At 43.1% G+C, this 121,896-nt stretch overlaps 2 protein-coding genes across 13 annotated transcripts; one reads left to right on the top strand and one right to left on the bottom strand.

Annotated features, from left to right (window-relative positions):
• The first annotated feature begins 867 nt into the window (after positions 1-867).
• Positions 868-57,435, top strand: IPCEF1 (interaction protein for cytohesin exchange factors 1). 10 transcript variants are annotated; one of them, XM_081854370.1, is made up of 11 exons: positions 868-887; positions 33,947-33,996; positions 37,233-37,269; positions 37,815-37,984; positions 43,345-43,418; positions 44,914-44,985; positions 45,875-45,936; positions 47,068-47,159; positions 52,905-53,292; positions 55,850-56,037; positions 56,349-57,435. In XM_081854370.1, exons 2-11 carry the CDS (start codon positions 33,973-33,975, stop codon positions 56,550-56,552), a joined length of 1,311 nt encoding a protein of 436 aa, XP_081710496.1. In that variant the 5' UTR covers positions 868-887; positions 33,947-33,972; the 3' UTR covers positions 56,553-57,435. The 10 variants fall into 10 exon arrangements, with proteins under 10 accessions (XP_081710496.1, XP_081710497.1, XP_081710492.1 ...); XM_081854371.1 differs by lacking the exon at positions 868-887 and adding an exon at positions 16,637-16,720 and having other exon boundaries at positions 52,911-53,292; XM_081854366.1 differs by lacking the exon at positions 868-887 and adding an exon at positions 16,638-16,720.
• A 9,944-nt stretch (positions 57,436-67,379) lies between these two features.
• OPRM1 (opioid receptor mu 1) lies at positions 67,380-89,376 on the bottom strand. Of its 3 annotated transcripts, XM_081854387.1 has the most exons (5): positions 88,531-89,374; positions 77,354-77,706; positions 75,486-75,595; positions 75,075-75,214; positions 67,380-70,033 (listed from the first exon to the last, which is right to left on the bottom strand). In XM_081854387.1, the coding sequence occupies exons 1-5, from the start codon at positions 88,743-88,745 to the stop codon at positions 69,937-69,939; spliced, it is 915 nt and encodes a 304-aa protein (XP_081710513.1). In that variant the 5' UTR covers positions 88,746-89,374; the 3' UTR covers positions 67,380-69,936. The 3 variants fall into 3 exon arrangements, with proteins under 3 accessions (XP_081710513.1, XP_081710514.1, XP_081710512.1); XM_081854388.1 differs by lacking the exon at positions 75,486-75,595 and having other exon boundaries at positions 88,531-89,376; XM_081854386.1 differs by having other exon boundaries at positions 75,075-75,595.
• Between the last annotated feature and the right edge of the window lie 32,520 nt (positions 89,377-121,896).

The raw sequence follows: 121,896 nt of genomic DNA, 5'->3' as shown, positions 1-121,896 counted from the left end.
GTTTTTAAAGAATGTTTATGTGTGGGTTAATAACTGTATAATAAATATCACATTATTATCTTTTTAGATAAGCCCTTGACAAAGGCATTTGTGACTGAAATGCATTGGACATATTGCGGAAATAAAGAACCCGTCCTTTTTCTAACATCTGTGAAATATATTTCTCTTTTGTGCAAACTGTTCTTGAATGCTTCCCTGTTTTGCTGTGTTTTTCTAGGTGGACTGATAACCACAGACAATTCTCTGTTAAACTGCACTTCTCTTCCCATCCCACACCCATGTCAGTCTAGGTTTTTCTGCCCTTGGTTTTCCCTAGCAAGGGGGGTTATTGGGTTGTTTTTGTTTTGATTGTGTCTTTTGTGTTTTTATGTTGTGATTTTATCCTGTGCACCACCCTGAGACCTGTGGGTATAGAGCAGTATATACACTTTATAAATAAATTTTATAAATAATAATAATTAGTTTTAGGAAGAACTGCTGCTCTTTTTGCATTTATAATATAGGTAGCATTCATTGCTGCTGCATATTGTCTAGGGTCCTAGAATATGCTCTACAAACTGACCAATGTGAGAGTGCAAACTCTCTAAATGTTGAAACCACTTCCTTCCAGGTAGCCCTGTAGCATATACATAGCACATGTGCGTAACAATGGAGGCTTTACAACAATAACAAAACTGGAAATTAGAGAAGCAAGAGAGGAACTTTCCCAAATTTGAAGAGTGTGTAGAAGAGTTGTACTAAGTGCCGTGGGATTATAGAGATTTCCCCAGCTACCAAAAAATGTCAAGATGTCTCAGGACTGCACCTTAAAGAGAAGAGAACATTTTGCCTCAATTATTTTCTGAAGCTTAAAAAGTCAGCCACAGAGAAAGGCACACAAAGCATAGGTAAGATCCGGGCTTTGTTGTGGTTGAAGTAATGGTACTTTCCCCTGCGTAAACTATTCAGTTACAGTGTTACCTAGCTGCAAAATTAATGAACCTTGGACAAATGTAACATTTTCATGCTTTCTTATTAAAAATACAGTGGTACCTTGGGTTACAGATGCTTCAGGTTGCAGATGCTGCATGTTACAGACTCCGCTAACCCAGAAATAGTACTTCGGGTTAAGAACTTTGCTTCAGGATGAGAACAGAAATCGTGTAGCAGCAGCAGCAGCAGCAGCAGCGGGAGGCCCCATTAGCTAAAGTGGTACCTCAGGTTAAGAACAATTTCAGGTTAAGAACGGACCTCCAGAACGAATTAAGTTCTTAACCCGAGGTACCACTGTAAAGGGTGCAATCTTGCCTATTAGGTCTCTTAAAATTCCATTGACTTCCATGTATGCAAAATTGCAGTCTGTGCACAGTTGTGGAGCAGACCAGTAACCAGAGATCTGCTCTGCCTTGATAAGATAGTGGAGTGAGATTAATAGGCCTTTGGCGCAATGAGGACTGCAGATCTCTACTATGACCAGAATCAGCTACTGTCTGTATATTCAACAGGCTCTTTCTCTGTTTCCTCAAATAGACATAGTGTTGATATTTATCTGGGCCAGTCACTGTGGACTGTATTCAGGGAAGCACAAAGCAGTATTTGTATGTGTGTTTTGGTAAAGTTCATGCAGGGGAAAATGCTTAAAACAAGTAGCTTGAATAAAATAGGACTTATTTTTCCGGTTTATTTGTTTTCTAACACATGGCTTTTAGCGTTAGGTTTTCTCCCATTCATCCAGAAGAGAAGGCTTAAAAGAGAGTTTCAGAATGCAAACTAAAGATTTAATTCACAGAATTGTGTGACCAAATCTGCAATTTCCTACACCTATTTACATGGGAGTAAATCCAATTGAACTCCTGTGTAATTTACTTCTGAGTAAATGTGCACAGGATTGCTCTCCACAGCTGTAGCCCTTTGCACACCTACTTAGAAGCAACTCCCCTTTGATCCTGTGGGTCTTATTTGGGTGTGCGTAACAATATATTTATAGATATTCACACACATTCATGCATGCAAGTTATTAGGATAAGAAGAACTGCAATTTTATGCAGTTTCCTGGGAGTAAGCTCCACTGAACTCAGCTGTGCTTACTTTAGACAGCATAACTCTGCGCTTGAACAAAAGATTTTCAGCCAACTGAAATGCGTTCACTTTCTTTTAATTACAAATGCATACAAACTTGCAGAAATGTGTTAACATTTAATCTATTAGCATGAAGCAGGAACCAAATAAGAGAAAATCAAAGCCATAATGAGCCTCTGTTTGATAACTCTCCACATTCTCTGATTTCCTCTATGCTAATCTGTCACACACAAACTTGAAATGTTTCATTATCTCCTCATTCACTTGCCAGAGCAAGGGAGGTCAGCCAATTCCCCAATGCTCTGGCAGACAACATCATTCTTTATGCCCTGAAGAATTCTTCCCCCTCTATTACACCATCAGAGAGGTGGTGAGAGGCTGGTTGGGTTTTCTTGGAATTAAGATCACTAGGAACTGATGACACTTCTGTAATTATAAGGTTTTATTTACCTATACAGTGGTACCTCTGGTTACAAACTTAATTTGTTCCGGAGGTCCGTTCTTAACCTGAAACCGTTCTTAACCTGAGGTACCACTTTAGCTAATGGGGCCTCTCACTGCTGCCAGCACACGATTTCTGTTCTCATCCTGAGGTAAAGTTCTTAACCCAAGGTACTACTTCCAGGTTAGCAGAGTCTGTAACCTGAAGTGTTTGTAACACAAGGTGTTTGTAACCCAAGGTACCACTGTATATACATGCAGTGGCATAATGGGGGGGGGCCACAGGGGCAGTTTCCCCTGGCCGAAAGTTGTTGGGGGTGCAAACTTTCAAAACCTTATGCTGCCTTAATACAGCTGCACACTTCCATTGCTGGGCTCCGTTGAAAACGGCTTCTCCATGCGAACCAGGAAGTGACCTCTCCAGACAACGGAGTGTCTCTACTTTTCTTATCTCTGCAGCTACAATCTCCTGGGTGACTCCGATGCTGTTAAGCAGTTGAACATGCATGCATGCTCTGTCCTTTTCCCTCCCTCCCATCCGTGTGGCCCCGGGCTCTGGCAACCCACACTATGCCACCGTATTACATGCTGAGCATAAGATAGAAGGTTCACAGCATCAACACTCCAAAAGAGTGAACCTAGAGAAGAGTAAGCAGGATAGCATGGTAGGAAGTGATCCCTCTGGTATCCAGCTCCAACCATTTAGACCTTTAAAAGTAATCAGCAACATTTTGAACTGTGCCCAGGGGTAAATTGGTAGTTGGTGCAGGCCAGGCATATTGTGGTCTCATGGAGATGCACCTACTAATGTCCTTGAAGCTGCATTCTGGAACGACTGCTGCTTCCAAAATTTACAGTGGTACCTCGGGTTAAGTACTTAATTCATTCTGAGGGTCCGTTCTTAACCTGAAACTGTTCTTAACCTGAAGCACCACTTTAGCTAATGGGGCCTCCCGCTGCCGCCATGCCGCCAGAGCACAATTTCTGTTCTCATCCTGAAGCAAAGTTCTTAACCTGAAGCACTATTTCTGGGTTAGCGGAGTCTGTAACCTGAAGCGCATGTAACCTGAAGTGTATGTACCTGAGGTACCACTGTATTCTGAAGTAGCGAGTATTGAACACAATAATTGCAGCAGTCCAATTGTGATGGACATAAGGCAGCGATCTTAAACCTTTGGGGGCCAGTGGATACATTTGCAGTGAACACATACGCTTATCCGCCCAGTTCGACCTCTTTAGCAGTCTTTTTTCACAGCCAGAGTGTTAGGGTTGTGGGGAGAATCTACAAACTCCATTCAGCTTTCTCCAGTCTTTGTACGATATAAGATCAACATAGCTGCCTGAATTTTTAGGTTCTCCTTGGGCACATGACTGTAGATTATCTTGGGGGTGTGGCAATGACCTCCTGCATTTCAAAAATTCACCATTGGGCAATTCTACCAAATTAATGGTAAATAAGTTTTTTAAAGTCAGTAGAAAGCCTTGTCCTATTGATTCTATGCAGCACCAATTGCATTTATGGGAAACTGTGGGGTATGCACCCCAAAGCTTAGAATGCCTCTTAGCTTAGAATATAGTTTCAGTCGCTTCAGAAAGATTATTCAAGAGAATGTAGCTTCAGTCCAGACCTGCCATTTTTTGATGTCACAAGGGTGATGTAAAGCTAACACAGAATGTAGTAGTGGTTTTGTCATTTGCTCTGCAGATGTTAAAGGCACAGCTGCTTGGGAGAAACATCTTACACTGACTACTGCATTGATTTTTTCAAAATGTAGATAAGAGGAAAATATGTCCTGTGGTGGTTCTAATGTATATGAAGGACTGTTTGAGGCCCTATTGTGTTATCCTGCACAGGTCCAGCCTTGCACTATATGCTCCTATTGCAATATTGGGCTAGGGATTTCAAGCATAGCAGGGATTTTTAAAGACACTTTGTAGCCTTGACTCCAAAACAAGGGCCTGGATATGATTAATATATTTAAGGGCAGGCAATGAGAACAGGAAATCCAATCTTCCCTTTTTTCTATATATAGTAAATGCCTTAAAGATAAGCACATAATGGCTTGTATAAATATATTTAAAATGTGTTTTGTAGGCACATATTTTCAATATGTTGTCATGATAAGAACCACATGTAGAGCCTGAAAAATTATGTGAAACTATGTCGAGAGCTTGCCCATAAGTAAAAGTTATGTGCAGTGTATGTATGTGTAAATATTTAGCTGGAAGAATTGGCCGCATGAGAACTGCTTCAGAATGATCCTGGAGACAGGAAGCCACAAATTATAGCTCTGAAATTTACCATGCTTGTATTTCTACATAAATAAAACCAACTGGAAAGTCTGAAAGAAAAAGAACACAAGTAGGGAGGGCAGATCAGAGAGAAAAATGATGTAAAAACAATTTCCTTGGCTCAGATCAGAGGATTTAAGCTTATTAAAACATGGAAGAACAGCCTGGGAATAAACAATCTTCCCAGCTTTAGTCTAAATTCTGTATAAGCTTAGGACTAGTTCGCAAAAAAATACTCATTTTCCATGTGATCAGTCCTAGCCATCCTTGAGAATATGGACAAACATAATCTCTTTATTGTCTTAATATGGATGTCTGCAGCAGCAATAATCTACATGCTTATTTTGACTCAATTATTCATAGAATCAAAGAATTTTAGAGTTGGAAGGGACTTGTGGTGGCCTATCGACCGGCAGTTGCAACAATAGTAATTGCTTCTGGTGATATCTGTTATCAACCAATTTGTACATTTTATATTTGTCCACAACACCATTGTCTTGACAATGTTTCAGTTTGTTTGGATGTATGGAGAAAGTGCTGTGTGAATCAAAGTTGGGTCAAAGTATTAATCTTCTCTATGGTGATTAATGCCACTTGGTTTTTAGCACCAAGTTCTGCAACAATTAGGACGCGGGTGGCGCTGTGGTCTAAACCACTGAGCCTAGGGCTTGCTGATCAGAAGGTCACGGTTTGAATCCCCGTGACAGGGTGAGCTCCCGTTGCTTGGTCCTAGCTCCTGCCAACCTAGCAGTTCGAAAGCACATCAAAGTGCAAGTAGATAAATAGGTACCACTCTGGTGGGAAGGTAAACGGCATTTCCGTGTGCTGCTCTGGTTCACCAGAAGCGGCCTAGTCATGCTGGCCACATGACCCAGAAGCTGTCAGCGAACAAACGCCAGCTCCCTCAACCAGTAAAATGACATAAGCGCCGCAACCCCAGAGTCGTCCGCGACTGGACCTAACGGTCAGAGGTACCTTTACTATACCTCTGCAACAATTAGATGGACATGCAGTAGATAACAGAATGCCCCATGCTACTTTTCATTGCAGGTTGGATGTGTGTGTCATATTTGTAAAGGCTTCTTTACATAAGAAAACTGTCTCACATTGAAACCAGCAGGGAGCTGTTTGAGTTTAAAACTTCCTCTCTGATGTGCTAGGTTCTTTTCACTTGTTGGGTGTCTGTGTGGTGGAGCATCTAAAAATAGCATTCCCTACAAACATCTAGAAGTGGAACAGCCCAGTGTGTATAGACCATACACCAGGAAATTGTTGGTTGTTTCTCCAGTTCTAAAGGTTTGCTTCAGGTAAAATTGAAGGTATTTGTTATGAGCTTGCCCTTTCTGGCTCACTGCAAATGAGTCAGTCTCTATGGCTTTAACGAAAAGGATTGTGATTGGGAGTCTGGTATTTTGAGAAAAGCATACCAATGTTCCTTAATGACCAGGGCCTATCAGGAGGGCCATTTGGCCTGGAGCCTCCATCGCAAAGGAAGCCTCAGATTCAACATGCTGGTTTTTTTGGCATCTGATAAGTTTTGCAACTCATTTTTGGACCAAAATGTGACACTTTCACAGCTTAGAACTGTAGATTTAAGTGAGGAAGAGATGTGATTTGCTAAAATACATTTCACATTCCATCTGCATGTTTAGTTCTCAGACTTCCTCTCATGCAGATCATTTCTATGCCTTGCTTTGAGTTACAAGCAAGCAAGGAGGCAGCTTTTGGTGGTTGAATGCAGGGTGCCTTGCAGACCAAGAGGAGAGAAAACCGAGAGCTTCTAGTTGGTGTTAAATGGAAACTTGGGTTGGAGGGCAGCTTTTGGCAGACTGCCCAGCTTGCTCTGTATGGAACCTCTGCCTGCAATAGAATAATAGTAATAATTTTATTATTTATAGCCTGCCCATCTGACTGGGTTTCCCCAGCCACTCTCTGCATGTATATTTGTAAGTAAGGCAAAGATTACAAAGAAACTATAAGTTTCCACTGTTCTCTCATACAAAGGAATTCAAACCTCAGGCAGAGTGAGATGATAGCTAGGAATGGGAGAATCTGCCAGTTTCAGCTCCTCTCAATTTCTCATGTTTGCAGGCTGGAGAACCACATGCAGAATTTGGATAAGTTTGAATTTCAATGAATGGCTGTGTTTCTGTGGAAGCCGCCCAGAGTGGCTGGGGAAACCCAGCCAGATGGGCGGGGTACAAATAAATTATTATTATTATTATTATTATTATTATTATTATTATTATTATGGTTTGAGCATTGGTTCAGAAACTATCGGTTAGATAAATTCACCTTTAAATGCCAACTGAATAGACTTTCTCCCCCATTCCTTGCAATAACTGCTGGTGGTAAGGAAAACATATAGGTATAAAAAGAGAATTCCCTGGATGCCAAGATACAGATTCGGGTTTTTCTTTGGCGAGAGAAATCCGGCAGAAATTTAAAATCACAAAGTATGCTGCAAAGTAAAGCGTGGAAATATAGGCTTCAAAATATGTGCCCTTGTGAGTTCCAAAGAAAGGATACCATCAGGGTCAATGGGACAAATGAGAGGCAAGCAGGCATGTTTGTACAGAAGAAGGCCCTTCAGATACCCTGGCCCCAGACTAAAAGGCTTGAAAGGTTAGCACCAGCACTTTGATTTGGGCTCCTAAACAAATCACATTCCTCCAGATTGATATTTGTTTCTCAACTCAATTCAAAGTCCTGAAACCTCAGCTGGTTTAGATGCTGCAGCCAGGCAATTTTCAATACAGGAGTTAAATATTCCCAGTTAGCAGCTCTAGTTAACAATCTTACCAAGTGAAGTTTCTGGATACTTTTGAAAGGCAGTCCCACATAGATCACACTGCAGTAGTCCAGACATGATGTATGTTAGGCATGTGTTACAGTGACCTGATCTCTAGTGTCTAGGAATGACAAACTGAAGGCACCAGCCTAAGATGGGCAAAGGCACACCTGTCTTTCACTATCACCCCGGTAGTATTGGGTCCAGAAGCACCCCAGGACTAAAAATCTGCATTTTAAAGGGAGGTGCTACGCTATCCAGCATCCAAGCTGAACTGTATTGCTGGATCAGTAGTTTGACTGACCTTGCCTGAATTCAGCTCACATCTTATCCATTACCACCTCCAGACATTGATCCAGAACTTCAACAGCCTGTGACTTAAACAACACTTAAAACGGAGTGTCATCTGCATGCATATTGCATAGAACTGAGTGGCAAACAAATGCCACGAGGGCCAAAGAAACAGAATCAGTGGTATGCTTTCCTTGCTGGATCTATAAATAAATAACTTTATTGTTCTGTCATCAGAGATGGCAATAATGAACCTGGCATTGAAATAGTTACCTGTGTGGAACCATGACTGCCTAAGGAATTAATGCTCTTAGGCTGAAATCCTATGCACACTTATCTGAAAGTAAATCCTATTGAACAGAGTGGCACTGACTTCTGATTAAACGTGCTTAGAATTGTGCCATATCTGTTAGTTGTTATGCCCTCACGGCTAATAAAAGGTTCTAACTTCTGGTTTTATGTTAGCAATCCCTAGTATTCTTATGGAATAATTCCTTCCGCAGTACTTTGGGAATGACATGTTTGTGGTATAGATGCTGATTTTAAAAATTATTTTTAAACACAGCATATATTTTACTATTAACATGTAACTTGCTAAGTGTTATTAGCAGTGTATGTGTGATTATTCTCCAGAGATTTAGTAATGTATTTTCTTTGCACAGTATAGGGCAGGGCTATTATATGTGAAACTTAAATTAAACTGTGTAGCATTTAAGAGCCAGTTAAAACTAGTGGGATCTTGAAAAATCTTGCAGTACTTTGATGTTTGCCTCATGGACATTACACTGATAACATGATTACCTCAGCTAAATAGACTCACTGTAAAGCAAAACAACTCTGAGTTTATTCTTGTAGTTTGGGAGTGGGAACCATTGGCCCTTCAGATTTTGCTAAACTACAACTTCTACCAGCCCTGGCAGACGTGGCCAATGGGCAGGGAAGATGGGAGCTGTAGTTAAGTGATATCTGGAAGGTCATGTTCCCCGTACCTGATGTAGATAGCAGTTAGCTTGGTGTAAGCAGGAAATTGTTTTGAGTCTGGGCTTACCAGGTCACCCGTAGAATCACAGAATCATAGAACTGCAACGTTGGAAGGGAGCATGAGGATCATCTAGTCCAAGCTAGTAACTGTGAGAAGCGAAGTTACAGGGAACCAGGCAAAGCACCATCTCGATTGTGGCGCTTACCCTGTGGAGCGCCCTCCCATCAGATGTCAAGGAAATAAACAACTATCTGACTTTTAGAAGACATCTGAAGGCAGCCCTGTTTAGAGAAGTTTTTCATTTCTGATGTTTTATTGTATTTTTAATATTTTGTTGGAAGCCACCCAGAGTGGCTGGGGAAACCTAGCCAGATGGGCGGGGTATAAATAATAAATTATTATCATTATTGTTGTTGTTTAGTCGTTTAGTCGTGTCCGACTCTTCGTGACCCCATGGACCAGACCACGCCAGGCACTTCTGTCTTCCACTGCCTCCCGCAGTTTGGTCAAACTCATGCTGGTAGCTTCGAGAACACTGTCCAACCATCTCGTCCTCTGTCATCCCCTTCTCCTTGTGCCCTCAATCTTTCCCAACATCAGGGTCTTTTCTAGGGAGTCTTCTCTTCTCATGAGGTGGCCAAGGTATTGGAGTCTCAGCTTCAGGATTTGTCCTTCCAGTGAGCACTCAGGGCTGATTTCCTTAAGAATGGAGAGGTTTGATCTTCTTGCAGTCCATGGGACTCTCAAGAGTCTCCTCTTTATTAAGCTCCTTTATTAAGCCCCTTTATTAATCATTATTAAGCTCCTGCAATGCAGAAATTTATGTCCCACCTGGGGTTTGAACCCACAACCCTAAGATTAAGCGTCTCAGAAACAGCTTTCCAGGAACAAAGTAAGGACAAGAGCCTTCAGAGATTCTTTGAGCACTTTCAAAACACATTTCCTTCACACATGTATTGCCATATGTATGTATCTCTATACATGTACCCTCCCAACACTTTAAAGCCAAAATTCAGGATTCCATCTTTTTTGTTATTGCAAGAGAATGGTTGCTGTGATCTCATGCATTTTTGCACCTCAAACCCCTCAAAGTGCTTTTCGGGGGAATGGTATCCGAAAACGAGAGTTTTGAGGCACCACACGAGATCACGGGCCCCCAAAAACACTTTTTGGGGGGAAAACCATGCCACGAAATTGCACAAGATCACAGCAGCCCTAATGGTCACTGTTCTCTTATGATAAAAAACGGGATGCCCCAGTTTTTCCAGGACACTTGCAGGGGTATGCCTACACCTGGGATTACAGAGCAGGAGTTACCCTGAACATATGACTTTACTTGCTTGCTTTCTGTGTATCAGGCTGCTCCTCCAAAGCAAGGAGCACAGCAAAAAGGGGAAGGTGGTGTGTTAGTGCTGCTGCTGGTGTGATAATGCTTAAAAGAAAAATAACTTCATGCCTTTAGCTTTATAACAGGCTCCCAGAACTTCACTCTTTGTGGGTGCAGGTGAACGGATCCTGGGGCTCCCATATAATTAAAAACAAAAACAAACCACACCCTAATTGCAAACCATGCTCTCCTCCAGTCATAATATTATTAGGTATATATAAAAAAAGACATGTGCCTTTGCGGTTAAGGACTTTGCAGCCTAGATGGTAGTTAATGGTTAAACACCTCATGGACTGAAAATGAATAAAGTTTGTACTATAGCTTACATGTATTGTGTGTAATTGGAGCTTTGATTTTGGGTTTTTATAATACAAGTACTATGACTTGTATTTCTTTATGAAAATGGAAAATACTTTCATTTAAGTCCACCTCCACATTCAGTCAAAAGGAATGATGAATTTGTGGCTTGCTGGGGGGCTTTTAAGGTCTATAAACCACCTACATTTTCCTTCCAACCATTAATAATCTCTATAAAACTTATCATAGAGAAGTCTTTGACAACAAAATTGTAGGCCTCTTGCAAACCCTTCCCTTGAGATATAGGGGTAGAAACACAAATGCCCTAAATTGCAATCCTTTACACCCTTGCCTGGGAATAAGTTCCATCGAACCTAATGAGGTTTAATTCTGAGCAGATAGACTTACTCAGCAGTAAGCCCCATTGAGCTCAATGGTACATACAGAATTGAGGTCTAAATATTTCCCCTTCAAATCAGTAGGACTGTGTTCACTGTTTTCTCTGTGTAAAAAAATTTCAACCACATATACCAATGCTATGATGTTAAACAAACATTTCAGGAAACGAGTGATTCAAATGTTTGGCATTACACTGTAGATATGTGACTGCTTTTTCAACTTCAGTGGTACATCTATTGCTAATTATCCTAACCAACCATGAAATCTAATGAAATAGCAAAAGTAAAGAAATAGATACTGCCACCATGTGGAAACTAGCAAGCGAAAATAGCACTAAGAGTAGCTCCTGAACAGATGCACCAGTGCAGTTATTGAAAACTAATCTGTCTGTCTATAATAAAATCTAATTAATGACTTTTTAAAAATTGCTTGCTTAAATGAGCATTAGTGTTGTGCAAGATCTTCCAGACTAAAAATTACAAAATAAAGGACAGAGTTGGCTTTTTATTTCTGACTTATATAATTTTATATATAGCTACAGAGATAGCTGCAATATTGCAAGTCCTTGAATTGGAATGAATATTTCTAATTAGGCAAACCTTGCATTCTTTGCTTTTGAGCATGGGTTCCCAAACTGTGGTCCATGTGCTTAATTTAGGTGGTTTGTGGTGTGTCTGTAAAAATATGATTAAAAACCATATAACTCCTAGCACAGCCTAGAACAATTGTTACAACAGGTAGAAAAATAATTTAAGTGTTCTGCCAAGAGTCTCAGCAATTTTCAAGGGGTGGGAGGTGGGGGGGAGTTTGGGACCTATTGCTTTAGAGTGCTCAAAGAATTTCAGATAAGGTGTGCTAACACTGATTAAGGTGTGGTTAAGAGTTAGGACAAAGATTCTTTGAAGCATGTTGCCATGTTGCTCGCTGGCAAAGTTTTTTGGAAAACGAACACATCACGTGTGTACAGCTAGAATTAGTTGGATAAGAAAAACTGACAATAAAATAGCTGATGTGAGGAAAAAAGTTTATGCCTGCATTATGCAGTGGCAGGTGGGAAGAAGGTAGATAAAAATCTATTTGGTTGATCTGTAAGTTCTTTTTAAATTGGCTACTCTAAAGGAGGAGTCTTGGGTGAAAAGTAGGAAACTTTTTTGAAATGGCAGTAAACTCTTTACTTATAGTGAAAACAAATTCATGGGTTGATAGGATTCCTGGCCTTTAATTCTAAATGTCTGTCTTGAGCAGGGGTCAGCAACCTTTTTTAGCCATGGGCCGGTCCACCGTCCCTCAGACCATGTGGTGGGTCAGACTTTATTTTTTTTTGGGGGGGCGGGGAATGAACAAATTCCTATGCCTCACAAATAGCCCAGTGATGCATTTTAAATAAAAGCACACATTCTACTCATGTAAAAACACCAGGCAGGCCCCATAAATAACCCAGAGATGCATTTTAAATAAAAGCACACATTATACTCATGTAAAAATACACTGATTCCCAGACCGTCAGCGGGCCGGATTGAGAAGGCTATTGGGTCGCATCCGGCCCCTGGGCCTTAGGTTGCGTACCCCTGGTCTTGAGTTTTTCCATTTGACCTTGGTGGGTGGTTCTAAAGGTAAAGGTAAGTCCAGTTGCAGACGACTCTGGGACTGCGGCGCTCATCTTGCTTTACAGGCCAAGGGAGCCGGTGTTTGTCCGCAGACAGTTTTTACAAGTCATGTGGCCTGCATGACTAAGCCGCTTCTGGTGCAATGGAACACCAAAATCAGAGCAGCACACGGAAATGCCGTTTACCTTCCCGCCGGAGCGGTACCTATTTATCAACTTGCACTTTTTGGCGTGCTTTTGAACTGCTAGGTTGGCAGGAGCTGGGACCAAGCAATGGGAGCTCACCCCGTCGTGGGGATTCAATCCACTGACCTTCTGATCGGCAAGCCCAAGAGGCTCAGTGGTTTAGACCACAGTGCCACCCACGTCCCTTCGGTGATTCTAGAAAGGTAAAAAAGGTAAAGGACCCCTGGACGGTTACATCCAGTCAAAGGTGACTATGGGTTTGCGGCACTCATCTCGCTTTCAGGCCGAGGGAGCTGGCGTTTGTCCACGGACAGCTTTCCGGGTCATGTCGCCAGCATGACTAAACCACTTCTGGTGCAATGGAACACTGTGACAGAAACCAGAGCGCCCGGAAACACAATTTACCTTCCCGCTGCAGTGGTACCTATTTATCTACTTGCACTGGCGTGCTTTCAAGTTGCTAGGTTGGCAGGAGCTGGGACAGCAACGGAAGCTCACCCCATTGTGGGGATTTGAACCACCAACCTTCCGATCGGCAAGCCCAAGAGGCTCAGTGGTTTAGACCACAGTGCCACCCGTTTCCCTGCCAAACTCACTAGATCATTTCCCATAACCTTGACGGTTGCCCGCCTCTATGATACAGGTACTCCTGTTTCCCCCAAAGAGGGCTAATAGCAGCTTGGGATGTAATTTAGATCAGGAAAATGGCACAGGAGATTGGGTTAAACAACACACCAGTGCTCTTCCTCCAATTAATTTAGAACAAAACTCTTCCATATCTGTGGATGCTTTAAATTAAGTAAAAAAAATCAGGAGCCCATGTCGCATCTGTTTCAGACTTTATCACATGCTGGGGGAAAATGAATCTGCAGATAAACTGCCTGAGGGTTGAGGAGGAGTGCTAATCCTGCCTTGCATAGAGGAAACAACTTTTTAGGCTGGTGGGTGGATGGCTTCTATTTGCAGCACAGCTGTAGGTGGGGGTGACTGGTGTTGAGGGATTTGACAGGGGACCCAGGCCAGGGGGAGTGGGTGAGCTGAATCATTACACACAGAGGATCTACTGGAGCAATGGGCCTTGGTGAGTCATCCGCCAAGTTCACTTTGTGTGGGTATCACACTAGAGTTGAACTGGGTAGACTTATATTGTAGTTGCTTAGGGCTATGAGCAATTGCCAGTGATGAAGTATTGGTGCGTAGAAGTGAAGCTCTTTCTCCCTTCTCATGCATAAGATAGAATTGTGCCATTTGACCTTAGGAAACAGCTGAACAAATGCCCTGTTTGTACTCTGGTGCCCCCTCCCAACTGTTGGTATGTTAAGCCACGCTGGGCATCTTGCACCAACTAGAGAACGCCAGGCAGATGCGTTCTCCCCCACAAGCGACCCTCGGGATGATTCAACACTCTTCTTTTCCCTGATGCACTTCTGCGACACATATCCGAAGATATATAGTGGTACCTCGGGTTAAGTGCTTAATTCGTTCCAGAGGTCCGTTCTTAACCTGAAACTTTTCTTAACCTGAAGCACCACTTTAGCTAATGGGGCCTCCTGCTGCCGCCCGCCACTGGAGCACGATTTCTGTTCTCATCCAGAAGCAAAGTTCTTAACCTGAGGTACTATTTCTGGGTTAGTGGAGTCTGTAACCAGAAGTGTCTGTAACCTGAAGCGTCTGTAACCTGAGGTACCACTGTATGCATACAATACTGTAGCAGAGTCCAAGCAGAAGCTAGGTATTTAAAGGTAAAGGTACCCCTGCACATACGGGCCAGTCGCGTCCGACTCTAGGGTTGTGCGCCCATCTCACTTAAGAGGCCGGGGGCCAGCGCTGTCCGGAGACACTTCCGGGTCACGTGGCCAGCGTGACGAAGCTGCTCTGGCGAGCCAGCACCAGCGTAGCACACGGAAACGCCGTTTACCTTCCCGCTATAAAGCGGTACCTATTTATCTACTTGCACTTAAGTGTGCTTCAAACTGCTAGGTGGGCAGGAGCTGGGACCAAAAGACGGGAGCTCACCCCGCCTCGGGGAGTCGAACCGCTGACCATGCGATCGGCAAGTCCTAGGCACTGAGGTTTTACCCACAGCGCCACCCGCGCTAGGTATTTGAGGTGTGGAATCTAAGCTACTTTATTATATACAAGTGTTACAGAACAAAGGAAACATGGCTCTTCTCTCTTTCTTCTTCTCTGAGAGAGAACAGACTAAAAGCAATAGTACAACATAACGGAACAGTGTAACTGAACTTTCGTTCTCATGACTCCAATAGTATCGAATGTCAACACAGACATGTGATGAAAACAATCACACATCCAGCAATGGAGGAATGAAATCTCAATATCAACATCCTTTTCTTATTGCACTTTCAGGATAATTGGGATCACAAACCTGACTGACTGAGGGCTACCTATGTGTGCTGCCCTAAGGGGTGGCCTAAGACATTTTGGCACCAGTGTTATGAGAGAAGGACAAAAACTTCTCTCTTCACTTCAAGCATAATTTTATAAACTTCTATCATGTCGCCTCTTACTCCCTCCCTTTTTTATGAATCAAAAAGTACCAAATGATGCAATCTTTCCTCGTGGTAACCACTTAGATTGCTGCACTCAAACACTTTTATTTATTTATTTTCATAAAATTTATACAGCGTCTGATTGTATAACACCCCCCTCACAAAGCGACTTGCAAAAAGATAACATTACAAAAACAAGAAAACCAAGGGGGGAAATCACAAACATACAGAACTCAAAATACTAAAACAGATTAAAATTACCTCAGCTTTCTAAGCATCTGGGTAGGCTTGTCTGAACAAGAATGTTTTTAGCGGGTGCTGAAAGAGTGGAATAAAGCAGAGGAGTTAAGTGTTGCTGGTTGTTGTTGTTGTTGTTTTTTAAAAAAGAAGAAACATAAAACTTGTCTCTATGGAAATAATTATCACTGAAAAGCAGTGGGAAATTGAGGAGGCTGACCTTGGCTGTTTTAGTGGTTTCTCTTCTAAATGTATTGCAGAGGAGTCAGAGACTGAAGAAAAGCAACCAGTCAGCTCTCCACTGACTTTTGTGTGAGAGAGACTGGCTCTCTTTAAATGAGGAGTGTGGCTCAGGGTCTCTGTGTCTTTTGTGCCATTCCCTCAATTTCCTGCTCCTTTAACTTTTTTAAAAAAAAAGTTTGCTTACAGGGTGGCAGGGTGTCCTGCAAAGTGCCGTGCGAACCACACACCAGCTTAGTTTGCTTTCCGGTTGTGACACCTATCATGATAATTAGATGTCATGTGTGGATGATATTGACAGGTGACAGGAAGGCTGTAAGTACATGCAATAGCTGGACGGTGTGGAGAAGGAGAAGAGTGCAAGAGATGCAATGTAAGATGTTGGACAAGACAGAAGTTCTTGCCAATTGATGGCGAGTGGGGCAGAGGTCCCAATCCAAATTCACGTGAACTTGAAAAAGCAGCCCTAAGTTTAGTGGTGCAGAATAGCAGTGTTCTTCAACCTTGAACCCCCCAGATGTTGCTCGACTCCAACTCCCATCATCCCCAGCCGGTTCCGCCAATGGTCAGATTGAAGTACACTGACATAGGGGATAAAGGAGGAGTTAAAAGAGATAGCTCTGGGTTGCATCATTAAATACAACTGCATTTCCTGTGTGTCCACAGTTATGTTAGCCTGTACAGTGAACATGACAACACAATTCACATGCTCAATATGTTTCTTGTCTATGTAGGTTAGGAATTAGGGAACCTGACTGCTTCTGCTTAATCTTGATTGAGCAAAATTAATATGCCCCCTCTCTTCCAGTTTGGTCTCGACTGGAAATTGTTATGCCACCCAGCTTATTCTCTTTGGTTTGCCTGCTCATGACTTTTCCACCAGTTTCCTCTTGGGTAATCTTTCATTGCAACCAATTTGAGTAAGAAGAGTTTCCTGTCTCCTCTGAGAAGGTAGAGAAAGTGGCAGCGCTGGAGGGGGGTCTCTTGAATTCCTGACTCCTGGGTATGTGCAACTTGCTCCTCTAAATTTTTAATGAAATGCTATTCTGATATTTACCTCCTGTGTGATATAGTAGGCTAGGAGTTACGATGCTTTCACAGTAATGTTGCTTTTATTTTTCAAAGTCAGTACTACTTCCTCTTTTCCTTTGGTTAGACAATGCATGTGACTGATTGAAGGAGTGCAAAGCCCAGACAAAATTAAGCAGTTTATATCAACGAGGTTTTACAAAAAAGAGAGGTGAGATTTACAGTGCAATCATATATGATCAGAATTAAGTCCCATTATTTTCAGTGTGACTTATTCCTAGGCAAGTGTGGCGTGGTTAGAAGGTTTGACTAGGACCTGGGACAGCAGGGTTACAACCCGCACTTAGCCGTGAAGCTCATTGGGTGACCTTGGGCCAGTCACTCACTCTCTGCCTAACCTTCCTCACAGGGATGTTGTGAAGATGAAATGGGGACGGGGAGAACTCTGTACCCGACCTTGAGCTCCTTGGAGGAAAGGTGGGGTATAAATGTAACAACTAATAAGAATAATTCTGGATCACAGCACATATATTGAAATTAAGGTAGAAAGTGCCGGTGTTTGATTAAATTGTCCCTGTTGTGTTCAGTTATCTATAAATTGGGAAACAGTGTACACGTTAGGCATAATCCCTATATATCCTGTATCTAATATGTCACTTCTTAGCAAACGCTGCATTTTGATACTGCATTTCTCCCCAAGTTAGCTTTTGAGAAAAAGAATGACCCAGCTGTGTTTTAAGTTGTCAGTGTGTACACAGCCTCTCCTTGCAGAGCTTAATCCATTTCCCCACCAGAGAAATAGCTGTATTAGCCTCTTGCAGCACTAAAATAAAATAAAAGCAATGAAAGGCCTTATGGCACATTAAAGGGTAGCAAATTTGGCACAAGCTTTTGTAGGCTGCAGTCCACTTCATCAGATTCATCCAGTGTTATCCTGACTTGCAGGCTATATATACGTGGTTTGGGGCAGGGGATTGTGAACAATGCAGTCAGAAGGAAAGGAAATGCAGAAAAGAACAGATTATGATAATTACACATGTAACAATGACTGTTTGTGGGATAAAACCCAGCTGTGTTGATAAAACAGGAACCCTAGCACTGGTGAGCAAGTTAACACATGTTGCAAATTTTTGTGTGTGTGTTCATTCAATGCACAAGTGTATCTGAGTGTCTCCTTTTAGAAGTAGTGCTGAATGATAACTATATCCTGTGTTTGCAGAAGTGGGTTTATTACGTTTCCAAATGGCTGACCACTTAACTTTGCCACTGTTGCAGTTGAGGAATGAGAAATCCCAGGGGCACTGAATTTTATTTTCTTTGGATGAAAGACAGGGAATCTATAGTACCTTTGTAATATTTGTTTTATTTGCAAATATACAGACAAGGGCTGTGTTTGCCCATAACACTAAGCCATGGTTTATTTAACCACAATTGATTCAACAAGCCATGGCTTGTCTTACAGACAAACAAACAACCCCCACCAAAGCTTGTTTAGGTTTTCATCTCCTCTTTCCTTGTGCCTTGGCAGGTATCTCCAAAGCCTCCAAAAGAACCATAGTTAAGCAAGGCTAATGAGTTTAGACATGATGCCAAACTATAGTTAAAGCAAGCTACAGTTCATAAGCCAGCAACAGATCATGGTTTCACTTAGTGTTTTTTGCCAGAAACCCAGGGGCGTAGGAAGGGGGGGGGAGAGGGGGCGGGCTGCCCCGGGTGCCACTGTGGGAGGGGTGACAAGATGGCCCCTGCCTTCCCCCAGCTGTAGAGCGGCTGAGGGCATGCACAGTCCATAGCAGCCTGTACGGTTGCCGTGCAAGTGGCATCCCATACGGACTGCTCATGTGCAGCATCCCATACAGTTGCCGCAGATGCGCAGTCTATAGGGGATGCCGCTCACGCTTGGCAGCCCTTATGGACGCCATGCAAGCAGCAGCCCATGCAGCCGCCATGCGCGAGTGGTAGCCCCTATGGATTGCGCATGTGTGGCATTCTGTACGGAGTGCGCACGTGCGGGATGCTGCACATGCGCAGTCCGTACGGGCTGTGCCGCCCTGGATGCTGGAGAGGGTTCCTCCACCACTGCAGAACTGCCCCCCCCAATAGTTAGTCTGCTGGTCTGGCTTCTGACATTTTGACAAACTAAGCTTTGCCAAAGCAAAACATGGTTTAGTGTTATTTGTAAACTAGCTGAGACCACCTAAAAAGCAAACAAGTATTCTTGGGACGCAGGTGGCACTGTGAGTTAAACCACAGAGCCTAGGACTTGCTGATCAGAAGGTTGGCGGTTCAAATCCCCGCGACAGGGTGAGCTCCCGTTGCTCGGTCCCTGCTCCTGGCAACCCAGCAGTTTGAAAGCACGTCAAAGTGCAAGTAGATAAATAGGTACCACTCCAGCTGGAAAATAAACGGCGTTTCCGTGCGCTGCTCTGGTTTGCCAGAAGCGGCTTAGTCATGCTGGCCACATGACCTGCAAGCTGTACGCTGGCTCCCTCGGCCAATAAAGTGAGATGAGCACCGCAACCCCAGACTTGGTCACGACTGGACCTAATGGTCAGGGATCCCTTTACCCTTTACCTATTCTTATAGCAGATCTTCGGAAAACACCAGGCTGCATTGTCAGTTCCTTCCATCTAACTCTGGGTGGAACTTTCAATTCTCTAGTCTCTTACTTAAAAAACAAACAAACCAACAACAAACTACTGCTTTTCCTGATGCCATTCTGCCATTATCTGGAGACCTGTCACTTTCTCCTGGCTCCAGGGCACTTATCTTGACCATTCAAAATGCTTAGGGGAGAGTCCAGGTGACCAAAACCCAACCATTAACTCCCACTGAGGAAACATTAACTAACCATCCTGAACTAGTAATCAGCAATGAGCCCGATAAAAAGAACAATCCAGCAGCAGCAGGAACACCTGCTTGTCACCTCTACAGAGGTTTTAAAAAGGGCATTCATAAACTGGGCACTATGCAGAGACCAATCACCCAGAGTAAATGGGCGTTAGTGCACAGAAGGCTCCTTGTTTAGTAAGTCAGCTGCATGCTGCTAATATTTTCTACTGGCTATAAGGCACAGAGGAGCCTGGAGAAAAAGGGAGCACAAAACTGCAGACCAGGATCACCAACCCAGGACTATTGCCATGTTAAGTTTGATGTCTGTTCTATAACACTTTTGTCTCTTTCACCCCCTCCCCTGGAAACAACTGCTTCAAAGTAGTGAGATATCCCCAGGCTGGCAGGCACACTGTCTTGCCCCCATGACAGAGGGGGCCTGGGACTGCGCAACATCACAGTGGCATGTCTGTGCTATGTGTTGTGCAGATGCCTTGCAGCATGCACAGGTGACACAAGCACACCGTGCGACATGCGTGCACCATCAATTTGAACTTGCCCCCCTGCCCCTTCATTGAAAATTTGTGGGTGCCTGGGCCCCCATGGCTCCAGTTAAATGCATGCTAAACAAATTCCAGGATGATTTTCAGAGCAGATGTTTTCCGTGAGCGAATAATGTAGGCTAAATATTTGTCTGCTTGCAATAGATGATCATGCAGGGTGGTGAAATGGATTCACTTGTGATGGTTTAAGCAAATGCCATATTGCCTTGTGCACAGGACAGCACGTAACGGCTTTTCATTGTGATACTGCACTTGTGCAATGAACAGGAAGCTTCTTGTGGACGTTTCTTAAAGTCGTAGGACTTCTTTGGCTACTTCCTGTACAGTGCTATCACTTCTGTTTTGTTCCTTGGTGACTTGGGGATAGTTTCTGTGCAGAGCTCTCGCTCTTCTTATTCCAGGGGGATCTTGCCAGATAATCACTTTGTGGTGCAACTAGAACCTCTCATTTTGTTCGTGAGAGCCATCTATTCAAGGGGCCTTTCTGTCCCAAGAACACTGTATTTTGCTAACACTCAGATCACAGCATGCCATTGTCTCCCAACCTTACCTTGTGTTTCAGAGTGCCGTCTAGAATGTAGATGCATAACATTTCTAGAACTTATTGGATAGTACCTGGGATGTCACTGTTAAATTACATTTGTCCCCTCTCCCATGCTAATGTCATGTTGCCACCATAACACTAGTGGGTTTTTGTGTGTAAATATTAGGAAATGCACAGGGCCAACTGGTCTTCAGGCTAAGTTTGATGAATCCCTTTGTCAGTTTCACTCCCAATAGCAAATTCTGTTATTTATTTGAAGAATTTATTCATGACTTCCTATTCAATTTTTTTTTAACACCACACAAGACAATATTATACCAAATCACAGCATATAAAACAAGGGTACCGACTTCTAAAAACAATATCCAATACAGTTCTGCTGCTTCATAAAATTGGCAATAGACACAGCTTAGGATGGTCCCTGTGGAAAGACCGGTCTCAGTAATGTCTTCAGTAGGTATTGAAACCACAAACAGGTTGACCGGCACTTCCTTTGAGAGTAAAGTGTATGTTGGATTTATTCTGTGAAACTATGTTTTCTTTCCATTGAAAAAGTAGTCATAGGAGTCAGTTCAAAATCTGACTTTAGATTCTTTATATGTATATATGTGTGTGTGTGTGTGTGTGTGTGTGTGTGTTTGTGTGTGTATATATATATGGAATGACTTAAATTATGGTGCTGGAGAGACTCTTGAGAGTCCCATGGACTGCAAGAAGATCAAACCTATCTATTCTTAAGGAACTCAGCCCTGAGTACTCACTGGAAGGACAGATCGTGAAGCTGAGGCTCCCATACTTTGGCCACCTCATGAGAAGAGAAGACTCCCTGGAAAAGACCCTGATGTTGGGAAAGATGGAGGGCACAAGGAGAAGGGGACGACAGAGGACGAGATGGTTGGATAGTGTTCTCAAAGCCACCAGCATGAGTTTGACCAAACTGCGGGAGGCAGTAGAAGATAGGAGTGCCTGCCGTGTTCTGGTCCATGGGGTCACGAAGAGTCGGACACGACTAAACAACTAAACAACAACAACAAGGAACATTTATTGCATTCATTGCTTTTTTTCCTAGGGGTACGCATACCCCTAAACATTTTGTGAAACTTTTTACTTTTGTCCATTTACTGTATTTCCCCCTCCGCCCCGATTTAAACTTGAGTCAAAATGAAAGTACCCTTAAACATATTTTTTTTTAGAAAAGAAGCACTGATTGCACCTATACTGACAATGCTGGCTTTTGCAGCTTGACGTGCTAGAAAAAGGTGTAGAAGACCAAGATATAGCAGTTTTTACAACTGCATGTGTAGAATGTGGGCATTGTCACAGTGCAGTCTCTCACAAGCTGCCATCTGGGACACAGCCATTGTTGAAGAAACCTCCCAAATGTATTACTGGTGTTACTTTAATACTGAAGATGATCAGTGTGAAAGGCAGAAATGTTGCATTTTGCCTACAATCCCAAAGAGTTCCAGAAAATATAGGCCCAATTTGTTATGTTAGATTTATTTATTTTTTTGTTTAAGCTAAACTGAAAGTTAACTTTGCACCAGGTCTCTGTGGTATTTCTTCCAATCTGATGTGCCCTCGTATGGTAGGAGCTGGGATGGTTCGTGCCATAGCATACTGTTTCGTGTATTTAATGCATTGTGTAATGTATTGCACTGCAATCAATGAGAGAACCTTCTTCTGACATGCCCCAGGTCTCTCTCACCCCTCTGAAAGCAATAGTTCATTATGAAGTGGGGAAATGCTGGCTCTTGCCACATGAGGGCGCGCTCAACTGAAACATCCACCACAACAGAATTATGCACCAAACTAATTTCTCAGTGATTTTTCCCATATTAGAAATCAACATGAGAATTGTATCTTGATAAATGCGCCTCTTGGTGTGTGAAATGTTGATAAATTACAAAAATAGAGCACTTAGGACTGCAAGGAAACAAAGAAATGTAGATAAAAAATTACTTGATCTGGGTGAATTGTAGGATCAGCACCAGTGGCGTAGCGTGGGTTGTCAGCACCTGGGGAAAGGCAAGTAATTTGCGCTCCCTAACCCGTGGATTTTAGCACTCGAGTGAGGTAGGGGCAGAGAGCTGCGAGTGCGAGCGCCCCCCCAGATGTTGCGCCCGGTGCGGCCGGACCCCCCTGCACCCCCCACGCTACGCCACTGATCAGCACACATGTTGAAAATAATTTAGAGGCAAAGACTAGGCATACTTAGGTTTCTCAGGGTCTCTATGAAAATCTCTCTTTTGTGTGTGTGTTTAAAGGTTGCACTTGGATTTCACAGCCTGGCATTTTCAATTAAATCCTAAAAATATGTATTTGGGGGTGGGAGAGCTGCTTTTCTGACTATTTACACACACACACACACACACACACACACACACACACACACCATTCATTAATCTTCAAACCTTGCTGACAAGTCATTCCCACCATAAGGGTCTCTGCAGCTGTCCATGCAATTCAGAGAAGGCTGTGACAATTTAATTGCAATTCATACTGTCATTTATTTATTCCAAGCTGTACATTTCCAGAAATGCAGCTCTATATATAGCTAGACTGTGATGATGTGTTCTGTGACAGCCCCAGCTTTCAGTCCTTAGAGCTGCAGTCATTAGTCCTTTCTGCATGACTCTCAGGTTTATAAAGAATCTGCCAGAGTGATGAGGGAGCAGAATTGCAGGTTCTGCCTGCACTGACCTACACACATTCATTTGGAAGGTCAGAGAATCTGTGCATGCCAGATTCTCTTTGCTTGACTGGAAACCCTGCTTTAATTGGGTTCCCGATTGCAGGGAGAGAGGCTCTTACCATGATCCCACTCCTCCCCACCCAAGTGCTGCTCCACACACATTAATTCTTCATCCAAATGTTATCTTAAAAACCCTGTAGAGCTGAAAGTTTGGCAGCAGCTTCTGAATCACCTATTGTCATGTCATACCAAATGCCCTAACTCGTACTCCTTAATTGGGGGAGACTTTAATGCTCGTATTGCCACAAATTGGGACCTACTAACCAAGTCCAAATGGTGGACTCCCCCATGCTTGGACAACTTTGACTTGGGACATGCCAGAATTAGAACTTCAAAGGACAACAGAGTAAACAAAGCAGGAGTGACCCTTTACCAAATGGCCATTCGCCTGAATCTAGTCTTCTTGAACGGCACCTTCCCCCCCGACATACCGGGGGAGTTCACTCACCTGGGACTAGCATCTAACAGTGTTATCGATTACTTCTTGATCTCTGCAAATTTGGCCGTTAATGTTCTTTCCTTCCAAGCTGAAAACCAACATTTCAGTGATCACCTTCCAATAGTGACCACTTTGTCATTGTTCCGGTGCCAGAAGGACTATAAACACTCAGTCCTTCTGGAAACCTCATCATCGACCAAAATAAGAGGGATCAAATGGTTGGAGGCTGTGGCCCAAAAATACCAGGAATTTTTTCATAGGGAAATCATTGCCTATCTACCTCAAATAACTACTGATTTACAAGATTTCAATTCGGTTTTGAAACTTTTTAACCTTCTTATAACAAACCTCACCACTTTTTTTACATCACCTCCTCAAAAGGCGAAAGTGGCGCATTGCAGTACTGGGGCCCCTTGGTTTAACACCTCTTGCAAACAAGCAAGATCCCTTCTTCATTCTATCTATAATGAATACAAAAACTCTAATGCCCAGGCTCTACCACCCTCCTATTTACAAGCCAAAAGAGCATACAAACAGACTTTAAAGCTGGCCAGACGCGAGTGGTACCAAAAGCGTTGGCGAGCCTTGAATGCGGCCTCTAGATCCCGCAGACCACAGGAATTTTGGGCTCTGATAAACAAAAGAGGAAGGAAGTACCCACTGGCGATTATCCCTGCGCCCACATGGGAACAATTCTTGAGTAAATATTTCTCTTTGGCAGAGGAATCCAACTCACCCATGGAATTCCGAGCCGACCATCTACCTTTGTGGCCCTCTACCGACCCAGAACTGATAATGGACTTGATACTAGATCTGAAAATGGGCAAAGCCCCTGGGCCGGATCTAGTCCCTGCTGAGGCTATTGTTGCACAACCGAGGTGGTGGGCTGAAATTCTGGCCAAAGTCTTTGATGCAATTAATTCTACGGGGCTTATCCCCAGGTCATGGAAGGAGGCCGTGATCGTACCAGTCCATAAAAAGGGTCCCCCTGCTGACCCAGAGAACTATCGGAACATCAGCCTTTTGTCTATCATCGGGAAAATCTATGCAAAATTTTTGCTGTCTAAGCTGTCCCATTGGGCATACGACTCAAATTTGATTGGCCATGAGCAAGCGGGCTTTAGGAACAATTATTCGACCACTGACCATATGGTAATTATGTATCATCTTGCCAGAAAATATTCTGCCCCGAGTCGGGGGCGCCTATGTGTCGCTTTCATTGACTTAAAGGCCGCCTTCGACAGTATCCCAAGAAACTGTCTATGGAAGAAATTAGAGAGATGGGGCAGAAGGCTGTTATGGCTTATAACCCAATTACACCACGGGTCGTCGGCTAGAGTGAGACTCACACCGGCGGGAAACCTATCCAATGAGGTCCCAATAAATAGAGGAGTGTGCCAAGGCTGCATTTTGGCCCCACTCCTCTTCAACTTGTTTATTAGCGACATGAAGCTCTTTCTGAGTGAGTCTCAAGCCAACATTCATGCCCCCTGCCTAGCTGATTTTCACTGCCCTCTGCTTCTATATGCTGATGATGCAGCGATCCTTTCCTACTCTAGAATCGGTTTATGCAGAGCTCTAAAGATTTTTGCGGCTTATTGCAAACTCAACCATCTGACAATTAATCATGGAAAATCTAAAGTACTGGTCTTTACCAGGTCTCGGAAAACTTACAGCTGGAAGTTAGATGGAGTCCAATTAGAACAGGTTTTCAAATTTAAATACCTGGGAGTCTTTTTTCACTACAACCTAAGCTGGAAGCCACAGATACAGTATTTACTGAACAAAGGGAAAACAATACTTTACACTCTACTCCAATTTTTTGCGGTCGGCGGAGCCTCCCACATCCCTTCTGCATTGAAGGTGTACCACGCAAAAGTGGTTTCCACCCTCTGTTATGCTGCCCCGCTCTGGGCCCCAGGGTCAAATTTAACATCGCTGGGGACATTGCAGAATCAGTTTCTCCGTCGCCTCCTGAAACTCCCCATGTGTGTGAGCAATGCAGCCATACATCTGGAGTTAAGGATTGCATCATTGGAGACTGTCATCTGGAAGCGAGTCTTTGGCTATTGGCTGTCCAGCTGGCATAGGCTTCCCGACCATTACCTCTTTCAGTGCCTCTGGCGGGATGACTTTGTTAATCCATGGGTAGGAAAAATCCATGCCAAACTTCTGAGCATCGGAATTTCCCCAGCGGACTCCTTAAAGATGAACCTACGCTCAGCCAAAAGCCTTATCGAGCAAAGATTAGCAGACATTGAAAATCAACACAACCTCTCCAGGGGTGGGGGGGTCTGCTCTCCCAGGCATTACGGAATAACCCCACCACTTGGCCTTCCATCATACATGTCATCACTTTCATCTGTACCACACCGACTTGCATTTATTCGTGCAAGGTTCAATGTTTTTCCATCGAACCTGCTGAGCCACAGATTTTCCAAGGGTTTGGTGTCTCCGCTATGCGAGTGTGACGGGAAAACAGTTGAATCTCTTCCACATATAATGTTCAACTGTCCCTTACATAGCATAGCCAGGACTAAATTCCTGGGTCCTGCTTTACTGCGCTTGGTTGGCAGGCCTGTTGAGTCACATGCCGCACTGCTTTTGTAGGATACAGATCCTTCTGTAACTCTGCAGGTGTCAAGATTCTTGAATGCGGTTATCTCACACACAAAAACCACCAAACAACAACAACAGCAACAAAAACTAATCTGACAGTTATGATGAGAGTGCATGACGGATCTCGTCTCCAGTTCTCCTTTTTCTGTGAACCGTCCCTTGGATCTTTCCGGGCCCCAAGCTGTTATTAGTCACTGCTCAGTGTCCCACCCTTGCATCGTGGTGTTCCTCTTCTGTCGTTAGATGTATTGGTTTTTATGCTTCTGTGCTTTTATGTTTGTACATATTTTATGGGCTAATAGCCGTAAAATAAAATAAAGAAAGCTTCTGAATTTTCCATGAGAGCAAGTGGTAGGGGGTGAGGGAAAGTGAGGAGCATTTCCGGTGTCAGATATTTGGATGTTGCTGTGACTTACCTTAAATCTGGCTGTGTAGAGAGGCAACTCATATCGCAACCCCATCAATAACAGCTGTAAAGTTATGCAAAATTAGCAGTTACATCAACAATTTATACAATCGTCTTGTTGTTGACATCCGACTCAAAAGACAATGGAGTGTGTTAGTAGCACTGAAGTGACCTCCCTGGGGCTGAAGCCTGGGCAGTGTGTATAGAGGTCCTGGGTGTCATTGAAATTCTACTCAAAATGATCCAGAGTAGATTCCAATGCATAGTTAGAGCACAAACTTAAAACACATTGCAGGATTCCCCAAAAATAGACCAGAGGCAATTGTATTTCATCCAGCAGAGCTTTACTGCTACTGAAGGCAAATGAGCATAATGGCCACAAATCCAATGCATTCAGGATTGGCACTGTCCATAAGAAATCCAGTTGCCACAGACTTAACTTAAACTTACAATAGCTTATAATAAGTCTAAACCTTAACACTATCTATGTACAGAACACCACACCAGAAGGAAAAGAGATAGAGAATGTGCGAAACCCAGGCTCCTTCTGTTGTTTTTTTTTAATAAAATATTTATTAGAGTTTTTTATAAAAGAAATACAAAGATAATAAACAGCATTGCTTTGTTTTAACAAAATTTCATAACTTCTTTGGACTTCCTCACGTCTCCCGCTCCCACTTACATCGTTAATAAATTTTTTCAAGCAAATTATCATCTTATTTGCAAATTTATAACCGCTCAATTCAATATAGTGTAACAATTCTCCAACAAATTTTTGTTTCTCTTAATCTCATTTATCGTCAATTTCCGATCCAATTTAGTGATGGCCAATTATTTATAACCAAGCATCCTTATTAACATTCCTCTAAATCACAATATTTTTGTAGATAAATCTTAAATTTCTTCCAATCTTCTTCAATCCTTTCTTCTCCCAGGTCTCGAATTCTGCCAGTCATCTCCGCCAGTTGCATATAGTCCATCAGCTGCATCTGCCATTCTTCCAGTGTGGGTAGATCTTGAGTTTTCCAGTTCTTAGCGATGAGTATCCTTGCTGCCGTTGTTGCATACATAAAGAATGTTCGGTCCTTCTTTAGCACCTTCTGGCCGACAATACCCAGAAGGAAGGCCTCTGGTTTCTTAGTGAAGGTATACTTAAATACCTTTTTCAGCTCATTATATATCATTTCCCAGAAGACCTTCACTTTAGGGCAGGTCCACCAGAGGTGAAAGAATGTTCCTTCATTTTCTTTACATTTCCAACATTTATTATCAGACAAATGGTATATTTTGGCAAGTTTAACTGGGGTCATGTACCATCTGTATATCATTTTCATTACATTTTCCTTTAAAGCATTACATGCAGTAAAGTTCAGCCCAGTGGTCCACAACCTTTCCCAGTCCTCAAACATAATGTTATGCCCAATATCCTGTGCCCATTTTATCATAGCCGATTTAACCATTTCGTCTTGTGTATTCGTCTTGTGAAACCCAGGCTCCTTCTGGCCCTGCTAATTTATAGTCAGCATGACCTTGACAGAAAGAGATAACAGAACCAGTTCAAACCAGCTGTACTCAGCTTTCTTTCACACAGAGAAGCTTCCAGAAGCGTCCAGAACCCTCTTGAATTAATTAGAATGGGAAAGATCTCTACACATCAGATCAATACTTTCTGTAGAGTGGTACCTCAGGTTACAAACGCTTCAGGTTACATAAGCTTCAGGTTACAGACTCCCTTAACCCAGAAATATTACCTCAGGTTAAGAACTTTGCTTCAGGATGAGAACAGAAATCATGCTCCGGCAGTGCGGCAGCAGCAGGAGGCCGCATTAGCGAAAGTGGTGCTTCAGGTTAAGAACAGTTTCAGGTTAAGAACGGACCTCCAGAACGAATTAAGTTCTTAACCCAAGGTACCACTGTACTAAGAAATGCAAACTGACACTGAGTTGTGCAGATGACAAGACCTCCCTCAGCCTCGCTGAAGTGGTTCAAAGGAAAGCAGAGCATTTGGCACCAGCTTGGCTGCAGGAGTTGCTGGAAGGAGTTGTACAAGGAGCCATCCAACCATCTTAAGGACACCACGCTGGATTTTTGAAGGGTTTACTCCCTAGTCTTTTCTTCTCCTGGAGATATCCTGCAAGGCAGCGGAGGTTTAGGACCACTGTTTTCTTTTTCCTAGATGAGCTACCTTGCCAGGTTGACGTGCCCCATCTGCCCCTCACTTCCCTCTACAGCACTTACAGAAACTCTCTTCTTGACCATTGGACCCATTCTTGGTCTCGACTGCTTAATCTGCCAGAGCCTATCTTTGCATGCGGGGGAAGCCCCTAACTGATGAAGAGTTTGAGCCCCATTGGCTACCCTCATCTGGTTTAGCCTGCCAGTCAAAGTCATTTCCTGGGGTGTGGCCGCTCTCACATGCTGACAGCTTCTAGGAACAACAGGTGAGAGCCAAGTGCAGGATGGGGACGAAAGGTGGACAAACTACCTCAGAAGGAGCACAATGTGTCCTCTATGAACATGGGTGTAGCCTGGGGGCAGGTGCCCCCCCAAATCAATACAAATCTGAGGTTCTGCCCCCCTCAACACACCATACATTCTTTACATAATTGGTGTGGCTATATTTAAACGCCCAGTTTTCTTAGCATAGCATTGACTTACCCTTCTCAAGAATCTATATCCAGCTTCATCCTTTAAAATTTGATAACCAACTATTTTACCAATAGTAAGGGTTTTTTGTCTGTTTGTTCACCACAGTTCCCCAGACTCTCATTTTTTTCTTCATATGTTGTAGCCCATTTAGTTATGCTATTTTTGTTTTTATTATACTGTTTCATTGTTTTCTGCTTAATGTTTGATGTTCCTTTATAATTTGCATGATGAAAAAAGGTGTTTCCTATCTGCTTGTTTACATTTGGAATATAATTTCTGAACAGCATTGGTTTTTCTTTTCTTTTATAGGATCCCTCCTCAATTTCATTTCCTCCCTTGCAGCTACTTTTAGAAACATCTGCCTTATTTTTAGTTTCCAATAGCTGAAGGCAACAATGTGAGCATTTTGGTCTATTGTTTTAGAATGTTTGTTGTTCTTTAGCTTATTAAAAGCAAAATGCATATTAAGAATAGCACATCTCAGTTCACAAATTCTAACAGACTTATAGGCACTTCTGTCTGGTGTGCCACAGTCCTTTTTATTGTTGAGGTATTTGTGTATAGAAAGGAACCCCTCAAGAATAAATTATTTTAAAATGTACTCAACATATTTTAATTCCACCCTTCAATGCAAGTATTTCCAGACTTCTAGTTGGCATGCATGAAAATGTGATGGGTGTATTCAAAGTACATGGGTTGGAGCCAGTCTTAAGTCACAGAGAAGACCCACTGAAACCAATAGAACTTCTTAGTCATGACTAACTTGAAGTCCCAGAGGGTCTCCTGTAATCATGACTAAGTCTGCCTCTAACTCACTGTTTATCATTCCCTATATGTTAACTTCGAGCTTCTGAAATCCAGCCTTGCTCAAAGTGTTCAAACTGGCCAGAAATAAGTTCTATGCTGATATAGCCGTATTCATGGTGGAGAATGCCTTAGTTATAGCTAAAGGGGCCACTTTCTTAAGTGAGACAACACCATCCTGAGAGGTGGCAAGCTCTAACAGATCAATGGAAGGGATAAATTCAATTATTACAACAGTTTCTAAAAATTTTAAAACCTTCTTCTTCTTCTTCTTCTTCTTCTTCTTCTTCTTCTTCTTTGTGCCAAAGCCATTACAAAAGATAAACTACACAAAATAAAATATATTACACAGTTAAAAAATTATTAAAACCAGACATACTGTCAGATAAGAGTTTGCTCTCTTGAAGAATGTAGTTTATCATCCCCACACTTTTTTGTCCTTAAAATTGCTGCTCTGAAGGCAAAACAGGCACTTTTTCAGAGTGGGATGGGAACCTGTCCCATAATAAAAAGTTAATTGAATACCCAATTGATCTCCCTACTGGGAGATATAAATATTGAAACAAGGCTGCTCTTAAGTCCTCACATCATTTATTAAAGATCAGCAGGAGATCAATACTAAACATGTTGGGTGATATCCAACAGTCCACCCGCTGAAAGCAACAAACTTCCCTAACTTCAGTCAATAGATTAAATGGGTCTGCTCTGAGTATGGCATAGTTGGATATCACTGTGTCTTTGTGAGATCATTTCACCTTTAAGGAAAAAAGGAAACTTAGAGAAGCAGCCTCCATGTCAGAACACAAATCCCAATGACAAATAAGAACAAAAACAAATGTTTAATGAATAATAGGAACAACCCAAAACTATAGTGCATCAATGGATGATATTCTCTCTCTCTCTCTCTCTCTCTCTCTCTCTCTCTCTCTCACACACACACACACACACACACACACACACACACACTCTTACTTTTACTGGGAAGTTAAGTGGGACATGTATCTGGTAAATGTGTTCCAGACAGCAACTTCTAATTTGGGGAAACTGCTTTGCAGAACAAACTCCTAGAGGAATCATAGAATTTTAGAGTTGGAAGGGACCATGAGGATCATCTGGCCCATCAGATCACCCCATTGCTGTTTCTCGAGACAAGATAGGGCAAATTGCATGAATGTATGTTAGCAAAGCAGAGAAACTGTTGTTTCTTTTATAACAGCTTGGACTATTTTTGCTTTTGGGGAAGAACAAAAAAGAGGGACTCTGAACTGAATGGCTAGTGAAGCCTAATGCCATTAGGCTAGTGAAGCCTAACTCATCCAGAACAGAATGAATATGTCTTAATTACTTAACAATACTTGGAAAATGTACAGTGTTTTAGAGAAGGTGTGGGTACACTTTAGGCTTGTCTTTTACTTAAACCCCAAGAGGTACACCAACCAGAGTCAGATGCTCAAACATTGACTCAGAGGCATGGACATGTACTAATTAGAATTAAGGAACGGGGGTGTAATTGGCACTAAGGAGATGGTTTCATCAGTGCAAGCATTTCTGCTTGCCAGGTGGACCATTTGCCCCTCCCCTCACTCACTGGTTGAGGGATTCTCTTGATCAGTGCCATTTTTCCAGAAAAAGAGGTGCCGGAACTCACCATAAACATCTCCCTTGTTCTCTTATAATGGCAATGGCACCCACCTGAGAGATGCTGGAACTCAGTTCCAGTGTGTTCTGGCTGAAAAAAGCCCTGCTCTTGATCCTCCTAAGCAGATGGGGAGAGGAGGTGTCAGGAACGTGGCCCCCCCAGAGCGCAGGGGATGAGTTAGACTCAGAGACTGAACTAAATGAACGAGGGTCTGACTCTGCAGATGAGAACTGGCTGTCAGAATCAAGAAAGGGCAGTTCAGCCCCCATTTCTGGAGAAGACTCTATTAGCTCCCAAGGAGAGGAAGAGTTGGAAGGCAGCCAGAGCATTGCTAGGCAATCAGCAGATAAGCAGAGGTCCGAGTCTGGGTTGAGTGGGAGCAAGGAGGAGGGGAAAGGTCAACCTCTCAGTCCCTGATTCAGGCGTCTGGATAAAATCAGAAGGCAATGGAAGGGCAAGAGGGGAAAGGTGGGAGTCTGGTGTCCTTCCTGCTGTGGGAGGAGCAAAATTCAGACTGACCAACAAACGTAAAAGTGAGCAGGCAAGATCCAGGCTCTGGATGTGTCTTTTTGTAAATAAACGTACATAAACTTGCTGGGATGTCAGCAGAACATCCCATAGGAAGATCAGGATTTTCCATAATTTCAGACAAGCGAATCCATTAATTGGAACTTCAGTGCTGATCAGCTATAAAACATACACACACACATGTAGGCAAGATAGATAGCTACTATAGAAAATTGTTACATTTTGCATCTCATGCATGTTTCTCAAGTCTTCAGCCTGATTAGTCACTACCATAAAGTGGGCCAGGAGTTTTTCCAAATCATCTTATGGGAAGAATTTATTTTCAGAGTTCTCAAGATATGTTTGGAGAATATCTTGTGGAGGATCAGAAATTCTGAAAAAAATCAAATCGTTTCTATAATTACCTAAATATGGATCGGAGAGCTTAATTTTAATCCCCCGCTTCTGAACATTTTTGGACATAAGCTGTCTAACTGCGTGTCAACTCAGAACAGTTTGTGAGCATTTTAAAGCTGTAAAGCTAAGGAGAGCGTTTTTTTATGGCATGAACTGGTGAAAGAACCCTGGAGTGAAACAGCAGTTGTTGTGTTCTCACCTGCCATTCCCAGTTTTTAGTTTCTTGTTTTTCTCTTTAAATTACTGTTCCAAGCTGTCTACTTGTCTCCATATTTTTATATGCTGTAGTTATATGTATTCTTGTATGGCTCTGTTTATATGCTGGTTACTTTAGGAAACTTGTTTATGCACAGAATAGATATATAATACTATGTGTATAATAGTACGATTTAATGTCTACAATGATGCATGTAATATGTGAGAATTATTTGTATTTTTAGCAGAAGTGCACAGGGATCTCGCTTCTCACTGAGCCTCACGAATGAGACAGGAATTAGAAAAAAACAGTTCAGATTAGCTTGATGTAGAGCTTTTCAGAAAACCTCACTCCCAAATGGGCTCTCCATTCTTGTCACCAAAATAGTGGTTTTGAGGAGTGTAGTGGACTTCAAACCCCTGGCTACAGAGATACCTATAGCAGTGGAGTCATTGCTGGCTGTGCCACTGAGGCTGACAAATTGCGGACACTGTTGTAAGGGCGTTGTGATGCAGGGATGTATGCTGAGGTGTATCTTGATTGTTGTGAGTTCATTGGTTCCCTCTGCTTGTGGGCAGCCTGTTGGTATCATTGCCAACACAGTCCACCAATCTGGGGCCTTGGTGGTGCTTCCCAGTGTGCTGGAGAAATGTCTGCCATTTGCATGCAATTTACTGTGCTGTGTGTTTCCCTCTCCTCTCCTCTACATCAAGTAGTGATTTATCTCCACTACACAGTCAGTGTTGTAGGATTGTTTGGTGAAAAATTTTTTTTTTTCTACAGTTAATGTTATTTAAAATGTAATTATTATGTATCATTTTCTTTTCCAGCTTCCCCATCAATTTCGGTTTTGTGTATGGCCGCTGATGGAAAAGCCCCTGTAAGTATATAATGTCACTGTTAATGGAGAACAAGTGATACTATCCATTTTGGGAAAACAATTACTTGCAGAATACGTCGAGGGGTACAAGGCCTTATGGCCCGTTGATTCACCTGGAACACATTCAAAAAAATATGTCTCGTCAGAAAGAGGGGAAAGGGCAACACAGATTTGCATAAAAGTTGCACACCCAAAGTTTTATGTATATGTGCAGATTTATAAGTAATTGAAATAGAAATATAATGCATGACCAAATGACTTGTTCTGATGAGCAGCCTGCTATTAATGGACAATGTTAAGGCTCTTGCCCTCATATTGTAAGGTTCCCTATCTCAAACTCTACTTGGACCTTCAAATAGAGGATTCTCCAAGGACAGTTCGTCAGATAGAAGACTGTCCTCTGTAAAGTAAGACACATGAACATCCTAACAATATGAAATCTGCCCCCACAACAAGGTGTTGTGTCAGGTACATAAAACATATATCCAGAAGAAGGAATGTTTCATATGTGATGCCTCGTGTTTCCTCTTGTAAAAGCCCTGCCTGCATCTCAGAAATCCAGCACCGCAGGAAGAATCCTGGGCTGGAACCTTTCTCCTCAAGATGCTACTTTTCTGTGTACAAGGAACCTGTGTAAAAATCAAAACATGTGATATTTCACTTCTATCTACTATATAGATCAGTTCTTTATTTGTAATCTTGTAACAAAAAGTAGCTTGCTGATTTCTCTGCAACAGTTTCTTGGGTCAATTTTTGTTGGTGAAGAACTTATTGAGACTTCTGCACATAGGTGAGGATTGGAGATCTGAAATTTACAGGCACAACACAATGTTGGTCATACTTTTAAGGGGACTGGATATTTATTCCGTTATGGTTATGAACAAATGTCATGCTGCAACTTAAACAACGTTTAAATCAAATGTTCCAGTAGGGACAATACATGTTTGGAGCTTAATTCCTGGTTTGTACTTTCTCAATTCTATAATGGAATTGAATGAGTGTTTGTTTGTTTGTTTGTTTGTATGTCTCTTTCCCCAAAGTTTATTTAATGAAACAAATGGAACATGCAGCACAATGTTGCAGTGTGGAGTTACACTATTCACTATTCTCTTTTTTTGTCACGTAACAAGCACTAATCATTCCTTTACTGAGTGTGCTCAGTCTTCACTAAGCTGTTTGTGGGAGGTTTCAACCCTCAGTATTTTTCTAAAGTTTTTTTGATGCTTCTGCAAACCCTGCGATTCCTTCCAAGCCTTGTGCATGGGTGAAGCCATTTGGACTGCATGCACAGCCAGAACATTGGAAATAGAAAAAAAAAGTGCTATGCTAGCTTATCCCAGTGCTAACCACTAGTGCATTTGTACAGGGCGGCGACTAGTTTGTTTTGAAATTGGAAAAAAGAACCATTTCCTGCCATGATGTTGCAAAATTAAGCCCTGTGGATGAGTTAAACCTATGATGAAACTGTAGGATGTTTACTCACCACCAGCATGATAATGATGTAGCATTGCCATTTCAGCATAGATTTTGTGACATCACATTTCCCCCTGTCACACAAACCTGCAGTCCTAAACTCACTTATTCACTGAACTCAATAGTGATGAATAAGATTGTACACTAGGTCCACAACTCGGTCAAGCCTGAAGGATTCTGATTTAAGTTGATTATAGAGCTGGTTCTAACTACCCATATTTTCCCATCTTGATTAGAGACCTTGATTCTGCTTCTATCGATGTTTGAAATACAGGTGTGCGAGGAGGGGGTCTGCTTTGGGCAGGGCCTTTTCCATAGTGGCACCAAAATCCTTGAATCCCCTTCTGGGAAAGTTCATTCAATCTCTTTCATTCTGGCTGTTTGGTACAAGTTCAGATAACTTATAGGGCTTTTCTATGGGTCTAAATTTTCTTGTTTTTTGTTATGTTTCCTCTTGTTGGATTTTTAACTTGGTTGTCAGTTTATTGGTTGATTCACTTGGGAAGGGCAGTAGTTCACTGACAGGGTAACTGCATTACGTGCAGAAGGTTCCATTTCTATTGTTTTCTGTTAACCTAACATAAGTAAGAGGTTGAGTACCAAGATCCTGAGATGATGATAACCAGGTCAGCTGGTCCGACCTTTTAAAATAAGTAGCTAGGCCAGACCTTACTGGAACCTCTGTATCCTACCCCTGAACAATCCTCAGGATGTGGCTGGGTGCAGTTTGGATAGGTCCTGAGCTAGTCACAAGACAACATGTGCCAAAGTTACTTATGTGAACCGGACATTAGGGTGAACATGTTTATTGTGAGGTGAGGCATCACTTCAGTGGAACCTGAAGAGCAGCAGAGAACTACTGGTTCTGAGGGGCAGAAGAAATTAACAGGCTTCAGCCCCTATTTTGCCTGACCAATACCTTCCTCATTTTTGCCTTGGATGTTTTATTTTGCCCCTTCTTTTCACAAGGGCTGTATAAGGGACCAAAGCTTTGCAGACATGGCCTTCTGAAATATGAAGGCAGGAATACAGGTAAACATGTGTCACACATCAGATGCCAGATTTCCTGTGTGAAACAGCCGTCGCTGGTCAAGTTCTTTCATAGCCGCTGTTTCCACGAGAGGCAATTCTTAATGTTCAGCTGTGAGTCATCCAGGCACTAAGTCACTGGCTGGTATGTGTGTATATGTGACTCGAGCCTTAAATCTCCTTGAATTCAGCAGGATTAAATTGGCTAAGTTGTGAACTGAACTAGCATACCCTCCTTTGATCCTCTGGCTCTTTGCAAACTTGTTCTATTGTGGTGACCACAGTGTGCGGTGAGGATAGCGATTGTTGTACCGATGTTCAGTATGCCCTTTGAGTGCTGGAGAGCTTGTCTAGCAGCTGATACAGGGCACTGAAGCTTCAGCTGAAGATTTTTGTTTCTGGTTTGAGCTACCCCTACACAGCATAGCTGTCTGCGGGTGTGAAACAGGAAGCTTTAGTTGCAGAGGCACAAAAGTGCTGTACTTGCTCTCATGGAGCTTCACAATTAATCAATTTTAATTACAGTATTTTATGCTTCAACTACTTGCTTCCCCATTAGCTCTCTGTGTGTGTTTGTTTGAAAGATTCCATTCTGTGCTGGGACTGTCTGCTACCACCTCCTCCTCCTCCTCTTCTTCTTCCTCCTCCTCCTCCAGAGTCCCCCTCCCTTTTTGAAAAATATTGCAACACCATCTGAAATTTCCTCTTTTCTTTCCTTCCTGCATTTCTTGCAGGTTCCTTTGCGTCAGAAGACAAGGAAGAAAAATCAAGGTAACAAGGTCTTCCTTTTGTTCCTGCTTTTGTTTAGTGTTAAAATTTTGCTCACGCGAGGAGGACGGTTTTTGTTGTATTGTTTGTTTGGTGTTGAGCACGCTGTTATTCTGCTTAGTTTTTACATTGATTCAGTGGGGAAGATAATGACACACTCTTCATTTGGACTAAGCTGTTTCGGTATGTCAAAGCTCTGTGTGTGTGTGTGTGAGAGAGAGAACTGTTCTGCTTAATTCATTGCTAGTCTGTACTGACGGTCATGAAAATATAATTTTCTAACGTATCAGTTTGGAAGGGTATTTTAACCGTTGTATATATTTATGATCACACACACACACATGGAAAACATCCAGTAATGGATTTAAATCTGCATTCTGTTTCACTGGCACAATGTTCTCTATCATTATGGATTCCTAAAGCTTCATTTTGACTAATTTATCTTTGCTAATTGTCCATTCAGAAATAATTCTGGGTTGTATTTCAAAAGAAAATGCTGGCATCCACTGCATGCATGTTTAAAGGTGGCACTTTGTTTTTTCACACAGGAATTTGTACAATGAGCCGTCGAAGGATATCATGCAAGGACTTGGGGCTTGCTGATTGCCAGGGATGGCTATACAAGAAGAAAGAGAAAGGGGGCTTTATTGGCAACAAATGGAAAAAGTTCTGGTGTGTCCTGAAGTGTTCATCATTATACTGGTACAGCAACCAAGTGGTAAGCATGCTAACCTCTTAGTTTCTCCAGGTAAATTAAGGGAAGATTCAGCGTTCCTAAGCCATTTTATCATGTGTAATTCAAGAATCTGTAAGTTTAGTGTGTTTAGACAATCACAGGAACGGAATAAGTTATTTTAATTTTCACTTCATTGTTTGGAACAAAGCCCTCCTGTTTTGAAACATGTTAGCTGGACAGAGTGTTTGTGGATAAACAGGTTGCTTGAGAGAAGTTTGGGGCCCATAGTAAGATAAGTGGGCACTTTCCTTTGCTTTTTACCTAGATGCCAGTTAATTTCCCCATACTCCAAGCTTCCTCCATGTTTCTGATTCAACAGGAGGAACCTTTGAGCAAGAAGGATTCTAGTGCAGCTTTGTAGGAGCCGTTGTGTAACTGCCCTTGCAATTTCTAGCTAATGTTGCTAGCTATTCTGGACTTCTGGAACAGGTGTAGATTTTAGGCAGTTGCTCCAAGATGGCCTCTGTCAAAGGTTAGAGTCCAAGCTTCTCTCTAGTGTTCTGGGGGGTGCAGTGTGGTGAGTGGGAGAGAGAGTTGTGGGTGATAAAGCAACAAGGGCAACCCAGTTGGAGCACACATGGGTAATGCAGAATGAGTTCAAATGAACAACAAGGTTCCACATGTTGATTGGCAGTGTGGAAGAACTCCACTTACCTGTGAGTAAGCCCTGTTGATTTCTTGTGGATTTGCTTTGGAGTGGACATGGTTATAATTTCAGCCTTGCTGCTCTGTTCCTATTGCATCTGTGCTGTACCGTCTAGCAGAACATTACTGACTGGCATAGGGCACCATCCTATGCATGCTCACTCACTAAGTCCTACTGAGTTTACTTCTAGCTTCATGGGTGTAGTATTGCAGCCCAAAGGGCCCTAGATCAGCAGGACGGACCACCAGGTCACAACCATTGTGACCTGTTTGCAAAGCACTTTGTAGATAAAATCGCTCTGACTTGAACACTTCATTGGTTATTAAATCCATATCAAGAGTGTCCTTGGCTTCCATTCTTCAGGGTTGCTTGGCTAAGCTTCAGTTGTTGTTAGTATGTGGAGTCGTGGGAGCTCTCTATCTACTACATACGTGTGTTTGATCCTTACTATTTGTACTTAATAACATGTAGCCAAAGGAGACGGGTCAGATTAGTCCACGATGTGCTATTTTATTGAAAGAGGGCATTATTCCTGTCCCTCAAAAGAAGCTATAAGAAGGTTTTATTAGACTGGCCTCCATTTTGGGTGGGAAGTGTGGCTGAACTTGTAGTATAGTGGAACAGCTCCAGTTGCTCTTGGATGAAACAGGGTATGGAGATCAGTTTCAGTCTGTGGATTTTAATCTCATTGGGGGATTGTAATAGGTTTAGTGGACTTTGATGGGACAGAGGGGGACTGTGATCATTTTGATTCCTCTGGACCAACCAGCAGCTTCTGATTTTATTTTTTTAAAAAAGTATATTTTTGGACTTCAATTAGGAGTTGGGAATGGCTCTACTCCTGTCTCATAATAAGGTACCAAAAGATGGACCTAGGGCAATGCTGCCCTACCCAAAAGGAATTGCCTGTTTCTTGGTAGGATACAACAAAATGTGATTTAACCTCCTGGTGGCTGATGGTCTTTCATTTTACTGTGGTCAGTTGTTTTTAATTGCTGTTTCCAGTTGTTTAAGTTTTTGTTATAAACTGTCCTGGAAGTCCTACTGATAGACAGGACAGAAGTGGGTTAAATAAATTAACTAAACAAATCAAATTACAAACTCAAGTTCAATCTAGATAAGACTGGGGAAATCAATGGAAGGTCCAGTTGGCATTGGAGAATGTGAGTTGCTTGTAATGGTTGGGGGTCACGTCACACCCTCCCTTAAGGACAGAGTGCACAGTTTGAATGAGCTCATCACCCCAGCATTGCTCTTGGCAGCTTCTGCATCTAAGAGTATCCAACAGGCTCAGCATCCCCTCCAGTTCCAAATTAGAAAGGAAAGTTTGGACTGATGTTTTTGGCAGTGGGCAACTGAGATACTCATACAATGGCTGCCCACCCTCCAGACGAGCCTGTTGTTCCCTCAAGTTCTGGAGGAAACAATTGGGACTTACTGTATTGACAACAGATGTGCAAGGCACCATGAATGCCTCAGATGCACACTCCTAAAGCTCCAGTCTCCTCTCCCATCTTCAAATGTTTGCCCTTGATCTCCCACAGAGGTTCAGCAAGAAGTAGGTTGGGGTCTAAGGCTTCAAACCTTTCTAGGAGTAAGTCCCTTTGTACACAGTGGAACTTTCTTCCAAGTGAAAAGCTTAGGTTTTGCAGTGAAGAGGATCCTGGCAGCCACATCTGTGGGCTCCAGATTTTCTCAGATCAACAAATGGAGCCATGCTATTTACTTATTTATAAAAATGTATAATATAAAAGATGATAGAAGTTTAACATAATAAAAATCTCTAAGTGATTTATGTAAAAACCATACATTTCCTTTAAAAAGCTAAAAACAGAACAAAACTGTGCAGTGTACAAAATACAGAAATGACTGTTAATTTTTCAATCTCTATTTTGTCCAGGAAAGCATATAAGTTTTTTAAGAGGCTGCTGTCTCTGCCTCCTGAATTTCCCAAGGGAAGGCATTCCAATGAGTGCGTACCATTACCGAGGGCTTACTGCTGCATTAACACCGGGGGTGAACACCTCCCCACATATCACCTGTCCACAAGATATGCTGCTTATAAAATGATAAGTAAAAAAGTGTGTATCTGAGAAAAAGAAAACCCTGTAAACCGAGACATGTGACACTTAAGGAATAAGCCATGTACAGAGAATCCCCTTGTCTCCCACCTTATAATTACACTGTGGAAAAGAGTGAATTTCTTTCTTCAGCTGGCTGACCTCAAGCCCTCTAAAGCTAGTACAAAGCAAAGACTTGGAACATAAACAACATTCTGAGCCCATGAATATCCCTTGTGTACAAGAGGCATACATTTACAAAGTGTGACTAGGCAAATGTTTTGCTGCACACTGCCCAAGGACCCCAGAATTTGACTCAGCCCAGAGCATCCTTGCATCAAGGAAGAGATTTCCCATACCCCACTTTGGAGCTCTGATTTGGGCTTCCCTTCCAGAATAGATGTTGGGACTGTCATTTTGCTGACAAAAAAAGTTTCTTTTGTGTGGAGCCCTGCAGGCTGGAGTTTGGTCCTGCAGAGAGCTGAAAGGGGATGGGAGCCATTGTTGTGCATGGTGTGTGTGTGTGTGTGTGTGTGTGTGTGTGTGTGTGTGTGTGCTTATTTCTTTTGAGCCACTATCACTTTCTGATCAAACAAGTTTTTCAGGGTGGTTAATGGCTGGCAAACCTCCAAAACCTCTTTCACTAGTGGACTAAGGAAATGAGAAGATATAACATGGACATTGATAGTCCTTTCCTATTAGCCAAATGTAACGACCTCTGTGTTCATAAATAGCATGGATACAGAACATGTGACTTTCCAGATGTTTTTTAACTGCAACTCCCATCATCCCTGCCTATTGGCCATGCTGGCTGGGACTCATGGAACTGGAGTCTAACAACATCTGGAAGGCACCTGGTTCCACACTGCTGAGTTATGGTGTGCAGCCAAGTATCAGAAGCTGGGGGTGGGCAGTGGAAGGTTATCACTTTTTAAGCCTTGCTTTTCAGTAAACTCTCACTCCCGCAGGCCACTTGTCTCCAGCCCTCTTGAAACGACTGTTTTCATCCTTGGTTTAAAAGTTCAAAAGCTTCCTCTGCAGACAGAGGTTCCTTAGCGTCACTCAACATCTGCTGTTTTCTGTGCTTTTAGGGAAGTCAAGGTTACCGTTTTGTGAGGGTCCTGGGGAAAACCCCTTTCCCCTTCACCTACAGATGGCGCAGCTCAGATTCTAAGCAGACATTTTAGTTTTCGGAGGCAAAGCATTCACTCATCTGTGCGTGGGCAGAAACTCTGCTCAAATAAACAGTGGTCATCTTGCTTGCCTGGAATACTCGTACTTCTTTGCAATGGGTTGTATATTTATGAAGTGCGAATTCTGTTTCAGCCAAAAAAACTTGAGCTGCCCTGATGCAAGGAACCATAACATAGCAACAACAGGCTGGTGCAGTGTGTCTTACCGTAGTCCCTCAGTGAGCTTTGAGAGAATATAAGGATGTAAGCGTTTGAAATGAATTCTGCCTATATTTGGACCCCTCAAACAATTACCCAAACACATGGGGGCTACTTCTTCATTGGCATGTTGATCAAAAATGATGGGTGTGGGACAGGCAGGAAGAAAACAAGGGAGTACTGGTTTATTTATTTTTTAACCTAAATCTGTTTAAATAAACATGAAGGAGGGGTGCTAATGCAAGGGTGGGAAGCTATAGACCTGGGCGCCAGATGCAGCACTACAGAGTTGTCTCCTTAGCTTTTGGGACTCTCTTCAGAATATGCCCCTTCAGAAGCCCCTATCCCTTATCTGTGCACAGTGCCCTTGCCTGACTGGAATGTGTCCTTGAACTGAGATCCTGGTTTGTTTGCCTAAAACCACTAACCTGTTGCCCCACCTTCCCTTTGCTTTCAGCTAGTACCTTGCCCCTGGAAGGTGCACATGATGAAATGTGCTCATTAGGCTGTAAAAGGTTCCCCACGCCTTGGAAGGAGGTGCTTCTGCCTGCACAAGTCAGAGCACCCCATTTCCCCACCCACTGCAGTCCTCCATGCCACATCCCATCATGTTCTGGAAGACCCACCAGACCTCAGGAGCATCTTTTCATGGGGAAGGGGGGAAATCAGTGAAATGTTGGATGCCTGGAGTTGCATGATCAAAAGCACTTTCCACTAATGCAATATCACATTGGATGCAGCCTGGAGAGACCTAATTAAATGAAGTTTCCCATTTTGAAATTTATACTTCTGAGCACACCTGGCTGGAATGTTCTCTTGAAATCTCATAATGCCTCTTGCTTGTTTGGATGGAGGAGAGAGTGTGAAGAAACCACCCTACCCGAGATGAGTCCATTGGGTTTTTTGCAGCTGTTCAGAATCCAGAGTGTGGTTGCTAATGAGATAAAATTTACTGCAGTCCAATGCAAATGGATGATTTGGTTGGTAAACATCTGAGCATGGGACTGCAGCAAAAGCCCTGAATTTTTGTTCCACCATGCACTACTGCCACCTGCTTCTCCACATATATGTCCAAGAAAGCTAGAAATTGCTCTTCTTATCTACTGTGCTTTATAGTTTAGATCTCAAGTTATTAGAAATGATTTCTGTAATCTGAAAAGCTTTCTGAAATCCAGTTAATTTCCAATGTCTAATTTCAATAAATTATGTAGCATACTTTAATATTGCCGGCTTATTTTGTCACAGGCAGAGAAAGCTGAAGGGTTCCTCAGCCTTCCAGAATTCACAGTGAATCAAGCGACAGAATGCAAGAAAAAGTAGTAAGTCTTTCATTCGACTTGGAGCCTTGAGAAAGTGAAATTTTACAAGCTGAAATGTGACTACAAGAAGATCCCTGCTGGATCAAACCTAGGGCTCAGCTAGTTCTGCTTATTATGGATATTTATGTAAATAGAACTGTCCATCAGGACATAAACTCAACAGGCCTCCAATCATTGTTGTCCTTACAGCATTGCCAATATTTCAGAAGGATAGACTCCATTGAGATTAATGCGGGTGGAATTTATGGGAGCTTAATATGTTACTAGGGACGCTGGTGGCGCTGTGGGTTAAACCACAGAGCCTAGGACTTGCCAATCAGAAGGTCGGCAGTTCGAATCCCCGTGATGGGGTGAGCTCCCGTTGCTCGGTCCCTGCTCCTGCCAACCTAGCAGTTCGAAAGCACGTCAAAGTGCAAGTAGATAAATAGGTACCGCTCCGGCGGGAAGGTAAACGGCATTTCCGTGCGCTGCTCTGGTTCGCCAGAAGCGGCTTAGTCATGCTGGCCACATGACCCGGAAGCTGGTTTTCCTTCCAAGGGAGGGTAGCACTTAGTACTGAGATATCGCAGCCTTAAAAGGATATCGCTATTGTCTCATTGGTCTGAAATCTTATGAGAAGGGCAGCCGACTTTCCTTAGTTAAATATAAACTCATTGTTTTGCTGTAGTTATGTAAATACTCTCATACTTTAAGGCTTATTGCAACCTCTACTGCAATATTTTGACTGCGTCAGACCAACACATCTGCCTACCTGAATCTAGCCCCTAAACTATGGAGCTCTTTCCTCATAGAGCCTTGTCTAGCATCTTCATTGTAAAGCTTTTGCCATATGCTGAAAATGCACCTCTTTACCTCGGCCTTTGACCACTAAAGTATATATGAATCTGTATTGGTCTGTTCTCATCCAAATGGTTTCACCAGTTTTTATCATTTTACCCTTTTTCTACCTGTTTAAAATTAAAATAATAACTATGTATTCTATTGTTGTATTCTACCCTGGAACCTTAGGATCAAGGGTGGATAAGAAATCCAATCAATCAATCAATCAATCAATCAATCAAATAAATCTAATCACAGCTCACACTATTTTAATTATGCCCTGTCTTGTTTGAAAAAGAAACACATTTCTGCAAAGTTCCAAACCCCCTTCTCCCACGACACAGTCCTTTTTAAAGCACTTGAGAAAGAACATGCATATCTGTGGTAAATATATAAGCATTCATCTCCTTGTGAGGGCTGTCAAAGAGAGATGAATATACCAATTCTATTGTTTCTATGTGAACACTCACTCTGTAGTTTGAGGTTCTGCACAGTTCCAAGTATGCCTGATCAGTGGGACCTACTCCTAGGTAAGTCGAGTTAGGATTTCAGGCTAAGTGGTTTTTAAAAATATTTTGGGATCATAAAGTCTTTGGTAAACTGACCCACATACTCACTTTTTAAATCTGATGTTTCCCATATATATGAATATATGTTTTTGTTTTTGTTTTGGAAGCGCTATGAAGATCATCCATCCACAGATCAAGACATTTTATTTTGCAGCAGAAAATGCGGAGGAAATGAACATGTAAGTAAAATCAAAAGTCTTGCTTCCTTTTTTCTTATGACAAAAAAGAACCATCACTTTGTTGTTTCCTTGGTTGTTACTGGAGATGGTAGCCTCTGTCTCTTAAATGTTCATAAAAGATTGCCCAACCATAAAGTATGCAGCTGATGGAAGGATTTCTGTGACTGTTCACCTTACCGTGTGCCATCAGCTGAAAGCAAGGTGGGCCAGCATGCAGCATGCACATGAATGGCAGAGAGCAGGTTAAATGTGATGTACCATAATGGCTGATGCTTGATGGCTTGTGTTGTGATACTCAGCAGGTAACAGGTGGAGATATCTTCAATCATTCTCACTCAATAATTGTAATAGGTGCTGTACTTGATTCATGGGTTTGCTTGGGTTTAGTTTATTGCAGAGGTAGCAGTGTAGTGCCTTCCAGGTGTTATTGAACTCTTAATTCACATCAGCCCCAGACAGCATGGCCAATGGCCAGGGGTGATGACAGTTGTAGTCCAATGTCATTTGGAGAACTACAGGTTAGCCACCCATGGTTTATTGTACTGTTATAAAAGTTCTCAGGGTGGAATCTAGTTGGTGTCCCTTATACTGACTGAAGAGTTTTTGAGCTGCTAATGGAAGAGGAAGCAAGGCAATCCTTGCCTCCTTCCCTGTTCTGGAAGGCTACCAAATTCTCTGGAGCCTATTTTCGGAGACTTTGGGGGAAGGAGGAGTGGGCAAAAATTGCTTCCTCTCATCTCCCAGAACCCTTTCATGATTGCAAAGGCACACATTGGATTTCACCCTCAGTTGAAGATGAGAAATGACTTGGTAGCTACCAAACCTGTTTTCTCTCAGCTTGGCTATTTCTATTCCATACAAATGTCTGTGCTTGCTTTTATTTTTTCAGATGGCTGAAGAAATTAGGTACAGCTGTCCTTGACAAACAAGCCAATAAAAAGAGTGAAGAAGGTATGCTCAAATGGACCATTCTGAATAGGATTGTTCTACACCTTTCTACCTGAGGAGATTTCCAGGGATAACACATATGGCATTCAATATATTCAAAATACTCAGAGATGAATGTTCAGCTAGAGCTAGAGGCCAACTTTTTTTTTAAAAAAATGATTAGATTAGATTAGCAGTTATGAGCTTTGCAACAATATCCAAAAGATGCATTTTGTACTGGGAAGGAGGACAAAAGGCCAAGGCTGTTCTAGTCTAAAGCCCTTATTCTGTCTAGGCACATAGATGCAGAAAAGAGAGGGGAACATCTTAGGAACAGAGGCTTTATCCTGAGTCTTGCCATTGGGTCATTAAGCTTAGTATTGTCTACAGTGACTGACAGAGGCTCTCCAGATTTTCAGATGGAGCACTCCCAGCTCTCCTTGGCAGAGGCAAAATTTCCTAGAGCTCCACAGCACTGAAGCTGGGTCTCCCTGGAAGGGCCAGACATCCTATTTCAATGCATGAAACAAGACAAGGAATGTCCCAACCTCCCACCAGTAGCAACTAAGAGTTTCACTTCCCTCTTAAGTCTGATCTGAAGCAGAAGTTTATGTATTTATATATAGCGACATTCCTACCATACATTTAAAGCACTATGATACCACTTTTTGCCATGACTGTCCATTCAGAATGTGTGAGCATCAATTCATTTTTCATAGAATTAGATATAAAGTTATAGTTTATTTCCTGCAGAGCAACCTTGTTCTGAGAGGCCTGTTTCATCAGAGGGTATTTTGGGGTACTGCAGCTTTTTGCTGCCTTTCTAAACAGTAGCTCACCCTCTGCTTGTCCCTTATCTCTGACTGTGAGAAACTTTGTAAAGCTGGAGGTTTTTTAAAAGCCTTTGTCTTCCTCCTCCTCCACCTCCTCTTTCTTCTTTTCATGCAATGCTGTGGAAAGATGAAAAGAGAAAGAGAGATTCTGCTAATTAGAAATGTCAGAAAATACCCTTTGTTTTGCATACAGATGACCCTGACTGAGTCAGAGCCGGTATGTTTTGCTTTCAGTTCAGGTTACCTGAAATAAGTTTACTTTTGTTTCTAGTGCTATAATTGGCATGTCTAATGCACTTCAACTGTTGTTTTCTTGCTTCAGAGTGCTACAGCGAGAGCGAGCATGAAGATCTAGAAATAAACGTGGAGACGCCACCCCCTCCGTATTCCGATCAGTTGCCACCGCCTCATTTGGTATGTATTATAGTAATTAGCTAGCTTCTGTTTGCTAAATGGCTTGTACAAGTGTCACCCTATCCAGTTCGCAAGATGCCACTTAGATAAGTAATCTGCAGTAAAGCACTGTACACTTCTTCTCCACTCGGTATTCTTGCAGGGGGCCTGTTGTGAGATCAGTCGTACGAGACAATAAATGCAAAACACTCCTTCACCATTTATTAATTAAATTGTTGTCCCATGTTTCCTCCAAAGAGTTCAAGGTGCTAGACGGGTTCTGCCCCCACCCCCATTTCCCCCCTCACAACAGCCCTGTTAAATAGCTGAGGGTCACTCAGGGAGCTTAGACTTCCATTCTAACCCTGGCCACCAGAAGGGTCACTAGTACTGCATCCACTGTGCATGGTGGCCAAAATGGAAGTCAGGCCCACACTGGGCCTGATGCCGTCACCTGATGGCATTGGGGTCAGCTTGGGAACCAATGAATCCAGACCCAGCTCAGCCCCTCCCTGCCCTCAGAATGCCCTGTTTTGAGGCATTCCACTGACTGTCACCCACTAGTATCCTACATGTGGCTCTCTTGCAGAGACGGCTCACCCATGAGGCCAGGTGAGGTGACCGCCTCAGGCGGCAAGATCTGCAGGGACTGCGGATCCCAATGTCAGTCTTTCTTCCCTCCTGACGTAGATCTTCACTCACCCCTTCTTCCCTGCAGGGAGGGAAGAGAGTAGGTTTTCCCAAGGAAAGCAGTGGGGCAAACTGTGTATAGAAAGCACAATAAAGCCAGAAAACCTCTCAGACCTATTATTTCAAGGCATGGGGCAAGCGGAAGTACGGACGAGTTTTAGTCCGACATTCTCACCATCACGCCACAGTGCGGATGTCTCTTGGCTAAATACACTGTTATATGCTGAAAGCAAATAACAGTTATCACAGCCAACTAGTTACTAAAGCCTTCCCAGGCAGCCTTATTTCCTTGTGGTTTAGAGAAAAGAACAAGCCTCTCACAGCATGTAGCACATGGCTTAGGATTGCTACAATTCTGCCAGAAGTTTGTTTTTTAAAATAAATAAATTTGAGGCAGGTGTACAAAAACCCACTTTGCTTTTGTTGAATCAAATGCATCACAGGATAGGTCTAGCACTTTCAACACTAGCACATTATTTATTCTCACAATACTGCAACAATTTTGAACCAATCTTCTTCTATAACCTATTCCACCCCCCTATTCACTGAGCCCAGTTGATAGCAGTTTCCTCTAAATCATGGATTTCTGTCCTTAAATAACTTCGCATCCAGGTAGAGCTCGGGAAGGCAGGTGCTTGGCTTGTGCAATTGTCAGTTATGCCAGACTTTGCTGGTGCTAAATTTGGTTTTATAGTGTTCGGATATTGGGTCATTCTGCTGCCAACACCCTCTCCTAATTCAACCCCCTTGTGTTTAAGGAAGATAAGGAAATCACTGGCGCCTCCATCCTCATTAAATTCAAGAATAAGCTGGCAGTGGATAAATTTACAGTAATATCAAATTAAAGATACAGGGTTGTATCCAGAGTTACCTTTCTACATAGAGAAAGTCTCCTGTTCACAGAAGTGACTCCATAATCTAGTGAGTTGCTTGCAGCTCAGGTATGCCAGCATAAGCCAAAGCAGGCTGCTGTTTGTTCTCAGTTTCATATCTCATCACATGGCTTAAGGTAAAGGAAAAGGTACCCCTGCCCGTACGGGCTAGTCGTGTCCGACTCTAGGGTTGTGCGCCCATCTCACTTAAGAGGCCGGGGGCCAGCGCTGTCCAGAGACACTTCCGGGTCACGTGGCCAGCGTGACGAAGCTGCTCTGGTGAGCCGGCACCAGCACAGCACACGGAAACGCCGTTTACCTTCCCGCTATAAAGCGGTACCTATTTATCTACTTGCACTTAGGGGTGCTTTCGAACTGCTAGGTGGGCAGGAGCTGGGACCAAAAGACGGGAGCTCACCCCGCCTTGGGGATTCGAACCGCTGACCATGCGATCGGCAAGTCCTAGGCACTGAGGTTTTACCCACAGCGCCACCCGCATCCCATTATCACATGGCTTATAAACAGCAATATAAAGCCATATTAAAATGTATTGATTTTTTTTTATTTTTTTGCATAATAGCATTGAATAAAGCAGCCTCATATTATTGAACCTCAACCACTGTCCCATTCCAAGGGCAGAAATTATTTCCCTCTCCCGCAGTGCTATGTAACAGGCATTAAGCTCTTCCACATCTTTTGACAAAGTGAAGCGCTTGTTAATTTCATTCTGACTTCAAGGCCACTAACAGCAGTCAGTCTGCCTGCTTCCAACATGTCTGCAAGATCATTCCTTCCCATCAGTCCCCCCCCCCCCGCCCAATCATATGAGAGAGAAATGGTAGGAAGGACTAGGATATAAGATCTGACAAACGTTTTCCTCCTTTTTGATTGCCCCCCGTAAATATTATTGAGACTTTTTATCGTACTCCTTTTTGAGAAAGCTACTGAAAGAAAGAGGTAGTGAGTTGTAGGCAAGTTCCCTTGATGCAGTCACCATTCTTTCTCTGTGTTGGTGTCCTGGGCTACAGCTCAGCTGATACACCTGGGGGTGCAGTTTGGGCCTGAGGCCTCTAGTCGCTAATCATAAGAGCATAAGATGAGCCCTCCTTTATCAAACCAAAGCCCTATCCAGTCCAACATCCTGTTTTTGCAGTGAACTACCAGGCGTCTACGGGAAATCGACAAAGTAGGACATGAGAATAACAGCACCGCCCCTGCTTGTGATTCCCAGCAACTGGTATCCAATGACATTTTGCCTCTGTTGCTGGAGGGAGTACATTGTCCTCATGACATTTATTTATTTAAAATGTTTCTGTATCACTTTTCCTCTACAGAGAAAACACCAAAGCAGTTCACACTATTGAAAACAAAACAGTAAAACCCAACTCATAACTTCCTAGTAATCAAGGCATCATGGTACTCGCAGGGCGTGCTATTTTGAGGTTCGCTTCAGATGCCAGGATATCTTGAGCCGGCCCTGGAATGAGTAGGACCAAAACTTTGCTGTTGCCTCCATTTTTAGAACACATCATACAGATTCATAATTTTGTGTTTTGCTTTCGCTGCGTGTGCTTTTCAAATGTGGGAATCCCTGTACAGGCAGAATGTAAGTATCTAAAGCAGGGACAGTCCGTATTACTCAGTGATTATGTGATCATTTACTGGGTAATTAATTCCAAGAGTAGATGCGCTTCTCTGTGTTTAGCCACCAACCAGATGGAAACAAATGCAAATTAGTATTTTGAGGTGGGGGTGGGGGTTTTATAAGTTTCCTTAAACAGGCAAGAAAATGTTTATTTGCAAACTCCCCCATATCTACTTGAATGGAACAGTCATTTCGAGACAATAGACTACAAAGATTTCCAGGTGGGCTGTTAAGGTGCAGTATATCTCATTAGTCTGAAATAGACCCCTCAGGGCTCATTAATCTTTCAGTGAATACTTTTTCCATTTACTAACACCAACACCTGCATTTTATAGTATTCTTCCTTGGGTGTTTATTGATAGATGGGAGTCATGAAGCAGTTGAAAAGTTAAGTGTAGATCATTTTAAGTAAGAAAATCATGGGGATAATAATTCCCACTTTTTATTTTACTGTTGAGTAAAATCAGTTTGTGATATAGAAAATTGCTCACTCAAAAGTTCAGTGGGTTTAAAAAACAAATGCTTATGAATGGGGAAAGGGTGGTTTATTCTTGCAGCTACGCAAGTAACATGCACCATCTTCAACAGTTATCTGAAGCTCCATGAGACTATTAACATCCTATGGCAGGGGTAGGCAACCTGAGGCCTGGGGGCCGGATGCGGCCCAATTGCCTTCTCAATCCGGTCCGCGGATGGTCCAGGAATCAGTGTGTCTTTACATGAGTAGAATGTGTCCTTTTATTTAAAATGAATCTCTGGGTTATTTGTGGAGCATAGGAATTCGTTCATTTCCCTCCCCCCCCCCGCAAATATTGTCTGTCCCCCCACAAGCTCTGAGGGACAGTGGACCAGCCCCCTGCTGACCCCTGCCCTATGGTATTTAATGCTCTTAAATTGAGTTGGTATGCTTGGCTACAGACTCCTCCTGCCTTGCATTCCATTTTGTGATCTGCTTCAACAAAATACTTTATTTCTACGTATATAAATAGGAGGGAGATTTATGGCCAAAGCAGAGGATCAACATTTTATTGCTGATTCTACTGAGTCTGTTAAGTCTTATTGGCATATAGTGTATCAAGATCTGTTCCACTTCATCACAGCAACATTTCATGTGGCATTTCCCCCCCAAGTTAAAACTATAGATATACATTCTTAAGCATCCCAGGTATTAATAGCATTGCCTAGGAAGGAGCACGTCTCTCCTTGGTGTGTTTCATGCATCCTTCTACTTTGTATTCAGCCTGGAATAAATGAACTCCCCTGGTAGTGAGGCACATTTACCTCTTAGTCCTACTTGTATCTAAACGCTGGACCACCTAAATTATTCTAAAGATTTATGAAGTCCAGAATATTCAAGCCTGGAAAGCAGACTGCTGGGCCAATATGGCGAAGCCAGAGCAGGGAGACTTCAACTGTAGCTGTCATGGGGAGATAGTTCCTGGAATCTGCCTGGATAATATTTATTAACTTGGCAGCAGCGGAGGCCTTTCTCATTGCCTCAAGTTCATCCCAACTTCTTTCTTTCTGGCAGAATTTATATGAGATGTACTCCTCCTTTGATTTCTTACTCAACCTTCACTGTATGGTCCCAGGCGTGCCCTAAAACAACATAAAAATACAATATTAAAATCAGTTAAAACACTTAATTCATTAATTAATTAATTAGTTAAATAATTAATTCCTAAATCACCCTCCATCCAAGGATCACAAGGTGGTTTACAACACGAAAACACAAAAATATGTAACGTTGTAATAGTCAAAAACAGCACCTCCCCCCCCCACCAGGTTAAAAGGCTGTAAATTGTTTAATTAGCCATAGGATCAAAATAATAGTGTTTGTGTGTGTGTGTGTTGGTTGGTTATATCCTACTTTATAACTCCCAAGTGTTTGTCAAAGCAGCTTACAAAAAATTCTCACAATGAAATTAATATCAAAGAAATGCCCCTATGGTGACATGGATTATTCAGGTGGCATTTCCTGCTTGATCTTCCTTGATTGTTCTCTGAGGTAAAGGAGAAGGACTGGGCAAATATATATATATATCATAAGTCAAAAGCCAGGATAAAGGGGTGAGTTTTCAGCATATGGCAAAAACTATAGAACGAAGGTGCTCGTTGCACCTCTGTGGGGAGGGGATTCTGTGGTTTAGGAGCTGCCATAAGAATGTCCTCTCTTAGGCCACTACCCCTGACCTTCTGAGAGCAGTAGAACTACCAACAAGGTCCCCTCTGCTGATCTAAACCTCTGAGAAAGTCTGTAGGGAAAGAGACAGTCTTTCACACATTTATGAGGTTATCTCCATGTCTATCTGATGCCTTCTGTTTAAAACCAGTACTCTTTGGAGGAAACAATATTTGGCTGAGTGAAACTGAGGCAAAATTAAGCAAAGGAGCCATACCACTCACTCATATACTATATGGTAGCCCCAAGTGCACAGGCAGTGTCCCAAGTGAAAAGTATGATTTCAAATTCGCTGATCCTTGTCCCTTTATATTGCCACCCATGACCAGCTTTTGACTTGACTTTATTCCACCCCCACCTTCTTATTTTATTCTCAGAAACAGGACCAGGAAGAGCCTTCCTTGACATCGCACGCATCAAGTGAAGTATCATGTTCTTTGTCCTCGCCGGAAAGCCTGATGAAGTCTGAAGGATCCTCGTCTTCCTCGTTGTCCAAAGTATTGTATCCAGACAGACAGTCGTGGCTCGACATTGTGAACAACTCTTCCCCTGGGGAAGAAATGGACAATCAATCTCCAGCTGCCTCTGGCGACTCTCAGGATACTGATCACTTGGTAACAGGCTGTAACAAAACACTGGAAAGTGGGACTGTCAAACCCGACTGCAGCTTTCGGGTCTCTTTGAATGAGGCTACATCTACATTACGCAGTGCTAAGGCTAGCCTACCTGTGCCTAGAATAGCAGCATCGAAAACTCTGCCTAAAGGTGAGACAAGCAGTAGGTGATCTGTTGGCCCTACAATATTGCTCTTCCTGCCTGACCCATAAAGAGGTAGAGCTCACTTGTAGCCTCTTTGCTTTATCTGCAGACAGTCCCAGGTTCAGTCCCCAGCATTTGGTGCCATATCTACTCTTAAGTTGTAGTGATTGATGCCCCCTCTTCTTTCATTTAATGAAAGTATGGGTGAAGGAAGCAACGTGATTTGTTGAAACCAGCCTCGGGCTTGAAATGAATGAATTTTGCCTGTATAAATAGATCAAATTGAACGACCATTGTTCAACTTAAATCTCACTTCACAAACTCCTTCTTTTACCCAAGGAGGTGTGTGTGTGAAAATTGTGGGGTCCCATTATCTTTTCCTCTATGGAAGCAGCAACACAGGGAAACTGATCCCACCGCCACCCCGCCCCACAAACAAAAAACAAAAGGGTTAAACATTATGTTTCTGTCCATCCTGACTTGCAGCCTGCCAAGACTTCTTCCTGGCTTTAATTTTTTTTAAAAGTAGAGGAGGAAAAATAAACAGAAATCTCTGTAGCTTCTTGTTTGTGTGTGAGACTGTGAGGCTATAAACAAGCATTTTGAGTACGTGCCCCTCTGTCCATAGGCTTCTCTTCCAATTTACAGGCCTTTTTTGGGGGGTGGGGGTGGGAGCAGTGTCCAACCACTGCCATTTCTGTTTCCTTTGGCAGTTGTTGATGCAGCAAAACTGGTTATAATAGAGAACAAAAAAAGGATGCTTTAGAAAATGAAACATCGCTGCAACATAATGAGGCATTATTTATAATAGTATAATAGCCCCTCCAACTGGTGCTCTCCCAATGGTTTAGATGGAGGATGTGCAAATGTCATACTTTTACAGCACCCCCTTCTACAAAGAATCCTAGTAACTGTAGTCTGAGTCCTGGAAACTCAGGCTCTTTGAGGAGTAAGCCATAGTTCCTAGAATTTGTTGAGTGGGGAATGAGTTTAAACGTCTGATGCATATGCAGTGGTACCTCGGTTTATGAACTTAATCCGTTCTGGAAGTCCGTTCTTAAACTGAAACCGTTCTTAAACCTAGGCACACTTTCCCTAATGAGGCCTCCCGCCAACGGTGCCCTTCCACCATTCGGATTCTGTTCTTAGACCGAGTAAAGTTCCCAAACCAAGACAATATTTCCAGTTTTGCGGAGTTTGTAAACCAAATCGTTCTTAAACTGGACTGTTCTTAAACCGAGGTATCACTGTACACCCTACAATTCCCATTTGCCACAACAACCCTGTGTTTCCTGCAAGCTCTCCTTGAATGCCCCTACAACTTCCATAAATTTGGGGAAGGGATGCACTGGGGGGAGGGCCTGAAGTAGCATGAAATCTTCGTGACAACCTTGGTCTATGAGAACCATTAAATGTTTCTATCATATGAGACAGAGCTTGTTGCTTCATTCCTGGGGGGGGGGGGCAGAGTTCCTTGCCTTGAGGGGAGGCAGGGTGGCTGGTTACACAAGAGAGCAAGATCTTTGGTGTACTTTGACAACTGCTAAGTGGCATTGTGCTGGTTCCAGGGGTGACCACTTCCTTCCTCTAAACTTTAACTGATGTTCTCAAGCAAATGTTCAACGGTGATAAAGGCTCAAGTGCCTGATGAACATAGGTTTTGTTCTGATATCCAGCACCACAATGGACACCCTAGTTTGACATCATCAGAGTTGTTATGAGTAGGGATCTATAGACTATTTTTGTTGTGATTGTCTGTATGTTACACTCACACTCACGCACACTGTGAATGTTTAATTATTTAAAACTATTTTTTCTATGTTTTTAGCTCTTCTTATTTTATCTGTAAGCTGCCTTGAGTCTCTGTAAGAGAAAAAGGTGGGGTATAAATAAATTTAACAACAATATCACCCATCAATGAATTTTTATTTTTTATTATTTTACTGAGTATAGACTAAACAAAACACACCTATTCACAGCTAATTCTTGCTCTGTGGTCAGTGTATGTGAGTTTTCATAAAGTTGTCACAGAAACACTTTATGCAGGTGTGCATTTATAAATTCTGATGCGACTTTCTGTTAATTTTATGCAACTGCTTTTTACAATGAGTAGGAAAGATTTTTTTTTGGCCATAATTAGGGCATGTTTAATGAGGCAGTGATACGCACAGGAAATGCTGCTGCAGCAAATTGGCCCCAGTATTGCTCTTTCCTGTCATGGTCTTGCGACACAACCAGCTCTTTTCTTTAGTATTGTCTATATTTAGCTCTTGTCCAAGTACAATTGACAGGGTGTTATCTTTGCGCAGCATTGCAAAATGACTAAATGCACACGTTAGGAAGTATTCAAATACAAACATTTGCAGATATACCATAGAGCTGTTTAAAATGTGGGGATAATAACTTTAGGAAAACTTGGAAGAGATCAAAACAAAGCCTCTCCAAAAAAATAAATAAATAAAATCCTTTGTATGGTCACTTGAGAGCCAGTAGACAAATATGGAGCACTCAGGAGCCCTAGGACTTGTTGCTAGACACAGCCTGTCTTCTGTCTTCCCTACAGATGCAAAATGTTCCGTAGATGAAATGGAGAAACTTTACAAGTCCTTAGAGCAAGCGAGTTTGTCTCCCATTGGGGACAGGCGACCTTCTACAAAAAAGGAGCTGAGAAAATCCTTCATCAAGAGGTGCAAAAACCCGACAGTTAATGAGAAACTCCACAAAATCCGAGCACTGAATAGTACGTTAAAGGTGAGCGTTTATGGAGTTGTTGTGCTTCAGCTGTTGTTGAGGCATTTAACTCATTGTGTGTAATTTTTAGCAGCCTCAGAAAATCCCTGAAATCATGATTGTGTTTACAATCTGGGTATTCTTTTAAAAATTTTTGAAGGCCAATGTTATCTTCTTTGGTCTCCAGAGCCAATAGTTTGGAGAGGAGAACATTAGGATTGGACAACAATCCAGATATGAGAGACCTCTAGTGGTCAACTCACATTTCCAGTTACACAAACTTCTCTTTCTTTCTTTCTTTCTTTCTTTCTTTCTTTCTTTCTTTCTTCTAGTGCAAGGAACATGACTTGGCCACGATTAACCAGTTGTTGGAGGATCCTGAGCTAACAGCAAGGAAGTACAGGGAGTGGAAGGATTCAAACACCATGTTGGTCCAAGATATCTATCAGCAGCAGGATGTTCTGAATACGCCTGAAGAAAATAGCACAGAAGCAGAGACGATGCTGCAACCATCTTTCATTGAAAGCACTATCTGAGAGGAGTGGACTGTGTGGTACTTTCCCCACACTGTCTTCATTTACAAATAGTATAAGCTGCTACCGTTTCCGGTTTTGTTTTTCTAGTGGAGAACTCAACCCGTTAGCCAGAGCATTATTTCTTATCTCAGTATTAGGAACATAGGAAGCTGCCTTAAGCCAAGGCAGTCCATCTAACTCAGTGTTGTCTACACTGGCCGGCAGGAAGGGGTTTTCCCCAGCCCTTCTAGGGCATGCATGGGATTAAAACTCAGACCTCCTGCATGCGAAACAGAGCTCTACCCTGAGCCCTGGCTCTTCACCATTCTATCTTCCTTTAAGTGAGTGATTTACCTTATCTTCCTTCAAGATAGAATGCCACTACCCAAGTGGTGTCATCACAGTGGTGATGTCACAGTCTTTGTGAACTTCTAAGGAGAGCAATTATCTGGTGGACAGGAGTTGGAATTCCATTTTTAAAAAATGGCTGACCTTCATAACACAAATGTTTTAGCAAGCACAACATCTGGACATTAAGGGTTTTAAAGAGTATGTACATAGTGTAAATAAGAGGTTCATGGTTATTTTAAAGTTTGCTAAGAGAAGTAAAAAAAAAAAAAAGTTGTAGAAATGCTGCCAGGGTTCAAAAAAAACAAACAAACCACCCTTTTGTTGTAGCTTGTCTAAACTTCCATTAAGATTGTAACCTCTGCTGATGACTGGATGGTGCCTGTCTTCTGTTAAAAAGCCTTGTCATCTGTTGAGTGAACACATTTTGCAATTATAGCATAACTGTATTTATGAATGGCCAGAAAAAAAGTTGTTTCCTTACATCATCTGGGGAAAGTTGCATTTGAATTGTTTTTCATGCCAAAATAAATTCTGCAGCGTTGTGCAAACTCTATTAGGTTTCTGGGTTGTTGTTTTTTCTGTTTTATGGAACAGTGTGCTAAAGATTCTTACAAAAGAAAAAGAAAACTCTTCTCAATATGAAAATATATACTTTGCAGGGAGCTTCAACAGGATATAATTTTTTTATTTTTTTTTTGTTAATTTGCAGCAGAATGCATCTGGCTGACTTACTACCCATATTCACTGTACAGTATTGCTAAAGAATCAGTTTTGTCCCTGGTGTTGACTCCAGTCATTAAAGATAATGCTTCTTCCACTTTGCATAGCATCTCTCCCCTGGGTTTAGTTTCAATAATATGCCAGAGTGTGGTGGAATGTTGGGAACCACTCTGAATACTGGCCTGCATCATATGTTCACCTGCAAACCTTTTCTGCATGATAGGAATTTTTGTCCATCCATCTCCTGCCCACCATAGAGGAGGGGTTGTCAAATGTGGTTGTAGTCAGTGACCTTGTAGCGAAATGGATCATGCCATGATGCTACAGGTGATATCTCATCAGTGACTAAAATGATACAGGTCAACGCAGCCAATCAAATCTTGCAACATGATGATACCATTGAAGGCAAAGAAGGGCAACATAGAATTCAGGATAAATGAATATTTTTACAAGGACTGCCAAAAATGAAAAGGGGAAGCACATTTTGGCATTACCCTCCCCCACAAAAAAAGGGTCGGGTTTTTTGGCTCAGTTCTAGCTGAGTCCCAGAAAAGCAGTCGACCTGAGGAATCTCTTAGTTTACAAATAAACAAATAAACCCATTGTAATTATAGAAAGCATTCTTTAATTTATGTGAGGTGAATTTTCTAGCAGGAAGGAAGGAAATTCTTCGGCTTTCTTGCAACATTAAGTTAGAATAGTATTTCCTGGCTTGTGTGAAGCACTCGTAACGGAATATACATCTCCAATTAAATTTGTTCATCCTGACTGAGCTGTTTTTTGGATTGTGGCAAGTTCTGCTTCTTAATAATAACTCCTTCCTGACATTGTCCCAAAGTCCCCCACTCTATTGCAAGTGGGAGAAGGCAGGCTGAAACTGCTTTTGCCCTTGAGATTTCATATAAGCAGAGAATGAACAACCTTTTCTTTTCTTTTTCTTTTGGTAAAGACAAGACAATTCCAAGTATGAGTGTCAGTCTGGTATACATTGCAACCAGTGGTGCCAACTTGAATGAAGTGTTGGGGGAGGCATTTAAGCCCTGCTACACATAATTGATCACAAGATGTGCAGATGCACGCCATTTGAATGGCAATGTCAGTCAAATTTGGGGGGCCCTCAAATATTTTTTGGGGAGGGGCGAAGGGCCATCAGCCCCTAGGCACTGGCTCCTATGATTGCAGCAGGTCTGGGCAAACCCAGGTCAGTGGTCAGGTGTGATGGGGTTGTAGTTCAACCAGATCTGGAGAGTACCACATTTTACAACCCCTCCTCTAACCACTTCACCACTCTGTTTAATGCCAGTAGTGCTGTTGGAAGGGACCCCGAGGGTTCTCTAGTCCAATCCTGTGCAATGCAGGAACCACAGCTAAAGAATTTCTGGCAGATGGTCCACCAACCTCTGTTTAAAATGAAGGAGATGTCTACCTGAGCTGAATTAAGTACTTCCTGAAACGCACTCCTCCCAGAGCAATCCTGGCTTGCTCCCAGATAAGTGTGTATTAGGACTGCAGCCTAGAGATTGCACCTTTAGTAAAAGATGACTCCCATTGTGATTGCAAACTTAAGAATTGACTGAACATGGTAAAGAAATGGGTTTAATTTATTGTCCATGACATGACTTATTCTAAATGCTTTTGAAGATGCAAAACAAAGTGTTCTAATATTTATGACAAAACAACAACAACAAACCTATAGTTACGTGAAACATACAGTCATACCTCGTGTTGTGTTTGCTTCAGGTTGAGCGTTTTCAAGTTGCGTCCCGCGGCGACCCGGAAGTACCAGAAAGGGTTACTTCCAGGTTTCGCCACTCGCGCATGCGCAGACGCTCAAAATGACGTCACGCACATGTGCAGAAGTGACGAATCGTGGCCCTCGCACGTGCAGATGCGAGTTGCATTCTGCTCAGGTTGTGAACGGGGCTCTGGAACAGATCCCGTTCACAACCAGAGGTACCACTGTACTCAATAAACACACAAGACGTAACCAGCTGCACTTTCGAATAAATAAGGTATACTATTCATTGTATCAAATTGTATCAAACCAATATTGTGCTTGTCTCTATAATCCTGCTTTGTAACAGTCACTGCTTACTGCAACCACTACTATGCTATAAGATCCACTATCCTGTAATATTACAACCTGTTCTACTGATGAAGCCTAGGATGGCGAAAGAAGGCTAATATTCCGGAAATCCTTGTCTTAGACTCTGTGAAAGAATTCTGTGGAACTGTAACAACCCTTCATGTGGATTATTTGACTCTTTGAACAGACAGGTGGAATAGATACTTTTACATGTATGGACCTTATGCATGAACTGACTAGAGAATGAACTGATCCACTGGGACTTCTGCTTTTTTTGCTGAACTTTATGAGACTTCTGTTGAAATTTACAATTTGATACATTGAATAGTATACCTTATTTATTCAAAAGTACAGCCAGTTACTTCTAATATCTATGACAGCAAGAATGAATATGGTACCTGAAAACAGCTTGTATCACTAGAAAAAGCAGTGTGTTTCTCTCTCTCTCTCTCTCTCTCTCTCTCTCTCTCTCTGTGTGTGTGTGTGTGTGTGTTTCTCTATGCTGGGTTTTTGAAAATGGCACACAAGCGCAACCTGCTGGGTTTTCATGGTACTACAAGGACTTGTTAGAGTATATTTTCCTTTTTGTTCCTGTTTTGTATGATGGATGCATTTATTTGATCAACTGAAGATGCCTTGACCAGAGGGCAGAATATAATTTACTTATATTTGCATAAGTAATGGGTTTCGCCTATCCATGTCACACTGAAGCAAAGAGATGCAGCTGTTTCCTAGCTCTTTGTAAGCACTTGGACTAAAAGCTTTATTGGACTGTGCTTAGAGGCAGAGACCCACCACAATGCAGAGCCCTTGGAGTCATGGTTCAGTTCCAGCCATGACTTGCCATGCCCTAGGCATAATTTATCACATACAAACAGCCCTTGTTAAAAATAAATTTCACATAAAGGTGTTGGATTTCTTTTCTAGTTGAGTGCTATGGGTAGCTGGCTGGTGTTTGTTTTTGTTTTGCGCTAATTCATAAACTAGCAAAGCACCCATGAGAATGATGGGCTGGTTCTCTGACAGACTGCCTGGAGGAAGAGACCTCTCTCTTCCTCCTTTATTCACACCACATATTTAAAGCGCTAGGATATCACTTTAAACAAGTCATGGCTTTTCCCAAAGAATTCTGGGACCTGCCATTTGTTAAGGGTGCTGGGAGTTGTTAGGAGACCCCCCCCCCCATTCCACTCCCAGAGTTACATTTCCCAGAGTTCCCTGGGAGGATTTGTAGCCCTGGAAGGGTAATCTGGGATCTTCTAACAACTCTCAGCACCTTTAACAGAATTTTTTTTTGGGGGGGAGGAGCCATGACTGTTTAAAGTGGTTTTATAGTGCTTTCAATGTATGATATGAATGTGCTCATTCTCTCTACCCCCCTGCCCCTCCCCAATTTAGAACCCAATTTCTCCAATAGAAGGTAACTTCACCAGGAACATAGGAAACTGCCTCAGGCCTTTGGGTCATCTAGCTCAGTATTGTCTACACACTGACTAGCAGGGCCTCTCCAGGGTTTAAGGCAGGGGACTCTCTTAGCCCTACATGGAGATGTTAAGGATTGAACCTGGGGCCTTCTGCATGCAAGGCAGGTGTACCACCACAGTGCTATGGCCCTGGCAATGTCAGCTGGACACAGAAATCTGAGGTGAACCCAGAACCAGAAGCTGTGGGATGAGCCAATAGCCAGGCTTAAAGAGCAAATCTGAATCGGAGGACAAGTCAATAATGAAGGATACAGGAATACACCACAGCTCAAGAAGATCATGGCTCAAGGAAGACTCAGCTGAATTGGGAAATCCTTTCTACTCCTTTCTGCCCAGGGGTTTCCACATGGCCAATCCTGTGGGAGTAAATCCCATTGAACACAACAGGGTTTACCAAGAATCACAGTTGGATGGGATCCTGAAGGTCACTGGGTCCAACCCCCTGTATTTCAGGAATGTCAACCAAAGCATCCACAACAGATGGCCACCACCCAACCTCTGCTTTAAAACCTCCAATGAAGGAGAGCCCACCATCTCACGTGGGAGTCTGTTCCACTGCCAACCAGGGTGGGTGGAGTCAGTCCAGGGCTGAGGGAGCTTTATAGAGAAAGTTGTCCAGTTCAGTTCAGTGTTTCACCACACGGGGAAGCTGCACACTGATTAAACACCTTCTGCTAAGCGATAGCACTTATTTGAGGGAGCCTGCCCATTCACACCCACGAACTAGAAGTTGGGTGAGTTGGCTGGAGCTGGTGGGATGGCAGGTGGCCCCTGGAAGGTTGCCCACAAGGGTGAAAGGGGTTCCCCACCTTTGAGGAGCAGGTGCAAGAACAGGCCAAAACAAGTCAGAACTTTGACACTATTAGTCTCCAGCTTTTTCTATTCTGCGACCCACCTTTAGCCCAAACATGCACTTGAGAACTAAGATCTCTCTCTTTTTAAGCCACATATCTGGATGTGGTACTGATGCTGCTCCTGCAACACCTTAGTTCAGCAGGGATGGGGAATCTGTAATCTTGGGCAGCATGGTTAATGGCCTGGGATTTGGGGAGTAGTAGTAGTAGTAGTTGTCGTCATAGTTATTTGAGTTTATATCCTGCCCTATACCCGGAGGTCTCAGGTCGGTTCACAGAATAAAATCAAGATATAAAAACCACAAAATACCTAAAAAAAATTGCAACCCAATACCCCCTCCCCCAAAAAACACATTTTAAAAGGGCATAGGATGTCAATCGGATCAACCGGAGGCCTGGTTAAAAAGGAATGTTTTTGCCCGATGCCTAAAGGTGTATAATGAAGGTGCCAGGCAAACTTCCCTGGGGAGGGCATTCCACAGACAGTGAGCCACAGCAGAGAAGGCCCCGTTCTCATGTTGCCACCCTCAGGACCTCTCGAGGAGGTGCTGAAGAAAGAAGAGGAGTGTGAGGGGAGTGCACCGCCCCGGCAGCATGATCCCGGTGGAGTGCCATCGCGGCTGCCCCCCTGCCTGCGCTGGGCACCACGCCCCTGCAGGCAGCATGCCACACCCCCAGGATGCACACCAGACCTGCCCCTGCCTGCTCTCCACCCTCTGGTGCCGGAGTATGAAGCTCCGCCACTGTGAGGAGGAGGCGCATGAAGAAGGGCCTTGGAAGATGATCTCAAGGTCTGGGTATGTTCATATGGAAAGAGGCAGTCCTGAGCCAATTAAGGCTTTATAGGTCAAAACCAGCACTTTGAATTGGGCTCGGAAACTAATTGGTAGCCAGTGCAGTCGGACCAGGATCGGTGTAATATGTTCAAACCGCCTTGCTCCGGTGAGCAGCCTGGCTGCTGAATTCTGCACCAGCTGAAGTTTCTGAACCAACTTCAGAGCCAGCCCTACGTATAATGTGTTGCAGTTATCTAACCTTGAGGTTACCAGAGCACAGACAACAGTAGTTAGGCTATCCCTGCCCAGCAACATCTGGAGGGGCACACGTCCTTTTACCCTTGCAGTAGTGATCCCAGCTCACCAGTTGAAGACCAATCACTCACACAGAGTGCTAAGCCAACTCTGGTCTCCTGCGTCATTTTTTGGTGCGTAGCAGGGCAGACTAAATTTGAAGAGGACAGTAATTCATACAGTGAATCTTTATCCTCATGCAGTGGTGTAGCGTGGGGGGTGAAGGGGGGGCCGGCTGCACCGGGCGCAACTTCTGGGGGTTAGGGGGCGCAAATCCATGGGTTAGGGGGCGCAAATTACTTGCCTTGCCCCGGGTGCTGACAACCCACACTACGCCACTGTCCTCATGGAAGTTGTAGTGACCCCTTTCTTCCCCCACCCCTCTTTCTGTTCAAACTCTGCCCTTGCCTGAAAGCCTCTCCTTTTGTTCACTGTCCTATGACATTCTCTTCCTTTCCTCTGCTGAGTGTCTCAGGCAACCAGGTACTTCTCACTCCATAAGGTAACGGTAAAGGGACCCCTGACCGTTAGGTCCAGTCGCGGACGACTCTGGAGTTGCACGCTCATCTCGCTCTATAGGCCAAGGGAGCCGGGTCATGTGGCCAGCACGACGAAGCCACTTCTGGCGAACCAGAGCAGCGCATGGAAATGTCGTTTACCTTCCCACCGGAGCTGTACCTATTTATCTACTTGCACTTGAAGTGCTTTCAAACTGCTAGGTGGGCAGGAGCAGGGACCGAGCAATGGGAGCAGGGATTCAAACTGCCGATCTTCTGATTGGCAAGCCCTAGGCTCTGACCCCATCACTCCCATAACACCAACACTATTTTTTTAAAAAAGAGGTTTCAGACTTACTGAGTTTCTTTTCTATTGCTGAGCTCAGCATGAAAGCTAATTTTGTTTAATAAGACCTATTCCTGTTCTAGTTGCAACTGCAAACTAGCCTTGATTGCTAATTAGAATGCAGAATTTATTGAGCAATCTAACCTAATTATAGGAGATTATGTGTGTGTGGTTTTTGTAACGGTAACTGACTATGAAAGCTGATTTGTGACAAAGATGTTTTCATATCATTGCTGTTTCAGGGTTTTTGTTTTTTAAAAAAGGACAATTCAAAACTGATAGGTACATGAGTACCTTTAGATATTCCTCAATAATGTTTGCATCTTGGAATGCTGAATCTAAAAAGTATTGTAGTGAGTTGTATTGTCAATAAAATATTTTGACACGGGAGGCAGAAAATGGTATGGGACCTTCCGTCTATTATCTCCCAGAAAGTTCCAGTCAGAAGCCCCACTACAACGAATGGTTGTGCAATTCATTTCAGTGAGTCTCGCTGAAAAGAATTTTTCAATGGATTTGGCCCTTTAAGTCAATCTCTCAGTGTCACAGGAAATAATACCCCAAATTTACTGCTTGAAGATGGTTACATAACCTGCTTCATGGTTGGGTTGCTTCAGGTGACTAGGGCTATAATCCAATATCCTCTTACCTGAGAGTAAGCCATACTGAACTTGGCTGGATTTACTTCTGAATAGACATGCATAGGAGTCTTCTGTAAATATATTTGTGCTACTGACTATACAACTCCAATGGACTGACCCAAGAGAGAGTGGAAGGGAGGATCTCTGACCTTGTTTGGCAGCTGGACCTGGGGTGGGGGCCGTGGAGAGATGGGCCCACACAAGCAGTGCTGTGTCTCCATGGAGAGCCACGCAGTGATGGCTGATTTCCTGACCACCCGCCCTCCCCTTCTGCTGCTTGTTTCCACCAGCTTCACCTGCTGTACACCACACATAAATGAAAAAAAGTTTGATTCAGATTTTTCTTTATTAATGCATCAGGGGCAAAGAAGTCAGGTCACAAATTGTTGTAACACATTTACAATGAATATTCATGCCTTCTCAGAAAAGCACAGTTCAGCAGTGTTTGTTTATGCTTTGATACAAGGTCCCCCCATCATCACTTTCAGCAAGATACATTGAATAATGTACTGAAAACAGTTCCGATATTGCACACAAACGAATATTTCAAATTCTTGTGCTTGACTAACCCATGGAGAGAGGTTGTGATGCTCAGAGACACCGTTCTACTCCTGGCATAAAAGAAATAATGGTTTGACGTAACTGAGAGGATGTGGGAGAGCTATTGAATGCAGTAACCTCTGAGCTCTGCTTTAATTATGTTTTCTTCAAGAGGTTCATAATGGACATGGAGTATTGGAGCACTGAGGGTAGATCAGTAACGTTAATTGTGTTGTTTAGACAAGTTGGCTGCTGGGACTACTCTTGTGTTCAGTTTTTCATCTGATAACAAGTAAGATGCTTCCAATAATAATGTAACATCCTTGCAAGAGTCATTGGGCTTTTCTTTAGAATTGAGGAGCCTTAAGATCAGCCTTACCCAACATGGTGACCTCCGAACGTTGTTGGACTACAACTCCCAGTAGCCTCAGCCAGAATGAGTCAGTGATGATTGGAGTTGTACTCCAAAACATCTGGGGGACAGCAGATATGGGGAAGCTGCTTAAGACAATGGCCAACTGCTGCCTAGAAAATAGTTGGACTTGCAAACAACCTGGTCAGAGTTATATCTATGGTTTGCTACTTCACTCTCCAGGCCAAAGACTTGTGCTGCTTTGCATGTTTGTTTCCTGACTTTCTGGAGTAAAGAAAGTGCTTTGTCCCTTTTACTATTAGTACTGAAACTTGTCTTTTTCCACCTGTAGAGCCCTATCCCCTAACTGTAAGAAACTGGGCCTGGTTTGCATTGTAGATGGGAGGACTCTTCCTTCCCATATATCAGGAATTGGCTTAACTAGGGTGAACCAGCTCACATCTGTGCAAGGAAAACTTTTACATGTTAATTCTCAAAAGCCAGATTTGAGGATGCAGATGCATACTGTGCTGGGCGCTTTACAAACATACTTAAATTAGTTTTAATCCAGGGACTGACTTGCCTGGATTCTAGCTGCGAGGGATTGCAGTGTTTCAGTAGCTCTAATTAGGAGGCCAAAAGTGATGTGTAAAACAATTTACAGAGAGATCAGCAGCAGCCTAGTTCTCATCAGCTGTATACACAACTGGTTTGCTGTACAGTATTTGTTTGTTATTATCCTGCCTTTCCACCAGATGGTGCCCAGGCAGTCTCCTTGTTGCTGATGGCTGCCCTTTGCTCACATACTTTGCTGTTAGGAATATAGGAATATAGGAACATATTTAGTCAGGCAATTGGTCCATCAAGTACAATATTGTCTACACTGCCTGGCAACAGCTCTCCATGGTTTCAGGCAGGGACAGGTCTACCTGGAAATATCTGGGAGCTTCTGCATGCAATACTTTCCCACTAAGCTACAAACATTCATGTTGTTTGATATTTTATGGGAGATCACATTTTGTCCAATGCATCGCTGAACATGTGACCTTGGACTTCTTCTTGGCATAAATGGGAAAAATTCTGAGGCTCTTCTGCTAAGAGGACTGCCATTTTAAAATTATTATTATTTTTTGCTTGCTCTGACCTGGCCTAACCATCAGTCTTGGGACTAATCTAGATCTTAACCTGAGCAAAATTATTTTCTTTCTGATTGAGAATGCTCTTTTCTGACCTTGGATTGGTGCTTGGTCCAATATCTAGGATCCAATGGACTCTTGGTCCAGAGCCTGCACACAGTTCAAGAAGGACACTGACAAACTGGAACGTGTCCAGAGGAGGGCAACCAAAATGGTCAAAGGCCTGGAAACGATGCCTTATGAGGAACGGCTAAGGGAGCTGGGCATGTTTAGCCTGGAGAAGAGGAGGTTAAGGGGTGATATGATAGCCATGTTCAAATATATAAAAGGATGTCACATAGAGGAGGGAGAAAGGTTGCTTTCTGCTGCTCCAGAGAAGCGGACACGGAGCAATGGATCCAAACTACAAGAAAAAAGATTCCACCTAAACATTAGGAAGAACTTCCTGACAGTAAGAGCTGTTTGACAGTGGAATTTGCTGCCAAGGAGTGTGGTGGAGTCTCCTTCTTTGGAGGTCTTTAAGCAGAGGCTTGACAACCATATGTCAGGAGTGCTCTGATGGTGTTTCCTGCTTGGCAGGGGGTTGGACTCGATGGCCCTTGTGGTCTCTTCCAACTCTATGATTCTATGACCTGTCCCAAAACAGGTCCATTCCTGTGAATTGCTCTTTGATGTTAGGCACAAATCACACTTTGCAGGGCAAATGGTTTGTTGCCCCCAGTGAACACCTGGGATGCTTGAAGAGGAGGAATGGTGTCTGTAAACCTCAGTTTGCTGTGTATTTTTATTGTTTTTTATTAATTTAGTGGGGGTAGCTGCTCCTCCCTGCCCCCCCCCCCCGCTATGCCCATGTGCATAGGTGACAGAAAACACTATAGAATTAACTGTTGCCTTGATGGGTGGGTTTTAGGCCAGTATATCTAAATGATGCATTATCTCAGAGTAAAAAAATAAAATAAAATTGGGAATCTCTAAGTTATTGACCTACTTCCTGTTGAAGACACTCCCACCCCCATTTCTTTCTCCCTCCACCCTTCCTTAGATTTTACCATTCTTTTCTCTCTTTCTTCCTTTGAAGGTTGATTTGAGCCTAGTAGCTTTGATGGTTGGTTAGGTGGGTAACTTCTAAAAATGAAAGGTTGGGATGGTGTTCAGCTAAGTTTTAGTCTGAGTGGACCCACTGAAATTTCAGTGGGTTTACTCTGAGTGAAACTCAATTCAACACCAGTAAGAGCCAGTGGTTGGGGGAATGATTTGGTGCAATGCATTATTTTGTGTCAAAATCGGGAAACAGTTAGTAACATCAACCTGCATGATACATTTCAAAAAAACTGGTTCACCAAAGGCTGAAGCTAGCAAAAAGCATGATTTCAAAAGAGAATTGAGATGCAAGAGAAAAATAAGGCACTTTTTCATACATGTTTTTACATAATCATGTACACGTGGATACAAAAAGCTAAGGTAACTTGATCTCACTTTTAAAAGTAACTGAACTTCATCATCTCAGTCAAGATGAAGAGTAGACTTCCTTTTTTACACACTAAGCAGATACCACTTCCACAACTGAGCAGAGCAGCAATGAAAATGCAGTGGCAGAAATTTTTAAAAAGAAACCATGGATATGATTTTTCTTTTTTAATGCACACAAATTCATCAAAGTGCTTTTTGCTTCCTGGGTAATTTTTGACCATTTAATTACAGCACACATTAAACAGCAAGTAGAAAATGATATAGAACTACAAATTATCTAGACAATTATTACTGTTGCTTATTCTGGAGATTAGATTTTTTTTTTCTTTTTACAGAGTATGCTTTTGTAAGCTGTGAATTATTTTTGCTGCTATCATATAACAGAGGAGCAGATGATGGCACTGGTAACAGAACAGAAAACCTTATATAATATGACTGCCCATCTTTTAATTTTAAACAAAATCTATAATTTCCTGCTACATAATTAGTAAATCAATTTTAAGTATATTAGAAATGCTCAACTACTTTACAGGTGTAGTTATTCACACACACAAACAATTATTTTATGCACATGTAATAATATATGGATATAATTTATTTCCTAATCTATCACTGAATATACAAGTATTGACTATGGTATTTTACAATATTCACAGCTGTCTTCTGTTTTTATACATACATTCAGCAACAACACAAAAGCTTTTCCACACTCCATCTGCTGCCTCACTCCATAATTTTGCACTTCAAATATTTGTAAATGTGTAAAGAAGGAGATTGTTTTTGCAAGTCAGCACAGAATATAGATGAAGAATCTTCTTTGGATGAAATCTTAGTGAAATGGAGGACTTCAACAGATGAGGGTTACAACCTCCACTAACACTCAGAGGTAGCTTTGATCAGTCTTGTTACTGCAGCTAGCTTGAAAAGCATTTTTTTCTCACTGAGAATGATATGTTGGAAATAATTGTATTGGGGGGGGGGAGAGAATCTGCACAACTAAACACATATAGATAAAAATGAACTATTTCAAGTCCTATGCAAATGCATTGGATATATACCTTATTTTTCTGTGTATAAGATGCCCCCTACTTTTGGGGACTCCAATTTAAGAAAATGGGGTGAGATGGCCCAGAATTTTTGGGGGGAGGATTGCCAAAGTTGTTGAGCCACGAAAATCACTCACCCGATGCTGAAATATCACGCGTCACAGAAGAAAACAAGTGTCAGCCCACTCACCGCCAGCAGACACCAATTGCACGCACGGTTGCCACAGCAGCAGCCAATCCACAAAAGCCCTTGTCACAGCCACCAATCAACCACCCAATTGCTGCCACCACTGCCAATCCTAAGCAGCCTTTGCAGCAGCCACTAATCACCCACCCAATTGCCGCTGACAAGTTCCTGCTCGCAGCTGCAACCAATTGCCCGTACCGCATATGCACTATCCATGTATAAGACCCCCCCCCCGATTTTTAACATTATTTTAGAGTAAAAAAACCTTGTCTTATACACGGAAAAGTACGGTACTTCTGAGTGATAATCTCCACTGGATTCCCTTTTCCCATACTTCTGATCCTTTTAGGGAGTGGAGTAGGGGGCAGATGGGATTATTCTGGCTTTGAGCCACTGCAGTTTGAGTCTGGTTTAAGGTAAGGCTGTCTAATCTCAGAATCATGTTTCTCAGTACCGTAGATGATGAGTGCAAAGTTCCCATTTGGTCAGAATCTCTTTTGAAGTTATTTGTGCAATGGGATTTTGCCACGGGAGCAAATCGTTCTGATGGATACTATATGCAGGCACTTGCCTTGGGGCAGGCGGGCAAGAGAGAGCACCAGTCTCCTCCATATCCCCACCACACTTATAGCACAGCCACCCAGTGGCACTGGTTTGGGGTTGCTACACGGCAGGGGGCCCTGTCACGGCAGAGGTGCAGTTTCAGCTTCCAGAAGTTCCAACTGAAAGGAAAGAAATACAGTGAGAGAGAAAAGAAATGAGCTAATTTCTCCACCCTCCTGCTTGCAAATGATGCTGGGCGAATTTGCTCAGCATGAGCCATTCCTTTCTCAGGGGACAAATCAGAGTGGAGTCATTTTGAGGTGGCAGGAATACCCTTTCACATGACAACATGGAACAACAAAGTCTGAGGAACCCAGGCTGGTTCCAGTGTAAACCTTGATGCTTCATCTCTGCAATACATGCAATGTATCCGATACATCACTGATGTATTTTCTTAGAATAAGTAACCCAATCTGAGGCAATAGATAGCTTGGTAGGAGACCCAAGCTTCAAATTCCATTCACTCCCCCTGGTAGTCATGGAGAAGCCATCATCTTGCAGCCTCAGTTACTCCTGTGTAAATGGTAATCAGCCTGCCTCTCTGGACTCCTTTTGATACTGGATGAGCTAAAAATTGCACAACAGTATATGAGTGTAAAATACAGAACTGCAGGATGGAAAATAGAAGCAGTGGACATGGACACTTCTCCTGACTGGGGTGGGGCTGCTTCTCAGTGGTGAGGCATCAGCTTTGCATGCAGAAGGTCACAGGTTTAAGCCCTAACATCTCTAGGTAGGGCTGGGAGAGCCTTTTCTGATATCTTGGAAAGTGGTGACAGTCAGCATGGACAATATTCAGTTGGATGGACACAAGTGGCCTGACTCATTCTAAGGCAGCATCCCATGTTGCACTTCCCTCAAAAGACTCTACTGCCCCATAGGCATGGAACTGTCTCTCAGATCAGCTGGGTGATGCCATTCCTCTCTCTTACTTCAAAACCTTTCTAAAAGCCCATCTGGTTGGAAGTGACCTATTATCCCAGAAAGCAGGTGGTCAGTTGCAAGATTAAAGGAGAAAATATCTGAAGGTGCACACAAAGAAACATATTTGCTTTTCAGGTTTCAAGTTAATAACCACCAACAGAACCATAATGTTTACGAAGATGTCAAAATGGATCTGCTTCTTAAATTCAAAGTGTGGATCCCTTTTAAATGTTGGGATTCCCACCCCACTCCAACACACACTGTGCATCCCCCACAACTTCTCACTAGGGATGGAAGGAACTGTCAGTTTTTGTTCTTAATTTCCAATCCTAAATTCAGTTCTCCACTTTTCTGCAGCAATTTGAAAGTTTTGTTTTTTAAAGTTTCAGTTCTCATATTGTTTCAGAAAGTGTGGATTTGTTTTTCAGTGTGAACTGAATCAAATTCCGCCACCATTCCTCCTTCTCACCCATGCAAACCTCCCCTCTCCTCAGTTGCCAACATTTCACACTCCATAAATTGTTTCTAACATTATCTTCGCTTTCTCTAGCAACATGCCAACATGAGAGTGATTTGTGGGGAAAGTTCATTTGTAGATCCATTTGGACTTTGAAACTGAGATGGCAGTTCCCTTTGTGACAAGCTTTTGGTCAACTGTCCAGTGTCTGCCTTGTGGGTTCATGTTACCAAACTTGTAGTTGAGAACTTCAGAAGATTCTTAATAATGAAATATTCTACCCAGAGGACTGGGGCATGCTGGGCAGAGCTTCATCTTGATATCTTCACCGAGTTGAACAAAGTTTCATTAACCTACACCAATTGAAGATTTGGACCTACACATCCCAGACTATATAGAATATAAAAATACAACACACACTACGTTACATAACATATCAAACACAGAGTACAATTGTTCCTTTGCTTCAATGGGTCCTTTGTAGACTGCATTAATAGATGTTCTCTTTTCTGTAGCCATTGATGAAAAACTATTGTTTGAAACCTGACCCTATTTTTGAATGTAATGTAGCAACAATCCTATCCTCAGACCACTAAAATCCAGTTGATTTCAGTAGTATTTAAGCATTTTTTGTTTATGACTGCAGACTCACATTGCTACTGCTTAGTAAAAACACCCCCATCACTTTTAAGGTTTTATTTTTAAAGTTGAAATGCTGGGAAAACAAACAAATTCAACAAAAATACAAGGTAGTTCTCATTTCCTCCTACACCTGCTAGAGGACTATGGAACAGTTTTGAAAATGAGTCATATAAATAAGAGGTATAGCAAGCTGAAAGGAAATGATACCAGAATGTCCCTACATACAGTGGGTTCCTTTTAAATCTTGGAACATTCTGAAGAGCTGCAGTCCTATGGGCGTGTGTGCCATTCACAAGATTTAGCATGCATCTGTAGCTTTGGGAAGCAGTATGGTCTGTTTCAGAGCTGTTCTGTATCTTTCCGATTCAACTCATTAATTGGGACCAAATTCCATCTGCTAACAATAAAGTTTCCCTGGCCCCACTTTCACTATAATAGGGAATCTGAAAATAGTGATTCTTTTCTTTTCACAGAACTAGATGAAATTTGCAGGAATTGCAGCCCTGTCCCCACATTGGATCACACCTGCCAAATTGTAGGTACTGTAGATATATCCAGGGGGTTTGCATGCAGGGTACCTTTGAAATTTGACATTAAAAAAGAAAAAGAAAATCTTTTTCATTTTGTTCCAGAATTGGATAGAATTTGCAGGTATTATCACCTTCTCTGATGGGGTACAGCCTGCACATTTCAGAATGATAGTTGCAGTGTTCTCCCAAACACCTGAAACTAGGCTGCTGCGCTCAGGTGCAGTGAAGGACACTATCCCATTGTCAGTTTTGAAATCAGAACTGGCTGTCAGACCAGTCAGTTTCTGTACATGGAATTGGGGGTTGTTACCATCCCACCACTTGCCTCAGATACTAAAATACCTTGGGCAAAATCTCCCGGCTAAAATAAATACTGGAAAGGATGCATATGTGGCATTTTTGGACTGCCGCAGTAGGACACGGGCCTTGAACCTGAATCTCAAAACTGCTTCAAATGAAGAATGCAAAGAGAAATGGAAAGCTGGAGAGCTGAATTAGAGCAGTGGGAGGACTCAGTTTAATTCCTTGTTCAGCCATGAAACTCATAGAGTCACCTTGGACTGGTTCCCTATCATGCCATCCAGCCAAACCTACCTCACTTGTTGTGGTGAGGATTAAATTGCAGCAGGGAAGGCGAGAACCACACATACTCACCTGAACTCTGTGGTTATGAATGCTATAGATAAGAATGTAATTTTACAATATTGACAAGTGTCTACAGGTCGCCATTTCAAGGCAAGGTTCAACAAACCACACAGGCAAAGTGGGAGGACTTCATAAATATTCCTAGATTTTTCACCTAAGTGGGTCTTTTCTTAGAACCAGGCACATAAATTCCTTTAATTTGCCAATTTTAGAGTACTTCTGTTAGACAAGGGCATTCAAAGTTCCTCTTGAAACATTAAGGCATTTAGGAGGCCTCTGTAAGTTTACCATATTTCCATACCAATATTAGTAGTGTGACCCCTTTCCCCACCCTCCAAGTCATCAAATTTCAGTTCAGCCACAATGCTCGTCTCAAGATAATGAAGTAATACTTGTAAATTATCTTGATATCTTTGCTTGCTACTTAGAGGTGGTAACTACACTTCAGGTAAATTCTGAGCAGGACTTGGTCAGAGAGATTTGACACCTTTAGATCTGGGGACCCAAACCAGCTTGCAAAAGGAGCATCTATTGCCTTCTCCTGCTGCTCTTCACCAACAGCAACCTTGTTAACTGTCTGATCAGCTGTCCCTTATTTCTGCAATGATTTCTCCACCACCACTGCAAATGCCCACCATGCATGCACAATGAAAATCTGTCATGGAGCCCCAGAAATGTGGTCTGTGGTGGAGGACAAAGGGGAGGAATTACTAAGAAGAGGAAGAGAGTCACCATGGAGGATAAAGAAGAACTATGCAAAAGGGCCAGACTTGGGGAAAGGGCTGTTTGAACAATTCTGAAAGTAGGGGGATCTGTGTATCACATGAGTGGTTGATAGCTGTGGTGGGAATCAACCCTGGCAGTTACTCTTTACAAAACGAAGGTGAAACACCTGTACTTTGGGTAGTTCACAGGGCTGGGATATTGGGGCAAGTACTGTTGGGCACCGACAGATGCTGGACACTAGTCCTCTATCCTGGACCTGCTGCCCCCTCTCCATGGTGTTGCTCCCTCTTCACTTGTCCCCTCTAAGCTTAAGAGCAGTGGGAGGAGCAAAGAGAAGAAAGAGCATCCTTCAAATGCCTTTTCTTTCCCTCTGAACATTTGTGTGGATTGTGCCCAAGGAGCACAACAGAGGGCATCTTTCCCAAGAACACCCTTCCCCAAGACACACACACACATGCCCCTGGAATGAGAACCGGGAATACCTCTACTGAATAAATTGTGAATACTCAACAGAAGATCGGGGGCTTGTTGTGAGTTCTGCCCAACTGAGCTTGCTCACAAAAACGCCTCCCCATTGTGAATTTCCATATGACCCATTGCAAAATAGATAGCTATTTCAAGGTGAGATCACAACCAAATAATTCTACGGGTTACTTGTTCACAAAAGCCATGGTAGGAAAATGGATCATCAGGGTCTGCTCATGTAGTATGAATCATGGTGATGCAGACATGTCTAAAAGCATTGACTGAAAGTCTATTGCATGCCAGTCAGAAGTCTAAAGAAGGAGGGCTATCAAGGGCCCTGTGGGCTGGCAGTAAGGCCAGGTGCTAGAAGAGCTGACAGACCTTAGTTACATTGATTCTGACTGGGTACAAGGCAGTTCTTAAAATATATACAGTTCTAGAATGTTAAGCAATAGCAAACATTCTGTTGCTTCCAAAACTATGAAAGCATCTCCTCCTTTCTCAGCTATGGAATAAATATCACAATGATACACAGACAAGGGCCTGGCCATGCAAGGTACATCTGGGAGCTCTCTAGTTTCCCAAAACCCAGTTGGGTCTGATGATGTCTGGATTCATCATTCCATGACTCCCCAGCTAGGGAAGATAAATCAAAAAGAGTGGCACATCTTCCAGAAGCTACACATCAGTAAAGACTGTAATTTCAGAATTCATGTCATCTCCAGGAGGGATTCCCGAATCCAGAGATGACATCTCCACTGCTAGTCATACCTGTTGGTTAGTCCTATCCACCGTGTTGGCGGTGGAGGCATGCTCGCGAGTGTTTTGTCGGACGTGGGTGGAGTTTTGTTGCTCCATGGTTGAAGCTGTTGGGATGCAGAACTCTCTGAAACACCTTTTGAAGTTCTCATCTAGAAAGGCATAAAGGACGGGATTAAGGCAGCTGTTTGTGTACCCTAAAGCAATACAGAAGTGCCAGGAGACGGTCTGGAAAGTAGTTTCTGGGATATGGATCAAGGCTTTAATGATAACGTAAATATGGATGGGGGTCCAGCAGACGATGAAGACAGCCACAACCACGAGGACCATCCTGGTGATCCTTCTAAGATTCCTGTCCTTCTCCTTGGAGCCAGAGAGCATTCGGACACTCTTCAGGCGTAAAATCATGAGCCCATAGCATACCGTGATAATTAGGACAGGCATGATGAAGGCAAAGATGAAAACACAGATTTTCAGCAAGTTCTCCCAATACCATGCTGGGTGAGAGAATATAAGTGTGCAATCAACAGATCCTAGGAGGAAAAGAAAAAGAAAGAAATGAGATTTGAGAGAATTATTTATTTACATTTAATCCTGTTCTTCCTCTTGCCCCCTCCATGCAAGGCCATAACTATATTCTACTGTGGTGCGAGCCTGTAAGAAAACTGACTGACTTTTAGTGTGATGTTTACAACATAGAATTTTTAGGGAGGGGGAGATTCAGTGTTCAAAAGGTCAATAAGGGCAGGGCCACACATACAAGTCCCACTCCAAATGTCCCTAGGTATGTCTGCCTGTTCAGTCCCTGAACTTCTCATGTTGACTGGGAGTTCTCTGCAGAAGTTTTATTCATGTTTGCTTGAAAATGAGCAGAACCCTCTGCATAATCAGGGACCTTGATAAAGTGCTTCTGTGCAAGGAAAATATCCCTGAATAGAGTCTTGTTGGCTTAAATTAGCCTATTTTCCATATAAAAGCATTTCTCCAAAAAGAGAAAATAGGTAAGATTCACATAACTAGGCTTCCTTAAACTGACCAGCAATAGTTTTGGGCAAAAAGCACCGTTTTGACTGTTAGAAAGCTTAGTGGAATTCATAGCTATCTCCTTCCTTCCTTCCTTCCTGTTAGGAGCAAAAGAAAGTCAGAGATAATTTACTATTTAATAACAAAAAGTGTCGTTCACTGCTATTAGAAAAAATCATGCTAAATATCTTGCTTTTTCATTCCCTGTTATAAGTAGCTATCTAATTCTAAAATAATCTAAATATAAAAGTGTGCCTTTAAATCACAGTGCCACCACTTAAACCGGGTCTCCATCACTAAATGAACCACAACTTATATACATTAACTTGGGAGCAAGTCGCACTGGAATGGTCTGGCTTACTTTATAATAGACAAGATATAATCCCATTCTTAGCTGATTAGTTTATAGATTAACAGCAAAACCTTATATGTACTTATGTAAATGTAATTCCCACTGTCTTCTAAGCGGATTACTCCCAGGAAAGTGGGTGCAGGATTGTATCCTAAACTGCTTAGTTTCTATGGGTTACATAAAGAGAGATAGATTTAGCCAAAAAATAAAATGTAGATGCACTACTTCTAAATGAGGCTCCCTTTATGCAACCATAAAGTTCTTTGCAGCTTTTAGAAATTCTTCTTTCTACCCACATAATCACAGCTTGATGGAAGTGTGTGAAGAACCAACAAACCTTCAACAACTCTATTTTGCATTGTACTTGTGGCCTGGCTTGTTCTTTGCCAGTGTGTCAGCCTCTGTTTTTAGGTAAACATTATTTCTCATTAGGTATTAAAATATCCCATTTCAGTGCATTCCCAGTAATCACTGTGACTCATGTTTTATGTATGTGTATACCAAATTTCGTACTTCTGGGTGTTCTGGAAGTACCTTAATGTTTAGGAGGGTATCATTCCTCTCTTTCTTGAAATTAATTTGCAAATGTCCTCCCTTTAAGATCCACTTCCCATTTCCATAATCAGTGTGTCTCAATGTGTGAACCAAATGTCAGAGTTCTCACTAGGGTGGAAGTATCACCATTTAGGGGTGGATGCCTTTTGAGTCCCCCATTTGCGTGAGTGTGAGGTATAGAAAAGTCCCTTTTTCATTGTGAATTACATGTACTACTGAATTTTCTGACTTTTACTGGAACTGGAATTTAACCTAGAAATTTGATTTCTGCATGAGTTTTTCTCTCTCCTTCATTCCCTGCCTTCCTGCCACTGCTGAAATAACTGAGCATCTGGAAATGGTGTGTGAAATCCTTACTCACCATTGCTCTCTTTGGTGGTTGCCATCACCATAACTGGGATGCCGATGGCTGAAGAAACAATCCAATTACAGACGTTGACAATTTTGGCATTTCTGGGGGTGCGGAAATCCAGAGCCTTGACTGGGTGGCAAACTGCTATGTAGCGATCCACACTCATCGTGCAGAGAGTGAAAATACTTGTGAACATGTTGTAGTAATCTATGGAGATAACAATCTTACAAATGGCGGTACCAAACGGCCATGTTCCCAGGAGGTAATTCACACTTTGGAATGGCAGCGTACTTGTTGCCAAGGCATCTGCCAGGGCAAGGTTGAAAATATAGATGTTGGTAGCAGTCTTCATTTTGGTATATCTAAGAAAGTCAACAAAGCAGAAGAATGAAAAGCTATAACAAGATCAAACACAATTATAACCAGACTAATGTCTGATTTGAGGACTAGGGATTAAGAACAATGTTTTTTTGTGCTTTGGTCCAGCAATATGGTACAGAAAGAATTTTCGGGGGGGGGGGGCTCAGTATCAAGTTTATCTGTAGATATTTTATCTCTAATTCCTATTTTTCTCCTTGATCTTGATGAGAAGCGTGCTATTTCCCTCCACCTGTTCTAGTAGTAGAAATATAAACATTTCTCACATATTATACACATAATTAGATAAATAATTTTATGCACATATTTTGTACCTATACATTCTGGGTTTCGTACAGGAACAAGCACATAAACAGATACATGCAATAATTCTATATAACTGTATATAAATACTTATTTATTAATACTTATAAAACAATGTTCTTACAGAGAGGAGAGCGGAACTCTCCATCATGCCATTGGAAAGCTATTCTAGGCAGGGTGAGAATGCCCCTCCTGTATTGGAGTTTTGCTCTGTCCTGTTCTTCTTGTGGGCCACTTAATTGAGGTGGTGAGCAAGGTGGCTATTTCACAGCATCTTACCCAATGAGAACCAAAGTGATTTTAGATCTCTTCTATGGACACAGCCCCAAAGCTCTGCTTCACTCATTGTAGCTGGGATGCTCTTAAGTATCAATGGCATAAACTCCTGTTTGTGCCACAACAGCTAAGCAGTCCCATAGGACAAGGCTGCCCGTTCCACTGAACAGAATTCCACTGAGGTACTTGGGTTTAACTGCCCTGTATGCTGCCAAAGAGCAACAAATAAATGTCTAACACAAAGTGTCGTTGAACCCAACTCAAAGGGCAAAGGGGTCTGCAAGAAAGGCACGTGATGCCTGTGTTTTGAGATATCTAAGAGAGATCAAGAACAGGAAGGCATGGCTTAAGCAGAGATGTACTCTGGCTGGTTGCGTAAATTCACTTTATGTGCTTCCTGTCCTGCACCTGGCAATAGTCACGTGGATTTTGCACAGCTTTAGCATCCACACAGGGCTCTTTATATGTAAAGAGACTGAAAAATAAAATGAGTATTAAAGAAAATGCACTAACTCATAACATGGTTAGCACAACCCTTGTCCAGAGCCTTTATCAATAGCCTTAAAGGAGGGGGGGGTTCCTCACTGAGGACATTCCCCTTCTCAAACCTGAGATCAGCATGAAGATAGTAGGGCTGTGAGAGCATAAGGACAGCTCTTTTTCAAGCTAGGGCTCTGATGCTGACTCAATCCCATCTAAATCCCATTTTTGAAAGAAACCCCTTTCTCTATCTCCCTAAATTTATGGTGCCTTTTTGCATATGTGCTCCTGCTGTGGCAGAATATCCTGGAGCTTATTCCTTTAAGTCACTAGAATTAAATTATAGGTCGCCCCACTTGACTATGCTACCTGCCTGATATTCAAAGGCTGCAATCCTATCCCTGTGACTAGTTATTTGCTAAGCCAAACAGGCCAGACCCTGTTACTCCTGACTTATACTGTATGTGCACACGATTCATAAACCAACCTGAATTTATAAACTGTGCTAATGATATTCCTGAGGAAAAGAAGCAGGCGTACCAATGATTCCCTGGAAAGGTCTCTTCTATCTGATGCTGCAATACTGGTACCCATTCTAAATTGCTGCCCTGGGCAACCATCTATGTAGCTATTGGGAAATCTGGTTAAGAAATATGTGCTGTCCAGCTACTCAAATAGTATCATTTACATTTCTATTAACCTCCTTCTTCTTTTTCTCCCTATTACATTTTATATTCTTAGGTTAGGCCATGTTGCATTTTGTCCTATCTTTATGATGAAGTTGTCTCTTTTCCACACCAATAAAGAATAGCATATTTTTCAATTTAAGAAAGATGATTTCCTGTTTGCGAGGGCAGTGTTTACATTGCTCCTTTATTGTTACCGAGTGAGAATAGGACAGATAAGGAGCCGTATTCAAGATGGAATATGTAATACCCACCTCCAGAGTTTTTCTATGATTAAAGTTATTTTCGCTTTGACACTTTCTCATAATTTTGTTTCATGGTTTTTATTACATATTTATGACAGAAGCCAAAGCTAAATGAAAAAAGAGGCGATACCAAGCATTTTATTTGTATTTCTTTATTGCAATCCTAGCAGTACAACTCGAGATACTTGGCAGAAGATCTATTATTTTCCTTCCAATATAAACTCATAAGATGCTCCCAATTCTCTTTTATTTGCCTTCCCCAGATGGCTGCTAATATCTTTTCCAAATGAAATTTCTCTTAAGCAACGTTAACATTCAGGTACATAAGCAACGCCAGCAAATGGCTGTGCTAAGGCTTTTGACCATTAAGGGCAGAATTACACTTAGTAGGGCTTGGAAGCCAGGATGGATTGAGAAGTCCTGCTGCAACTGAAACCTTTAAGAGATATCACTAGCCAATGTAGACAGTCAGGATGAGGCAGGAGATGGCTTGATTTACTGGCTACAGTATGGTCTGTGTTTGTATTCCATGCAAAAAATCAATCTGCAACAAGATCTGTATAAATGATGCACACTAGTTTATATTTTCTTATTTTGTATCATCTTTTTTGCTTCTTCTACCAATTTTGAGGGGCAAAGATCTAGACAGGCATTGAAGGCTCACCCTTAGCTACTAAAAGTGTTGCTTCACCCCTTCCAACTTCCAAGACTGACAGCACAATTCTCTTCATGCTATTTAGAAGGAAGCCCCGCTGAATTAAATGGGGTGCCTCACAGGTGTGAGTATAGAATGGAATTGCCCACTCGGTTTCACACTGTGCAGCTCAGAAGGCTTAAACATTACATTTTAAAAGGGAGGGAGGGAGTAGTAGTAGTAATAGTAGTAAATTGTTGTTGTTGTTGTTGTTGTTGTTGTTGTTGTTGTTGTTGTTGTTGTTGTTGTTGTTGTTATCTGCCTGGGTTTCCTCAGCCACTCTTCTAACTCTAGAAGGGAATTTCTCAAGGATGCCAGATCTTGGACATTATTTGGCATTGAACCCCAACTTCTTGAATTTTTAATATTGTCACTTTTTTTGCATTTGAAAATGTTGCAATATAATAGACACCCCTGGTTCTACTGCTGTGGAATCTCTGCATGTTTACCTGTGAAAGGTGTGCAAAACGCTACCCTACTCCACTTCTTTCCATCTCGTTGCTGTAGTTCTGACCTTGGTCATTGGGCAGCTGATCATATGAGACAAAGAGTGCCTTTTGATTTGGGTATCAATTATAACAAGACATCAAGGAGCACCTGTCCCAGTTTTGCAAAACTAGTGCCTAGAATAGTGCAGTGGTGCCCCGCAAGACGAACGCCTCGCAAGACGGAAAACCCGCTAGACAAAAGGGTTTTCCGTTTTGGAGGCGCTTTGCTAAACGAATTTCTCTATGGGGTTGCTTCGCAAGATGAAAAAATCTTGCGAGTTCCCGCGGTTTTTTCTCGCTCCCCCCCCTTTCCTAAGCCGCTTATCAGCTGTTCCGCTGATAAGCCACTTAACAGCTGATCGCTAAAAGCCGCTAGACCGCTAATAGCGCTAATCCGCTAAGCTGTCAATGGGCTTGCTTCGCAAGACGAAAAAACCGCTAGACGAAGACAATCGCGGAACGGATTCTTTTCATCTTGCGAGGCACCACTGTGCTTCCCAAACTCGGGTCTCCAGCTGTTTTTGGACTACAGTTCCCAACATCCCTGACCACTGGTCTTGCTAGCTAGGGATGATGGGAGTTGTAGTCCAAAACCAGCTGGAGACTCAAGTTTGGGAAACACTGGCCTACAAGTTGTGGGATAAGGTTAAAAAAGTTGAATCCTGACAAGAAAGACACGATGCTATCAAGAGCAAGATCCTAGGCTCTTGAGTGAGGGTTACATTTGTAATAGGAAGGATGGTACTCATCCTTTGCAGACATAGTGCTCAATCAGAGCTGATTGCTATAATAACAATAACAATAACAATAACAATAACAATAACAATAAAAATAACAATAATTTATTTCTTCCCTGGTTTCCCCAGCCACTCTGTTCTGATCTTTTGTTCTGATCTATTGCTGAAGAGTGGGCTTTCCCTTGGGAAGGAGTGGGGGGAAGGGGAAAACCACTCGGACCCATGCTTTCTAGGCATGGCAAATGGAATTGTCAGTGAGCCGTGAGATTGACTGCTTCAAAATATGCTTTACATGTGCTGTCCTTGAAGACACATTGGAAGTAGTTTTGGCTTGCCTCCTGAAAAATATTAAGTGGTGACAACATATTTAGCCAATTCTGCGCCAAGCTGAATTGGCTACCTTGAAAGCACTTCTTGGTCTGGGCTGGAAGTGACAAACCAGAGAGTCTTTAATTTCCTGAATGAGCCCCTGCATTGACTGATTTCAAGCCTTCCCTATAGAGCCTCACTGTATGAGTTAAAACATCCCTGCATAGACTAGAGCCTTTGCCACAACAGCTTAGAATTACCTCCCCAAGGAGGTCAGAATCCACTCTTCCCTCACAGCCGTCTTGGAGAGACTGCAAAATCAGGGAGGTTTTTGGGCTGCTGCAGCAATTGGTAGGTTGCCCAGATTTCAGCTCACAATCATTGAGTTTTGATTTGTATTTTACTTTGCGTGTTTTGTGTTTAATTATTGTTTTAAAAATGCTTTCTTACATTTTCTTTGAGCTGTGTGAAAGTGCTATACAAATATTTTAAATAAACTGACAATTCATTTTCTACCTTAGCAGCAGACTAAGAAAACCAAATATTTCATCTGAAAGAAAATCGCTCAGAGATGTTATTTTTAACTATACATGTTTTAAATGGTGCTTTTAGCAAACTTTACTGAAGACAATATGACTGATTACATCCATAGCAACTAATGCAACATTCCAGTGATTCTCAGTACGCAGCACTGCCTGGTCCACTTCATATGTGTAAAAGGCTGCTATCATTTTGACTGAAAGCTCCATCCTAAAAATACTCATTGGAAACGGACTGCATAGCCCCCAATGCACCTGTTCAAACACTTTGATTCTACTTCTGTTTAGATCTAGCTCATGGCCTCTCTTACTTGACTCTCCCATACAGCAAACAGGCTTATGGGGTGGGGGGGGTACACTTGGCATTAATGACAGCTTCCCTCCAAAGCCTAGATAAATGTTTATTACAATGAAAAAAACCGCAATCCCTGGCCACCTCACAGTGCTAAAGTAAGCTCAAAAATGCACCCCCATCCAATTTCTAAAGCATTTCTAATGTGTCTTGAAGATGGGGCATTAAAATCGAAGCCTCCTTTTCAGAGGAAGAAAGCTTCTGAGAAACCGAAGGACAATTTTTTGGCACCAACACTAGACATGACAAGAGAGCATGCAAATCATTTGCTTTGTGCTTGAAATCATTTTAATGGATTTGCAAAGGCAACATATTGCATCCAGATGAATGTTCCTGGCAGAACTATTTCCAGGCCTCTTGATATCGTACGAGTCTGACATTCTGGTTTCTTTTTCAGGTCTTTGTTTACAGATCCCAGTAACTGTGCAGTCTCAAACAAAGAATGTCTCTAGGGAACAGGCCCAAGTTCACCTAGTAGTTAAATGCCAAGAAGGTAAATGGAAAGATCAAACAATGCTTCTCCTTATCCCTCCATCTGTTAGGGTAAAAGAAGTGCTGGCCCTCAAACTCTGTTATTGGGTCATATAATCAAAGTATGCAAATACTTTTGCAAAGCTTATACAAAGAAAGCTACCTGCTCTCCTGGAAGGGTGTGTGTGGATCAACCAGGCCAGGTTCAAGGTTAATGTACTAAGCCCTGAATAACTTAGGCCCAGAAAACCTTAATGACCTCTTTACCCTGTATACCCCAATTCAATATCATTGAAGGGGAAATCAACATTGTGGGCGTTGATCTATGGAACTCCCTCTCACAATAAGTTAGATAAGCACCGCCCCTACTGAGTTTCAGGTGCCTGGCCAAAATGGCCGCTGACCGGACCTCACTGTGAGTGGCGGTTGTGGCCCACTGCAGCACCTCCACTTTGCCCCACTGCACTGTGACATTTTCCTGGCTGTTATCATGTCTCCTCGGCCGCCACAGAGGCTCATGGGTTCCCACCAGGCCCGCTATTCAAACTGGCCAGTCTGTGGCAGCCAAGGGGGCATGGCTAGGGGAGCAGAACTGGAGCAAGCAGGGGGCAATGTGGCCCTTTATCTGAAGAAGGTTCCCCACTCCTGATCAAGAACAGAAGAAGTGTCTCTCAGGATCCAACCAAAGGCTTATTGTATCTGTTCACAGTAGCCCATCAGATATGAAGCTCATGAGTAGAAGATGAGATCAATAGTCTTTCTCCACTGTTGTTTCACTGTAAGTAGCACGGAGTGGTATGCTGAATATGAACCTGGAGGTGGTTTAGCCATTGTGACGGTATAGCCTTGTCCTTCATGAATTTGTCTAATCCCCCTTTAAAGTTATCTCAATTGGTGGCCATTAGCACATCAGTAAATACCACCATTTAACAATGCCCTGAGTAAATTCCAGCCCATGATTTAGGGAGGCTGACTGGACTTGTATGCTCTTCTTTCTCAGATGTTCTGAGCAGTCTTGGATTAAACAAATCCTTTCAGTCATTGTATTAACCTAAAATAATTGCCTGTATGGATCTAAAATAATCTACCAGAATGGAAGCATTCTGCATATACTTCCTTTCATGCAGGGTCCTCACACTGTGCAATTTTCAGGCAGGGTGGTCTTTGTATAGCTGCAGACATAAATTGGGATACCCAATTTCTACCTGTTGCAATAATGACTTAATTCTTTGCATTGCAGCGGCAGGGAATGTAATCAAACATGACTCATAATCAAAATTTCAGGAAGTGAAAAACACTTTGGGGACTGTAACTCTATCCACGTTTATGCAGAGACAAGGCTTACTCAAATCCAGCCAATGGCAGTAAAAAGTGTTCCTTCTGATTGACAGTCTTTACGTCTAACATGCCATTATTATTCTATAGAACTGCTCACAGTACCAAGAGAAAGTGAGTTCCCCATGGTCATTCATACTCAAAGTGCCCATGATACTTGTATGTCTCATGTTCCTCCACTTGATCTGCATTTTCTTTTCTTAAAAAGTAAAAAGCAGTTGTGGGAGACTGGTATTTTTATCAGAGCACCAACAAAAAGGGGATTATCCATTCTGCTTCACTTTTACCTCTCCTTATGCCACTTTCCCCAACCTCATGTTGATTTTCTCTCCAGAAAGGGAGACCTGCAGGTCCCAATATATTTGTTCCCACAGGTGCTACTGGGGTGGGAATCAATGATGAAACACTGAAAAAGTAGGAGTTATACAGTCACCTACTCAAGATTGTCTCTCCCAGCAGATACTTTGCTTTATTTCTTTTTTTAAAAAAGGAACAATGTCTGGATTATGCATTGTCACACTATCCCTGCTGTACTTTTTAAATGTTCTGTAAAAACAATAAAAAATTAGTTTTACAAAAAATGGGGGGGTGTTACTTGTGAATGAGTATCACATGTAATTTGAGCCTTAGAGAACATCATAGCCAAGTATAGATTGAAATGCAAATTCCTCACACCAAAATTCATCTACTCTTTCCTATAGACCTAAAAAGAATGTTTTTTTGTATGTTCAGTATGTGAGGTTGCTGCTGATGTGCTTCTCAAGGAGCCTCCTAGAATTCAAATCCACTGCCTTCAATGAAAATGTTGCTCTTGGTCATTGTGGGGTATGGAGTGGGAAACCATTCATCAGCTCAAATACACACCCACACCTATATATATATATATATAATTTCTATTCTACCCTTCCTCCAAAGACCTTTCAGTAGCTCACAATGTTTTTTCTATTTTATTGTCATAACAAGGCCAACTAGTTACCTCAATGGCTGAGTGGAGATTTGAATTGGATCTCCCTGGCACTAATCAGGCACTCTAACCACTGTTGAAAAAGCAATTAAGTCATTATGCAATGATGAGAAGGAAGGAAATGCATTTGAATAATTAGTCTTATAGCAGTGTGGGACTGTGGATTCAACTCCTGGAGGTTCAGTGGGAGCCCCATACATGCTGTCCTGAGTCCCATAAAGGAAGAACAGGAGATAAACGAAAGAGCAATGATATTCTAAATGCGTCTGCAAAGAAGTAAGCCAACTGAGTCAAGTAGGGCTTACTCCCAGGCAGATGGAAATAGCATTGCAAAGAGACAGAGAGAGCAGATTTCTTATTGCTGCTGCTGAAATAAACAGCAGATGTTGCTGAAATAAACAGTAGATAATCATTGTCAAAGGTGGTGTTGCTTCTCACTCACAATCCCTACTTGTGCAACCTGAGTTAGCTCAGTTCTTAACCAAATGATGAAATAATAATAATAAAAAAGGCAATACAAGTCAGCCTGCAAGGAGTTCATAGCGCTGTATAAACAACATGCACCACTCCTTCCCGCTAAGAGAAGACATAGGTGGTGAATGCAGGGCTGGTGTCCAGTGTTGGCATGGCTGGACAGCTGCTGAGGGTGACCCAGCAAAGAGTTCCCGAACAAGAGCTTCCCTGGACCTGTTCCTCTTCCTGTTTGATCACTCACCTCTCTGGTTCAACCAATGGTGGTGGTGGGGAGGAGCAGTCGATGCCATTGCCTGCTTGCACATTGGCTCTCTGCCTGGCAAGCAAGCGGGTCATCACAATGATGAAGAGGATGGGGAGAGCAGTAGGAGAAGCTGGTGATTATGGTGGTGAGGAGGTAGGCCCCCTGAGTACTGGGGGAGAGCACAGGGCATGTCTTGCCTAAGGGCCCTCTAGAACCCGAAGGGTGATGCTGGTGTTATGTAGTTAAAACTAGGCCATTGAGAGAAAAAGAGGGTGGTATAAGTAAGCTTTGGAAAACTCTGAGGTTTGTTGAAATAGCATGTCAACACACGGACCCAAGGGTTGGGGGGGACACACACCCCGACAAAAAGAAATGAAATTCAGTTGCCAATGAATTTTGAGTGTCAGCTGGAAAAAAGAGGCTGACTTCAGCTGCTTATTGCTTATATAGTTTCCCAGGGAAGTAAGTTAAGGGGACTTTTGAGAGGGGTACACTGCAAGATTTTGTTACAGGTACTACTAAATCTTAAAATATGGCTGAATACCTTTATTACTTGCAAATTAAGATTTTGCTTCTTTAGGCTTTTGTCCATCCCAGGTGGAATTTTTCAGATAAATAAACTGCTTTCTGCCCCCCTTCCAATGTTGTCTCAGAAGCAGCCATTTCCACCTGTTGTTATCAATCGTTTCAATAGATGGTGCTGTGTTCTTTTAGATATTGATTGTAATCTCGTTTCTCCTAAATGTTAGCCGGGTGCTAGGAGCAAATTTGATTGCTGTCCTACCTGGCATTCATTAAAGAAATCTAATTTCACAAAGGCAACAAGAAAACCCATTCCACATACAGAAGTGTTGTGCCCCCCCCCCCTTAAGATGGGCAACAAATCTCTTTGCAGTAAACTTGCATCTGACAGAAGTATTTCTGTGGAAGAATATTGCACAACATTTCTTTGGAAGAGGAGCTTACTTGCCCAGAAAATGCAAACCTTTAAAGGGGGGGGGGCATTCAGATATTTTCATAACTGAAATAAAGAGGGAACATTTTGGTATGAAAGTCAGTAGGAGGGGGGATATGACCATCAAATTCTGTTACTTCCCCCCAAAAGGATTGTTGGTTTTCATCTCTTTATATATAAGTGATTTATTAGCTGGGAGGCTGGCAAAAGAGTACAGACATGTATTTCTAAGACAGCAAACCTGACCATAGAAGGCACTGCTTTTGAGCCACTTGAGAAGGGGTTATTGTTTTGTTCTTTTCTCTCTCCCTGGATATAGGAAGAGCTATGATCCAAAGTTTTTTTTCCTATCTAATACATATATTAAACTCTTCACCCGTAAAAATTCATATTCTCACTCAAGAAGAATTTCTTCTCTTTTTAAAAATAAAGTCTTCTTATCACCTGACCACCACTCCAACTCCAAACCAATTTACTTGCACAATCAGACATGCTCCCTGTTACAACTCTCTTTTTCCAGTTACACACTTCTTCTTGCTGCCAGCACAGAGTCTTCAGAACTGTCATGCATATCAGTCCTTAGGCATCAAAACAAGAGGCAATGACTGCATCTCTTCTCAACAGGATTCCCCACCACCAAAGTCCCACGAATACAGTTCCTCCTGAGGGAAGAGGCATCAACATGGTGGCAGTGGTAAGCATAGCCAGGGGTTGGTGAGGACGAGAAGTGCCACGGCACCTTGGGCACCAATTGGTTTACTGCAGTTTGGTCCACCTTAAAGGTGTCCAACAAATATCTCCTTTCATGAACTGTGCAAAGGGGTTTCTGCAGAAGATGGGTCCCACATGAAAAAGAATCGCTGGTTTTAGAAGATCTTCCAAAGAGCACCTCCCTGCCAAACCTTTAGGTCTGCCTTCCCCAACCTGGTGCCCCCTCTGAGACTACAATTCCTATCAACCCCAGCCAGCAGGGTTGGGGAAGGCGGCTTTTGGGTTCTCAAGGGCACACTTATGTTCTCCAGGTCTTTCCTCACCAATGAAAAAGAACTGCATTTCTCCTGGCTGCACTTTCTTGAAGGAGCACCCTGAAAACGACCAGGGAACCACCTCCCTTTCCAGTCTCCATGATGGGGTGGTGGGGAGAGCCATCGCCCCGAAAGTTGCCTCCAGCCCCCCCCCTTGCCTGTTTGCATGAATGGCCCTTTCGTTGGAACGCACCCCGCCACCGCCTCCCTGCAAGACCCGCTTCCTCTTACCGGATGATGACATACATGACCAAGAAGTTGCCGAAGAGTCCCACCACGCACACAACGGAGTAGAGAACCATGATGACGATGGCCGTGACCATGGAAGGGCTGACCCCGTGGGCAGAGCACAGGCTGCCTCCACTTGCCTCCAGGCTGCTGTTGGGGCCGCCGCACAACAGCTGGGTGCTGTTGGGCTCGCTCAGGTTCCAGGGTTCGCCCCCCATGGTCCCGGAGAGGGCTTCTCCCGGCCAGCGGCCGCCCGACCACAGCGAGGCTCCAAGGGGCTGCGGGCGCTGGCGGCCAGGGAGCTGTCCTTGGTGCTGACTGGACAGCCTCAGGGCAAATTCCCCTTTGCAGTGCAGGAGGGCGGGACCCCTGCCGCCGTCGAAAGCTGCCCCAGACGCAGGAGAGAGAAGGAAGGAGGGAGACGGACCAGTGGGTTACACCTCCCAGCTAAGCCAGTGGCGAGGCGGGAGACGAAAGAAGCGCTGCCTTCTGCTCTGAGCTGCAGCCGCTTCCTTCGACAGGAGCGCACGGAGCAAAAGGGCCGGAGAGCTCAGAGGAGTCACCAAGGAGCCCGGGACGAAGGAGCCGGCAGGAAGCAATCCAAAAGCTTGCGCTCTCTCCTTCCAGATGTGCGCGCGCTCCCGCACACTCACACACGTGCGCTCCCACAGCTGGCTCTGGCACACGCGCGCTCACCTGTGCCAGGGGGATGGCTAAGCATGGGGAGGAGGAGCCTCCAGCTGATGGGACGAGGAGGCGGGGAGGGACTCTGTGCCTCCTGCACAGAGGCAGGAGCGCTTGAGATCAGGCGGTCCCGCTTCGCGAGCGAGCAGTGGCGCTCTCCTCACCCCCACCTCCGCCGGTCTCTCCCTTCTTTAGCTAACCAGAGCAGCCTCCAGGACAAAGGTGGTTTAATAATCGCAGGAAGAGGGTTAATTGTTCGTGAGAGTTGGGTTCCAGCACAGGGAGTGGCCGGAGGGCTGAGTTCACGGTGCTTTCTAGGTTGAGGGGAAGGGGGTTTAGCTACTATCGGTCTGCGGTCCGAGTTACGGGCTGCTACTACCTTGGATTATGTAACGAAGTTTGCTCTTTCCGTTCACGCAGCTTTCCTAGAACAATGAGATGGCATTAGGCTGCAGTGCCCAATGGTTGCCAACAGATTGGTGCTTTGTTTGTTTTAAATAAAGGAAAGCGAAGAGGGCTCTTATCCGGAAGACCAATGACCGCGTGACTCAACCGCATTTATACCCTTGCCAGAAGTCTCCCTCGCATAGTAATCACAGGACAGCCTTTCTGCAACGGGCACAGTTCTACTGCTGCTCACTGCAACGAAAAAGAACATTAAAAATCTGGTCAGGTGTGAGCTTCCCGTACCAGAGACAGGGGAACACATGGCCTTCCATAAATGGTATCAAGCATATTTTTTTAGAAAGGGAGAGGTGCGCACAGTGTTGGAGTAGAAGTGTTTGGGAGGCTGTTGCCTTTCTGTTGCTTCACCACATTTTTTACTGTTTAAAATGTTCCATCATTAGATTATTATTTTTTATGCTAAAAGCTGCCAGAGGTTTAATCGTAAAGTGCTGACAGCAGAATCAAATTATTCTAGTTTTTGGAATACAACAACAATTAAGAAAAGTAAGCAGGTGAAGGTCTCCAATGCACCAACGTCTTTGAAAAGAACAAATAAGAACTGTCCGTTAGATCCATTTCCTTGTTGCAGCCTGAGTTCCTGGACAGAATGCTTGCCCTTGCCCATCATAATTCATGGCCCGTAAAATCCAGTAGGAGAGGGTGGGCTGGACAGTCCAGTGAGTGGCCAATACCTCAGAATGGGAGGGAGTTATGCCCACCACATTGAAAGAGGTGTGGTGAGGCCCCTCTTAAAGAGGCACTCTTTGGATCCAGAGGTTTTGAGAAAGCTGCTGCTGCCCAATCTCTTATGGGAAGTCCATCAGCAGGACCTGAGTGCAACTACATTCTCCCCACTTGTGATTCCCATCACCTGGTACTCAAAGGCATATTGGTTCTGACAGCAGAGGCATAATAGTGATTGTAGCTAGCAGCCACTGAGAGCATATATTTGAACAAGCTTCATCCCCTCAGAAGGGGCTCTTCTGTGCCTGCAAATTTATCCAATTAGTTAATAAACAAATTAATAAGTAAAGAAGCTATAGGCACTTCTTGTAAACATTCCTTATGTTCCCTGTTGTCATCAAGAAAACATGGGTCAAATGAAAGGATGCTTTCAGTATTACACATTGTTTGGAAACAACATTATTGTTACCTTGGATTTTCATGGCTGCACACTCTGTGTGTATGTCTGAGGTCAAAAAATAGTCAACAGCATGCTTTGAGCTGTATATATTACCTTGTTTGATTATACATGCTGAGTAGTAGAAAGTGCTCTTTGAAGCAGCTCCTGCATTTCTCCTCTCTAAACATAGAATTACAATTATGTTCCAGCAAGACCTGGGACTATGGCTTGATTATTTAATGGAGCTATCCATTTGGGGCTGATCTGGCAAACTGCGGAAATGAAACTCCACGAGGTGCAGATCAGTCATGCAAAAATGTCAAATAAAATATAGTAATTAAAAAAACTGACACTCCCAATGGGGTAATTCACGAGTTTCTTAGCTTCAGCTGTGGTTTGACTTTGTTAAATGTTTGGGTTTTGTGTGTGGTAGACTAGGCGGAGAAGTGGCAACTTGCTCTATTTTTTCAGTAGTCTCTTTGGTTCATCCTGTTTGCTCGGTCCATCTTGTGCTTCCCCTTCTACTGCACCTTAGAAACTAAGTTCTGGTCATCTAAGGGTTCTGTCAGAATTTGTTGTATTGCACATCTTCAAATGGACCTCACAAGTGCAGAAATTCATATGATATATTGAATCCAGCATCCTCAGGATTTCACTTTTTAAAAATTCAACACACACAAAGTTTCTAGTCCTTAGGATTGCAAAGTGAAGTTCAAAAACATTTTGTGGAGCTATCCCTGGTGAAATAAAATCTGCCTGTGTGTATCTGTGTTTGAAAAAAGAATGATAATGGTTCAGGTGTGAGGAGTCAGTGGTCTGTATGAATGCGCTTGCCAAAATTAACAGCAACTACAAAAGAACTGTGCAGAGAAAGAAAACTGGTGTGTTGATTTTAACTTGCACAGTTTGTTCTACTCAAAGCATAGGTGCTACCTTTTGCCATCATTTTCATTTTCGCTGTGCTAATTTCACTGTTCTGCTTGACTGCAAGGCAAAATATATGGACTGCAAAAGAAACACAGAGAGTGGCAGGGCTTGTGCCTGACCTTATGCAATTATTTGCTATCACAAAGGCTGCAAGAACAAAGCCAAAAGAAAACAGCAGCTCTTTGCAGAAGATTGCAATTGTATCTACAAGGAGGGATTGGGAACTGAGAGAAGGTATGGCCTTTCCAATAGCAGAGACAGATATCCCCTGCATAAGGTTTTTGGGCACAAGAACAAAGTTCTTATTGGACTTCTCCTTGACAGAAATACTTGCTTTCAGCTGATTTTCCTTTCACTTTTTTTTTTTAAAAAAATAATTTTTATTAATTTTCAACAAACAAAAATACAAACAAAAAATATAACCTGACTTCCCCAAACCTCCCCTTCGCTGCATCCTTATTTTATCAGTTTTTTTAGCATTCTTTCATCCAATTCTTAAATATAATTCTTATTAAAGTTTATCAAACTCCAATTTTACAACTGTAATTCCTTGTGTCTAATCCCTTGACATCTTAGCATTCCATAATATTACAAACGTCCTTAAGATAAATTTTAAATTTTTCCCAGTCCTCTTCCACCGACTTTCTCCTCTGGTCTCGAATTCTGCCGGTCATCTCCGCCAACCCCATAAATTCAGTCACCTTGGTCTGCCATTCTTCCAGAGTAGGTAGTTCTTGCGTCTTCCAATACTTTGCCAGGAGGATTCTTGCTGCTGTAGTTGCATACATAAAAAAGGTTCTATCTTTCTTTGGAATTGTTTGGCCAACCATGCCCAAGAGAAAGGCCTCCGGTTTCTTTACAAAAGTCCATTTAAGGATTTTCTTAATTTCATTATAGATCATTTCCCAGTAAGCCTTAATCTTAGGGCAGGTCCACCAAAGATGATAAAAAGTTCCTTCAAAAGTAAAACCCCCAGGTGGCTGTCACCAATGGAAGCTAAGGCGGTAAAAAGATTGAACATGGATACAGACTGGCCAAAATATTGTGAAATTATAGAATATGATGGTGAAAAGTTGAAACTACAGAGTTTTGAGAAATTGAAACCTAAAGTCCGAGATTGGTTACATTATTACCAGATTAATGAAACTTTTAAGCAGGACAGAAAACTAGGATTTCAGAAGGAGAGGTCAAAGTTAGAAACAGAATTGCTAGAACCCAATACTAAGAATTTGTCTAGAATGTATAATCTGCTGCTAAAATGGAACACACAAGATGAAACGGTTAAATCAGCCATGATTAAGTGGGCACAAGATATTGGTCATGATATTATGTTTGCTGACTGGGAGCAGTTATGGACCACAGGTATTAAATTTACGGCATGTAGTGCCCTGAAAGAGAACATAATGAAAATGATCTATAGGTGGTACATGACCCCAGTCAAGCTTGCAAAGATATATCATTTGCCCAATAACAATTGCTGGAAGTGTAATGAATGTGAAGGAACTTTTTATCACCTTTGGTGGACCTGCCCAAAGATTAAGGCCTACTGGGAAATGATCTATAATGAAATTAAGAAAATCCTTAAGTGGACATTTGTAAAGAAACCGGAGGCTTTTCTCTTGGGCATGGTCGGCCAATTGGTACCAAAGAAAGATAGGACCTTTTTTATGTACGCAACAACAGCAGCAAGAATCCTTTTGGCGAAGTATTGGAAGACTAAAGAATTACCTACTCTGGAAGAATGGCAGACCAAGGTGACTGAATTTATGGGACTGGCAGAGATGACCGGCAGAATCCGTGACCAGAAGAAAGAGACAGTGGAGGAGGACTGGAAAAAATTTAAAATCTATCTTAAAAATTGTTGTAAAATTTCGGAATGTTAAGATGTCAGGGGATTGGACACTAAGAATTACAGCTATAAATCGAAATTTATAAAGCAGAAACTCTTTTTAAAGAGAATTAAATATAAAAATGGGATGAAGAATTGCTAAAAATTTTGAAATTTGGATGCAGTGAAGGGGAGGTTTGGGGAAGTCGCATTATGTTTGTTTTGTTTTTTCTTTATGTTGTAAAATCAATAAAAATTATTATAAAAAAAAAAAAGATAAAAAGTTCCTTCACATTCATTACATTTCCAGCACTTGTTGTTGGGCAAATGATATATCTTTGCAAGCTTGACTGGGGTCATGTACCACCTATAGATCATTTTCATTATATTCTCTTTTAGGGCAGTACATGCCGTAAACTTAATGCCTGTGGTCCATAACTGCTCCCAATCAGCAAACATAATATCATGTCCAATGTCTTGTGCCCACTTAATCATTGCTGATTTAACCGTTTCATCCTGTGTATTCCATTTTAGCAGCAAATTATACATTCTAGACAAGTTCTTAGTATTGGACTCTAGCAATTCTGTTTCTAATTTTGACCTCTCCTTCTGGAAACCTAGTTTCTTGTCCTGCTTGAAAGTTTCATTGATCTGGTAATAATGTAACCAGTCACGGACTTTAGGCTTTAATTTCTCAAAACTCTGTAGTTTCAACTTTTCACCATCATACTCTATAATTTCACAATATTTTGGCCAATCTGACTCCATATTAAGCTTTTTAACCGCCTTGGCTTCCATTGGTGACAACTCTCTAGGCGCTCGCTGCTCCGGCAGCTCAGCCAGAGGTTTCGGCGGCGGAATTTGCCGTTCGTATCCTTCCTTTCTTTAGCAGGCTAAATTGACTTTATTCTCCTTCCCCCCTCTCCTGCTCCGAGAGGGGAAGCCCTTTCAATGTCTGGTTTCTGAAGATTTAAAAATGATAGCTTTCCTTTAATTACAGCAAAGTCTTTTCTAATGCTCCGTCATTCATGCAGTTCCGGGAGGCTGACTTCCTTAATTTTTACCTTCCCGTTTTCAGCCAAATTTTCAAAACTTTTAGTCCCGTTGCTTTATAGCTTTAAATTTTCCAATTCTTACTCACGGGTGTTGTTATCAATTGGTAGTTTCAGAAAGGAATCGGCGCTCTCCGTCAATGGCGACGCGGCTTCACTCCGCAAGCTGGGTAGCGATCCTCAGCACCGCGCTCACACCCGATGCCGCTCCGGAGCCTTTAAAAAGGCTCTTTCACGATACCGGGGGGCGCAAAGGTGCCCACCGAATCTCCTTGTTCACAGGCTTCAGCGCCTGTGATTTTAGGGGTCCCCCGCTTGCCGTAGCGGGTCAGACCCGAACTCGTGGAGCAGTCCCTGCCTCGGAGCTCGAGGCAAAGACCGCCATTAAACGCTGGCGCCGACCGGAAGTCTGATTTTCCTTTCACAACAATGAATACTCCCAAGAGGAAAGAGTTCTTTTCAGAGCTCCTCTGCAGAAATTGTATGTGCTGGAGACAGGTAGAAGAAAGAAAGGTTGCTGTACTTTTGCAGGCAACTATAGCTCACTTCAAGAAGATTTTGGACTGCATCCCAGTTTGGGTACTTAAAAAAAAGTTAAGCAGGCAGAGTCCAGAAGAATGCATGAGTACTGAATATTAACATCATTGTCCCAAGCATTACTGGAGGGATAACTCAGTTGGTAGAGCATAGAAGCCTTTTTCACAGAACTGCAGAGTTGGAAGGGACCATGAGGGTCATCCAGTCCCACTCTCTGCAACAGAGGATTTCCCTGCCCCCCCTCAACACGACCCTGAGATTAAGAGTCTCATGCTCTGACTGAATCACTCCGGAGACTCTTAATCTCAGGGATGTGGGATCCTGTCTTGCAGGGGGCTAGACTAGATGATCCTCATGGTCCCTTCCAACTCTACAATTCTGTGATTCTATGAAAGGAGTTGAATTCCATGTTAATGAGCTTAGGATCACAAGGCAACACTTCTAGGAGGGAAACCAGGAGGCAGGCAAGGGAAGGCAGGCTGATGGCACCTATCACTGTGTGTGCCCTTGTTCAGAATCATGTCTTTTTCTAAGGCACTTTAGGTCTCAGAGCTGGTGACAGATTTACCTGTAATCAAATCTTTTGCAGCCACCCTCAGGGAAACCTGAAATGTCATTTCTGCCCAAGCGATGACTAATTTGTTTTCGGAGAAAGCTGAAGTTATGTAGACAGATATCAATGTTCAGTGTGAAGACAGATTTCCTTGGGTGAAAATTTTGGGAAGCTATTCTGGGAGAGAGAGAGAGAGAGAGAGAGAGAACAACGACAACAACAGACAAACTGCCACTTCATGAGATAACTATGTAGGGCTACAAACTGCTATCTTGGCATCCTCACCCCGAGGAAAAAATAGAAGCTGATCTCAAACACAAAATATCATCTAATTTTCAGGAAAGTGTATTAGTTCTAAATCAGTGGCTGCCCTCCCTCCCTTCCTTCCTTCCTTCCTTCCTTCCTTCCTTCCTTCCTTCCTTCCTTCCTTCCTTCCTTCCTTCCTTTTTAAAAGTAAACCCTGGTTTAGATACTTTCCTAGTCATCTGTTCTTCTGTGGGGTTGAAGAAAGGCTGCATGCCCCTTTCTCCAAAGGAACATATCATAGAAACTTGATTCCTTGAGAACCATGTTTGGGCAATCTCTGCACTTCTGAGTGGTACCAACAGTGTGAGTTGGGCCATCAAATGTGGACAGTCCACATCACAAAGTACTTCAGGAGGCTGTTGGAAGCAAGGGCTTAGCATTCATTTTTTACATCCCATAAAAGGCTTGGCCAGCTGAGTAAATGCCTGAACCAGGAGGACTCTGACTCTCCTTAAGAGGTTTTGACTTCATGGGTTGGATCACAGGTGTCCTCCTGTGAATGTGAATGGAAGGACTCAGTGGGTGAGGCCATTTTTGCCAACCACTCTCTCCTGCTGCTGTGGAGGATGCCTCATCTAAAGCTGATTTTCAAGGCGCACAGGGGAAGACCAAGTCAGCTACCATGGTGTTATGAAGGTTGTGTGCCACCTTCAATCTCTGCCAATGGGTAGCAAGATTCCAAGGGGTTTCAGGTGCTCACCCAGGGTTGTGTTTCCATTGGGAAAATCGAGGCACAGTGGAGGCTGGTGATGTATTTTACACATATTTACATCTAAAGTCTTCAATGTAGAGGGTGCAGAACATTATACTCCAAGAGTAAGGCTACCAGACGTCCCCATTTCCTGGGGACAGTCCCTGGATTTACAAATCAGTCCCCATACAAAATCCATTGAAGTTGAAAAGTGTCCCTGGAGTCACTGAAAAAAAAATCTGGTAACCTTATCCAAAACTCTCTCATTCTCCTCTCATAGCTTCAGGAAACCTGTGTCTAAAGCAGCAGTCAGTCATGGCCCCCAGTCTCTCAGTGTAGCCTCCTCCAGTCAGCACATGGAGTTCTGCCTACTTCCGCCCATCACCTTGGCAACCTCAGAAATATCCTGCCTCTGTCCACGCCTCGGGGCAGAGGGGAAGGATAGTTTTTTTTGCACTGCCAATTTCCCTTCATGGCCAAGTACCTGGCTCCCCATTGTTTCTCAATGGCTCTGCAGTTAGCTAGCCAGGCCAGGCTGGTTTGTATAAGCTAACCCAGGAATTTATTGTCTCACACAGTTCTGCAGTATGCATTCTCCCTTCATATCCCAAATATTATCTAAATAGTACCATTTATTAATTTCTACCATTCACTAACAGACTCTGGTACACTAGATCTGTGACAATAGCCCCTCCTGCCATTAGGAGGGCTTTTTCCATGAGTGGATACCATAGCTTCTAGCCTTATTTTGGCTTTTAAAGCAAGCATTAGGCCCTGAGTGGCCTGAAATTAGGGATGGGGAAAAAATTCAGTTTCGTTCACATAAAATTCAAACATACCACATTCACAATTTTTGAAATGGTATGTGAACTGGAGAATTTGCAGTTCTCCAAATTTTGGCAATGCAGTTCTCCAGTCAAGTTACAAAAAATGGCAACTATTATAAAAATGTGTATATTACAAAAACAACAACAACATACAAAGATGTATTATGTTATGAAGCACTGCTTGTGAAATGTGAATCTCAGTCAAAACTGCATACAGCAATATGTTTATGAGGAGAAATCTGCACTAAAATGCTGACAATTTTCCATCAGCATTTATAACAATTGCAAATCATTGCAGAAATGTGGAGAGGAATTTATTATTTGAAAAAAATGAAAAGTTGGAAAAGCAAAATTGACAGAGTTCTTAAACACATCCTGGAATACAGGAGCATTGCTAAGCAGAAGTCCATGATACAAATTTGCATACCATTAGCAGATAGCTAGATGCCTCTGGGTGTGCAGCTGCCCTGTAAGCAAAGGTGTTTTTTTTGAGGGGGAACTACTTTTCTTAAAGGAGAGTCATAGGGTCAGGAGACCTTGGGCTCTGGCCCTCTGAGCCACCCACTAACAACAGCCATGCTGGAATATAACTAGCAGTTCAAAAGCACGCCAATGCAAGTAGATAAATAGCTACCACTGCAGTGGGAATGTAAACAGTGTTTCCGTGCGCTCTGGTTTCCATCACAGTGTCTCTTTGTGCCAGAAGTTGTTTAGTCATGCTGGCCACATGATCTGAAAAGCTGTCTGTGGACAAATGTCTGCTCCCTGAAAGTGAGATGAGTGCCACAACCCCATAGTCACCTTTGACTGGACTTAACCATCCAGGGATCCTTTACCTTTTACCTTTTATAACTAACAAGATGCATCCTGCTGCATTTGTGGAACTGAAGTCTAAGCCGGAATTCTGAGCTCATTTGCATCTGCTGCTCGTCTCTGAAGGCAACTAAATTTATGTGCCTTAGCTAAGAGCATAATACCAGTACTGATCTGTCAAGATTATCTTCACAGAATAAGAGACTGTTGGCACTACCAGAAGAACCTAGAAGTACAACAGCCAAGAGTGGAAATTTTTAAAGACGTCCCGAAATAACTTTTAGATCTTAGGTCTAACTACGGAGATTTGGTTGCCCTGCTGAGAAGGAATAAAATCATCTTTAGGTGGGAGTTTCCCCAAGGTCTATTCTTCAGCTTTAAAGGAAGGAAAATAAAAATAAGATCAGTAGAAGACAAAGTAAAGTTTTTGTATAAATACGAAGAAGATTTGCAGAAGGGACTTGGAAAAGAGCTAAGAGCATCGGACAGAAGATCACTAGGTTGAATTGGCGGAAATGACTGGCAGAATCCGAGACCAGGGAGAAGAGTCGGTGGAAGAAGATTGGAAAAAAGTTTAAAGACTATTTATAGAAATATTGTAAAATTAATGAATGTTAGAAAAATGTTGGAATGAAGTTATATGGCTTTAGTAGAAATGTTATAAGGAATTAGGTATAAATAGATTATTAGAGTATTAAAGGAAAAATAAGGTTAGAATATGTTAAGATAATTATAGGACAGAAAATAGAGGAAGATGGAAAGGAATTGCTGAAACAATTAATAGAAGTGGAATACAAAAAGGGAGGTGTGAGGAGGTCATTGAAACAAGTGAATGAAAGATAAGATACTGAAATTGTATGATGTGTGCTAAACTGTTTTTGTTTTGTTTTGTTTAGTTTATTGTGTTAGTGTTGTGTAATCTTTTTATATTGTCTTTTTTTCTTTTTTCTTTTTTCTTTCCTTTTTTGTAGTGTTTAAAAGTAATAAATATATATATTTTTTAAAAAAGATTATCTTGCTATCATCTTTCATTCTCTGTGCTTAATGCCTCTATTTTCACACACTGGGCATGATTTTGCCCAAAGTTCAGCATGATAATGTCCAACTAACTGGCTTTATTGGGAGAGATTTACAGTGCAATCCTATGTATATCTGCTCAAAAGTAAATTCATTGAGTTCAGTTATGCTTATTCCAAGGTAAATGGATTCAGGATTGTAATTTTCAGCATATAACGTACCTCTTGCATCAAAATCAATGGCATGTGAAGTAGCATCGATTCACTTCAGAGCAAAAGACAAACACAGACCCCTTGTAACTTCATGCTTTCATAAAAAAGACTGCATAGTTGTCTAAATACCAGGCACTGCTGCAAAGTAGTATCATTTGGGTGACAAAATGCTGTATTTTGGTATGCAAAACACGCCATGGTTTATTTTTATAATCCTTTTATGTGCAGATGCCAAAGCCAGACACCCATTTTGTGACCTTTGGGCAATCTGTGATGTGGGTTAAAATGTTGCACTGAGAATAAAACTGAAAATGTGAGCAAGTGCCATTGCTTTAAAATGCAAAACAAAGCAAAACAAAAAACCCAAATCTGATCTGGCAGCAATAAATGACTAGGCCATCAAGGAAATCAACAATTAGTACCTGGACTATAATTTTTTTCATAAGAAAAAAGCCAGAGGCAATCCGATATATTTACGTGCCTGAGGTGAAGGAACTAAATATCAGGAAGAACTCTCTGACAGTAAGAGCTGTTTGGCAGTGGAATGGACTCCCTCTGAAGGTGGTGGACTTTCCTTCCTTGGAGGTTTATAATCAGAGGTTGCATGGCCACCTGTTGTGTATGATCTACTTGAGATTCCTTCATTGCAGGGGGTTGGACTGAATGATCCTTGGGGTCCCTTCCAGCTCTATGCTTCTGTGATTTTGTGAAATGAACAGTTACCACTGCCTTCCATTATTTGTTAATGCAACTCATAATCAAAAATATTAAACAGAAAATGTACAGAATTAGTGTTACGGCAGTTGTTCAACAGACACCAATTCTTCTTGTCTTCCATACATTTTCAAATGTCAGCATCTAGTTCTCTTTCAGTGCGACATTTTTGCAAGGAAGTTGTTTAATTAGGCCTGGAGCGTCAAATGCACACAGCGTCAAATGCACAGTCACCATTTTGGTTTGAGAAAGCAGATGTGTTTTCCTCAATATGATTGTGGCTGTTATAAGTTTGGCTTACTCTAAATGGGTTTATCAGGAAGGTTTTGCTCAGGGTGCTGAAGTGAACAGTAAATGTACATTAAAAGCCCTAGCCTTTGGCATATGACATCCATCAGACACCCATTTGGAGAAGGGGCTGAGAGACAGTTAAAAGCAAATTTTATTGTATTGAAGGACAGAGGAATGGGATTGTCAGAGCTGTGAGTTAGCTGAAAGGGAAGCACCTTGGAGTCCAAGGGCCTTTCTTTGAAGAATATGATGCAGGATTCACATCTATGCTTTCTGTTGAGGGAATTCATTGGCCCCCACTATGATCTACCTGTTTATTTGGAAATAAAGCAAATACAACAACAACAACAACAAAAGTATCCAGTGCTTATGCATCCAAACAGGTGTAGACCCTTGACTTTTCATTGCTCAGGGAAACAAGGAGCCCCTGACAGACTGGTGTCAGTGTTGGGATTTTTTTCTATGAGATAAATGCGTAAGCCCTGATGGAGCAAATGTTGAAAGCAACCAAAGCAGCCCAACAGCAAGCCAATTAGAAAAAGGAGCATTCATTTAATGTGGAAAGGGAAGTTTTTAGGATTTTTAAAGTGAGTCCAGGAGAACACTGCATATAGAGAGAAGTGAAAATTGTTTGATTGACAACTTCCAATACAGAAGCCCAGACCAGGATGGCTGAGGAAGTCCAAAATGTGGGAAAGCAGCTCTCAGACTTAGGCAGCTGGAAATTGCCACTGGATAGGGAAGATTTCTCCATGAGTCCTTGATTTGTTCAGCAGCAACACTTTCTAACTGTAGGTATTTTATATTGTTTCAATAACTAAGCACAATTCAGTTTCTTGAAATCAGGTGGTTTATAGGGAGGGGAGGGGGGAAAGTCCTACACATAGATACCGGCAGAGGCAAGCACTGGTTGTTCCAACAGAAGAAAAGGAGTGCCAGAACAAAGGCCCTGACTAGGAGGACAGCAAGGCTTGGAGGTGAGGCTACTTCAATGCTTGGAAGGTTTCAATATCCAATGTTAATTGATGGTTCTCCTGCCTAGGAGTCCCCCCACCCCAAACTCTTGCAACTCCTATATTAGCATCATAGTAAGTGGAGGTCTGAGGAGATGTAAATTTCCCTCCACTGGAATAAAAGATAGTTAGGTGTTGGATCAGGTCGAGGCAGCTATGAATTGCTACAGGGAGGGATTGGGATTTATAGTGATTTGTGCTAATCTGGAACTAAAAATCAGTCTCTTTAAATACAGACAGACAGTCTTCCAAGTTCTGCAATTATTAATTACAGCACCAGATACAGAAAATGCCAGGATGGGGTGAAGGGGAGAACAGACAAAGGGATGGTAGATGGACTTTGCTCACTGAGAGCTCTTGCTAGAATCTCATGCCAAAAAGTTTGTTGTCTATGTTTTAGTCTTCATTAATTAGGCAGGGCCTTCTTCCCATCCCCTGGCCCCCATCTGGGCCCTAGTTTTTAGATTAGCTTTGCGTTTTATTTACAGCTGTGTTCTGTTTTCAGTGTTTTCAGTATTTTGCGACGTGTAAGCCTTGTAAGTACATTTTATATTGTCCAATATATTATATACAGTCAGTGCACAATCAGTACTCATACAGTATAATTTTACATTGGTTCTTGAAATCCGTTCCGGAAGCCCGTTTGGCTCCTGAAATGTTCAAAAACCGAGGCACTCAGTGGAAGCGGTGTCACACATTTGGGTTCTGAAAAACATTCAGGAATGGAAACATTTATTTCCAGGTTTTCAGCATTCGAGAACCAAAATGTACAACAATGGAGGTGTTCGGGAACCACCCTTCTGGAGGCTACCATGCCTTCAAATATTATGTACCTATATGGAAAAATAAGAAAATTATGGCCATTTTGGATTCCCAATGCAAATCAATTGGATTTCTGATTATTATTTTTTTGCGGGGGGGGGGGGCATTGCAATCCGGATCATCCCAGGTCAGGGTCAATCTAAATAACCATATCAGACCCTGAATCAGATTGGGGTGGGTGTGTGCACAGCCTTACACCCACCCACACCCACATTTGTTGTGCATTACCATTCTGAATAACTTCATTGCATTGGAAAATGTTTTGGCTGCTGTTTAGGACTGGGTTACGGCAACTGAAATCAATAGGTCAAGTAGTGCCTTACTGTTCCCAGTAGTATGACTAGTTTCTACAGTACATAAGGATTCCTGGAAAAACCTTTGCATAAAAAAGAAAAATGCTATTCATATGATTTTGAAATATGAAAGTTCCCCAGAGATGTGCCTCGTTTCACTCTACTGTGGCACTTTATCACCTCTTCAGTCGTGAAATGACACTTGGTATATATGAGTTCACAATTCCTGAGAATCTTATTCATAAATCCAGATAGTTAGATGAGATGGATTTTTTAAACAGACATGATATAAAAATGCTAGAAAGCTTACAATCTATTTTCTACATTTTGCAGGGCTATTTTTCTTAGATCCCCTTTCTCAAGCTAATACCACAGGCACACCATTTACAAACTATTAAAAAAGCATTAAAGGAATCCATAATCTAGAGTATGTGGCATCTTTCTTTAATTACTAAAGAAATATTTGCTCAAGTATCCACTAGTTTCATAATCAATTGCGGAGTGGAGAAGATTAAGTTAGCATTCTCATTTGCAAATGATTTAAACAGAAATGACCAGTAATATTGCAAGGACAATTTGGATGTCTACTGGAAACCAGGTTCTCAGGAGTGCCAACTTGGCTCAGCGACCATGGGTGTCCGGGGCCATGGGTGCCATGCAGAGTACATGGCCCTGGCACCAAAATTTGTGGATGCCCGGCCCTTTCATGGGGAATTTTGTGGGTGCTTGGGCACCCAGGGCCCCAGGAGTTGGCACCTATGCAGGTTCTAAACTAGCTCAATCTAATTCTTAAGCCTGTAACACTTACCTAGGAATCATATCCTTTGGAATCCTATCCTATTAGGCCCTTTCCAACCATACACTTTGCAAACAGGAAATTCATGTGCATGCCACAAAACATTTATAACGATTTGTGTTCCATCAGCCACTTTATATCAGTGAGCTAGTCACTGCACATTTCTCCAGGTCTTAACTATTAGCTCCCAGAGGTATGTCTGCTGCAAGAAGGAGGAGAAACATGCCTGGCTCTTTGAAAATTTGAATGTTCAGTGTCAGCAGTTCCATCGCTGAGACAGGGAATTTGAGAATTGTGGGTACCCAAGCTGGATCTGGACCACTGCAATAGAAAGATGTTTATTCTTCTGAATAGGAAACCGAAATATTTGCTGGAGATTTCACAAGGCTAGGCACAGAGAGATACTTTGCAAAGTGTAAAGGCCTTTCCTTGAATATATCCACTATTAAACTGCACACACATACAGCTAGGACAGAATCTTTCTTGCTTCCTGCAATCTCATCACAGCCTAAAGGGGAAGCGAAACAATGGAACAAGAACTTTTGGCTCCCACTGTGCTAATTGCAGTGCCAGAGCAGATGCAGGAGGGTGTGGAAGGAGGGGCAATGAGAGGGAAGAGGCCTGAAGTTCCCCCTATTAAAATGCTTTACGAAAAAGAAAAGTAAAACCAGGAATTGTCTTCATTGCTGCTGCCTGCTGCTGAATCTGTAAATCATTTCAGGAACTCCACCTCCCCTTTTTCAGGAGACACAAAAGAGAGCAAACATTGAAACCTCACAGTTTCGTTTTGTTTTTAAATCATAATAGTATCCATGTGCCTTTTTAAAATCCCCTTTAAAATTGGCATCTTTTTCTCTCTTTAGCTTTGTACTGTTGTAAATAAAAATATGCCCTTTTCCCTTATGGGGTATCCAAGAGCCCATATAGAGTCCTTACATAGGTTCCCTATTGGTAGGAGAAAATAACAGAGGCCAACCAGAGAATATTGAGAAGCAAAGCAGCTAGTAAGCTTGATCTTTATTGATCTGTTGCAACAGGGTACTCCCCTCACACGCAGGAGAGGAGGAGGACCCAGAACAATGGCGTGCAAGGCCTTATAAAGACTTTTGAAATTGCCACCCTGTAGATCAAGACCACCCCCAGAAACATTATGCATTCATCACAGAAGGGGTGTAACCTAAGACCACCCCTCAGATACATCCCACCTACATCACAGAAATTTAAATGTTGTTTTTCTCTTGTCCTTGTTTATCTCCTGTCTGGCAGGTTACTTGATTGGATTTCCTGGGGAGCCTGGCCATTCTTTTGTAGTGGTAAAATACTTATTTCCTGGGCCAGGTCACAGGCTCACACCTTTATTCAAACACAGATTAAGACAGGATTTGTGAAGGAAGAGACAATGGGGAGGCTTTTCCATTTTGACCATGCAGAGAAACATTTGCTCAGTTTAGGAATCAAAATGGTTCCAGGTTGGCTTTCCTGTGCTGATCTATGTACATGTGGTTGTGAACGTTGCCATATATCTAAGACCATAAAATTCCTATCACATTATATATTAACAGCTTAAAATGCACCAATGTAATTTTGCCATCACTACATTTCAAGTCAGTTTGGGTGAGAGTGGAGGTTTTTTTTTGTTCATTTTTATTAATTTTTCTGTTTTACAATTTAGAATACTCATTAATACGTCCTTAAAATATCAATGACTTCCATTCTTCTCTTTCCATGGTTCATTTTGCATATCATAAATCCCTGCATATTTTACAAAACCTAAACCATTCAGTATTCCATTATTACATCCATCAAAACTTATTTACATTGTTGAAGTCATCTTAATGCTGCCAACGTTTTCAAGTGTACACAATCCGCCCCCCATATATTCAATAAACATTTCCCAATCTTCTCTAAATGTATGTTCTTCTTGTTCTCTTATTCTACATGTTAAGTCTGCAAGCTGCGCATATTCTGTCAGCTTAAGTTGCCATTCTTCTTTAGTTGGGACTTCGCTCTGGTGAGCTAGTGATTGTCAAGCTGCTGTGCTGTATAAAAGTAGCTATGGAAAAAGGCAATTTTGAAAGAACACGTGATGCATTCAGATGGGTAGCTGACCTACAGGGATATTGTGTGCCCCACTTGTTAGGTTAGCAGAAGCCTTTGGATATGGACAGTTGGGAGAAAAACCTGGATGAGACAATAATCTGCTGTGAAAGTTGTGATCCAAGGAGACGTTAATATCCCAATCTGAAGAATATTCATCCATCCATCCATCCATCCATCCATCCATCCATCCATCCAATGTTTTCCTATCCCTTCTCTCTCCCAAGTTGGGGTCCAAGATGGCTCTTGGGATTCAAGATGACATAAATCACCCTTCTCTAATCTGAATGGTTAAAGAAGAATGGCAACTTAAGCTGACAGAATATGCGCAGCTTGCAGACTTAACATGTAGAATAAGAGAATATATGGGGGGGATTGTGTACACTTGAAAACGTTGGCAGCATTAAGATGACTTCAACAATGTAAATAAGTTTTGATGGATGTAATAATGGAATACTGAATGGTTTAGGTTTTGTAAAATATGCAGGGGATTTATGATATGCAAAATGAACCATGGAAAGAGAGGGAGCTGGTTGCAGCAGGAGGGGGAGATTTCATGCATTCTTAAATAGCCTGCCTCATTGCTCTCTCTTGGCACCTCTCCTCTCCAGCCTCTGAGTCTGGACTGCTCTATGCCCCAGACTCTTCCTGCTTCAGCTTCCGACACCTCCTCCTCTCAGTCTGCTCCCTCTCCTCTCCCCTGACCTCGCATCCTTGTCCCACCACCAATCCCCTGGCTCTGAGCCATCTTCTCCTGGGGGTTCCCTTGGGGGTTCCCCAGTTGGTGCCTCTCACCACTCCTCTGCTTCTAGCCAGTCCATGACAAGAAGGTTCCAGATTTAAGTCTCTAGAGATGCATGGATGAGGTAGCAAGTGATGGGGAAAGACCTCTGTTTGAGATCTGCAGCCAGTCAGAGTGGACACTACTCCAGAGGGACAAATGGCCTGACTTGGCAAAACTTAAACATATTGCAGCAGAGTTCCTAAAAAATAGACCACAGGCAATTGTACTTCATCCAGCAGAGCTTTACTGCTATTGTTTTTGTTTAGTCATTTAGTCGTGTCCAACTCTTCGTGACCCCATGGACCAGAGGCACCCCTGTCCTCCACTGCCTCCCGCAGCTTGGTCAAACTCATGCTGGTAGCTTCGAGAACACTGTCCAACCATCTCATCCTCTGTCGTCCCCTTCTCCTTGTGCCCTCCATCTTCCCCAACATCCATTTAATGTTTTCCTATCCCTTCTCTCTCCCAAGTTGGGGTCCAAGATGGCTCTTGGGATTCAAGATGACATAAATCACCCTTCTCTAATCTGCTGCTCTCCAGCTGTTTTGGATTACAACTCCCATCACTCCCAGCCAGCTGCAGACTTGAAGCAACTCTTGGGGGCAATGGGTCCCCTCCCTAATCAGTGAGATTGTAAAGGGAAATGGTTTCATGGTCAATTTCAACTCTACCCTCTAAGGAGGAGAAGCCAGTTGTGTCAATAAGTGCTCTCCCTTTGTCCTGGTGAGGAACAAAGCACAGAAAAGACAAAGAAGCCTAAAGCAACCTTCATACCAACTGTGCTGACTAGGGCTGATGGGAATTGTAGTCCAAAAGAGCACCAGGTTGGGGAAGGTTGGCTTAAGCCCCCAGCTAGGCCAGAAGGTCTAGGCCAGTGGGACAAGTAGTGCTTCATCCTGAGGCCCCTTTTAAAGTTACCAGACGTCCCCATTTCCTGGGGACAGTCCCTGGATTTACAAATCAGTCCCCTGACAAAATCCTATCATTCCTTTTGAAGTTGAAAAGTGTCCCCGGATGCATAGAAAAAATCTGGTAACCTTACCTTTGATGTGCAGCTGGTAAGCAAAGGAGGGAAGGCAAGGAGGTTTTCTGGGCAAGCATAGCAAGCATCAGTGGACAACATTGCTTTCAGAACTTATTTCAGGCCTTTGTTCTGCATATCTGTCTTGAATACATTTGTCCCCCTGACAGCTGAAACCATGAAGAATGGGTTTGACTCGTCGTGAAGGCAAGTTCTTAATAGAAAGCTTCCAGCTTCCATGATTGAATTCCAACGTGCTTCTCCCTTGTTGATGCTTACTGCTCGCTTCACTCATTTTGCATTCCACATTTCAGCTCACTGAAGTCAATTGGGGGGGGGAATCTTATTAACTTCAATGGGCTCTGGAGTGGCCCCTTAAGATAAGCTACACCTGTCTGAGTAGATAGCGAGCAGTTCAGAATACTCTTTATGCTGCCTCTGAGATTCCGTACTTCCGTCCCTTTAAATAGCCATGACATCTAAAAACCTTAAAAGCTGAGATCGCATTGGGGGAACAGAAGGGGATATTTGGGGTTGCCACCTTGCTGAATGGTATCTCACTATACTTTCAGGCCATTAATGTGTTTGCCTGAGCAAGCAATAAGGCAGCATTAATACAGGCCAGTTACTGTCCAAACTTTGCCCTATAGAAATCTACTCCAACCTTGGTTCCCAAGATGCTGGACTACATACCCCATCGCCCCTGACAATTAACCATGCTGGCTGAGGATTATGGGAGTTGGAGGCCAACAGTGTCTGAAGACCCAACTTGGAGAAGGATGCCCTGCAGGTTTCTTAGAAGGGATCCAATCACTGAGCAGTTACATTCAAAGGCAAAAGTAGCAGTGCTGGCATTCAGCTTGTAAACCTTGGAAACCCCTCCTTAGATTTTCCAGCCACCTCCTTTTGTTGTGCTATTTTCCACAGCATGCGCACAACCTTCCATGATGCTAGCTGTGATGGGCTGATAGTGCTAGAGGGGAAAAATTCAACCCTCATCCATAGAATGTCATCTATTCCAAATTAATGCATTGCACCCAGCCTTTAGATCCACACCATATTTAAAGTACACCCAGCATAGATTTAAAGCACATGACTTCCTCAAAGAATCATGGGAACTGTAGTTTCCCCTTCACAGAGCTGCAATCCCAGCACCCTCAACAAACTACAGTTCCCAGGATTCTTTCATGAAGCACATTTGCTTTAAATGTGTGGTGTATAGTGTGGATCTGCCACAAATTTTTTGATGGGTTTTTGATCCATGTCTTTAATAAATAAATAAATCTGAATAGTTTCTTGTGGACTCTTTTGGGGCCTGAAAGAAAAGGCAGAAATTTTCTTAACAAGATAAAAACGAGTGTGTTGCAATAACTTTCACCTGAAATTTGCAATCTAGGGATTTTAAAATAATACAGCCCTGCTTGAAATACATAACTTCCATACATACATATGTGCATAAACAATCAGACACAAGGCTGCTTATATAGTGGGATAGCACTTTATTTCAGTTCAAGGTTTTGCTTTTAGCATCTAAAGCTCTGTACAACTTGAGACCAGTTTATCTGACGTACCACCTTGCCCATATGTTCCTGTAATGGAGGGGGGGGGGTGCCCCAGCCATCAGCTGTTAGTGTGGCATCTCCAGCTCTGTGGGATCAGCTTCCAATCAAACTCAGTCTTTTTGCTTTTAGTTTTTTGCTGTTGGAAGTTTATCTTTCAGAGAGGGCTTTCCCTGAAAGGTGACTCGCCTATTTTATATTGTATACTATACACAACTTGTGTAATTAAATGCTTTTCAGATCTTTTGCAAAATTGTTATGTAGATACCTATTTCCCTCTATTTATTGTTCCTTTATATTTCTATTGTATGTCACTTTGGAATCATTTGTGGGGCAGCTGTCAATCATTCCTTAAATAAAATGGAATGTTAAACTTATCCTACATTATTAGAGTGCCAGTGCATTTCTTCCTCATTATTGGCAATGTGTATTATGCTTTCTCCTAACACAGAACTGGTTTGCAGTTTAAAATCTTAGGAGTGCAAGTGATCCTAAGACTAGAAGAAAAAATATCAAAGAGGAAAACTTAAGGATGAAACAATAAGCATGCATATGAAGAAGGAATGACGTTCTCTTGCAATGAATGCTATTTTCTCCCAAGGCAAGATGTTGCAGTTGGGTTTCAAAGGAAAGTTGGAGGGGGTTCTGCTGAATATATTGCTCCAGTTTTAGTAAGCAACTTCCTCCCCCGGTTTCATTAGAACTTAACAGCAGATACCGTCAAGCTTGGGTCGGTGCCTGAGAAATCATTAAACAAATGTTATCACATATTGAAGGAAGGCACAAACAACCATATTGTGCACAGCATGCTGGAAATATTTAGACACAGCTCCTAAAAATATGTTGTGCATATCATTAGCCCAGGGAAATACACCCACCTCACAGCCCTTCGTGCATCATCATTCCAGTTGCTGAAAACCACAGGAGGGGAGAGGGCTCTTGTGCTCAAATCCTGCTTGCAGGTTTCCCACAGGCATCTGGTTGGCCACTGTGAGAACAGGATGCTAGATGAGATGGCTGACTGGTCTGAACCAGCAGGGCTTTTCTTATGGTCTTGTTTTAGGAAAGCAAGGCACACAAAAACCAGGTTTTGTCTTTCAGAGGAAACAATTGTGGTACACCCAAAAGGGAATCACCATCCTCTCCTTACCATTCAATGAAGGATTCATAATCCCTTTTCCTAGGGATGGCTGGATCTGTCATTTTTTGTTTCTCTGTTTCTTAAGCTGCAGTTCAATCCTCTAGAATCCCACATCAGTTTATGATGATGATGATTTTTTATATAAAAAAAAGTCCTACAGAAAACTAATTAGCATTTTAATTTTATATATATATATATATATATATATATATATGGGATGTGGGTGGCGCTGTGGGTTAAACCACAGAGCCTAGGACTTGCCGATCAGAAGGTTGGTGGTTCGAATCCCCGTGATGGGGTGAGCTCCCGTTGCTTGATCCCAGCTTGTGCCCACCTAGCAGTTTGAAAGCATGTCAAAGTGCAAGTAGATAAATAGCGCTCCGGCGGGAAGGTAAATGGTGTTTCCGTGCACTGCTCTGGTTCACCAGAAGCGGCTTAGTCATGCTGGCCACATGACCCGGAAGCTGTACGCCGGCTCCCTCGGCCAATAAAGTGAGAGGAGCGCCACAACCCCAGAGTCGGTCACGACTGGACCTAATGGTCAGGGGTTCCTTTACCATATATATATATATATATATATATATATATATATATATATATATATAATATCTCCATCACCCTATACCCAGAGGTCTCAGGGCAGTTCATAGAATAAAATCAAAATATACAACCACAAAATACACAATCAAAATAAAAACAATAATTATATACAGGTTTGTATGTAATTTTGTGTAATATACACATTTTTAAAAAACAATTTCACCTAATACAGTGCATTTTTGTATGCTATACTCACTAATATATGCACTTGGCTGGGGAACTGCATTGCAAAATTTGGAGAAGTGTAGTTTCTGAAGGATTGCTGTCTTTCAGTTTGTGTATAGTTTTGGAAACTGTGAATTACGTAGGTTTACTTTTAAATGTGAAATGAACCATTTCCCTCTCCCCTCTACCTACATATTAGAATTTCTGCTCATCCTGTTTTTCTTTAGCCACTGAAGCATCTCATGCACATTGGGACTTGATCACTCCATGCTCTCTGTCTGTCGCTAAATAGTTTCCAGGTGAATGGGTTTGTGGAGAATTGGTACTCTTAATCATGCTGATGTTCATCATCCGCAGATGATTCAGGTAGGCCCAAAGGACAGTACAAGTTCTTTTTACTGCTAGTTCAGAAAAATTGGCAAGATTGGCACCAGAGACAAATTACCCCTGCACCAAAATAGCAATGAGAGATCTAAATAGGTAGTAACTTGTTTAATGAGCTATTTCCCATTGCCAAGTTGTTGTTTTTTAAAACTGCCTCCTACTCCAATGCCTTTAACAAATCTTGTTCTTCAAAGAACAGCGGGCTTATATCCATGCTGCAAAATGTTTCACCTGCTGTTTTCGGTAGGTTGTGTTGCTGCGAAAGGCACAGGAACAGATCACCCTCTTTTCTTCTGGTCAGTTGACAACCCTATCTATAACATTTTCTGTTTATTAGCTAAGTGAGGCAGCATCTTGTGACATATGGAAGCATTCTATGATTTACATTATAATATTTGGATGGGGCCAAAAAATTGCCACCCTTTTGTTTGTGTGTCAGGCAGAAACTCTGCAGGTGAAGATTTCTTCATTGCTGCACCCACCCATGCTCCTGTTGAATTTCTGCCTGGCTGTTAAGGGACTTGCCAGAAATTAAGGTGGAAGACTCAGAACATTAACTCTTAAAATACTTTGTGCAACAAAAGAAACTTGGTTGGCTTTTTGCTCTTTCCATTCTACGACTCAGCCTTTCATGAGGGAAAACAACCAATTTAAGATGGACAATTTATTATTGGGGAAAAGTTGCACACCGTTATGTGGCAGAAGTATAGTTCAGTAGTGAAAGCTGGTCTGTTGGGGCACTGCTCCACTAAACCCAGTCTGCATTGAACCAGCTCCTTAGCTTCCTCCGCTGTCATACTTACAACCAGTCTAGGGCAGGGTTGCCATGCCTGTCCTTCCTCCTTAGTCTCAGTATTGGCCTGGTAAAACTCAGCAGGCAGGAGGAAGGTCAAACTAGAATTAGTTGGTTCCATCTATCATTTGCTCTGGATCTGCCTATTGCTGGGCTCTCTGCCTTCTGCCCCACCAGTGCCAATGGGCATCAGCCACCACTGGTAGGAGAGCAAGTGCTTTCCATGCAGGAGCCGGAGTCAGGTGTAGGTCAGCAATGAAAAGCACGGTGTCAGTGAAATCAAATCTTTATTCAGAACAAAGCAGGTCTAGTGATTACAGCAACTCTACCCCATGGGTCTTGCCTCAGTGAGGCAGTTGTGAGGACTGAATGTCCCCCCCCCCTTTCCACAGCTGCCTATGTCCCCTCCTCTCCAGGGTTTTTTCCAAGCAGTCTTAGACTGCTTTTGCATGCAACCAATCTCTCATCTGCTCTTTTCATTTATGAAATGTTCTAATGTTCTGCATGTTCTAGGAGACGGGGGGGGGGGGCAGAGGGGAGCTGGTTGCAGCAGGAGGGGGAGATTTCATGCATTCTTAAATAGCCTGCCTCATTGCTCTCTCTTGGCACCTCTCCTCTCCAGCCTCTGAGTCTGGACTGCTCTATGCCCCAGACTCTTCCTGCTTCAGCTTCCGACACCTCCTCCTCTCAGTCTGCTCCCTCTCCTCTCCCCTGACCTCGCATCCTTGTCCCACCACCAATCCCCTGGCTCTGAGCCATCTTCTCCTGGGGGTTCCCTTGGGGGTTCCCCAGTTGGTGCCTCTCACCACTCCTCTGCTTCTAGCCAGTCCATGACAAGAAGGTTCCAGATTTAAGTCTCTAGAGATGCATGGATGAGGTAGCAAGTGATGGGGAAAGACCTCTGTTTGAGATCTGCAGCCAGTCAGAGTGGACACTACTCCAGAGGGACAAATGGCCTGACTTGGCAAAACTTAAACATATTGCAGCAGAGTTCCTAAAAAATAGACCACAGGCAATTGTACTTCATCCAGCAGAGCTTTACTGCTATTGTTTTTGTTTAGTCATTTAGTCGTGTCCAACTCTTCGTGACCCCATGGACCAGAGGCACCCCTGTCCTCCACTGCCTCCCGCAGCTTGGTCAAACTCATGCTGGTAGCTTCGAGAACACTGTCCAACCATCTCATCCTCTGTCGTCCCCTTCTCCTTGTGCCCTCCATCTTCCCCAACATTAGGGTCTTTTCCAGGGAGTCTTCTCTTCTCATGAGGTGGCCAAAGTATTGGAGCTTCACGATCTGTCCTTCCAGTGAGCACTCAGGGCTGATTTCCTTAAGAATGGATAGGTTTGATCTTCTTGCAGTCCATGGGACTCTCAAGAGTCTCCTCCAGCACCATAATTCAAATGCATCAATTCTTCGGCAATCAGCCTTCTTTATGGTCCAGCTTTCACTTCCATACATCACTACTGGGAAAACCATAGCTTTAACTATACGGACCTTTGTTGGCAAGATGATGTCTCTGCTTTTTACTGCTACTGAAGGCAAATAAGCATAATGGTCACAAATCCAATACATTCAGGATTGGCACAGTCCATAAGAAATCCAGTTGCAGCAGACTTAACTTAAACTAACAAGAACTTACAGTAAAACTAAACCTGAACACTGCATATAGAACACCACACCAGAACAAAGAGATAGAAAGAGCAAGTGTAAAAGCCAGGCTTCTCCTGGCCTGACTATTATAGTCAGAATGACCTTGACAGAAAGGATAACAGAACCAGTTTAAACCAGCTGTACTCAGCTTCCCTGAAGGAATAACCCAAACATCAGTAACCTTCTTTCTTACAGACAAGCATCCAGAACCCTCTTGAACTAAGCAGAACAGGAAAGATCTCTACACATCAGATCAATACTAAGAAATGCAAACTGACAATAACACCACTTCCTATGTTCTACTTAGCACCTACCTCTCTTCTACGGAAACAGAGTAGCAATGAATGGCAACAAAGGTTCCCAAGCTACTTGTTTACACTGAAGACATGCCATCAGATGACTCATCTAAAACATAGACATCTTGAAGAATGTAGGAAAAGTTGAAAGTGGTAGTATTTTCCATAAAAACAGCAGAATTTTAGGGCTTAGGGCCCTTGTAGCTACAGGACCGCCTCTCCTGGTATGCCCCGCAGAGGACCTAAGGTCAATGAATAACCATAGTTTAGAGGTCCCGGGCCCTAATGAAGTCAGACTATCCTCCACCAGGGCCAGGGCCTTTTCAGTGATGGCTCCGACCTGGTGGAATGCTCTGTCCCATGACACTAGGGCCCTTCAGGATTTAACCTCCTTCCGTGGGGCCTGTAAGACAGAGCTATTCCGACTGGCCTTTTATTTGAATTCAGATTGATCTTTTATTTCCCTTCCCTTCTCTTCCCTCCCCCTCCCCTTTTATGAAGATCACCCACTCTGAGACCCCGCAGCTAATTCTCCCCTGGCCTCCTTGCTGGCCCAAGTAGGACCAATTCAGCCAGCTAGCCCTGGGATTATCTAATTGATTTTTGAATTTTATTGTTATTCATGTTTTTATACTCTATTTTATGCTGCTTTTATAATTAAGTGTTTTAAATTTGTTGTTGAGCCTGGTTTTTGAACTGGGAAGGGTTTTTGAACTTTGGAGCGATATGGGCAACCACTCCATCAAGTCATATTATTTGCCCATCGCAGCTCACAACACTGTAGTTACAGTTTCAGACCCAACAGGTGGCAATCACACACAGTCTCTTCATGCTTGCAGAGTGTGCTACAGGAAGCTATCAGGCATCCTTAAGTCATCTAGAAAGAACAAGAGAGCACCTGGGTCATCCTGCAATCCATATTCATTTAAGAGAAACTGGATGTTCCTTCTGACTCTTGAGATAACTTTGGCTTATCCATTGGAAGTCAGACTCCATATCAGATAGACACACATTACTCCCAAGGGGTAAATTACCCCCCCCCCCAATCAAAAACTTTCACTGGAATAATCGAATTTGCAGATGTGTTCTGCACAAGAAAAGATGCAATCAGCTCAGCCATGCAGTGTTCTCAACTTTGTTTGGGCTTAATAATAGTGAATACACCTATACGCCTTGAGCAAGCGTGGAGAGGTGCAGGAGGGAGTTGAGAGCAAAAGAGAGAGTTCTGTTTGTTAGCTCTGCTAAGTGGTTTGCTTATTGCCATGGAAACATCCACATCCTAGCAACAGCTTGTTGGTACCGAGCTGACATGGAATGATGAGCTGATGCTGCCAAAGAAAAGGAAGAAGCAAGTGATTTGGGTATCTCCATCTTTTTCAGAAATGTTATGGTTTGTTAAAAGATGTGCCACAAGGCTCCTTAACACCCTCCTCTCAAAATCAAATGGCATAATAATGAGAAGAAATGGGAGCTGGGTTTGTGTGACTTTTGAACACCTGGAGTGAATCATCACTTATAATAATTTGATTCACTCACATAGCAATCATGATTCATTAGCAGAGGTTTCAAGAGCATATTAAAAATTAAATTAATTTTAGAATGCTTAGATATTGGGAGTCTATTTTTCTAGATCAGAACAAAAACACCCTTTCAATCAGATAGCCCTCCTTCTCCAGCTGCTGCACTGATTTATGGAACTAATCCTGTTGATACTGAAACCACTAGTGGCTTTTTTTTTTTAATGCCTTGACACTGTATACTTTAGGCATCCTGTAGCAAAAAAGAAGAAGGGGAAAGGTGTACCTTTGAAAGTGATTGTTGATATAATATGCACTCTGTTGCAAGCCTGGTATGCAATGATATGACATTGGCACAGAAATTGAGAACAGCAAGCAGTTTCAATATTATTGCAAATAATTGACTCGTGCCTTCTGACAGATCATAGTAACTATGTATTTGTATTTGTTCAGTACACTGTATCCATCAGCCAAAAACACTTGGTTTTAAAAGTGTGCAGCTGCACAGAGGATTGTAATCAATAGATGAGCAAATAATGAAATAATAGTGATATTGACAACCAAAAGTATAGGGCAATTTTAGGTGTGAAGCTGCATGGCAGCCTGCTTACAGCACTTTGCATCAACCATTTATATCAATACCAACATTGATATTCCATGTTTTTATGACTTTCACTTGTTCTTAGGTGCATCCATATTTACTTGGATATGTTTTATCCAATGGACCTGTTACATCATATTTGTACAGTGTTTAATGCCTCACCACTTCCTTGAGCAGTAGGGTGCTCCATAGAGAGCACATTTGTGGTTACTTCCTTTGAAGCAGAGAGTGCTGCACACATTTTGCATTTTTTTAAATATCTTTTTTATTTTCAAATATACAACTGGATTATAGAGGTGTAGGCAACAGTCAGCCAGTGCTTGTCTTTAAATCTTTACTATTTCCTGGAAAACAAACGAGATATTTTAAACCACTGCTTTTACCATTCCATTCTTAGCTTAATTTGTGTAGCAAATAAATACTAATTCATAAAGTTTGTTTTAAATAAATAAATAAAAATTATTTGAAGCAGTCAAAACTTGACCAAAGGTAACAGCTCAAACTATTCTATGACTCACCACATGTTTCAGGTGGTTCAAATCCAAATTGTATCATATATATTGGAGAAATAAAACACCATAGTTTAATTTAAATTCAGTAAAAGCATGTTCTGAAACAACAATAAAGACTTTATAAAGTCTCGGCAGTGCGGGGAAGATATTTGAAGATAGATCTGTGGTGCAAGGAGAAGCCTTGTGGCCAGAATATAGAATTTGGGAGCCAGAACAAAAGCCTAAGAAGTCTAATAAGATACCATCTCAAGTCACTAGTAAAGTAGGTGCATAATAACTAGAAATTGTAACGAAGAACCTGAACTCAAGTTTGCTTATTTCCTCATTCCTTCTAAACCACTTTCCATTTCTGTCATGTAGTTTTAGTTTGTAAACCTGAGAGCAGGGGATGTTTTTCTGTAGTGATTTGAAATTTCTGGGCAAAAATTCTGTGAATAGAAATATTAAAAGGCTTGGGAATTTGATAACAGCACAATCCTATACATGTCTACTCAGAAGTAAGCACCAGCTCATCTGAACTGAATGGTTATTACTCTCAAAGTAAGAGTGTATAGGATCAAAGCCTAATTTACTTTTCAGATCAGAAGACGGCTATCATTACACAGTCCCCATTGGAGTATTTGTAGTGCTTCACCACAGTGGCAGTTTTTAACAACAGCAGACGTTTGAGTAGACCAGGGATGGAGGAGAAGTAAGGGGGGGGGAGTGGTAATTTTTAACAATGGCAGAGTGAATGGGAAGTGACACTAAGGGGGGGGTGGAGAGAAGTGGCAGTTCAAAACAAGATGTGAATACTTTCTATGTTCTATCAAGGCCACATAGAGGACATAATCATTGTTAAAACAAAACAAATTCCTTCCAGTAGCACCTTAAAGACCAACTAAGTCAGTTCTTGGTATGAGCTTTCGTGTGCATGCACACTTCTTCAGATACACTGAAACAGAAGTTTCCAGACCCTTCTATATAGTGAGAAGGTGGGGAGGGGTATTACTCAGAAGGGTGGTGGGAATGGGTGATTGGCAGATAGCTGTGATGAGCCTGTTGACGACTCTTAACGACTGCAATAGGTCTTACAGGAAAAAGCAAGGGGTGAAAAGGTGAAAAATGGCTTTGTCATTGTGCTGGTCCCAGGGGGGGATGAGGTACTATTACCGTAGGCCAAGATCAACAGGGAGCCGGACGGGGTAGCAGGAACGATGGTAGGGCAGAAGCAGGAAGCCAGGCGAGGAACCGGAACACTGGTAGGGTAGAAGCAGGAGTCCAGGCGGGGAACAGGAACACTGGTAAGGCAGAAGCAGGAGTCCAGGCGGGGAACAGGAACACTGGTAAGGCAGAAGCAGGAAGCCGGGCGAGGAACAGGCACACTGGGAGTGCCGAACAAGGACTGGGTAAAGCAGATACTTCACAACGACGTTGCTCCCGCAACCTGGGACCAGGCTGCCTGACCTTTATCTTCTTCTAAGGCCGGGGGCGGTCCCAGCCCCCAGAAGCTCCGCCTCTCTTGGCCTTAAGGCGAGCACTCCTCCTGGGAGACACCAGTTCCCTTCGCCTCCCTGCCCTAAGCCTCTGCAGATCAGGAGAGGCCGAAGGGTTACTGGGCCCCGGGGGAGGCTCACCTGTAGCCACTGAGTCTTCCAGCACCTCTGGGGCCTGAATGATTTCACCTGGTGCCTGCTCTTGAGTTTCCTCAGCAACTAGGCCTTGCCCCAGTTCAGCCGGCCCTGGAGGCGGGGACTCCTGCGCCGGCTGGGATTCCTCCGGATCACTCTCAGACTCGGAATCCCAGGCCATCACACCATCCCCCCTCCCAGGCCCCCCCCTCACTTGAGGGCCCGGACCCGGCTTGCTGGGATACGCTGCATGAAACTCCCGGATGCAGGCAGGTGCGTGGACGTTGACCGCTGGTTCCCAGGAACGGTCCTCTGGCCCATACCCCTTCCAGTCAATGAGATACTGCAGCCTTCCCCTGCGGTATCGGGAGTCCAGAATGCGTTCCACCTCGTACTCAGGCTCTCCCTGCACCAAGACTAGCTGCGGTCGGGGACGGTCCGGGTGGAACTCGTCGGGTGGGGCCACCGGACTCAGAAGGGACCTGTGGAATACCGGGTGAACCTTCAGGTTTGCTGGCAACCGGAGACGGAATGCCACAGGCGAGACCTGGTCCACGATAGGGAACGGGCCGGTGAACCGGGCGTCCAGCTTCCGCGAAGGTCGAGAAGGGTGGAGGTGGCGAGTGGAAAGCCATACCAAGTCACCGACGTGAAGTTCCGGCCCCACCTGGCGGTGGCGGTCGGCCTGGACCTTGTACGCCTCCTTGGCCTGGTGCAGCTGCTCCATCAACAGCTGTTGCTGGGACTGGAGCTCCTGAAGCCACTCTGTCACCGCAGGGACCGTAGATGCCGGCAGCACATCCGGAAACAACCGTGGATGAAGGCCATAACTGGCTTGGAACGGGGTCTGCTGGGTGGACGCATTCACCGCGTTGTTATAAGCGAACTCCGCCAATGCTAGGTGGTCGACCCAGTCGTCCTGCTGGTAGCTGCAGTAACACCGGAGGTACTGTTCTAGTACCGCGTTCGCCCGTTCCGTCTGGCCATCAGTCTGTGGGTGGTAAGCAGATGAGAGACAGACCTCTGTTCCGAGGGCCTGGTGCAAAGCACGCCAAAACCGGGACGTGAACTGAACGCCGCGGTCGGATACTACACGCTCAGGTAGGCCATGCAGGCGGAAGACATGCTGAAGGTACAGCTGCGCGGTTTCCTTAGCTGAGGGTATGGATGGGCAGGGGGCACAGTGCACCATCTTCGTGAAGTGGTCGGAGAAAACTAGAAGGCAGGTGCAGCCACGAGACGGGGGTAACTCCACTACAAAGTCTAGAGAAACTGTGTGCCAAGGACGTGGTGGAACCGGCAACGGCTGAAGGAGGCCAGGGGGTCGCCCGGTAGGCCCCTTGGCCCGCCTGCAGACGTCACAACCAGCGACGTAGCGAGCCACGTTGGCCTTTAAACGGGGCCACCAAAACTCACGGCTTACCAGATGGGTGGTCCGATACCGCCCAAAGTGCCCCGCCGCTGGAGCGTCATGGGTCATCCGGAGAACCTCAGCCCGCAGCGGCCCTGGTGGGATGTACAGACGGCCATGGTGCAGCAGAAGGCCCTGATGCAGGACCAGCCCCGGATACTGTGGGCTGGACCCTTCAGCCAGCTCCCGGAGTCGTTCCTGGGCCCAAGCGTCGACCCGCTGCTGTTCCCGCACCCGAGCCTGCAGTGGCTCGACCTCCTGGGTGGCCAGGAATGCAGCTGGTGGTAGGATCGTGGTGGGTGCTGCTTGCTGAACCGTGTCTGCGTTGTCTTCAGGTTTCCGGGACAGGGCATCCGCCTTCTGGTTTTGGGAGCTAGGGATGTAGCGGATCCGGAACTGGAACCGGGAAAAGAACAACGCCCACCGGATCTGCCTTTGGTTCAGCTTGCGGGTGGTCTGGAGGTATTCCAGGTTCCGGTGGTCGGTTCTCACCTCCACCGGGTGTCTTGCTCCTTCAAGATGGTGGCGCCAAACCTCAAAGGCCACCTTGATGGCCAGCAGTTCCCGCTCCCACACGGTATAGTTACGCTCCGCTGGAAGGAGCTGGCGGGAATAGAAGGCGCAGGGTAAGAGTGGCGCTTCCGGTCCGTGCTGCTGAGACAAGACGGCACCGAGAGCCGTACTGGAGGCGTCAGTCTCTACCACAAAGGGTCGGGAAGGATCCGGATGTTGCAAGATTGGCGCTCTCTGGAAACAGGCCTTCAACCCTTGAAATGCCTCCTCCGCCTCCTTGTCCCAGGAAAACGGCGTCTTGGGGCGCAGAAGTCGGGTCAACGGGGTGGTGCGGTGAGCATAATCCGCAATGAAGGTCCGGTAATAGTTGGCGAACCCCAGGAAACGCTGTAGGTCCTTGCGGTTCCGAGGTGCCGCCCATTCTCGAACCACTGCCACCTTCCCAGGATCCATTTGCACCCCACCTGGTGAGAGTCGATGACCCAGGAAGTCCACTGACTGCTGATGGAACTCGCACTTGCTGAGCTTTGCATACAGACGATGCTCGCGCAAGCGCTGCAGCACGGTCCGGACATGGCCCTCGTGGCACGCCGGGTCACGGGAGTAAACCAGAATGTCATCTAAGTACACCACCACGTACTTGTCTAGCAAGTCCTGGAAAACGTGGTTGATGTACCGTTGGAACACAGCAGGCGCGTTGCACAAACCAAAGGGCATAACCAGGTATTCAAACTGTCCGTACCGGGTCCCGAATGCTGTCTTCCACTCATCCCCGGCGCGGATCCGAATCAAATTGTAGGCTCCCCGGAGGTCTAGCTTGGTGAACACCTGCGCCCCTTGCACCCGCTCCAGTAACTCCGAAATAAGGGGCAAGGGGTACCGGTCCGGGATGGTAATTTTGTTCAGGGCCCGGTAATCATGGCAAAGGCGGAGCTCCCCACATTTCTTTTTAACAAAGAGCACTGGTGCAGCAGTGGGCGAGGTAGAGGGTCTAATGAACCCACGCTCCAGGTTCTTGCGCAAGAAGTCCTGCAAAGCCTCGCGCTCTGGCTCTGTTAACGAGTATAAGCGACTCACCGGTAGAGGCGCTCCGGGCTGGAGGTCTATGCCGCAGTCAAAGGACCGATGCGGCGGCAGCTGGTCTGCCCCCCGTTCCTCGAACACGTCGTGATAGTCCCGGTACTCAGCGGGGAGCGTCGCAGCCGCCTCCTCAGTGGGCGCAGCTGCTAGCATCTCAGTCTCAGCAGGAGAATTGGGGTCTGGGAAGTGTACAGTCCGTTTGACCCAGTCAATCTGCACATTGTGAGCCTCTAGCCAGTCCATCCCAAGCACCAGGGGGAACCGGGGCATGGAAGCAATATCCAGAGTTCGTATCTCACGGTGCTGCTGGAGGCACAGGACCAGGGGCTGGGTCTCTTGAGTGACGGCGCCCGAACGCAGTGGCCGTCCGTCGATTGCCTCCACCTGTACCGGTTCTGGCTTGTTCCGAAGTGGCACCCGATGCTGGGCAGCAAAAGCAGCGTCCATATAAGAGCGGGTTGCCCCTGAATCCACCAGAGCATGGGTAAGAATCCATGGCCCTCCTGGAGGGTATAGATGTACCGGAACCATAAGGTGTTGTAATTTAATTGATGCGGCCCCATTCTGTGCTGTTTGGGACCCCCGGTAGCTAGGGCCATCAGCTACTGGGGTTGGCAGTTTCCCTGCGGCTGGCGTTTCTCTGGACAAGACCGAGCGAAGTGTCCACTTCCGCCACAGTAAAGACAGAGA

The sequence above is a fragment of the Podarcis erhardii genome (assembly GCF_964252035.2).
Source record: "Podarcis erhardii genome assembly, chromosome: 3".
NCBI lineage: Eukaryota > Metazoa > Chordata > Lepidosauria > Squamata > Lacertidae > Podarcis > Podarcis erhardii.
The sequence above is the reverse complement of the archived record's forward strand: the minus strand, read 5'-3'. Positions and strand labels throughout refer to the sequence as shown.

Coding starts and splice junctions, on each gene's coding strand:
- IPCEF1 (XM_081854370.1), top strand. CDS start 33,973: ATGGCCGCTGATGGAAAAGCCCCT. Junction 43,419..44,913: donor ACAGAATGCAAGAAAAAGTA/GTAAGTCTTTCA, acceptor TTGTTTTGGAAG/CGCTATGAAGATCATCCATC. Junction 44,986..45,874: donor AATGCGGAGGAAATGAACAT/GTAAGTAAAATC, acceptor TTATTTTTTCAG/ATGGCTGAAGAAATTAGGTA.
- OPRM1 (XM_081854386.1), bottom strand. CDS start 88,745: ATGGGGGGCGAACCCTGGAACCTGAGCGAGCCCAACAGCACCCAGCTG. Junction 75,596..77,353: donor AACCACCAAAGAGAGCAATG/GTGAGTAAGGAT, acceptor TTTTCCTCCTAG/GATCTGTTGATTGCACACTT. Junction 70,034..75,074: donor TGGATAGGACTAACCAACAG/GTATGACTAGCA, acceptor CTTTCCTTTCAG/TTGGAACTTCTGGAAGCTGA.